General features: G+C 32.3%; 19 protein-coding genes and 1 long non-coding RNA gene across 52 annotated transcripts in view; 11 read left to right on the top strand and 9 right to left on the bottom strand.

Annotated features, from left to right (window-relative positions):
• The first annotated feature begins 83 nt into the window (after nucleotides 1–83).
• LOC116345019 (39S ribosomal protein L42, mitochondrial) lies at nucleotides 84–642 on the top strand. Its single transcript, XM_031774013.1, has one exon. The coding sequence runs from the start codon at nucleotides 92–94 to the stop codon at nucleotides 548–550; it is 459 nt and encodes a 152-aa protein (XP_031629873.1). The 5' UTR covers nucleotides 84–91; the 3' UTR covers nucleotides 551–642.
• Nucleotides 637–2,887, bottom strand: LOC116345018 (cyclin-dependent kinase 10). Its single transcript, XM_031774012.1, has 6 exons — nucleotides 2,730–2,887; nucleotides 2,525–2,658; nucleotides 2,381–2,453; nucleotides 1,685–2,290; nucleotides 1,349–1,567; nucleotides 637–845 (listed from the first exon to the last, which is right to left on the bottom strand). Exons 1-6 carry the CDS (start codon nucleotides 2,737–2,739, stop codon nucleotides 679–681), a joined length of 1,209 nt encoding a protein of 402 aa, XP_031629872.1. The 5' UTR covers nucleotides 2,740–2,887; the 3' UTR covers nucleotides 637–678.
• Nucleotides 2,888–2,986: 99 nt separating this feature from the next.
• On the top strand, nucleotides 2,987–5,476 carry LOC116345216 (ATPase WRNIP1-like). Its single transcript, XM_031774412.1, has 8 exons — nucleotides 2,987–3,535; nucleotides 3,639–3,710; nucleotides 3,780–3,982; nucleotides 4,067–4,305; nucleotides 4,386–4,560; nucleotides 4,639–4,822; nucleotides 4,888–5,021; nucleotides 5,144–5,476. The coding sequence occupies exons 1-8, from the start codon at nucleotides 3,094–3,096 to the stop codon at nucleotides 5,345–5,347; spliced, it is 1,653 nt and encodes a 550-aa protein (XP_031630272.1). The 5' UTR covers nucleotides 2,987–3,093; the 3' UTR covers nucleotides 5,348–5,476.
• A 225-nt stretch (nucleotides 5,477–5,701) lies between these two features.
• Nucleotides 5,702–8,399, bottom strand: LOC116345009. Its single transcript, XM_031773977.1, has 4 exons — nucleotides 7,961–8,399; nucleotides 7,826–7,855; nucleotides 7,639–7,744; nucleotides 5,702–7,576 (listed from the first exon to the last, which is right to left on the bottom strand). Exons 1-4 carry the CDS (start codon nucleotides 8,000–8,002, stop codon nucleotides 6,288–6,290), a joined length of 1,467 nt encoding a protein of 488 aa, XP_031629837.1. The 5' UTR covers nucleotides 8,003–8,399; the 3' UTR covers nucleotides 5,702–6,287.
• Nucleotides 8,400–8,611: 212 nt separating this feature from the next.
• LOC116345010 (guanine nucleotide-binding protein subunit beta-1) lies at nucleotides 8,612–24,260 on the top strand. Of its 5 annotated transcripts, none has more exons than XM_031773979.1 (9): nucleotides 8,612–8,732; nucleotides 10,320–10,998; nucleotides 11,089–11,177; nucleotides 14,284–14,346; nucleotides 14,810–15,019; nucleotides 15,147–15,347; nucleotides 15,440–15,670; nucleotides 15,761–15,977; nucleotides 16,243–24,260. In XM_031773979.1, the coding sequence occupies exons 4-9, from the start codon at nucleotides 14,290–14,292 to the stop codon at nucleotides 16,347–16,349; spliced, it is 1,023 nt and encodes a 340-aa protein (XP_031629839.1). In that variant the 5' UTR covers nucleotides 8,612–8,732; nucleotides 10,320–10,998; nucleotides 11,089–11,177; nucleotides 14,284–14,289; the 3' UTR covers nucleotides 16,350–24,260. The 5 variants fall into 5 exon arrangements, with proteins under 5 accessions (XP_031629839.1, XP_031629838.1, XP_031629842.1 ...); XM_031773978.1 differs by having other exon boundaries at nucleotides 10,320–11,016; XM_031773982.1 differs by lacking the exon at nucleotides 10,320–10,998 and having other exon boundaries at nucleotides 8,647–8,732.
• A 3,103-nt stretch (nucleotides 24,261–27,363) lies between these two features.
• LOC116345176 (chondroitin sulfate N-acetylgalactosaminyltransferase 2) lies at nucleotides 27,364–39,083 on the top strand. Of its 10 annotated transcripts, none has more exons than XM_031774338.1 (10): nucleotides 27,364–27,715; nucleotides 28,130–28,249; nucleotides 33,220–33,270; nucleotides 34,775–34,963; nucleotides 35,041–35,175; nucleotides 35,243–36,055; nucleotides 36,114–36,259; nucleotides 36,389–36,540; nucleotides 37,418–37,542; nucleotides 37,625–39,083. In XM_031774338.1, the coding sequence occupies exons 4-10, from the start codon at nucleotides 34,825–34,827 to the stop codon at nucleotides 38,029–38,031; spliced, it is 1,917 nt and encodes a 638-aa protein (XP_031630198.1). In that variant the 5' UTR covers nucleotides 27,364–27,715; nucleotides 28,130–28,249; nucleotides 33,220–33,270; nucleotides 34,775–34,824; the 3' UTR covers nucleotides 38,032–39,083. The 10 variants fall into 10 exon arrangements, with proteins under 10 accessions (XP_031630198.1, XP_031630197.1, XP_031630194.1 ...); XM_031774337.1 differs by having other exon boundaries at nucleotides 28,127–28,249; XM_031774334.1 differs by having other exon boundaries at nucleotides 28,012–28,249.
• Nucleotides 30,804–34,230, bottom strand: LOC116345178 (synaptobrevin). 8 transcript variants are annotated; one of them, XM_031774346.1, is made up of 4 exons: nucleotides 34,143–34,230; nucleotides 32,791–32,833; nucleotides 31,267–31,574; nucleotides 30,804–31,100 (listed from the first exon to the last, which is right to left on the bottom strand). In XM_031774346.1, the coding sequence occupies exons 2-4, from the start codon at nucleotides 32,820–32,822 to the stop codon at nucleotides 31,051–31,053; spliced, it is 390 nt and encodes a 129-aa protein (XP_031630206.1). In that variant the 5' UTR covers nucleotides 32,823–32,833; nucleotides 34,143–34,230; the 3' UTR covers nucleotides 30,804–31,050. The 8 variants fall into 8 exon arrangements, with proteins under 8 accessions (XP_031630206.1, XP_031630209.1, XP_031630205.1 ...); XM_031774349.1 differs by having other exon boundaries at nucleotides 31,267–31,544; nucleotides 34,143–34,226; XM_031774345.1 differs by lacking the exon at nucleotides 34,143–34,230 and adding an exon at nucleotides 33,653–34,061 and having other exon boundaries at nucleotides 32,791–32,830.
• Nucleotides 39,084–43,648: 4,565 nt separating the features above from the next.
• LOC116345210 (huntingtin-interacting protein 1) lies at nucleotides 43,649–53,249 on the top strand. 3 transcript variants are annotated; one of them, XM_031774402.1, is made up of 16 exons: nucleotides 43,649–43,917; nucleotides 47,900–48,037; nucleotides 48,171–48,296; nucleotides 48,619–48,776; nucleotides 48,846–48,907; nucleotides 49,004–49,168; nucleotides 49,243–49,585; nucleotides 49,657–50,227; nucleotides 50,335–50,469; nucleotides 50,529–50,750; nucleotides 51,247–51,718; nucleotides 51,782–51,885; nucleotides 52,010–52,153; nucleotides 52,249–52,432; nucleotides 52,510–52,579; nucleotides 52,659–53,249. In XM_031774402.1, the coding sequence occupies exons 1-16, from the start codon at nucleotides 43,834–43,836 to the stop codon at nucleotides 53,035–53,037; spliced, it is 3,357 nt and encodes a 1,118-aa protein (XP_031630262.1). In that variant the 5' UTR covers nucleotides 43,649–43,833; the 3' UTR covers nucleotides 53,038–53,249. The 3 variants fall into 3 exon arrangements, with proteins under 3 accessions (XP_031630262.1, XP_031630264.1, XP_031630263.1); XM_031774404.1 differs by having other exon boundaries at nucleotides 43,651–43,917; nucleotides 51,328–51,718; nucleotides 52,659–53,248; XM_031774403.1 differs by lacking the exon at nucleotides 43,649–43,917 and adding an exon at nucleotides 47,145–47,516.
• Nucleotides 53,250–53,707: 458 nt separating this feature from the next.
• Nucleotides 53,708–58,328, bottom strand: LOC116345095 (chitinase-like protein Idgf4). The gene is made up of 7 exons (XM_031774149.1): nucleotides 58,194–58,328; nucleotides 57,875–58,050; nucleotides 55,336–55,621; nucleotides 54,437–54,989; nucleotides 54,154–54,370; nucleotides 54,007–54,081; nucleotides 53,708–53,924 (listed from the first exon to the last, which is right to left on the bottom strand). Exons 2-7 carry the CDS (start codon nucleotides 58,008–58,010, stop codon nucleotides 53,839–53,841), a joined length of 1,353 nt encoding a protein of 450 aa, XP_031630009.1. The 5' UTR covers nucleotides 58,011–58,050; nucleotides 58,194–58,328; the 3' UTR covers nucleotides 53,708–53,838.
• A 607-nt stretch (nucleotides 58,329–58,935) lies between these two features.
• Nucleotides 58,936–64,004, bottom strand: LOC116345002 (transcription initiation factor TFIID subunit 3). 2 transcript variants are annotated; one of them, XM_031773960.1, is made up of 7 exons: nucleotides 63,297–64,004; nucleotides 62,975–63,214; nucleotides 60,235–62,914; nucleotides 59,976–60,169; nucleotides 59,593–59,882; nucleotides 59,326–59,426; nucleotides 58,936–59,239 (listed from the first exon to the last, which is right to left on the bottom strand). In XM_031773960.1, exons 1-7 carry the CDS (start codon nucleotides 63,460–63,462, stop codon nucleotides 59,116–59,118), a joined length of 3,795 nt encoding a protein of 1,264 aa, XP_031629820.1. In that variant the 5' UTR covers nucleotides 63,463–64,004; the 3' UTR covers nucleotides 58,936–59,115. The 2 variants fall into 2 exon arrangements, with proteins under 2 accessions (XP_031629820.1, XP_031629821.1); XM_031773961.1 differs by having other exon boundaries at nucleotides 59,976–60,166.
• Nucleotides 64,005–64,198: 194 nt separating this feature from the next.
• LOC116345083 (G patch domain-containing protein 1 homolog) lies at nucleotides 64,199–67,258 on the top strand. The gene is made up of 6 exons (XM_031774130.1): nucleotides 64,199–64,249; nucleotides 64,327–64,465; nucleotides 64,523–64,867; nucleotides 64,945–65,995; nucleotides 66,074–66,247; nucleotides 66,310–67,258. The coding sequence occupies exons 2-6, from the start codon at nucleotides 64,402–64,404 to the stop codon at nucleotides 67,256–67,258; spliced, it is 2,583 nt and encodes an 860-aa protein (XP_031629990.1). The 5' UTR covers nucleotides 64,199–64,249; nucleotides 64,327–64,401.
• Nucleotides 67,259–67,375: 117 nt separating this feature from the next.
• On the bottom strand, nucleotides 67,376–69,687 carry LOC116345146 (protein aurora borealis). Its single transcript, XM_031774259.1, has 4 exons — nucleotides 69,152–69,687; nucleotides 68,808–69,007; nucleotides 68,332–68,711; nucleotides 67,376–68,238 (listed from the first exon to the last, which is right to left on the bottom strand). The coding sequence occupies exons 1-4, from the start codon at nucleotides 69,418–69,420 to the stop codon at nucleotides 67,552–67,554; spliced, it is 1,536 nt and encodes a 511-aa protein (XP_031630119.1). The 5' UTR covers nucleotides 69,421–69,687; the 3' UTR covers nucleotides 67,376–67,551.
• Nucleotides 69,688–71,538: 1,851 nt separating this feature from the next.
• Nucleotides 71,539–78,957, bottom strand: LOC116345351 (fatty acyl-CoA reductase wat-like). Of its 2 annotated transcripts, none has more exons than XM_031774629.1 (9): nucleotides 78,450–78,957; nucleotides 74,777–75,078; nucleotides 74,575–74,690; nucleotides 74,285–74,407; nucleotides 73,917–74,196; nucleotides 73,716–73,818; nucleotides 73,175–73,624; nucleotides 71,789–72,046; nucleotides 71,539–71,719 (listed from the first exon to the last, which is right to left on the bottom strand). In XM_031774629.1, exons 2-9 carry the CDS (start codon nucleotides 74,988–74,990, stop codon nucleotides 71,632–71,634), a joined length of 1,632 nt encoding a protein of 543 aa, XP_031630489.1. In that variant the 5' UTR covers nucleotides 74,991–75,078; nucleotides 78,450–78,957; the 3' UTR covers nucleotides 71,539–71,631. The 2 variants fall into 2 exon arrangements, with proteins under 2 accessions (XP_031630489.1, XP_031630490.1); XM_031774630.1 differs by lacking the exon at nucleotides 78,450–78,957 and adding an exon at nucleotides 77,445–77,466.
• Nucleotides 78,958–86,517: 7,560 nt separating this feature from the next.
• LOC116344975 (peroxisomal (S)-2-hydroxy-acid oxidase GLO3) lies at nucleotides 86,518–88,292 on the top strand. Its single transcript, XM_031773873.1, has 7 exons — nucleotides 86,518–86,790; nucleotides 86,861–87,268; nucleotides 87,332–87,454; nucleotides 87,562–87,590; nucleotides 87,701–87,793; nucleotides 87,858–87,944; nucleotides 88,023–88,292. The coding sequence occupies exons 1-7, from the start codon at nucleotides 86,660–86,662 to the stop codon at nucleotides 88,247–88,249; spliced, it is 1,098 nt and encodes a 365-aa protein (XP_031629733.1). The 5' UTR covers nucleotides 86,518–86,659; the 3' UTR covers nucleotides 88,250–88,292.
• A 2,587-nt stretch (nucleotides 88,293–90,879) lies between these two features.
• Nucleotides 90,880–108,702, top strand: LOC116344974 (putative uncharacterized protein DDB_G0282133). Of its 7 annotated transcripts, none has more exons than XM_031773865.1 (10): nucleotides 90,880–91,396; nucleotides 95,986–96,079; nucleotides 97,883–98,017; nucleotides 98,100–98,439; nucleotides 99,434–99,521; nucleotides 104,382–104,792; nucleotides 104,860–104,935; nucleotides 105,010–106,784; nucleotides 107,237–107,315; nucleotides 107,378–108,702. In XM_031773865.1, the coding sequence occupies exons 2-10, from the start codon at nucleotides 95,986–95,988 to the stop codon at nucleotides 108,592–108,594; spliced, it is 4,215 nt and encodes a 1,404-aa protein (XP_031629725.1). In that variant the 5' UTR covers nucleotides 90,880–91,396; the 3' UTR covers nucleotides 108,595–108,702. The 7 variants fall into 7 exon arrangements, with proteins under 7 accessions (XP_031629725.1, XP_031629728.1, XP_031629727.1 ...); XM_031773868.1 differs by having other exon boundaries at nucleotides 91,143–91,396; nucleotides 105,010–106,781; XM_031773867.1 differs by having other exon boundaries at nucleotides 91,143–91,396; nucleotides 107,381–108,702.
• A 1,118-nt stretch (nucleotides 108,703–109,820) lies between these two features.
• LOC116345322 (pancreatic triacylglycerol lipase-like) lies at nucleotides 109,821–126,486 on the bottom strand. Of its 3 annotated transcripts, none has more exons than XM_031774580.1 (9): nucleotides 125,946–126,486; nucleotides 115,621–115,791; nucleotides 112,453–112,814; nucleotides 112,163–112,360; nucleotides 112,052–112,085; nucleotides 111,682–111,963; nucleotides 111,383–111,607; nucleotides 110,973–111,303; nucleotides 109,821–110,869 (listed from the first exon to the last, which is right to left on the bottom strand). In XM_031774580.1, exons 2-9 carry the CDS (start codon nucleotides 115,775–115,777, stop codon nucleotides 110,764–110,766), a joined length of 1,695 nt encoding a protein of 564 aa, XP_031630440.1. In that variant the 5' UTR covers nucleotides 115,778–115,791; nucleotides 125,946–126,486; the 3' UTR covers nucleotides 109,821–110,763. The 3 variants fall into 3 exon arrangements, with proteins under 3 accessions (XP_031630440.1, XP_031630439.1, XP_031630441.1); XM_031774579.1 differs by lacking the exon at nucleotides 125,946–126,486 and adding an exon at nucleotides 125,229–125,262; XM_031774581.1 differs by lacking the exon at nucleotides 125,946–126,486 and adding an exon at nucleotides 124,173–124,192.
• Nucleotides 126,487–135,036: 8,550 nt separating this feature from the next.
• Nucleotides 135,037–136,593, top strand: LOC116345231 (telomere length and silencing protein 1 homolog). Its single transcript, XM_031774436.1, has 6 exons — nucleotides 135,037–135,244; nucleotides 135,320–135,434; nucleotides 135,516–135,670; nucleotides 135,776–136,070; nucleotides 136,137–136,197; nucleotides 136,286–136,593. The coding sequence occupies exons 1-6, from the start codon at nucleotides 135,141–135,143 to the stop codon at nucleotides 136,435–136,437; spliced, it is 882 nt and encodes a 293-aa protein (XP_031630296.1). The 5' UTR covers nucleotides 135,037–135,140; the 3' UTR covers nucleotides 136,438–136,593.
• Nucleotides 136,594–136,779: 186 nt separating this feature from the next.
• LOC116345187 (embryonic polarity protein dorsal-like) lies at nucleotides 136,780–139,132 on the top strand. The gene is made up of 5 exons (XM_031774367.1): nucleotides 136,780–137,109; nucleotides 137,186–137,367; nucleotides 137,438–137,935; nucleotides 138,003–138,188; nucleotides 138,258–139,132. Exons 1-5 carry the CDS (start codon nucleotides 136,904–136,906, stop codon nucleotides 138,929–138,931), a joined length of 1,746 nt encoding a protein of 581 aa, XP_031630227.1. The 5' UTR covers nucleotides 136,780–136,903; the 3' UTR covers nucleotides 138,932–139,132.
• Nucleotides 138,984–139,583, bottom strand: LOC116345188 (mitochondrial import receptor subunit TOM7 homolog). Its single transcript, XM_031774368.1, has 3 exons — nucleotides 139,335–139,583; nucleotides 139,221–139,269; nucleotides 138,984–139,129 (listed from the first exon to the last, which is right to left on the bottom strand). The coding sequence occupies exons 1-3, from the start codon at nucleotides 139,432–139,434 to the stop codon at nucleotides 139,114–139,116; spliced, it is 165 nt and encodes a 54-aa protein (XP_031630228.1). The 5' UTR covers nucleotides 139,435–139,583; the 3' UTR covers nucleotides 138,984–139,113.
• Nucleotides 139,584–139,780: 197 nt separating this feature from the next.
• Nucleotides 139,781–139,881, top strand: part of LOC116345189 — a 3,837-nt gene continuing 3,736 nt past the window's right edge. The window contains exon 1 of the long non-coding RNA XR_004201486.1: nucleotides 139,781–139,881. This exon is cut by the window's right edge and continues 24 nt beyond it. This is a non-coding gene — a long non-coding RNA (uncharacterized LOC116345189).

Here is a 139,881-nt window from a genome sequence, read left to right as displayed (position 1 = left end):
AAAAACTCTTATAACCTTGTGTTATACGCCGTATTTACTTCACTATTTTGTTATACGATTTTTCAAAGAGGTAGATTTTGACAGCTGTCAAATGATGGTTTATTCGGTGTGTTCAAAGTTATATTGCGGAAAAATGGCAGCATTACGGCTAAAAAGTGTGAAAAACGTAACAAAATGCCTTTTAAGTGGCAATTTTTGTACACAAATTCGACAAAAATCAACGAAATTATTGACAACGGCCGTTGAATCATTGAGCACCGTTGAAAAGGTGGTGACAACCAGTGATGGCAGCACATTTGTTGCCTGGCATCCAACACATGATTTTCCATATGAATTTTCAAAACCATTGCCACCATTGAATCAAATTCCAGCCAGTACACTGATGAAAGAAGAATCCATTCAACGAGCCATGGAAGCGTTCGGTTCAAAACATCCAGAAATTGCACGTCTAGAGCTCATGAAACTAACCAATACGTCAAAACACACCTGGAAGCCCAGACAACGTGACCGAAAAGCAAAGAAAACACAACCAGACCGAGAATATTTATAAATACATGCATTTAATTTGTATTGCTTTTATTTAGTGCTAAAAAAAAAAAACAAATAGAAAAATACCGCAAATAAAATTCAGATCAATTTACATTCTTTGATGTTTCTTTTATTTATAGTTTTTTTTTTCTAGTCATAGCGTTTCTTTTTTATCAAAGAACCCAAGAGATCGCTGATTGCCGGTAGTGTTGGTTCATTTGTAGATTGAAATTGAATGTGAGAGCTACTTGCAGTCACCGAATGGGTTTTCATATTTCGATGATGGGGGAATGTTGGCATTAGACCAGGATCACAAGCTGTATCATAGGAAATATATTGATTAATTTGAATTTGATTGTCACACCGAATTTAATCTTTTTGAATTAGCCAAATTTGTTGAAAATGTGCTCGAACTTGAAGCTCAAGAAGTACTTGCATGACTCTTATTACATTAAGTTGATTTATAACGCTGTTATAGGTACCGTGAAGGTGCGAACACTTTTTTTTTGTAAGTGCTGTTCTTTCTAATAGATTTAATGTATGGTACTTGAAAAATTATATGGAATAAGTGTACGCACCGGAAGAAGTGGTGTCGATAACAGCTTTGATAATTCATGACCCCATATTTTACATGATTAATCAAAGGTATTGAATTTTTTCATTTACATCTTTCTTCAAAAGATGATAAAAAAAAACTATCTATTGCAGAAGTAATCATTTAAAATCGGATTCATCAAATCATTTAAAATCGGGCTAATTCAGAATGTTTTTCGGTGTGAAAGAAACAATATATATAAATTAGAAGATTTATGACACTCACGCAATGGCATTTCTTTGAAGTATGTGCTTTCTAGACATTCTTCGGCGCTTGCTCGTTTCTTTGGATCGTACATGAATAAAAAGTTAAGAAGTCTTAATCCGGCACTTGATAACCATTGAAATTTCTGTTTTATATTATTATACGGTTGTTGTTTCAGTGTAAAACTCTTTAATGCTGGCATCGACGCAAGCTCTGACCATATCGAAGTCGATGGTGTGCCTGAAATTGAAAAATGTCGTCATTAATTCAATTGAATTTTCAAATGTGAATAAATGTAAAAAATAATCTTCTGAGAGCGAACAAAAAAAAAATACTGCACTGATTGATTGGTCTCACCCAATAGTTCGATAATCATTTCAATTTGTTGAATTTCCGTTTTTCCCGGTAGCAATGGTTTGTGCAATAATAGTTCACCCAAAATGCATCCGGCCGCCCACATATCAATTGCTGTTGTGTGTGTCGTTGCACCAAAAAGTAATTCGGGTGCACGATACCAAAGTGTCACCACGTTTGGTGTCATTTTCATTTCGGAATTGCTGAACAATCGTGCCAAACCGAAATCGGCAATCTTAATGCATCCTTTATCGGTCAACAGTAGATTTGACACTTTTAAATCACGATGTATGATGAAATGACTATGCAAATATTTTAATCCATTTAATACTTGTAAAATAATACATTTTGATTGTGCCTCTGAAAATGGTTGGGTCATATTATCGAGCAGCGATGCTAAGTCTTGTTCACAATATTCCATTGATATGAAAATGCTATCGAGACTTTTCCCGACAACAACTTCATTCAATTTAACAATATTTCGATGATTACATGATTTAAGAATTTGTATTTCGCGCAGACCACTGATTGGAAGACCGTCTTTTTCTTGTTGCATGCGAACACGCTTCAATGCAACAATTTCACCATTTCGACTGTCACGCGCACGATCTGACAAAGGAGAGAGAGGGGGTGAAAAAAAGAGTTTGATTTTGAAATACAATCCCTTTGTTTGGACAGTTGTCCATTAGATTTACATACAAACAACACCATAAGTTCCTTCGCCGATGCGGTTCAGCTTCTCAAATTCAGTGACCAATCGACATCGTCCGAGCTAATGAAAAAAGTACACAAAAATTGACTACAAAGTTGTAATTGGAAGTGATAAAATATGATGAGTCGAACCATATCTTCTTCGCGTATTTCAATGGGTCGTCCTGTCCGAAGTGATCGCAGCACGCCCTTTCTCGTTACGGGTGCTTGTGGATCATACGACTGAACTGCTTTTTTCTGCTCTTCATCGACAATGTTTATGTTTACTGAAAGTGAATCACACATTCATTTTCCATTAGAAATTGTTCAAAATTTCGTTCGAAGAATTTTAAGTTACCTAAAACCATCCTATATATATGCAATTATGTTTGTTATGTGCTTTATTTAAATTACGTTAATTGATTGATGAAATCAAAACCGAATTCTCACTTTCAAATGATTGCTATTCGGTGTTTTTATGTGACAGCACATCAAAAGCTAAAATGCTCGTCAATATAATCCACTTATGTTCGATACGCGTGAATATAGCCGCAAATGGTAGGTGTCAAAACAAGCATACAATTTAGGCGCGTGTTTGTATCGCTGAAACGAAATAACAAACGTCAAACTGAATAACATAATAATTTTATGCGCATCAAAACTTATATCAGTTTTGGATTTTCAAAATAATATTTTATAATCAGTGCATCGTCTTAATTTGTATGGAAAATATGGAGGAAAATAAAAAAGAAACGTTACCGGATGCTGAGTGTCCAATTTGTTGCAAACATTTTCCAAAGGATTCAATTGAAGTGCATGTCAATCGTTGCATATTTTTGAATTGTAGCGAAGAAACAACAAAAGACAGTACAAATAAACGTTCCTTCAGAATTTTTAATGCGAATAAAACAAATGCCATGGCATCGCCACCGGGTAATGCGAACAAGAAAGTGAAAAATACAAATGATATTAAGGAAATACGTTCCTCGCCATCGACCAGTTCAATTAAAACACTCCAACCATCATCTACCACAAATATTATAGCGGTTAACGAACCGCAGGAAGGCGAAAAGCCAACAAATGTCGTAAAAAAGTCCATACCGTTAGCCGAAAAGATGCGACCAGAAACTATTGATGATTACATTGGACAGAATCATGTAATGGGTAAAGATGCTTTGCCTACATATAAATTCACTTCCATTTTATGTTTACTTTATTTCGACTATTTTTAAATTATTTCTATCCTTTTTGTGATTCTTTTTTCCAGGTAAAGATGCAATTTTGCGAAGGATCTTAGATCGAAATGAAACGCCAAGCATGATTCTCTGGGGTCCACCAGGTGACATTTTACAACAATTACACCCAAATTTCTTGCAATAAAAATGTGTTTTCTTTTTCACACCAATAGGCGTTGGAAAAACTACCCTCGCTCATGTCATTGCCAATCGATGTAAACAAACACAAAACATACGATTTGTTAAATTGTCAGCCACTATGGCCGGTGTAAATGATATCAAACAAGCTGTTGCAGCTGCAAAAAATGAACAAAAATTTGGACGAAAAACTATTCTATTTATGGATGAAATACATCGATTTAATAAACTGCAACAGGTACAGATGTTGAAGAAATTTTTTGAGTTCATTAAAAAAAAATGTGTTTATTTTGTTTTTTGACAATGCCGCTTTTTCATTTAGGACATATTCTTGCCGCACGTGGAAAGTGGCGTAATCACATTAATCGGAGCTACAACGGAAAATCCGTCATTCAGTTTAAATTCCGCGTTGCTAAGTCGATGTCGTGTCATAGTTTTAGAGAAGTTGACAACAAATAACATCCTTGACATTCTAAAGCGTTCGTTGAAGTTATATGAAGCCATCATACTGACCCCAGATGCTGAATATCCATCGTTTAAGGATCTTGGATTCATACCAAAGTAAGACACAGTTTATTTTGCCATCTAATCGCCCGATAGATTTCATCATGTATTCAGTCTTAATTATTTTACATTTGCAGAGTTGGTGTTGAAGAATCATCATTAAAATGGTTGGCTGAAATATGTGATGGTGATGCTCGCATTGCTTTGAATAGTCTCCAATTGGCCATGGAGTCTCTGCAGGAAAATAATAACGGTGACACAAAATTCAATGTGAAATTCATGTCGCTGAAGCAAATAAAAGATGGCATCAAGGTGAATCGACTCATTTCTACTTGACTATTTACACAATTTTTAACAATCTCATTGGTTCTTGCTTACTTTGAATAATAGCGTTCCCACATGTTGTATGACCGTCAAGGTGATCAACATTACGATATGATATCAGCATTGCACAAGTCAATTCGAGCGTCAGACGACAATGCAGCCTTGTATTGGTGCACAAGAATGATGGTTGGCGGAGAAGATCCAAGATATATATGTCGAAGACTTGTGCGGGCGGCCAGTGAAGACATAGGTATAACATTTCGATTCGAATTCTTGTCATTTTAAGTTTTTCATGCGATTTTTCCATAAATATAGGTTTGGCCGATCCACAAGCAGTTGGTATTGCTCTTTCGGCATTAGATGCAGTTCAATTGGTTGGGATGCCAGAAAGTGATTGTATCATTGCACAAGCTGCTGTTTACTTGGCGCGAGCACCAAAGAGTCGAGAAGTACGGAAGTGAAATGTTGTTTTGATGTCAATTTTTTTTCAATACATTTACTTTACTCTGGATTGAGTTTACACCAATTGTCATGGATTGTTTCAAATATTGAATCATTTTTTCGCTTTCAGATGGACAATGCACTGGCAGCATGCAAGCGTGACATAAACGAATGTAAAGGTCCACAGCCGTCGGTGCCACTACATTTGCGAAATGCTCCAACAAAATTGATGAAAGATCTTAACTATGGAAAGGGATACAATATGCAGCACAAAGATATTTCAGGCTTGGAATATATGCCCGAAGGAATGGAAGATCGTGATTACTTCTCGTAGCAGTCGTCTACTATCATCGTCATTTGACAATTATGATTTGTGATTGTGATATGTAGTTTGTGATAATTGGTCACTGATAAGAAATAAAATGCGGTATGGCAATAGAAAATGGCAATCGGTGCTATCAATTTTATTGAAGTTTGATTGATAATAAATTACGGAATAAATTAGCGGAATGTTGTAAGTAAATCAGCAAACGTACGTGACACTTTCAAATGAATAACTTCTCTTACCATTGTAAAATGTTTGTAGTAGTCCAGTGCATTGACACTACGAGAGTATTACTAGCATAAGTGATTTTTTACGGAGAATATGAAGAAGAGAGTAAAAAATATGAATTGATAAATTTCTCACTTAATTGTAAACGTCTTTTTATTCATCCGAATATTCAATACTTATAATGTTCAATTCATGTATACTAGTTAATATTTTTTAAATCTATGTCTTATTAGAATCATTTGCCAAATCAACTGGCTTATCAATTAGATTGGGGACACAATTTGCATATTTTTCATAACTTTACGTTCACGATCTACATATTTTAACAAGGTGATTTATATATGATTTATGTCTTGGTTTTTTTTGAATACTCAAAGTGCGAAAAACTTGTTTCTTCTTTGAAATTCTTCCAATTTCCTTTCAAGCTATTTTTCTTTCTTATGTGAATCTTCGTGAATTATAACTTTTTCGTAAAACTGTCGATTAACAAACAAAATCTTGGATTAATTAGATCCATCTTACCCGAAAAATCTCTTAATATTTTTCCTTAATTTTTCTTTTGTATGGTGAAGAACAAAATAACAAAAAAATGTATGTTCTAATTTTCAATTTGGAAAACATTGGAATAATTTTTTTTTCTTTTTTGTTTGACTTATTCAAACGTATCTATACCATAAATCAATATAAAATGTTTGAGATGTTCTCTAGTGCAAATATGCACTCAATTTAATGCTTGAAGTCGAATGTATTTTTCCTTCTTGGCATATTCGGTGATGGATTGCTTCAATTTGTTCAACACTGTTGCTCTCAAGTGAATGTTGAGCGGTGGTGATTTTCGATAATAACGGCTGCGTTCGCGAACCAGAGTATCGTACATCTTCGCTGTGAATGAGCTGATTGACACGTCCAATTTCAAGCAACGCAATTCCGATGACAATGAAACAACATCTTCGATGTTTTCCCGTTTAAACGACCGAATTCCAATCAAACAGACATCCGTAATGCTTGGCATATCCTTTAACCATCCAATGATTTCATCCCAGGAATGTGAGTGCAATCCCACCTCAATCTTGATTGAGTGTAATTTTTTCAAACCGGCCAAAGTTTCTCGCCAGAATTCTGGCTCCACCTCACCCCTATACATCCCATGTTTCATACTAATAGAGAGTTCTTCGAGTGATGTGTTGGCTCGCACTGCTATCATGACTTGAGGAATCAAATGGTACCACTTGACGTGTAGAGACTTCAATGTGGTTAATCCTTTATTCGTTGTTTCTGATATGTACGAATTTGGAGATATCGATAACCGCTCGATAGCTGGAAACGCTGAGTCAATCTCATCCAAGCTTATTTCGTTACGCATGATGTGATAATGGTATAATTGTGTGTTGCGTATCCCAAAGTTGCTACAAATGAATGACTTCAACGTTGGCATTTGTTTTTGAATAAATTCTGTCCAGGATTCGCGTCTGACACAAAAATCATCCAAATCAAGTTCATACAAATTAATTGTGTTCAATACAGACATAAGCTGTCCCGTTACATGGATTTGCTTCAGTTTCAACGACTGCAATTGTGAACAAGCAGGCAGCAATTTTTCCAAGCAATTCTCAAATTTTTTGTTTTGTTGACGATTTTGTACGATATGTAGTTTTTCGATTGTCTTGATGACATCCGGAATTTCTGTGTTGAGTTTCAAACTTTTGTCGTCATTCATGTCGAATATAATCGTTACCTTTTTCAAATGGCCGGCCGCACATCGTTTACCAATCAGCCGGAGAATTTCTTCGATTACGCTCAATTCAGCTTTTTTCCATTGGATGTCACTTTGCTTGATTGATACCTCGGCCACAAATTGACCAAGCTTCTTGAATGCATGTCGAACGGAATAGACAGGACGTATTTCGGATATATTAAGAACACGATTTGGCATGATTTCTTCAGCGATGATTTTTCGAAAATTTTCGCCTTCATCACACATTTTCAGTAGATCGAATAATTCCAAGTTATCTGGAATGAATATATTTCATAATTATTCAACTAATTTCGTGTTTCATATTCGTATAACTCACCGAAAATCTTCTTCAACAATTTTGCGTCCAAGAAATCTAAATAAAATTTCGGCCCTTGAACGAGTGTCGGCTTTGAGACCTCAAAATCCTCAATCGGAGAAAATTTCTACAAAAAAGACCCGAATGAAATCAATTATAAAACTGAATGCCATTTTTGACAACACCAATTGAACTTTTTTTTACTCACCAATCGCTTAGGTTGAGGAGCATTTCTATCCTGTAATAGTCAAATCAATTAGAATTCAATTATTGATATTTTTTGGAATTATTAATGGAATTAATTATACTGGCCTATATTAAATTATTCGATCTGTATACTTACGCGGTTGATCGCGACCACTACACCATTTGGTGATGTTTCCATATTTTCAACACAAATTCACTCCAAAATACCAATGTTTTGAAATGAAAATGACTTTTTTTCCTTTGATTCAATTCAAATTTGAAATCCGAACAAAAGCAAAAAAAAAAACACGAACGATTGATGCTGCCAAGTGTTGATAATCGTGAAAATGTTGCTTCTTTCACTGGATTTTATCATTTACATTTGATACATTGAACTGTTTGATACTTTATGTACGATTCGACGGTGCAAAAAATGGCGCGGGATTTCGTTCACATAACAGTTAATCAAGAAATGATGCTCCTGTATTAATGTTGAGCTCAGTGAGAACAATCGACGAAGCGTGATAGTTTGAGACATTGATCAATTATCGTGCATCAAAAACATACGCACACTTGGTGCACAAAAGTAAAAATGACACCACTCTGTTATTATAATTGTTGTGTGTGTGTGTCTGACTTGAACAAAAATGAATGTTTGTGGCCAAACGTATTTTTTCTTCATGTGAAATTCATTTAATACGCGTTGCATTCGCCATCTATGGGCATTTGATGGTATTTTTGTGTTGAAGTTAATTAGCTTTGCTTATATTTGTGAACTTTGCGACAGTAACGCCATGAAAATGAAAATCGCGTCAACTACGTCAAGACGTATACATTTGTAGTGCAGTGTATGTGTAATCTTTCATCGATTCGGCAGTGAGGAAGTGTTATTTGTGTGTTCTGTGTCGAATAAATTATTTTTTACAATTGTAAGCAAAGTTTAATCAAAATGAAAAATTTAATAAACAAAACGAATTTCCAATTGTAAAATGGTTCGGTATTTGTTGATACAAATGGTGTGCGGTATTTTTTTTTTAATTGTTGGCTCATGGAATTTAGTTTGTTGATTTGTGCAATAAAAATGATTTGAGGGTTCTCTGTCTCTCTTTCGATACATAAAATATTTTTGGATGACATATACACAAGATAAGAATAAAACATAGCTCATATCGATACACACCTTGATTATATGGGGTGAGAAAGAGAGCAAGAGCGAATGAAATGTCTATATCCTCAATGTGGCAATACCACAACTTATAATCAATACATTATGAATTGACAGAAATTTTCAATTTTACTTCATCGTCAATTTGAAAAACGATTTCAACCAATTATCATTTTGTGTTGATGAATTTATTGGCTGAACAAATGAAAGCAACAAATAAATGCTAGCAAAGAGTCGCATAAATGGACACATGTCAATAGAAACGAAATTGTTTGTGAAAATGAAATCGAGTTGATTGTTATTTGGGATGATAAACCATTTTTTTTTCGTTGGTTTCGATAATAAGCCATATATTTGATTGAGTCGCCGTTCAAATTGGATCAAAAACAACATTTCGCATATGATTTGTTAAGTCTGAACTGAAGGATGAGACATTTCCGAAACTAACAAAAATAAAAGGAAAGAACTCCTTTTGTTTCAGATCTGAAATTACTTCATTTAATTTGATTTATATGTAATGAATGAGCGAGAGAGAGAGAATAAGTTTCAACGACATGCTCAGTATGTGACACAACGAATGTGTAAGAGTGTGTATGTGTTAGCATGCAATTGGATTCTTCATTGATATTCACTCCATACACATTGATACCGCGCACTCGGTAATAAAACTTGACTCGAGCCACCGGGGTGTTTTTTTTTCTTCATTATCTTCATAATATATTCTCCAATCTTCGTTTCTCGCTCTGTCATTCGCGTTCGCATCTATTGAAGCATTTTTCGCATTCTTCTAATAGTGCGCCATACACCATACCGTAGTAAAAATGCGCATGTGAGCTACACACTCTATACCAACATGCAAAGAAGTGTAATGTACAAATGGTATTTAATATGAATATATGTTTTTTTTTTTCGGTGCGAAAAGTCGAAGGATCGTCATAGAATCAGTCTTGTTGCCGATATTGTTTTGAGTTTTGAATGCATTTGCTACATCGTGACAACTTCAAAGTGCTAAATATTTCGACAAATTATCAGTTATAAAAGCAAAAAATAAAACTTGAAAATCGGCCAATGAAAGGGAAACGATAACCAAACAAAAAAGTTGAACAAAAAAAAAACCCACTGGCGATTTATTACTGTGCCAAAATGTGGATAATACTTAAAAACGCGAAAAGAATGACGGGCAATTTATACTAACAAAAAAGTACACACGGAGGAATAAGTTTAATGAGCGAACAGTCTGTGTGGTTTTATGAAATATCGAACCAATTTGCAACTGAACATTGAATCTTAGAAGAAGAAAAAAAGAAATTAATCGAATTTATTCTAATGTTAATGTGTGCTTTTTTTCCAGTGATTTTCTTTTAATTTTCATATGTTTGTACAAATCGAGAAACAATCAAACATCGATTGAATTTGAACGTTGATCGACGGATTGCGGAGGAAAACTATAAAACAATATTGTGTTTCATTTCATGTGTGATTTGATCAAACAAAAATTCATAACGAACGACAACGCTTTCAGATTTAAGCAACAACGTTACGGGCAGCAAAAGCAGCAGCAGCAGCAGCAAGTAATAAATCCATACAGCCGATTCTGAAAGTTTCGATAGTGATATCTGGTTTCGAGACATCACGTACATACCATATACGTAATAAAGAGCTGTACTGTTCGAATTTAAAAGAAATTTACTAGAATAACAAACGCTGCTTTTGGATGCTGCTCGTGGCCACATAACAGTCGAATTGGTTGATATATTGACAAAAAAAAAATTTGTGCAAACGATCTTTCGGCAGACGACACACACACATACATACATCGAGACAACGTGTGGGACAAGAATCACTACGATGAATTGCTAATTTAATGTTAACAATTAACGCTATTATTGAGGGGATACGTTGGGAATAGACGAAAAAGGAAAACTTTAGGCGCGAAGAAGACACAAAACCATACGCCGACACATACAAGATATATCATTTAGACCATTTCAAATAGCACAATAACAGAGCAATACTCTTGACCATTTGAGGTAATTTATGTGAAACGTGTATGATTGTTTTTGTGTTTTGTTTATATCGTCGGCGATTAACGATTTTAATGATTATTATATTGGTTTCAGGAAGACGCATCGTAATCGAATTACTGTAAAACAGGTGAACTTATATCTATTTATATTCGGGACGGAACCACTGATTAAATACCAAAGCGGTAAGTGGATGAGTGAATGAACTGATAACTAATTGTTGTTACATTTATAAAATTACTAAATATTTGTCGAACGCAAAATTTTCGAATTCAAATAAGAAACATTTTTTTTTTTGCTCATTTGAAATGTTCAATCTAATATTCCAATGAGACCTTCGTTTTTATACAAAAACTTTGCCAAACATTTCCATATTCTTGTTATATTTTGTTAGAAAAAATCTTCAATTGCTTTCTCAGTGTGAGAAGAAAAAATTGTAACGATCGATAATGTTTCGAAGTAGGAAAAGATGTTACTTGCAAGGAAACATCATGTAAATTGATGGTTCCAATTTGTTCTCTTTCTTTAACAACAACCCCCCATTCCCTTATTCAAAAAAAATGCTGATGTTTGTGTTATCATTTCCTCTTTGTCTTCGCATTGTGAATAATCAATATAGTTATCCAACGTTTATTTATCCATTGAAAGTGTTGACACATTCTGTTGTTAGTTGCTGCTGATGTATTTTTTTCTCGTTCATATAGTTTCACCAAAAATCGAATTAGAAGAGTAAATAGAATATAGGCATGCAAACTTCGTCAAAACTCTATGATATATTTTCCACTTGAACAGATAAATGAAAAAAATCATAATGTAAAAACAAATAGTTCGTCCCCACTTATTTTTCCCATGTTTTGTTATGAAATGTGTTTATTGTATTTACCATCTGCGAGTGTGAATTGTCGCCAGAATCATACGCTCATTAAACTGTTGAATGAGAATAATTTGTTTTGAGTGACACATAGTTACAAGAGCGTGAGAGAGAAAGAGAAAAAAACGCGAAACGATTGTTTTTTTTTTCAATATTTCCGAATTAGAAAAATATAAGCAAAATATAAAGAAAAAAAAACTAAATAAAAAATATCAAACGGAGAGCAGATTGTGGGATTAATTTGCAAAAGAAAAATCGATGACATTCGAAATGGGCATCGTTGTTTAATGAACAGGGTTAGGCCGATTGTACCTGACCGTTACATTTTTTTTAGATGAAACAAAAAAACACAGCAACAACAACAATGCCGTTCGCGTTAATAAGAATATTTGTCATTTAAAATTGTTGCTCACGCAACCCATGAAATTATTCCGACCAAAAGCAAAAATGAACGTTACATTCAAAATAAAGTGAATGAGAGAAAAAAGGGAGAAAGAGATGCAAATAGAAAAGAAATTGTTTTTTTTCTTAAATTCTGTGTATCGCGCACACGACGGCGTTGAAGCCGCCTGTTCATATACACTCACTTGTTCATTATCCGCGCGTAGATATGTACGTCTACAACTGCACAAATTCTCGTTCAAATCAATTGAAAGAGTGTGAACGAAAGAGAGGGAGAGAGAGAGAGATAAAGTACAGAGTGTGTAACTGGAGTAGATTACTCAGAAACTACTACTGCACGCTGATTCGTCTATTGTGCTGCTTTGCATATAAAATGTAACGACGTGCGCGTGTGTGTGTGTGTTTTGCTTTTGATGTATTGGAATTGCTGTACAGAAGCAGAATACTCTCTCTATCTCTTTCACTCCGTTTGTCACACAAACGTATTATGCCATACACATCGATAATCAAGTCCGCACATACTCATATACAATATACAATTTTCAAAATGGCTGCCAAGCAATTTTTCGATACTAATTCGGTGTGAAGTGTTAAATATTTTTTTCATCGCAAAATCAAACAGGAAAATATAGATAAAAACCAAAAAAAAAGTTCTGAAAATTGTTGAGTGCGAAGCGATTGATTTGGACAAATTAAATATTTGATGTGTATTGTTTTCCGTTTATTTCATTTCGTTTATTTCGTTTTTTCGTCTAATTTATTTTTCGCGACCATCGCTTCGTGCAACAATTCTTACCGATGTAAGGGAATAGCAGAGTGAAAAAAAAACATATATATATAAAAAAAAATCGCTCCAAAGCGAGACGAGTGAGAACGAATTGAAGAAAAAATAACCAACAAAGAGTGTGTGAAAATAATAAAAAAAATATACAATTACTTGAAGTGCTCTTGTTTCGGATCAAGGAAAATAAAACAAACAAAAAAAAAAATCCTTTTTACTACAAAACTTTAGGCAAATAGAAATTCTCATAACGAGAACCCAAAATTACTACAGCCAAAGGGTGAGAAATCGACTAGAACGAACATAAAAAAAGAAATCATTCATCGCTTAGGATAAGAAAAACAAAATACAATTGGTAAATGTTCAATCATTTCGACAATTATTTCATGTTTTTTAATTTGAATTTAACTTTTGCCATTCGATTGAAAGATTGATGTGATAAATTTGGTTCGAAATCTGAAACAAATTGGAAAATCGGAAAATTTCCAAAATTATTGTTTATACAAGGAGAGGGCTAAAAAACATACATATAAAACGAGTGAATAATGTAAGTGTGAATGTTTTCGTTGTTGGATTGAAGTAAATTTATATGTGCGGCAAAGGCGCTCCAGCAATATATTCTAAACAGGTTCATTAAATTGATTTGTTGAGCATTTGCTCTCTGTGCGTTCGTACACAATACGCGATATTGAAGCAGAGTGAAGTGAGAACGATGTAGAATAAATGGAAGAAGAAGAAGCATTAGCAGTTGTAGTAGTAGCGAATGAAAAATGTAGAAGCCACTGCCCAATTTTACGTGTGTGTTATGTGAATTTGTGTATATATGAGAGAAACTGTTTAACAAGAACCGATAAAAACTATATATTTTTTTTCGTGTGACTCAATTAATTTTTTCGTAGCAAGCTATTTCTCTTTCTATCTCTCTATGACCGTTAATTCTCTTTTATTTCACTCGTATATTTTCACATGCGGAATTTTCATTTCTGGTGAAAAATTCGTGACTCCCATTTTCCGAGATGATTTCTAATGATATTGATAAGGCACCATAATTTATTGAAATTATAACATTTTCTATAGTCTCAAATCGTATCCATACCAATTTCTGTATGCTCAAGTGTTTGTTGTTTTCTACTTTTAACATAAAAATTGAGAATTTCAGATTGGTCAAAAGTTTTATTCGCTTTATCAACGTACATATTTTTTTTAAAGAAATTGTTTTGTTTATTCAATTTTACAGAGCAAAATGAACGAGTTAGACAGTTTACGACAAGAAGCCGAAACACTAAAGAATGCCATTCGCGTAAGTGTCGACTTCTATAATTGTTTTTCTTCGGATTTTTCGCACAAATAAAATTGTGATACGTGCGCTTTTGATACCGTTCAATGGCAAGCATTTTACACCAATATAAATGTACATTGGAATGGTTTCGTATGTCAAATGGTGATTCATTGGCAGCAATACGGGTGTATATTATCATAATTTTATGGATGTCATACTTGCATCATTGTGTATGCAAAACTGGCTAGTTTTTTGCATTATTTTGAATGATGCACGTATGTGCATGGGAGAAATCGGTTCGTGGTATGCAATGTGGTATTGTTGACAGTGTGAATTAATCATCGGTATGTATGTGCAATACACAAATGACATTATTTTGCTCGTTGATGAATTGCCACCGTTCAATTGCCACACCACATTCCATACATATTGAATTTGTATAAGCAAATCAATGGAAATAAACCGAAAATTATTTATGAAATAGGATGCCCGAAAGGCCGCATGTGACACAAGCTTAGTACAGGCCACTAATAATTTGGAACCTATCGGCCGCATTCAAATGCGCACGAGACGCACACTACGCGGACATTTAGCTAAAATTTATGCTATGCACTGGGGCAGCGATTCAAGAAATTTAGTATCAGCTTCTCAAGATGGAAAATTAATCGTTTGGGATTCACATACCACAAACAAGGTAAGTGTACCACATTTACGGCTATACTTTCCATTGAAATGTATTCCAATCGAAGTACTTTACTTATAATCAAAATGATTTTTTTTACAACATTTGATATTAATTTGTTGTAATGTTACAATGATAGGTGCATGCAATTCCGTTGCGTTCATCATGGGTTATGACTTGTGCGTACGCTCCATCTGGCAGTTACGTAGCTTGTGGTGGCCTCGACAATATATGTTCAATTTATAGTTTAAAAACCCGTGAAGGTAATGTGCGAGTTTCACGTGAATTACCTGGGCACACAGGCTATCTCTCATGTTGTCGATTCTTGGACGATAATCAGGTAAACAAATTCGTGATAAATGTCACATTTTTATTCATTTTCAAGAATTTAAAAATAAAAAATATCGTGTACGCACGTTATCCAAATTATAGATAGTAACAAGTTCCGGTGACATGTCCTGCGGTTTATGGGACATTGAAACTGGTCAACAAGTGACATCATTCATGGGACACACTGGAGATGTGATGGCATTATCATTATCACCACATTGTAAAGCATTTGTTTCAGGGGCATGTGACGCATCAGCCAAATTATGGGACATTCGAGAAGGTCAATGTAAACAAACTTTCCCAGGACATGAAAGCGATATTAATGCAGTAACGGTGAGTCAAATTGCCATTTAGTTTTGGGCAGGCGTTTGACTTTATTTTCTTTGCTTTTTTGCTAATAAACATTTTTCTCCACTTGTACAGTTTTTCCCGAACGGTTTCGCCTTTGCAACTGGATCCGATGATGCAACTTGTCGTCTATTTGATATTCGAGCTGATCAAGAATTGGCTATGTATTCACATGATAATATTATTTGCGGTATTACATCGGTAGCATTTTCGAAAAGTGGTCGACTTTTATTGGCCGGCTACGATGACTTTAACTGTAATGTTTGGGATACTATGAAAGCAGAACGTGCAGGTATGTAACTAAAATGATTTTTTTATAAATAAAAAATAGCTGAAGCACAAAATTCATGATTTTTTTCCAAATTACCGCAATAAAAAAAAAATCGTGCCGAGTTTTGTTGTGAACTAACTCAATTGATTGGGCGTAGTCATTAACAAAACCGAATTCCAAATGCATTTTCTAGTTTTTCATTCCATTTTCATAAGCGAATCGTAATTTTTTTAGAACGAATAAGCAGATTTTTTTTAACCCCTTTTCAATGTAATTGAATCAACAGGCATTTTAGCTGGTCATGATAATCGTGTATCCTGTCTGGGAGTTACTGAGAATGGAATGGCAGTAGCGACAGGATCATGGGACTCATTCTTGCGAGTGTGGAACTAAGTCTAATCGAGAAAAGTCGCTGCATTTATCAGCACAGAAAAGAAGATGGAATGAGAAAAAAAAATATAAAAAACACAAACAAAAATACACAAACACAAAAACATATTGAGAAAAAAATGCAAGAAAATTCTATACATATTAAATTTAATTTAAACTCTAAGAAATTGAATGATAAGAAAAAAAAAACAAACCAATTCAGAAATATTATGTTCATAACGTTTAAAGAAGAAGAAAAAAACACACACACACACACAAACAATTGGTATATAACAATGATATATCTGTATGGAACAGAAAAACAACAAAAAAATATAAGCAGAAACTACAAAAAGAGAAATGTTTATACAAACAGTTAACTGATAGCGCCAACAAAACGAAAATCAAAATCAATCTATGAGATTGATAATTTACCGCGATGATGGAAAAACCAATGAACGAGATGGAGTTGAAATGAGCACTTTTAAAAACATGCATTTGATTGTCGTTCGGTAATGGTCGTTTTTACCGGGCCGCATCAAGCCAATACAATTTGGATCAAAATGATTTAAAAAAAACCCGAACGAAGAAACAAAATGAGTGTTTCGAATATATTTGAAATGAAAAAAAAAATTTAGATTTTAAGTCATTTTGTGGCATACGAGCAAACGCAATGCTTGATTGCACGTATTTTCGGTATTTAATTTTCGAGTGTCACAACAAAATGATCCAATCTCTAAAATTTAATCTATTTCACAGAAATGAATGCAATTGTTTAGCAAAAATAAACAAAAGTTTAGATCTCGAAGGCAAAATATCTCTCGAATTGTTTTCTCAGTATGCTTGTTGCGATTGCACGCAACAACAGAAGCAGCAACAGCAAAAATAAAGAGCATCCGAATGCAGGTGTGTGTGTAGCGAAGTTTAATGACTACTCTCCGATGCCCATTCTCGTTGCTTACATTTTGCCTTTCCAAGTCACCAAAAAAAAAAGTTATTTTGTGCATATTTCTCTCTATCTCAGGGTCACAATCAGGGCATATGTTTTCATAATTTAATTTCAAACGCATACACATCTATACATTCAAAAGAATTAAACAAACACTCTCTCATTGGTCGGAATGTCTAGCAGATTCATTTCATCATTCCATCAGCGCGGTATATTAAACATACAGATATATAATTTAATACAAAAAGAAAAGATACAGTTTTCAAAGAGAAAAACATTATAGTTGATTTGAAGAAGAAAGAAAGATAGATTAAAAAAAAAAAACGTTTTTTTTTCTTCGCGTAAATTTCGGCATAAGTTCATGTTATGCCTCAATTTTGGTGCGTTTTTGTTTTGTTTTATGACGTTATTCTAAAAGCAAAAAAAAAGAATCAATTTTGAGGATCGCTGTTGGTTGAACTGTGCGTTTTCTATAATCATTGTTTGCTATTTAACAAAAAAAAAAACTTTTTCAAAATATTTATGATCATTATATGTGTCATCTTAATTTATTTGAATTAAGGAAGTGTAAAGTTAAAAGATGAAAAAAAATACAACCAATTCAAAATCACTTAACCAAGTCACATACACACAAGCAAATAATCGCTTCATTCGTTATTCACCGAATTCTCACGCAACAAATTAAATTGAAAATGTGAAAACAAAATATGTTTCTTGCAACCCAAAAAAAGAGAACAAGAAAGAAAATATATGCAAACGCACACACTGACTAAAAAAGTGAAATACTAAAGCCATGAGAGAATCGCAGAAAATATTGTTTTTGCATCAAAATAGATTTGCTAATTTTTCTTACATTTTCTTTTCTTCTACTCTGTTTCATTTTCAACGTAAATTTGTCGAGCACTTTTCTTTTTGAGATGCTTTCATTATTCAATGTTAATAATTATATGTTTGATGTTTATTTTTATTTTTTTTTAGTTTAAATTTCTTAGTCTAAATATTTCTTTTGTCAAGAGAAAGCAAAAGAGAGAGCAAGAGAAAGCCAGAGGGGAAGAGAAAAGAGAGAGACAGACGTACGGAGAATACCCATTTTTCCGCCATTTAAAAAAACAATTTATTTATTTTATTTTAGTTTTAGTTTCAAATTCAATTATATAGCAAGTGAAAAACGATTTGAAAAATGTAATTTTTAGTGGTTTTATTCTCAATTCGCCTACTTCACTACATCCGTTTGTGCACGGTTTTTTGGTATTTTTTTAAAAAATGACTTCATTCGTATTTCTGAACTCTGGAAGCAACACCTGCTAAAAACGTTGTTTTTGTTGCGGTTTCATTTTATTCCCATTTATCTGAAGAAAAAAAAAATGGAAAAAAACTTCATCAACGGCAGGGAATATGCTTGATTTAAGTTGCTTTTGATTGTATCGATAACTCAAATTGCCAGTTATTCAAAAATTAACATTGTGAGGCGCTTTCTTTCATATATTTTTTTTCTTTTTACAAAGAGTAAAATACTTACAATTTTTCTATTGTCTCTCTAATAAATATTTTGAAACAGGTGACGGTAGCTTTTATTCACGCACATTGATACTCCGGAAGATTGACATAAAAACAATTTACAAATAATAAAACGGCAATCACAAGCAGTAACTATTAATAGTTGCTCCCATCTATTGCTATAAATTTCAAAATGAGCCACAAAATCTTATTCATTCAATTAAATCTCCTAAATTGAATGGGTCGACATTTTGCTGTGTGATAAATAATAATATTATGAGCCAACAAAAAAACATTCTACTTATATTCAGAAGGAAAAACTAAACAAACACCTGCACAGAAAGAGAAAGAGAGACAAAATCTATAGTAAAATCATTCGATTTTGTTCGTTGATTTCAATGTTTATTCGTCTTATATTTATGTTGTAGTGAGTGTGTGGATTTTTTTCACATTTTTTTTTTATTGAGGAATGAAGAATGCTTCATAAGGTTTGAGTAGGATCATGCAAAACCAAAACCAACACACAAACAAACAAACAGAAAACAATTTAAACTATTTAATACGATAGACTTTATATACAATCACTAAACTGCTTCAAAAGAAAAATGAGAGAAAGGAAGCGGGGTAAAAATGATCGCAAGGTGTTCATTTGCAATGAATTCAATTGCAAACTAACAAAAAAAAGACCAATATATTTGAAATCAGTTGAATTTAGTTCATGCTTCAAATCTCGATTTTTTTCAATACTAACGATCTAGAGAATAAATCATCTCAAATCATCTCGTCACATCAAACATTTACCACAACAACACACACATACACACACACAAAAAGCGTATAATTCGTGAGAAACATCTTTCAAAACAACAACAAAAATAAAATAGTCTCTGTTTCTTGGTCGATAAATGCAGCAAATTTATCGAATTTGAACAAAACCAAACCAAACAAAAACAATTCAAGTGGGACAAACGTTGCTGATAATAATGAACATGAACAAAAAAAAAACACACACACGATTTGAAACTAGCGATATATGCAATTCGATTCGTGTTTTTGTCGAATGAATTTATGCGTATGAGTTATGCAGCGATATTGCAGGGAATATTCATGGCCGAAGATGGTTCTACATTTTCTACATGTTCTTCACTCCAAGCAATTAACTCCAAAGTATTTTGGAGGCGCGAGCTTCATTGCTCACAGTTTAAATCCATTTCAAAGCACATATCGAGTACCATTTATCACTGACAAAACGCTAGGGGCACATATAATTATTCTTCGAGTATAGCATTTTTAGATAAATGAATCCAAAATAAAGTAAATTAATGGTTTACATTTAAACAGGAACAAAATAACAAAGCAAACAGAAGATCAGAATTACAACGGGGTGCAAAGTTTACATAAACGAGGCGTGCATTGGTCACAGTCAAATGAAACACATAATGCCCAAAACGACATAATGGAAATACAAACTTACACATTAAACATCAAAACACTTCTACTTTTTTATGAAAAAAAAAAAAAAAAACAAACAAAACTAACAAAAAACGTGCACATTTCGTTCATCAAATTATTCGCAAAATACGATGGATGTCGAATGTCGCCTCTGTTGTGACTGAGCCTCAATAGTTTAAAACCAACAAAAAAACAAAGAAACAAGAACTAATGTAATATTGAATATAAAAAAAATAATAATAATTTTTAAAAAAAATGAAATTGAAGCAAAAGTGAAAAACGTGGAGCATAAATTTAGAAGAATAAATTATAACAAATTTTGTATTTCTTATTTAGTACTTGAAAAAAAAAAAACATGATGAAAATGAAAAAGCAGCCAACAAAATTAACAAATATTTAAAAAAAATGACAAAATGGAAATAGAAAATGAATTCTATTCAATAAGTAGTGAAATGTATTTTATAAAATACAAAATTACCAACAACTGAAACAAAACATTTTTGCATACATTCAAACGACTTCACGAATGTTGTTTTGACATTTTGTACAGTCATTTGTAATTGCAAACAAACTATTTACTAGTTCCACACACACACACACACATACACAACACACATTTAATAAATCCATAAATGAACAAAATAATATTAACACTATGTGCAAGATAAATATGAAAACAAATTTATGAAATTAATCATTTAATCTCTCTCTGATTACATTTATTACAATCGTGTATGTGTAACAGAGGGCATGTGTTTTATATATTTTTTTTGGTCTGGCACACATTCAACGCAACAATATTCCATATATTTCAGTCATTCACTCACTTTAATCAAACGCATACGGTGTAGTCAATTGTCGAGGACGACAATTTTATGCGTTTGATAGTCTCACCGGTTTCTGGCCCAAATTATTTTTTTATATCCACAAACAAACAATCAGCTAACGCTTACATTTTATAACCATATAAATCAACCGCAAAACAACAAACTGATAATGTGTTTGCACAAAAACGACAAAGATATACAAAAAACGTTGTGATTTGATTGTCATTCATATTTAAACATTTTTTTTTAAAAGAAGCAAAACTCTTATCAAATTGCACGTGTGTATCACATGCAAATAAATGTATGTATAGCATTTAAAAAAGTGAGATGAAAAATGTGCACTTTCTTTGAATTCAAATTCCAAAATAATTCATGAGTACGTTTTCATTTCGTTCAGAGGAAAATGGATAAAGAGAGTGATTTTCTATTTCAATCGATATTCAATTTTCATTGCCAAAAAGACATCTAATTAGATGGTTTTTCATTGAGCATTTTTCTGTCGATGCATTTTTCCAATCTGAAATAACACAAGATTCTTTTCGCCAAGTCATTACGGGACTGTCCCGTCAAAAAAAAAACGATCAATTTTTAAACATCAAATGAAATCAATTTCTTAATTATGGCAACAATAACAAAAGATTTTATGACACAATCAATTTCCGTATGCATGTATTTTTCACAATTCAACATAAACTACTCCCGATACGGTGTTGAAATGAATGAATGGCGAAATTTAAATGCCAAGAAAATCGAAGCAATCAGTTTTGAAATGGTAACAGTCGATATATACATATTACATTTATACACGAACAAGATACCGAAATAATATGGCAAGTTATATAGATAAAAAAAATATGCAGGAATATAAGACACTCACACTACTAAATAGATTTGTGATTCCATTCAACAAAAAAAAAAACAAATTGTTTTGCATTCCAGTTGTAAAACTTGACCAATTTCGTTTTTTTTATAAAAAAAAGTCGTCAAAACTTGCGGCCATCAATCAACTGCTTCAGTATTTTAATTATTGTTATTCTATAACAAATAATCTCCATCCGATTCTCATTCATTTCACAAATTTGCACAAAATTCTCAAATGTCTATAGCAGATCAAATATATAGATATATCTTTTTGGGTTAGAATCAAATAATGCCGATTTTTTCATACCGTTTTTGTCTACAGTACAAAATAGAGTTCTTCTTCGTGAATAACAAAAAAATAAACTAATCATCCAAAACAAAAAAATAATAATAGCATTTATAATGTTAAGGGAAAGACGGGAAAATCAAACCAACCAGAAAAAAATAATAATAATCAGTAATTATAAAATAATGAAGCAAGATTAAATTAGACAAAATGAAATAGGTTGTGTTCAAAATCCAAAAAGAGAAGAAAACACATTACTTTCGCCGATCAGTGAACGCATAAAATAAATCCTTTATAATTAGTTTAAGATGAATTCTCAAATCAAATTGGATCACACACGCAATATAATTCTTATCACCAGCGATGGTATTTTACGATACACATACTCACACAATTTTGGCCACATGTTTTACACACAAAATTGAACAGATCAATCGGACTGTAGAAAATTTGTCTCTTTAAAAACAAAAACAATTTTAAACGATTTCATCTCGTGTTTACTGTAGCGGATAAATCGCTTCTCTTTTTTCTTCACATCATTCTCCTTCGTTCGTTTTTTTTTCGTTACATTCATTATATTTTTAAATGATGAAAAATCCCGCAGGCAAATTTGTATTCATCGATAATCTCCCCTCTCCATTTACCTCCAAAAAAAGCAAGAAAAAATGCGAATTTCGACGTGTCCAAGAGTTTAAACACAGCGTCTTTGAATTCAAAATATATTCATTTCAAAACCACCCTGTATATATTTATATATATAATGAAATATTGAATAACGATACACACAAACACAACAAAAAAAACGAGTGATAAAAAATTATTTTAAAAAAACATAAAATGATTTTTTAAAGTCTTTTTTTTTCTCAAATTACACGATTGAAGATAAAAGCAAAAACTCTTATAAAAAAGGCAACAGTGAACTACATTCATTTTTCACATCACACCACAAAATCACTTGCAATCATTATTAAATAAATGCAACAAAGTAAAAGAAAAAAATTAACAAAAAAAAAATGAATTTTTTTAAGTGAACATTTACACAAGAACACAAAATTCACGCAAAGAAAAATGAGAACAAATTAATAAAAACAAAAAAAAAACATATTTATAATATAAAAAACAAAATTAGCATTAGTAATTAAACTAAAGTATAGAACGAATTCATCATTTCACAAGTATGCAGATGAAGAAAAAAAACAATGTTTTTGGTTTTTTTTTTTCAAGCGACTCAAAACTCCAAAACTCACTTACATTCAAACGAAGAAGAAAAAAGATGGAACCAGTTGCCACAAATTGCCATTAATTATTATCCAATAGTGTAGTAGATGCTCTTCAACGCACACAACAAGTGATTGAAGAAATCTACATCGGATTTTTTTTGTGCGAAATGTGTTCGAGAAAAATGAAAAAAAAAAAAAAAAAATATTTTGAGCCAGCAGCCTTTGTGTCTTCTCAAATAGTTTCAATTTTGTCTGTTGTGATGTGCTCAAAACACATTTTTCTACACCATGGAATATTCGTGTTCAAGTAAAAAAAAAACAGCGAAAAACAAACAAGAATCGTTCCTGTGTTAGATTCAGACGCACCTTCAAAAATGAACAATACAAAAACAACAACTACCAATAACATTTAAATACACAAATACACAACAAAACCCAAAGGACTTAAGTTTCGATACTTCATAAGTAGATCATCAAAAGTCATCAATTAAAAGCAAACAAAAAAAGAAACTGATAACAATAAATTGACAAAAAAAAAAAACAACATATTGATAACATAGTGACCGATTGAGCTGAGAGGGTTTGATCGATCGACAGTGGTACAAATGTGCCATATTACATTCGAACGTAGTTATATCAACGAACTAAGATTAAATTCTGCACAAAAGTGTGCGGTACGAAGCCAAAGGCTTCATAACACACAATCAACTAAACAAACAAAACAAAACTTCTAAACAACACGTTTGTGGCACTGCCGGTTCGTCCACCGCTCAGCCCAATCAAATGTCCAAAACGAGAAAAATAAATTGATTTAATGAATGGTGAAACAAAAACAAAAAAAAACATAAAAAGTAGAATCTCACGTCATTTTTTAAATTCGACTGCAAAAATCGCATAATACATAACTAAACAATTTATTACAATTTGCTATTATCTGTTTATAAACGATTAATTGAATGAAATGAGGATTGCAACAATTGAAAAGCAAAATAAATAAATAAAAATGAAAAAAAAAACATCAACTCTCATAAGGAACCTAGAGTTAAAACATGATACCAAAGTCACAGAAAAAACCTACAAAAATTATATATGATTAAAAAAAAAGTGAAGAAGAAAAGCAAAAAAACATCATGTCAACAATATGGATTCATAAACTTAAGTTTGTCATTTAAATGTTGAGATTAAACAACAACCGCAACTAGATACATTATTAATATAAAAAAATAAATATGTAATTGTGTAACTGATAAAAAAATAGATTGAGCATTTTTATTTCAGCGTTCATTTGCCTGTCTTCCCATTTTTCGCATATACACATTTCCATTTTGATTTTATCGATTTTTTTTATCGTGAAAGCAGCCATACAGTTATGACTCATATTCTAGCGAAATGCTGTACTTGTTTTCTCTCACTAAAGTTTCATGCATTTTCTCCCACTCTTTTAAGGTGTGGTTCGTTGGGCACTTTTCATGTGGCTTTCATATTTTCCGGAAAATTTAGCTTTTGCCAACTAACTTTCGTCACTGGTTTTTATATGACATTTTAGATGGCGCTTTGACAAATAAATCAATTGACCGCATTTATGGAAAAAGCTATTCCACACGAAGTAAGTTTTCCCAAACATGTTCCTTTATAAAACAAGTGGTAGATTAAAGGGACGTTTTATGGCGTGCTTTTCTTTATTGGAAGATTCAAATTGTGGACATTCATTGTTAAAAATATATAATATATTTATGTTATTCAGCAAGCTTTTTGATACTCTCCAAAACTTGAACCATCTTTTCATAGAATTAGAAGCAAAGTTTTATTTTTTATTCGAAGCTGGATACGTGCTAAAAAAGTACTCTTAATCTATTGAAAATTGTGGTATTTCAATGTTTCATCTAAAATAATGTTTTCAAAATCGCTACACATGTTTGCATATTAAGTGGGTAATGCTTCCAACCGTTGGAACCTTTGATGTTCGAGCATTTTTCATTAAACATATCTATATTATTTGATCGCTGGGTGATAATAAAAAACAGTCTCTTTCAATGATACTATCATACACTTGAGAGTTCTAAAAGAATAACGAAATTTAATTCATACATTGTTGGTTTTGTATCAATTCAAATACATACAAAGACAAAAGCGACTGGATCCATTACTGGATGAATGCAGAGGATAGTCAAATTTCTCGTATTGACCAGAACTAAATGATACAAATAGAAGCACGACGAACTGTAACAAGTTTTAAAAAAACTGACGCATATTTCGACGACAGTTCCAACAGCTGAAAAGCCAACAATCTGGTCGTGGCGACTAACGGCCAGACCAATGGCAGGAAAGAATTGAATGTACTCATGCATTTTGGAGGAATTGATTTTTTTTTCACTAAAACTAAACAGTTATTGCGATTTGAATGCTTTTGAAAAAAAAAAAAACAGTTCAAAAGTGGTAGAGATTGCAGCTGAAGAAATTTGAACAAAGAATGAAGAAAACAACATTCAAAACATTAATCACACTAAAAAGACACCATTTAAATCATTGCAGACTGAAAATTTCAGGGGGGTGCAATCAAAATTTCTTTAATTTTGTAAAGCGGTAATTGAAATTTTTAAAAAATTGTAGGGGGTAACAGACACTTTCAAACAAATCATCATGCAAACAATTGAATTCAAAGATAATCGAGGTTTTTATTTGCGCGTGTCTCTTTCCAGTTAGTTCTTTTTTACTTACTTCGATCTATAGAATTTTTAAGACAATTTATGATGGGAAATCCAAAAAAATTTAAGGGGGTAGTTGAAATGCCATCTAATTTGTAAAGGGGTAATGCAAAAAACTTGATGTCTCAGGAAGGGACATTATTACCCCCCTCCCTCTGATTTAAATACCGATAAAAATGTTTTTATATCTTTTTATAAGGAGCCTATTAAGAATCTATGTGATTAACGGAACTTTTATTTGATTAAAAACACACATTTATGACATGCCACTATGCGTGAATACAATCAACATTCCGTAAATCTATATTCACTGTAGTTAAAATAAAATGGGGTTCAACGTATACATACTCGGAAAATTCGCGGTGCATTAGCAAAATGTTTCTTAATTTAGCTTTAACGAACAACAGGTTCTCACGCAAGAATTTCTTTCTTCACAGAGAAGAAGTGATTCTCTCAGCATTTCTTTAAGTTTACTTAAATTTTCGTTGAAAATGTTCGAAGAATTATCACGCAAGAACTATCTCGCCGAGAAAATAGTACGAATACATCGGAATAATGAAATAGAAGGCACCAGCAAGGCAATGCAGTACCACGGAATACAGTATTCTTACCAGGGGTTCAATTACACTCATATCCTGAGAAGTGGTTTTGAAATACTTTTAAAAATTTATGCTCTTTTGTCAAAGACGAGTTTTACAAGATTTTTTGAAATTTCTTTCATTTTGTTTATCGAAATGTTCCAATAGGTATCTGATAATTTCATCTGTGCGATCCAGCTGACGGTATTTCCATGTTTTCCTAAAAAATCTACTTACAAATTGCCGATAATACAAAGTTTCCCAAATGTATTGCAAATAGTGCTGATGGCATTTTATAACAGAAAAATCTGAATAGTGTTTCTCACTAACATACAAGTTTGTTAACGTTACAACGAACAACCGTAGTCAAGTTATGCATGTAGTTCCTGACCATAGACACGCAATTGTTAACTGAAACTGTAACACATAACAGAATAGAGCTTGAAATGGGCCACATACAAAAACTCATATCATCTGTTATTGGATGTCAATGGACACCATATTCCGGACAAAAAGAAAAGAACATGCCAATATGAGCATGCGCGTTCACCTGTTTTCCCTTTATACATAGTCTAACATGGTGAAAAAGGCCTAACATTCTACGAGTTTAATGTAATATTCAACATTTCAAGCTGTACATTTTTAATTCAAATTATCAAATACAATTTTAAATCAACTTTTCAAAATAACTCGAACCATATCTTTGAAATTTTATTAACTATATCCTTCATTTGAAAAGCTTAAAAGCTTATGGCAATTCTCCTTAAGCTCAATCCAATGCTGTATTCGTGCATGGACCCATTATGTCTACTTATTTATTTGTCAAACATAATGTTATTCACCCCATTTGTTTATTTTCTGTTTTTACACTTTTCATATGCTGTTTTATTATAAATTCAAGCGACAAGCCAATGGTGCAATCAGTTGTATGAGTAAATTGTGACTTGAAGGACATCAAAAACTGTGCTACGCTTTTAAAATGTTTCAAATATTTCGAGCATGAATATAAGTTGAGGTGTTGTTTATTAATCTACATTTGAGTTCCGTTGTTGTTAATTTTATTGTAAATTAGTTAATTAATTTAAATATTATATTTGAGTTTTTTTGTCGTGAAACAATGAAAAAATTTTTTACCAATGTAACATTCGACGGAAATAAGTACATAGTCGCGTCCAAAGATTTTATTTTCTGAAAATGGGTGCCTCTGTATAGTGTAAATAGAAAATTACCATTTTGTCTTAACATTTTACAATTTAAAAATCCAGATCTAGAAAAAATATCGATGAAATACGATAAAAATAATTTTGTTAGGTAAAAAGCGTATGCTTTTGAATTGAGTTAAAAAAACAACAACAAATATAAATCGAATTTGCATGTGAATGATGATAAAAAAAGAGGCTGTAAAAATAATACTTATGTATTACAGCAGTAACATGAATTAAACATTGTGCCCCATTTATTTCGAACAATAATTTGATAAACACCATTCGGCTTGATTGTTTGACATGATTCACGGATCTATGAAGTACATTCAAATCAGAGTATTGAAGTAAGTATAATTGTATATTAGTGAGAGAAAATTATTATTATTATTCTTTACCCAAAGCGTTTCTTTACCGAAAGTTATTCTTTTTTGAATCAATTGAAAATAGTTGGGAAAAATAGTTTAATATAATCTTCTATATTTATAAAAGCTTTCAATTCTGCTTTTTTGCAACAAAAAAAATCAATATACGAAGTAAGGATATAATTTATTGGCTTGTATTTTGTATAATCATTTCTTCTTGTTAGTAAATTTAATAGTGGCCGCGGAAATCTATCATCAACTGAAACATGATGATAAAGACAGATCGAAATATGAGTTGATTTGATACCACCACGTATAATTTTAAAGATGAATGAAATTTGTGAAATCTTGCGTTTTTTCTCAAATATAATCATCGGCACCAATATGTGTTGTCTATATTCGTATTTTGGCAGTAAACACAAAATACAGAGAAGAATTTCTCTGTCTCTGTTTCTTTCAGTCAAAATATCATTTTGGTGCAAAATACACTGAAAACACCATGGAAGGCTATTCAAATTTAGCAATCTGAACTATTTACCGTTGAAACTGATATAGTTTCAAAAAAATTCAATAAGCCTCAAAAATCGACTTTTCAATTTTATTTTTATTTTTATGTTTAAAAGAAATACCACCGAACTTATTATATACTAATAAGATTAAAAAAAAACATTTTTAACAACTTCATTTCTAAAAGTCATCTAGATTTCACAAAGTAACCAAACCAACCCCACGAACACATTCTTTCAATCTTTTATCCATAGAAAAGATGTGTGTGGAATCAATCATCGTTATTCAATTTGGCACACATTATTACAACAGATACCAATGGTTACGATGGTGAGAGGGCCAGTCCATTCCCATCAGTCCAAGAAGAATGTTTCAAGAATAAGTGTTGGTCCCAATTTTTGTAATTTATTTTTCATTATTCTTGACTAGTCGGCATTTTTTGTATGGCGAAGATTATCTATAACATTTACAATGAAAAAATTCCTCCTCAAACCCCTTCCTACACCAAAGCTGTTTTAAGAAGCACTATCGATTGATAACATTACTTTTCCCCCTTCAACCTCTCTTAACTCCCAAATGGGTGCATTTTAGCATATGTGATGATGAGAAAACGCAGAAAGGGAGATCGAGGTCGCGGCTACCCAACATAATAATATCAAATAAAAAAACCTTTATCGAGGTGAAAATTTCTGATAACATTTTTGTGATGAAAATAGTCAGTAGAATCTTTTTTTGTGTACTTACTGTTATAAAAACTTACATGCATTTCTTTTTTACCTCGGTAAAGTTTTTTTTTTAATTTGATATCAATGATTTGGTGAGAGATATTTTCCAAATTAAAAATTCAAATACAATGAAAATATGATTATGTCTCATAATGAAACGGCCAATTTTTAGCGGTGTGTGGGATGCACATTTTTTTATCTGAAACTTGGGGCTTAAATCAGTGAAATTTTGAAAGGAAACTATTGACCCTGTTTCAAGAAATGTCCATTATGTTTCCGGGCCGACTGCCACTTTTTGATTTTTTGCCAATTTGGTCACATCAACTTAAAAAATTCAAGTCGCATCGTTAAATTTAGTTCAAGACCTTTCCAACAATATGCGCATGGGTTAAGTGGAGGCGTCTCGGTGACCGTAGAGAAAAGTAAAAAATGACATTTCGACATTTAAGGTATCGTTGGAAGGGTATTAATTTCTAGAATCAGAATATCGATGTTTCAGGTGTCAACAACTTAATTAAGCGCACCTATGGTCGTAAAAATGATTTTTTTAAGGATCATATTTTTTAGACAAGTGGACCGATTTCCAAACGTCAATGATTTGTCTTAATCGATGGCCCAAGGGTTTTTCAACCATTCTAGGCTTAGATTTTGGATATTTCGTGTCGACTTTTACACATTAGCATGGTTTTGTTACTCACGTGAACTACCGCCCGTTGTAATTGTCACTTTATATCTACAACTTTAGTTAGTTTTTTTTTAATTTGACCCTCTATCGCCAGTATTACAGCCCTTCAATGGGGCTGGAATAATTTTTTTGAAGTTTTATCTATGGAGTAGTTCGAGAGTATGAACAAAATACTATTTAGAAGATGCAGACCAACATTTGTCTTGAATCGGCCAATATAAAAATCGAAATATGTAAAATCATCACCAAAACTGGGGTTCATCGGATGATATTCACTAAATATAACTAGGGTGGATTTTTATCTTCTTTGCAATATAAATGGTCTGGAAAATTTTCAATAAACCAATACATTTAAACAATTCTACTACTACTGTTTTTTGTGTGTATTTAATCTGATTATATCAGAAAAAGATGTTAAAATAAGAAAACAAAATTTGTTAATTCTTTATTTGCATTCCTTTATATTATAAAAATATTATATATATATATATATATTTATGTATATATTTAAATAGTAGTACATTGTGCGTATATCTCATAATTTTTTTCTTTTGAATCTTCATTCTAACAAAAATTGAATTTGAAAAATCAAAATTTCAATTGAGCACATCTTTCATAATTAGTTCTGTAATACTTATTTGTTTATTTTTTGCGAGTTTTGCATTTGTTGAATAAGACTGAAAAGTGTTGTTTTTTGAATGGAAAACATTTGCTACAAAATCCAAGAAACAGTAGTTGACAGATAGAACAGAGAATTAAAAAGAAAAAAAAAAACACAAAACATTCAATAATAATGGAATTCGATAAATTTGAAATATTTGTCTTATTGTTGTTCCATTTCTGTTGTTTTTTTGCTGTGGATAATATTAATTACTATCTTTTTGAATAGCTTCGGATGACGACGGCCATAACGATACTGAAAAGAAAATAAAATTAGATAATGGATTATTTTGACATTTTTTGTACATAAAATTATTTTAGAAATGAATCAAGATTGAATGCCCTTGACCATACACTTGATGCTAACATGTATTACTTTGTTTTTGCACATGGAATTATGATTATTTTCACTCTATACTTACCAACTATAATGATGATGAGAACAACACCAATGCAACCCATGATAATCATCATTTTCATGTTCGCCCACCATTGTTTTCGTTTCAATTTGCCAGCTTGCTGTTCGAATTGCGATGCACCGTGTTGTAAGGCGTCAGCTCGTTGATCCAGTTCCGTTAATTTTTGGTCACGTTCCAATACTTTTTCCACATTAACACGCATTATGCCAACCACCTCGTCGACCTGAGCCTGTGTCTGTTGCAATCGTTTTTGCGATGGATTTTGGCCGCCAATCGTGCTGCTATTGGGTGGCGGTGGCAATGTAGGAATACTGATTCAATTAATTTTATTTAAAATTTGTTTCTTTTTTTCGTTCGGTTAATATGAGTAAATTAAACAGATAACACAATTACTCAACAAGATCAAAAATCAGTGATCAGTGTGTGTATCAACAGAATATACTAAACATAGAATTTGAAAGATAATTTACTTAAACAACTTCTTCAACGTTCAGTTGATGTTTTCTACAGTGGCATAAAATTCTTCAAATTAATAACATTCTATCAGAAATTTTACGATATTTTTTAACACAGAAACTGATTACAGTGTTTTACTCAAATATGTTACGGATGGTAAAGAACTGTCTAAAATTGGGAAGTTTTGAATGAAGCGGCAAAAAAGTGAGAATTCACGCTTATACAAAAATGGAAACATAATAACTGATAAAAATTGCGGAAGCAAAAAGTTGAAAACTACATGTTATAAATGGAGGATAAAAAAAAATACGACAAGTGTGGAAGACATCACGATGATAAAATAACAACAGAAGAGATTTTTTACCAACTTTTACAATAAATGTGCTTGAAATGTGAACAACAATGTTGGCAACGGGAATGGAAATACTGTACGGCAATATTAATAGAATGCAAACAATGTAGAGAAGGGTGAACTGTAGAATATAAGCAAGATAAGAAAAACCCAAAGAAATGTCAACGGTTGCAATTAAGAATTAAGTTATGCAAATTTTAAACTGTGCATAATACAAGAACTTTTTTATAAAAGTTTTCTACGAATCCGAACATATACAGCATTTGTTGCTATCAAGATGAAGATAGATTTGTGTGTTTCTTTTTGTTTCAACAATTTTTCTTACTACAAAGAGCATGTCACTCTGTTACAAGAATATTAAACAATCTTTAGCAAAAAAAAGTAGTTTCCATATAACTGAATCTGCAATTAATCTATGTTATATCATCGGAAACTGTGCACTATCTCTTCTCCAATTTATTGGAATAAGAAGAGGAAGTTAGTTATAATTCTTCAACGAGGAGTGTGGCACATTTGGTAAAATTTTATTTCTTCATTTCATTCAATTCGAAATATTCATTATATATAGCTCCCCAATGATGTCGTACTTGAAAAAGAGATGATTTATTTAAAAGACAAATTATTTGTCAACAGATTACTTATATGACAGTATGCATTTTATTCAATGATGAAATTGTTAAAGTGAAAATGAAAAATGCAATTGAAACTTTGTTACTTACTTCGTTTCATTTGATCCAGAGGGTTTCGACATTGTGTTGGCTTCTGGTGAAAAAATGAAAATGAAAAAAAATAATTAGAATATGAGCTTCTTTTTTGGATAAATGTTTATGTGAACACGTTAATCGAAAGTCATCATTATGTATCATTTGTGGACATCATTTGTTGTTGACAAAGAGTCGGTTTTATTTAGTCTGTATTTCTTTATGTTATTTATATCGGCGTTTCTTTTTTATTCTTTTGTAACATTTCTATCAGAAAAAAATGGATAAGTAATGAATTTATCAAATTGCATGTCAACAACAAAAATCGATTGATTGAAAATGCATATTCAATTTTTTTAAAATAAATTTACTATAAAACTCAAGCACTGACATGTTATTAACAGACGACAAAACTATAAGTAAAATATGTTTCTTTTTTTTTTACAGAAAAGTGACAACGGAATGCAAACAGTAAAATAAAATCAATTTATTGACGAGGTATTTTGCACCTTTTTCTTTTTTCGTTTATTAATTAGTAAATATTTTGAAGTTTAATTGTTGTTTAATCGTTTTTTCTTTGTTTGTAAAAGATATTTATGAAAATTAAATGACTTATCGCTCAACTTGCGTTCATGCCAAACAAAAGAAGGCAAATAAACAAGGTACTCTTTCATCTGTCAGTATTTATCCACATGAGAACTTTTTGACTATTTTGAAGTTTTGACTTGACTCCGAATTCGAATTTGTTAATAATAATTTGACATATAATCAATTTGGAACAGTACCTAGGTACGCAGTTCAAGAAAATGAATTTAGCACGAAAACCTACATTCATTCACTATTTTACACTGCCAGACTGTATTAAATGTAATTTTCTTACCGAACAATATTCAATGAAAATAATTTCTACGTTGTAGTTATCACAAAAATAGCACAAATACAATTCCTTTCTCCTTCTTCCTCTTCTTTATTGTATTAATTTTTATCTGCACTAGTTTTTTTTTTATTTAAATACTTTTTTGCAAATAAATAATAGCTATAAATTGAATGTTGTGAAGTTAAAATGACGAGCTAAGAAAATTGTTCATTTCAAATGATTCACACTCCTGTAATTTTTTTTTCGTATGATCTGTAATGGCGATACACTCTGTTATTTTTCTTCTTCTTCTTTCATCATTTGAATTTTAGGAAGCGAGAAAGAAAGTACGATATATTTTATCAAAAGAGACAGATACATGACACTGCACCCATTTATAAACTCATGTAACCAAATAAGACATACACTTGACGATTCAAGATAAAACAAATCAGTGAATCAAAATATTTGGGAACGAATATCGTTCAAACATAAATAATATTATTTTTTTTACCGATTTTTCGGGAAATTCATTCAAGTTTTATAGTTTATTATATACAGAGACAGATCTATGTTCGAACGTCAAAGTTTTTATTTCATTTACGTATACATTGAAATTTATTGACTAATCGTTCAACAATCAATTTACTTACACATGCGCAAGTTTGACACTTGTTTTTCAATATTGACATATTTATATACAAAGTGTTTTAGGTCTCATATGTCAAAATTACGTAAATAATTTTTTTTTTACGAACGTTATTACAACATAAAGAACGTTAACAAAAATGATCAATTAATGAATACCATCAACAGATGGCGAAAGTTGCAGTGGAATGAATGTATTTCGATTCAAACATAAAATTAAAAAATTTTTGGTGATCTTTTCCTTTAATAGAGAGATCTGATGATTGATGAAATCATCTTAGTTTTGTTTCGTCAATCATTGTCGAAACATTTCCTGTTTCAATAGCACCAGTTTAATTAATAGTAGAGATCATTGTGGTTCCTGTTGAGTTCAATTGTACTCTGGTGTAAGAGTAAATAAAATCGTTTTTATATTTTTTTATAATTGTTTATCGGACATTTTTTCGGAATTCTATAATCTGATGATAATCGCCTAACAATTTTTGCTTCTTTCAAAAGGTGCAAGAACCGTTCGAGAATTTGTGAGAAGCCAACTCAAATGTTAAAGGATGATTCGTATGGCAGGCTCCAAATTGCTTGCACGATTATTATTATTAATTTCGTCGATAACTCTAGTTTCGTTGCTGGCTCTTACCCGATGTGGCATCGGCAGCCTGGTCGATACCAATATCTTAATTACTGATGATGGTAAAAACATTTTAAAATAACTTTTATAAGTTTATTACTATATTTATAAACATATTTTGTTTAATTTTAATTACTAGATGATGTAATTCAAAAATCACAAGGTATAAATTATATGCTTTTACTGCAACAGAGGGAAGAGGAAAATCGACAAGAAATTGCCAAACTGACAGCGGAAATAAAATCGCTCAAAGTACAACTAATTCAACATCGAAGTGAGTTTGCATTCATCGCAAAATAAATTTCAAGATGTATTTAAAATGTCTCAATGTTTCTATTTAGATAAACACTCAGTGTCTTTTGATTCACATATCCAGAATATTTCATCGTCGTCGCTTCCATCACAAGCCACACCAGCTGTGACATCGGCCCCATTGGGTGATTGCACGAATTACATACGAAAGCAAGTTGGTGCCGCTGAAATTTTGCATGGTCTTCCACTGAACAATGAATACGAATTATTACCGTTTAATCATTTCACATTCAGTCGTGTTTATCCCATTGAATTGGGATTAGGTAAGCGGGTCGTTGAAAAACCAATTGGCTTTAAGAGAAAAGATTTGCTGGATGCTTTAAATCGAGCGCTTGACAGTCTCAACAAAAACGCTTCAATTCGTTATACATTGGACGATTTTTCCGAGGGTATTTATCGTATTGATCCAACAACCGGAACTCAATATGATCTATACTTTCGAACAAAGGAAATAAAGGAAATTCGAAAATATACATCAATCGCTAACCGACTCAAAAGCCACAATAATGATGGCATCAAAAAATTAACTATAATGCGACCATTTGCACCGTTACAAACAATACAAATCGAAACATTTCCGAAACAGCGAGAAAAAGAAAAGGAAATTGTCCACATAATATTGCCGCTGTCTGGACGTACAGATACTTTTCAAAATTTTATGGATAAATTTGTAAAAATTGCATTGAAAAATGACCGGCGTGTACATCTTACGGTTGTGTACTTTGGTGAAGACGGTCTGTCAGAAACACGTTCAATTATGAGTCGTGTACTGGGAATGAAGAAAAGCGGCGGAAATTCATCGAATTTAAAATTATTAGCTCTTAATGAGACATTTTCAAGAGGTAAGTGAAGTGATATTTTTCGCCGTTTTATTTGGTTATTCTCCATTTTCTTTTTCAGCAAAAGGTCTTCGAGTAGGCGCCGAAAGAGTGTCAGATAAAAATGATAAAAATAAGGATGTTTTATTGTTCATGTGTGATGTTGACGTGGCATTCAGTGCAAAATTTTTAGACCGCTGCCGTTGGAACTCGAAGCCCAGAAAAAAAGTATTTAAATAATTCATTTTTTGATATAACTTTGGCACTTTGTTCTTGTTGTTGGAAAATGAATTTTGATCATTTACAATTTTATATTCTCTCATTTCATAAATCTTCTTCTCATATTTTTCCAACTAGGTATATTATCCAGTTGTGTTCAGTTTATATAATCCGCATGTTGTTTATACACTGCAAGGAAAAGAAGTACCACCAGAACACGATCAATTGTTGATTTCACGTGACAACGGATTTTGGAGAGACTTTGGTTATGGAATGACTTGCCAATATAAGTATGAGTTTATCAAAAGTGCTCATTTATACTATTCATTATTGATTTTCCGTATGTAGAAGAAACAAGAAATTATAAAGTTAGTCAGACTAACAGTAGAATGTTGGCAAGGGTGAATGCTTCACAAATCTGTTGCATGAACACTCCAATTTCAAGAAAATGAATATTATTAAAGACAGTTATGAAAACCAAAGATGCGAATTATCGCAATAATTATCATACAACTAGTTCGGATTACAATGAAGATTGACTTTTGTGATACAGTACTATTAACCGGGCAGGTCAAAATACTAACGTTATCGGGCAAGTGGGGCCTTTGAGACCCGACGTACATTTTCCATGCAAATTCAATGAAAAAAAAATGTTTCTTTTTTCAAATTTCATTGAATTTATACGACGAAAATTATTGAAATATATGTTTTTCGTAAAATATAATTGAAAAAATAAAAAAATAATCAATATTTATTCCGAATCGGATGAATTTAAACAGTTCAATAGTTGTTTAGTACAAATTTTGCACTTCATTTAAAAATTTTGATGACATTTTGTATGGAAAATGTACGTCCGGTAGTTGTTCAAGCCTCAATACAGCGCTACTTAGGGAACCAAATTCAAAACAACTCCTATCAACGATTAGTAGAAGGATGAAAGAATATTACAAAACAATTTATTTGATAAAAATAATATTTTATGCGATTTTATGTATCTTTTTTTTTAAATGCGCTACCGGGCCTCAGAGGCCCGGCCCGCCCGGTTAAGGGTTGAACAGAATTCCGTTGAAATACTTATATAGTTTGTTCAAATTATTTCTATTTTTCATTCAACGAATTCTCCTTCTCTCTTTCTACCGCTATCTCTTCTGTCTAAAATTTGTTTAGATCCGATTTTATGAATGTGCGTGACTTTGAAGAGATTGTTGGATGGGGTGGTGAGGATGTAATGCTCTATCGAAAATATGTACGATCAACTATAAAGGTGATTCGTGCAACCGATCCAGGCATTTGTAAGTAGGCAAATCTATGTTATAGAATGAAAATCATTGATGCATTTCTCGCTGTTTATAATGTGATTTATATTTCATTTAGTTCATATTTGGCATCCAAAGGTGTGTACGGGAATAACGAATGGACAACATTTAACCGCCGATCAATATCGTGCATGTATACGATCACGTGCTTTAAATGAAGCATCACATGCTCAACTTGGATTTTTGGCATTTCGCGAGGATATCGCAGCACACTATCAAGATAATAATGATAACAATGATGTTACAAATTCGAAAAATTCTGGCACACATACCATGGATATTAAAATATTTCCATTAAAAACGATAAAAATAAATAAGAAATTAAATATCTCTGATGAGTCATCATTACCAAACAATAACTATAAGAATAACAATAGTCACATTGATTCAGATGTAAACAATCAGCAACAAAAGAAATCGAAACAAAATTTGAAATTTTTTGGTAGTGACTTAAAAAAAACTTGATCTTACAAGTACCAAGAATTCGATAAAAAATCAAAAAAATTGAAACAACAATCACATTTGCAGCCCGAAAGTATTTGGAAGATTGAATTTTGAATAATTTTCATTTGTAAACTGCCATTTTACGTTCAAAGACTGAATTGACTGACTGAAGTGACAATTAGCTAATGTATGCATATCAACAATTGGCGTACCCCGAAAACAAAACGGAAAAAGGACTGTTTATAGTTCGTATTAGATATTGGTGATCATCAGACACAAAAAAAAAAAAAAATTCAAATTTTAAATTGTGATAATAAAAATAAAAAAAAAAAAAAAAAATGAACAAAAAATGGTTTGCGAAACTATTTATTTAACTATATACGCTCCGGTCTTAATGATATTTGCAGTTAAGCTCTGACCACGCTAGTCAGGCTTCAAACCTCATTCTTTCATTGTATCTATTAAATCTTTTATTGTGTCGGGTAACAGCGTTTGCAGTGACACTATTTCACCTGTTTTATCATAATCGTAACAGTTGATGTCTGCTATTTTGCCTAACTGTTACTATTTTCAAAACCTGATTTAACAAAATTGGAATAGCTTTCTTTTCAATTCTTGTAATTTACACGTACATAAATTTTGTATACAATAATTGTGACATTAAGCACAAACATGATTGTGTTTTTAGAATGAAATAACAGCAAAACCGAGTTGAAATTGCTCTTGTAAAAACGACCTTTTATTACAAAAATACCTGGTTGAAAAAGTGAAAAAAATGTAGACGTTTTATTTCTCTTAATTCTATAGAACAAACTCGTCTACATCATCTGATGCGATAAAAATGTATAAATTTGGTTTCTCCGTCACACAAATCGTTGTCTCAAGCTATCTCAAGCCGACATTTTATTGACACAAAACTCACACTTATATTTTGCAGCGGTAGATTTGTTATTGAAAAAAAAATCCGATAAAATGAATCAGTAAATTATTATCCATCAAAATGAAACAGTGCAAACGAGTCCATCTATACAATTCCGTTTTTATGGACCCGCTTACTTGTTTCATTTCTATAGACTCAATTTGATTAGATAAAATTATTCTGATCCATTCCTGTATATTTACTCTGAGAGGTTTGCAGAGGGTATCTGAACCTTATGTTTTGTTTCTTTTATTTTGCATTAAAAATCTCACGTATAATTATCATTGGATTACAAATAAAATTGTAATGTATCAAATTTCAAAAACATATATATAAATATAATAAAGGAAAAGGAATTCACCAAAATATTTGTTTTTTATCTAGTAATATTTTGATGTTTTCTTTAAAACAGAGAGTAGAAAACACTACCGCTATAGTAATACTATATTAACAGTGCCTATAAATAGTTACTATTTGTACACATTTCGATTGTGTGATCACAACAATTTTTGCGAACTCTAATGTGAACAATGCAACTCTTTGTATGTAGATTTTAAATACAAAGAGTCGCATTGTTCACATTAGGGATGTATATTCGAATGTCCGCACATGTGAAAGTCGAAACTGGGGACTAGGTTTAAATAATTGTACCAAAAATGTACTTAATTGTACCGCAATTTATTTTTGATACATACAAAGAGTTGCATTGTTCACATTGGAGTTCGCAAAAATTGTTGTGATCACACAATCGAAATGTGTACAAATAGTAACTATTTATAGGCACTGTTAATATAGTATTACTATAGCGGCAGCGTTTTCTACTCTCTGCTTTAAAATAACAAAAAGCAGGTTTGTACAGATGGGATCACCCAATAAATTTAAATGATGTGACTTCCAGTGCGCTCGATTACAATATTCTTCAAAGTACTATGCGAAATATCAAATTTAATATTTTTTGTTTAAAAATATTAATTTGGCCGTTTGGCAGTTTAGGGAACAAATTGATTTCGAAATCGAAAAAAATCGACAAAATCAATCTAATTAACTTTTTTTTCACAATTGGACTTTATTCCGGGAATAAATTTGTTTAAAATCAATGTAATTTACATGACACCCCAAGAATTTGACAGAACATTAAACGGACGGATATGTTGGATGGACGGACATGTCCGGAAAATTCATGGATATGCATTTAAATAGACAGAGATTCGAATATAAAAAATAACTACAGAAGTACATGTTGGATGGACGGACGGGCAATGCATGAAAGGCAGTGGACTTTGAATCATTCATAGGGACAGTCATGTGTGGATTCCTTAAAGAAGGCATTGTGAGTCATTAGTACAAAGCAAGCGTTCACAAACGCCAACATTTATACAGCACACCACTATAGTGCTTCGTCAGCGCACGAAGTGCTCCAAACGCACAATGAAGGCACTAGCGACGCAATGCTTAAGCATCATTTGATGCGCTGTATCAATGCTGACATTTGTGAACTCATGGTACAAAGAGAACAAAATATATTAAAATAGATTTGTTCCCGGAACAAAATAGATTTGTTCCCGGAACAAAATCCAATTTTTAAATAAAAGTATATTAGATTGATTTCAACCTTATGAATTAAATTGATTGAGTTCGAAATAAAAGTAAATTAGATTGTTTTTAAATATATTTGTTCCCAGAACAAAATAGATATGTTCGCTGTGGCTCGTTATAACTATTAATAGGCAAAAAAATTAGCAGACAATACATTGAACTAACTGGTCAGTTGAGCTGACAGCACGTTAGCCAGCTAAATGGACTAAAACAATAGAAGATATTGTTATAATGAACAATCACTTCTATTAAAACAAGTCAAGTGATTCATCATTAAAACAATAACGTCTATTGTTTTAGCCAGTGAAGTGAACCGGTTTGACATTTCTCATACAAACCGATTTCGGAGCGGTATCTCGGAATTGGTTTCGTTTTGTGTGAACGAAACGGAGCAGGCGGAACGTTCCGAGAATGGTTTGTATGGCGACGTATGTGTACGTGAATAGCAATGCACACTAATACATACAGCCGTTGTACGGTCGTGTGTATACTGCACAGTATAAACCATTGTCGGAACGTTCCGCTTGCTCCGGTTCGTTCGGTAAGTGAAACCAATGAAATGGTTTGGTTTTGGTTCACTTCTCTGGTTTTGGCCCATTTAGCTGGCTAACGTACTGTCAGCTCAACTGACCAGTTAGTTCAATATATTATCTGAAAATTAGGCTTAATAGGGCAAAAAAATTCACAGGAATTCACGTAAATTCACACTTTTGAGTCGAGTGGTTATTGATGAGTTCGGTGAATTCGTGTGAATAGAATGAATTGTGTCAAAGTAATAAAGTGAGGTTATGATAACCGCAATATTTTTTAATTTATTATTTTTCAATATTTCCGATTGTTTTCGATAGAAAAACGCTCAAATTGAAAATAAAATTAATTTTTATTAAAAAAATATAAAAAACATTTACAATTTCGTTACACAAAATATAAATATTGCAGTAATTGTCAGCAGAAACTATTCACTACTATCTCACATATTTGAATGAAATCGCCGTAGAATTCACCGGAATTCATTCGTTTGCTGAAAAATTAAGTTAATTTGGATATTAATTATATCATTTTGCGACATATAAAATTATTTTTTTGAAAAGTTTACTTTAGGAAATACTACAAATGGCTCGCTATGGCTCGCTATGGCTCGCTATGGCTCGCTATAGATTTGTACCCGGAACAAAATAGATTTGTTCACGAAACAAAATCCAATTTTTAAATAAAAGTATATTAGATTGATTTCAAACTTTTTTAAATTTACCATTTTTGACATCTCTGAGACATATTTTTCAAAAGAGACTATCAGTTGAATAAGTTTTAAAATGACTTGTAAATTTAACTCATTGTTGGTTGATTTTATATTAAATCTACCAAAATTGAATTAAAAATACCACATTTTTTCTCTCTGTGTAATATAACATATTTTCAAACATATAGCTGTAGATATAATAGTTTTTTCTGTAGTAAATTTTTTCAAAATAATAATTACAATTTTTTTCAAAGTACTATGTGAAATATGATATTTCAAATATCAAATGTGATATTTGTTGTTTAAAAAATATCAATTTAGCCATTGGACCGTTGAGTTAAACTGCTTAACTGCCCAACGGCTCTACCGTATATAACCCCCATATGTATCCGTGTATCTGCAGGTACGGATACATATGGGGGAAATATACGGTCCTAACGGCTCAATGGCTCAACTGCTGTTAAATATTAAAAAATATAAGATATTGATATTTTTTGTAACGGCGCTGCGACATTAGTCCTGTTAAAATAATTCCTGAGCCCTTTGAAATATATCCTGAGAATTATTCTATGTTACATGTTAAACTCCAAATAAAACATTCATTATATGATTGCCCGAGAATGAAAGCGAGACTTCTATTCACAACTTATTGAAATGTAACACCGTCATACAAAAAGTGCTGACTGTCAGAATATTTTGTATGGTGGTGTTACATTTCAATAAGTTGTGAGTAGAAGTCTCGCTTTCATTCTCGGACATTCATATAGATTTGATATATGGTCGTCTTGGGGATAATTTTTTTGCATTGATTTGAAAATCCACCTCAGAGGTTCATGATGGATAAAAATCGAATTAATCGTCTTGGGAAAACAATTTCTTGTGCTCGCATTATGTAAGATCAGCCGTGAAACCGGACAAACAATACAAAAACATGGTTGATAAAATTATTCATTATAAAACGTTGGTTGTTGCAAACCTCTTGTAATTTGGACAATCGAAATATTTTGAGAGCTACCTCAATGCTCTACAAGAATTCACGAGCTTTTAAAATGTAGGTTTAGATGAAATAAAAATTGCTATGCCTTCAGCTTGTTTGCCTCAAGCCATTTATACAATTAAGTATAAACTTTATAAGCTCCTTAAACAGACGACATCTAGTTGTCAAAGTTGGTTCCAGCGAGAAAGCGCATGTTTTAAATGGCCCAAAAAGATTCAATTGGTGATAAGCGTATCTGAGTCAGTTTTATCTATAGAAATCTTAGTCCTTCTTTTTTTATCAACTTTAAAGTAGTTTTTGCCAGAACAGTAATAATAAAATTTATTAAATTGCCTTAATTATGCAGAGGTAATTTTTAAACTTAGTATGATAGAATTTTTTTTTTCAATAGGGCTAAGATTGAACGAGAAGCCGGTCCCATAAGAAAAAAAACATTGGTTAAAGTGTTTAGTGAATATATATGACATTTGTTTGGTTGCACAAATGTTGTGCTGCTAGTGCATTATATTTGCCTGTCAAATTCATTCATTTATATCGCTTTCGTGCACACATTGGAGTGTATGTAGTTCAGTTGGTGTTGTTTTTCTGCTTTTGATTTAATTTGAGCGCTTTTATAGTATAACATAATGCAATTTGTTGAATATATGAAAAGTTGATTACTAAGCAAAAGTTTCATTATTCAGAAATCAATTGAGAAATGTTAATAACATAAAAAAGAACAATATATTGACTAAATATTGTGAATATGTTCACACCTTTTGCATAGATGACATTATACCAAAATTCATATACATTTTTTCGGAAAATAAGAAATGTGTGTATGGTTCTCAAGTATGAATATTATTATTATCGCTGTTTGAGTGCTTCTTACATTTATTTGTTTCAGATGTGTAGTCATTTAGTTAGATGGTTACTGTATTTTGGTGTAATTTAAGATGAATGTGTGAGGCTGTTTAATATTTCATATTCACATAGATATTCCATTTGAATCAGTGCGTTCAATTCGTGTGCATAGTGCAAGAAGTTGTTTTTTTTTGTTCGGTTTCAAAATTGTTCGTTGTGTTTAAAGATATGTCGTCTATATCATTGACACGAATTTTGCAAACGAAAAAGTCCAATGGCGAAGCGGACAAAGAGTTATTTGACAAACAGATGGTAAGAATATTTCATGATTTTTTTTTTCACTAAAAATGATAACAAGATGAGTTGTTTATTTACCAAAAATGATAATATGCACTGGTGACATAGTAAGAGTCGAAGTATTTTTTTTTTTTTTTTTTTTTGAAAAATGAATAATTATTGGACCGGCCGACCAACCAATTCAGTTTTTTTATACTGTAGATTTCATATCTCGTTCTCTTCCATTCTTATTATTTCACACTTATCCCAACCGGGTGTAATAATTGTGTTTGTTCTATTTTCGGTAAATAATCTTTTGCGTGTATGAGTGCAAATAATATGAATGCTATTTGATCTTCACATTTTCACACCGTTAACCAGTATTTGTTCTGCCCAATATTGTTCAGCCAAAAACAGCGAAGACGACGGCAAATTACTCTGATTCACTTGATACGCTTTATGACTAATTCGTACAAACGGTCGGAAAATGAATGCGCACACGTCATTGAACAAATAAACGCATGATAAATAAAACTAAATCTATTGCATCCTGTACTATATATCAGTAACGGCACATTATAAATAAATTGCGCACATACATCTTCCACTAAGGCAGTAGTGGGTAGTCTTCATTTTTTTCTCCATTTACGCTGTTCAATTAAATACAAAGACATGACTTTCAATTCTTTCTCTCTCTCTCTCTCTCTCTCCCTCTCTCTCTCTCTTCCCTATATCTTCAAGGAATGGTAGTCGAAATATTTATTTATGTAGTACAATCCCGAAATTTATTTAAAGATAACCTTTTTATCGGCCTTTTTCAATGTGAATTTCAGTTCATTTTTATTCCTATCCGAACTATGTGACGATTTGGATTAAGATGGCTTGATATTTCATAGTTAAACTCCCTTCCAAAAATCCCAGATTTTTTCTAAACTTCCGTTTAGAAAATTCCCGTTTTTTGCCATTCCTCTAAAACTAAAATTAACATTTTTTATCGACATTTTGATGGACCTTTTTTTTTTCAAATCAATACTGCTCTAACTTCCGTTGTAAAAATTAGTGATAAAACGATAAAATTTTAATTCAGAACCACTTAAACTAATAACACTATATAACCTACGAAACGGCTATGAAATACAATGACACCTAATGGAATAAATTAATATTGGTTAGGGAATAGTGCATTCCACATATTTGAAGTGTTGCGTTAATTCATCAGTGATGAATGAACACAAGTTTGTTTTGAATCATAAATACGGGTGTGCACTATGATTTCTGTGCACTTTAATGGATTGAATTCATTAATGATTAGAATTAAAACACAATGTAAACTAAACATTCACTATACCTAAAGTATGTATAATATTAAAAACTATTTACGATTTGAAGCAGATTTGAAGTAATAGTTAGTAACTATGAATCATAAAAACATATTAAGAGAATTGAAGTCTTTGGCTGTTCCGGTTTTTAAGCAATTGTTGTATGCTCATTGAAATATTAACTATTTACATGATTAATTGCGAGTATACATCTTTCCCGGGAAGACTTCCCGTCATAATTATTCTTCAAAATTTGGTTGTTATATATGTCACATAAATAAATTGCATGTTACATATTGAGTATGTCGGAAATCGTACCAAGACCGTTTTTTCCTATTTGAATATTTTCTTAAGCGGTCTATTACAACAAGATTGTATGTATAATAAGAGCAGAGCAATATTAATAGTTTGCGAAATTTTTCATGTATAGTATATAATTTTTCAAAGTAAACATGCGTCATTCTGATTTCACATTTAGATCGAAACCAATTCCAAGTATCGATGAATACATAGCTGGGCAGACAGGCGGGGGAGGGGGGGATTACCCCCTCCTGAGGCATCACATTTTAGCGTTACCCCTTTACAAAATCAACAAATTTTTGCGTTACCCCTTTACAAAATTCATGATTTTGGATAGAATTTTTCTCATTTTGCTAGGAGTTTTTGGGAAAATTACCCCCCCAATCCCCCCCTGAATTTTTCAGTCTGCCCAGCTATGGATGAATATGTGATCTGAAACAAACCACTTTTTATTAATACAAAAGATAATTCGAATTTGTTCAATATGATAAGATTAAAATGATCGGACAAACATTTTGATCACAATTCATATCCGATTTTTAGCAATTTTTCAATATACAGTTCTATAAATGTCAATATTTAATAATTAATGGAATATTTTTTTTGTAATCTACATAGATAGTTTTGCCCGATATTGACAACGAAGCAAATTTTTGTTCAATGCTTGCAAGCATTGAATTTTTTGTTCAATGCTTGCAAGCATTGAATTTTTTGTTCAAATTTTTTCAATTTATCAATTCATAATCGCAAAAAAATCGGTATTTGTAGTTGAAGGAAAGAAAAAAGTGTGAACGCAAAAAAGGATATCTCCTGGTCGTTGTGATTGGGATGAATTCCCCCTAGTTTGTTAATCATCTATCTTCTCTATCAGAGTGACAACAATTATTTTTGATCAATATATATTGCTCTCATACTTTCGAATACACCACCTTTGATTGAAAAGTATCCTTATACACAGAAACTGTTCAATTTATTTTGAAAATAAAGATATGTCATCATATTACACCAAGTGGCGAAATTCCATTTACTTACATAGCATACATTTAAACGGCCGAAACGATGGAAAACCTTTAGAATAAGAGTTAGAAAGTAATTTTAATGTGATTCACTATTACACACTATTACACAGCGCAACAATTGTATGTTCTTTTCTTTCTAATTCCAGGTTGCATGAAATATCAAAACAATCATCATCTAAAATAAACAAAACTAAATACCTAATAATAACTCATTTTACCAAAACCAATGTTTGAACACATCCAACAATTGTTCATTTGCCAGTGGCGTACTTACAGTATCATACACTAAACATCAGCTCACATCCATTGTAGATAGAAATGCGAGTTTGTGTTTACACTGAATGTCAGTTGGGGTTCAATTGTGGTACAGTTGGCGCGCCACGTACTAATGCATAATAGTTGGTTGAAAAAAATAATAATTGCATTTACCTACATTGTACCAAACAGTTAAACACACAAACACAAAAACCGAGATAAAATTAACTACAAATGCATAAATTAGTCAAAGTGAATTCTTTTTAACATTTTCAAATCCATTGCGTAATAATGTAATATTTAATTGTTTTTTTTTTCTCGATTCGTTAGTTCTTGTTAATTAACTTCTTCATCAAATATGAATCGATGCGGCGAAAAAAATTTCTCTTATTTTGTATCGCATCACAGTATTATTAGAACAATATAAGAGGCATTTTTTCACCGTAACGATTCATATGTAAATACTGATTACTAACAATCAAATGAATTAACAACAAATTAAACTAAACTCACTCGTGCATTAAAAATGCATCGCATTTACCACAATTTTTGCAACAAGCTCTCTCTCTCTCTTACGAACAAAAGAAGTGCAAATCCTCTGAAGAGAATCTTCCTAATGATAAAATCAAACATATACACACTCAAGTAATATAAAAACATACATCTTTTTGTTGAGTTTATATAAATAAATAAAAAAAAATATTGTAAAATGTCACTGAGCGATAAGGAATACTATCAATTGGTAAGTGTTTAAATGTTGGTGGCATAACCTGTCCGTTTTTCTGTATTTGCATGTTCTGTTGTTGCCACTTTATTGCTGTATAGTTTTGTTTTATTTTTAATTTTAACATGGTGACACAGTGATTTTTAACGTACGCTAGCGCCACATTCGATTTGTCATTCAACAAATATATTTAAGCAGTTTGGTCTGAACACATTTATGTGCAAAACATTAAATCGATGATAACGGTATAGAATTTTTACCGTGAAAATACTGAATCAAAATGTCACCGTCGATATCGTTTGTAGCGCTGCCGTACAAAGCCCTATGCCAAAACGCTCACTGTATGTTTAACATGTGGCTTATTATGTGTCTTGTTTTTTCGTATTTTTTTCTATTCACAGACAGTGAGCATCAGTAAAGCGTTAAGCGGCACTGAGATGCCATTAAAAGTGAAACATGCAAGAGTTGCGATTATTGGTACATTTCACAGTCGTGGAGCACATTCATTTTGGGCTGTCGCTTTGCGCCAACCGTTGCAGGTAAGATTGAGCTTGAATAAAACTCTTATCAAATTTCATATTATAAACAAAAAAAAGACGTTCGAAAGACATTTTTGAGAAATAAACAATTTTGAGAAGAGAAATAAAAACTAAATCTGAATTACTCCTGTAGGAAAATAGAATAACAGCCTGGAAATTTTGTTATTTATTACACAAAGTATTACGTGAAGGTCATCCGTTGTCATGTCAACATTCTATGCGACACAGAGGCATGTTAACCGAGCTTGGAAAATTATGGGTAATTAAAAAAAAAACATTTTTCAATTTCCAAATAATATTTTCGCATAGTGAGCGCGTTTTATACAGCTTCATGTACACTAGCGCCCTATAGGGGCTAACTATAGTTGATTCGCTATCATTTCACCAATCGATAAAAGACTCAGAAAAGATAAAAAACTTTTCGAATCAATACTATGAAGGATATTGGCTCTTTTAGCCAAACCAATATTAAAGAAAAAACTTAATTCCGATAAAAAAACGAATTTCAAATTTGTGATTCCCATTTAATGAATCTTCTAAGTGTGAAATATCTCATCGTTTATGAAATTTTTTTAATTCAGGGACATTTAAATGACGGATATGGTGTCTGCATTCGTCATTACACCAAGTTATTAGTGAACAAATTGGAGTTTCATGACCGAAATCCACGGATTCCACCAAATTTAACAATGAAACGTGGCGAATTGGATGTTATAGGTGGTGGCGACATTAATTTTTAGTAAGTTTTTACCAAAAACAAATTTAGCATTTTTAAATTGTATAAAATGATGCCATTATTATGTTTCAGCTTTCAAATGGCCGTAGAAATGTTTGACTACTTGGATGACATAATTGCATTAGAGGCAGCAAGTAGGTTTTTAATGGCTTCATTATGCCCTTAAATAACAATTGATTTTAGTTCAAATCTTATATCGTATTTCTTTAACCTTCGATAATTTTATATAGTTTTCAGTTCCATTACAACATTCCATGTGAATTCAATGACATCGGCTGGTCAATGTCGGCTGTCACCACTAATTCCCCTAATTCAGGACTCAAGCCAACTGTATGATTTCTTAGTTAGAATCATGTTTAAATTGCACTCAAACCTACCGAATGATGTGCTAGCAGGTAAACTGAATATTGCTCAAAAGATGAACCAAGACAATGTTTTTTTTTAAAATCATTTTCTTGAATATCGTCAGGTCATCGTGATCGATTTCGGACCATATTCACGCAGCTCAAATCATTTTACAATCAATCACGTAATCTGCAGTATTTTGTTAATTTAATAACGGTTCCAAAGCTGCCGGAAAATGCGCCGAACTTTTCTTCGCAAGTGGATTTTGGAGCATATACACCACCAGTTGTAGTTATTCCTGAACCGGAACCAGAGCCTCTAGTTGACATGAGTATGCCCACATTATCGCTACCATCACATGATGATTCGCCACAAGATCCACCTACGCCTACTGTTAACTTTGAACAATTGATTCGTGAACGGGATGAATTGATTCTACATTTACAAACCGAAGTCGATCGATTGGGGTAGGTTTTTTTTATGGTTAATTTTCAACTTATGTTTTGTGAAAATGTATGTGTTTTCATCCATTAAATAGAAAAAATCTAAAAGCGGCCGCACTTCATAAACGAGATGAGCATGCGCAATATGAAGAAACGATTGCATCTTTAAATTCAGAACTGAGCGATGCCCATGAACAATTGACCAATATGAGATTTGTTAAGGAAGAACTAGAGTTGAAGGCTCAATCGGTGGAAAAAACTCAAGTCGAGGAAGAAAAACTAAAGGCCAGCGAAGAAAAATTCCAAAAACTAAAAGTAATGTATGCTCAAATTCGTGATGAACACGTGAAATTGTTACGACAACATGGTGATGTAAGCAAACAATTGGCGGGACAAACAAAAGTTGCTAGCGATGCAACGAAAGAACGTGACGACTTAAGAATTCAACTAGAAGAAACACTTTACAAGCAAAGCAAATTGGAGGAAAGTGTTCAGCAAAGTTCAAATGATGTCAAAAGCGCAAATGATGACTTACAGCGTCGCATAATACAGTTGGAAAATGAAAATTCAGCCTTATCTGCCAAATATGATGATTTAAATGCGAACAAGTCTGCTGAAGTTGCCGAACTACGCGTCTTATTGGATCAATATGAAAGTGAATTAAAAGTATGGCATTTGCCTTTGATTTTGATATAGAATTACCATTCTATTGTGCAACTACTCACTTAATGATCGCTGAAATAATATTTTTTTTATTCTTATGTTTGTTTCAGTCACTGAAATCTTGGTCCAGCACAATCAGCACGGAAAAAGAAGAATTAGATGAAAAGCATAAAAATATCATCACGGACAATGCAATGTTACTAGCCAAAATTCAAGAGCTGCAAAATTCAGTGCCCGAACTTGAGGTAAATTACTCCGTTATTATAGTATTGGCCGATGAATTAATCGTCGATTATTTTTCTAGGTAAAATGCGACAATTTAGCTGAAAAAGAACAACAACTTCGTGAGGCGATCGAAGAATTAGAAGGTGCAAAAGCGGAATTGATCACAAAACAAAATGAATTGGTGAAGGAACGTGATAATTTATTGACACGTTGTGAAGAATTTACTCAAACAATCTATGAATATGATGTTGAGAAAATCACAATGGCCGGAAAAATGGAAGAAATGCAAAATAAACTTGAGGTAATGATTGGCAAGTTTTTATTTAATTAGCACCTCAAACACATGTTTTGAAATTTTTTTACATTATTTGAGATCATCGCGCCAGTATATTATTTATATGTGTATTTTGTGCTTTTGTAAAATTCCCCATTTTCAATGCTTTCCGATTCAATTTCCAACGCATACATACACATGTTCAATGGTAGAATGATCTGTTTCATTTACATTTACTGTACCTTTTCTTCTACCATTAAATGTCTGTGCGAATAAAAGTTTCACTCACCAAAATATCAAAAATCAAAATATTAGTGGTCATTAACACATTTTCATCTGTGTTCTGTTATGACTTTTTTGCTCTGAAAAAAAAAATCATTTTGATAATTTTCTTTTTTTGTAAATGACATGTAAAATGATTTTGGTTTTGGACTTGGAATCGATGATGTTGGAATATTTTTGGACATTACCTACAACGTACATACTCACCAACACGAATGCAAAATGGCACAATATTCTTTAGTTAATAAATTTACAATCAAATCGCATGCAAAATGTAAAAGATACAATTGAATGTGATTTGCATGATTTACTTCTTGAACAGGATGAATATAATGAAAAATTATCGCAAACCAACAACACCATTCATACGTTGGAAGAAGCATTAAAAAATTCACGAATCAGTGGCGATGCACGCATTCGAGCTCTGGTTGAGACATGCATCAAATCATCAGAGAAAATGGTGACACGAGCTGCAGCTGAAACTGATGTTGCCGTTGCAGCTGGAACATCGGCTTATTTTATGCTTTTTAGCGAAGAACTGATGGAACTTCTCAATGAATTATCAATGGCTCATTCCAACTACGTATCTGATAGTTATAAAAATGTCGAGGCACTTGCACGTAAATCCATTTTAATGGGTCATTTAATGGCTACGGTTTACATTCAAGGCAATAACATCTGCAAGACATCAGCCAACATTGAACTTGGCGAGAGTAAGTTTAATATCGATTTAAAAGTAAAAATTCCGAACAATGGTTAATATTCATGGTTTTCAGGAATCATGGATGAGATTAAAAAATGGAATTCAACATCGTTGGAACTATTCTCTTCATTGATGTCGACACACGAATCAAAAGAAGTGCAAAATCGCATTGATGAGGTAAAGAAACATAACGGCTTCATTAGTCAATAATTCTTATCCATAGCTTGAAGGGGTTTCTTGGACTCGGATAAAAAACTGAATTTTTTCCCCTAAAACTCTATACTTTCTAATCCTCTTTTAGGTAAAGAAACGATTAGAACAAATCTCAACAATGATCCACGAATTAAGTAAACAGTCTGAGAGCGGTGAAGATATTGGCGAAATTATTGAGCGCGAACTTAGTGGGATGGACAAAGCTATCGAAGAAGCTGCTTCAAGAATTGAGGTATATTAAATTTCATTGTCACTTTTCAATTTTTTTAGAATATCAAGAACTTTTTTTTAATGTAAGGAATTCTATTTTTTTTTAATTCCATCCAGGAAATGTTATCAAAATCAAAAGCTTCGGATTCGGGTATAAAATTGGAGGTAAATGAGAAAATACTCGACGCCTGCACTGCACTTATGAAGGCAATTCGAGAACTGGTGAAAAAATCGCGCATACTTCAAGCTGAAATTGTTGGATTGGGCAAGGGAACAGCATCAGCAACCGAATTCTATAAACGTAATCACCAAAATTTCATTTCTGAAGAAATGCTATCCATTCTATCGTTTATCTTACCATTATGTGATTAACCCTAGGTAATCATCAATGGACGGAAGGATTAATATCAGCTGCAAAAAATGTTGCTCAAGGTGCTAATTTCTTGGTGTAAGTAATTTCTTTCGCAACTTTGTCATCTTTTAAAACCACACGCTTAAATTAATCCGCTATAATAACGGCTTTTTAGGACGGCTGCCAATAAAGCTGTCAGCGGAGAGGCAAAAAATCATTTAGACTTAATAGTTGTGGCTCAAGAAATAGCGGCATCAACGGCACAGTTAGTAATTGCAAGCCGAGTAAAGGCGCCAAAGGAAAGTCAAAATTTGGTAGCGCTTGCGATGTCATCGCGTGATGTAACCCAAGCAACTGGTGCGGTTGTTGCCACAGCCAAAGATTGTGGCCAACGTTTGGAAGAATCACAAGATCTTGATCTAACCAAATTAACGGTGCATCAAGCAAAAACGCTTGAAATGGAAATTCAAGTAAAAGTTTTAGAATTGGAACAAGCCCTGCAAGTAGAACGCTCTCGTCTGGCTTCATTCCGCCGAAAAAATTATCATAATTGAAAAGCGGTTACTTCTCTTATAGAAAATGAAAAGAACTCAAGAGAAAATTCCATTTAGATTTGAAGTGCTTTTTAATCAAATAAAAAGAAGCTTTAAATGGTGATTTTTTATACTGTGGAAACTGTTGAGAATATATGTGTATTATTTTATTTAATTATTTCTCCCATTTGTGGAATAACTTTTATACCGTCTTGAAGTAATTGAACAGTTAATTAAAGCTAATGTTTTCCTATTTGTACTAAAGTTTTGAAAAAATATATTGAAATGAACATAAGCAAACACTTTTTTCATTAAAGAAAATACGTCCCAGAAAAACTATCGCCCAAAAATGGTTGGAATACATTCAGATCCAAACGAATAAATAATTTACGCACCTCTCTCAAATTGATTTTTTCTTTTAAAAGTGAAAAAAAGACCCAAACTTTCGGTGTATGGAAAAAATATATGACAATCAAATATTTCAAATCATTTGCCACTTCGAACATTCGAATGAAACTGTATGCATTTGTCTTTCACATTAAGAGCACACGGTAAGTCGGCCACTGTTTTATTTTGGAAATGTTCTATTATTACACAAGATTCAACGTAAAATAGAATATTTTTTTAAAACCAAATGGTACCGGTACTTCCTAATCTATTGTATAAAAAATGCATAAAAATAAAACGATAATTTGAGGTAGCTACTCGTAAGTAGTTTTTCAGTATGCTTTATTTGAAAGAGTTTCTTGCGTTTGACAATCTACATATAACATGAAAAAAAGCGGGAACTTATTTCGCTTGTACATGACATATTACGTGTGATTAATTTGGTTGTGCCAAACGATATTTGGCAGCACGCAAAATTGGATATTTATCACCCGTGCATGAACCGCGGAAATCATCATTACCTAATGAGACATTCACAAAACAACAATCAAAGAATGAAAATTTAATTTTTTTAAATTTATAAAGGAAGAAAAAAACCGTTACCCAAATCATGAATGGCTACACCAGCCAAGTTTTTGCGAACAGCATAAGTAGCCTTGCTCTGTGCAGTTTCTGGATCTATGTTGATTTAAATATAGATATTAGAAATGTTGTAAAATAAAAACTAATTTTTTTTTTGCACAAACCCACCTTCATAACCAACCCAAATTCCAAAGTTTCCATTTTCATCAGGTAAGCGATAGGCATAAGTACCATAACGTGTTGATGGATCACGTTGAATGCGTAATGGTTGATGTTCGCCTTTCAAATGAGCATTGCTTGGATTTGGAAGAAGACTACACACTTCGGGGTAGGACAAAAATCCAGGCGTTCCCGTTTGTATTCCGGCTTGTCCGGGATTATTAACCTAAATGGCAGAACGGAAATTTTCAATTTCATTTAATTGAATTTTAGCAAAATTAAAAGTTCTCACGTTTTCACTAATTGGTGGTACTCCTGTTCTGGTTGATTCAGTTGACAATTGCCATGAACGACCGTGAGTCGGAATAGCGATAATCAATTTATGACTAGGTAATCCATTTTGAAGCCACATATTAACTTGATAGTCAACATTACTCTCTGGAATACGTTCGTGCAAACTGTAAATTGGTGCTGGATAATCGGCTTCGTTATTATTACGTTCCCATGTTTGATAATCGTATGTGGCAAGTGTAACAAAATCAACATTTGGTGCTAGGCCAGCGACATCATAATGAACAGTTGTGTTTTGATTTGGCAAAACAGTCAACGCTAAAATGTAATTATCGGGTCGAATAGCATCTTTAATTTGACGAACCAAATCTTTAAAGGCAACTTTATGTTGTTCAGAATTATCATCTAATGGTTTGCCGGCTAGACCAAATACTTTCTTTGTCGAATACCAAAAACTGCCTATTCCTGAGCGAATTCGCTTTGGCTTATTTGGTTTGAACTCCCAACCAAGATCTAATCCATCAAAATGGTAAGATTTTACCAATGTGTATGCACTATTTTGGAACAATATAAAAGAAAGGATTTTTTTTTCAATTTACTCCTATCTAGTCATTTGGTTATTTTGAAATGTTTTTGACCAGTAATCTGCGACCTCAGATGCTCAGCGATGTGTGTTTTATTTAAAAACTGATTCCGTTTTTTCATTTGAAATGTTTAAACTTTAAATTTTCATTTCTATGCCCACCCCTTTTTTTTTGTTTGTGTTAATGTGATCATCGCGAACAAATCAAGTCGACTCACATTCCAAATTAACCGAATCCGAAATTAATCAGCCGTTCTAAGACGTTCTCATTTCTTTTAATATTTTGGTTGAAATATTTCAAAATTATAAAAAATTACCTATTAATAAAGATTGCGAAGGCAGCTGGATTTTCCAATAATTGCAAATAAATATCATGGTTTGGATCAGCATTACCACCAACGCCCAACAAAACTTTCAACTTTGGATACTTCGTTTTGAGATTAGTCACTTGACGGAAGAGACCTTGGCCTTGATCCAAATCTAATTTTTCGTTCAATGATTTCACTTTGTTGGTGATCGGATCAATTCCTGCCCATCCATAAACCAAAACATCACAGAATGAAACAGCTGGTTCAAGTTCTGGAATTGTTACCTTTCCAAGACCTAAAAAAATACAATGAAAATTACATTTAAAATTCGTTCTACGAGAAAAAAAAAAACAAAAGTATTTTCAACATATAGAAGTTGACAACCTTCGACTTCGTTATCGTGTATAGAGTGTAATACGTATATCGTACGACACTTGATAGTTAATAACACTTTTCTGTGTTGTCGAATATACAAAAAAAGTAAATAATTATCGATCGCGTTTTTTTTAAGTGATTACTTCATCGCCGGTTCAGGTCGGTTATTTTGATTTAATTGTTTATGTGATTCACCAAACGAATGACTTTTGTCAATAATATGTTAAACAAATTTAATATGCGAATCACATTTGTTTGAGATGATTTTGCGTGGCAAAAAAGATAAATATATCAAATGGAAAAAGAAACTGATAAAGAATTAATTCCGGTCACTGATGTTCATGTAAATATATGTTAATACTGACGCGAATGGTCATGGAACTAAAGGTAAACGTGTTCTGGATTCATCGAGAAGATTCACTGAGAGGAATGTTGTATCAAAACCGACATTATGCCGAAATGTATTAATGATCATCTCATTCGTGAGGACACATCCCACTCTATGTATTTGAATTTGTTTCGCCGAATTGATTGAAGTAAATATATTACTCATCATATTGAGTTTTGCATAAAAATTCTCAAAAATCGTAATACCCGATAAGATGAGTTAAATAATGTTTTAAAACTATCAATATTATTACTATTTTGAAGTAATAAATATTAATTTGTCCTTTAAGCTAGAGTAAAACCTTTTAAATTTATACAACGACTTGTTTCATGGAATTCAATGATTTATTCATCATTTCAAATAATGTTATGAAAGAGTTATTCGTCTTTGTATTTGATTGAAATAAAAGACTGCGCATACATTTGGTTTCAAATGTGGTCATTGTGATTGGACATTAAATATAATTTTAAAGAGATAAATCACTTACTTAGAGACGACTACGCTTATTTGCTTTGATTTTAAACTGTATTAAATTATAAGTGAAAAAGTACTAAATCTGATCCGTTATTTTTTAAGCTTTACAAATGAAAGTAAAAAAAGAACCATGATAGTAAAAAAAAAATCAAAAAAAACAAACATTTTGATAGATTTCACATTTGTAAGGAAATCGCAACCGCGATATGTAGCAACAACAAAATTGTTAGCATGTTTATTTTCAAGTAACAAACAAATTCATATGTGCGCAAAATTACTGAATGTTTTGAGGATAACCTTCTCCGCAACCTTTCTGAGTATTTGCCACAAGTTTCATGGCATACGAAATCAAGTTACTAAATGGATGAACACAAATAAATCAACATCATTCCTGTAAACACAACAAAAAAACGTAGTTGTGTTGATGTTTTTGTGATGTTGTTTTGCGGTTTTCGTAAGCATTCAACTAAATTAAATAATCTCTTCACTGTATGACTTAAAAAAATGACAAAATGTTGGCCCCAATAAGCTAGCTATATAAAGTAGAACATCGTCTCATAGTCCAACAGTGATTACATTGAGATTAATAACAACTTAATCAAAGAGAATAAATCATTCTTTTTTACTTTCGGCTCGAAATTGCAAACCATTTGGTTTTTTATCTGTAGCAAGAATATCATGAGAGACTTTTAAATTAGTACTTATGCTATTTCACATAGCATAGAAATGTTCAAGTATATTTTCCAATGTAATGAAACGTATGCGATTACTTCTAACAGATAAAAAATTATTTCTTCCATTTTCTTTATGCTAATATTAGAATGGCTTAGATAATAAGATGAATCTTCTCTATAAAAACCAATACATTTAAAAAATATATCAACATCCAAGCTATCATGAATAAGTTTAGCACACTTTTCTGGACGTTTTTAAACAAAATATTAAAATGAGCCAATTTTAAACAATTTTCAAACTACTTGCTACTATTTTTTTCGTACTGCGTATTTCTAAGTTGCATTACATGGGAAAGTTCATTTATTTATTGTAAACCATATAGATAGCAAAGTATACATTTACGATAAACTCATTTAATATTTACGTCAATTGGTTTCGGAATCAGATTTGTTTCTTATTTGAATACAATTTTACACCTCGAATATAAACGCTGTATAGTATTGACATTTTTCTCAATTCGCATCATACAATGAATGTGAATTCTCTTCTAAATCTCTATTGTGTTGAGGTGATATTTTTCTTCTCTATTTATGGAATTTTTTTTATGAAACGAAGAAAATAAATCTCGATACTGACCTTCGCGTGTAAATGAAGTACTATTGTAAACACAAACGACTTTTTTTCCCGTGTCAACAGCAGCGCTTTGACGAAGCTGAGCATCAACAATGACCGTTGTGCTAATAGCAAAGAGAGCAATAATCAGAGCTTTCATTTTACTCCCCCGAACAACCTAAAAAAATTCTCAAAGTCAACTGGAAATAATTTTAAAAAAAATAATGGAATTAAAGTTAAAAATCAATATGATTCACAAAAATTTTAAAAAATATATAAGAAACATGAAGAGGATCAAATAAATAATTTTATTAAAATAAATGGTTAATATGTCTTCACTTACCGATTCTTAACACACAATCAGTACCGTAAAGATGCTCTTAGTTAAAATATCCAAATTGAACTGAACTGAGTTGTTAACGAATCATCTGAATTTAAATTTTATTTTTGTGTCCAGTTTAGCGCGGCCAATACACATGCAAAACAGAAACAAACTTTAAAAGAACTTGATAAAGGAATCTCATACACTACCCATGGACACACATAATACAACACAAAAGCGCGTGCGAAACGGTGCGAAAGAGGGAGACATAGAAAAGCAAACATATACGATAGAAATTTCAAGAAGTGACACTTTTTTCTTAACGCAAAAACAGGACAGTGTATATATTTATTTTTTTTTCATGTTATATGTATAGGTATATAAATAGGTTCATTTTGTGGTATGGCTATATATTTTGTGGTCATCGATGTTGGTTATTTTTCCCCCCTTTGTAATCAGGTTATCATCATTACTTTTTTTTTTTAAATAATTAAAACTTTTCCGCAATTTTCGGAAATATAAAACGTCATTTTTGGCCGTTATTATACGTCCAACTTCTGATAATAATATTCAAACGTCAATATCAGTTTTATCAACTACAGTGTCAGTGGTCAAATTATTTGTATTTGTGTTTGTATATATTATTGCAAAATGTATTTTATTCTTTTTATTGTTGTTTTTATTCTACAGTTTTCATTGTTTTCAGAGCTTAAATAAATATCCTAACATTGTTTTGTTATATATTTTTTCATCATCATCATCATTTCAGTGTTTTCCGTTTATTGAACATTAAATAAATCGAATGCTATTTACATTGTGTATGAAGCATACAGACAACAATATTATAAAATTTATAAGAAATATGGTGCCAAGTTGAAAATAAATTCCGCCCCAACTAAATTCAAATGAAGGAGAGACCTGGTCCATAACGCCATTAATTTTGCTAATGATCCTTTTTGTCTTTTTTCTTTCGTTTCTTCTTTTTATCTTCCTGCTTCCGTGATATGCATACACGACAAAACCAGTCTTGGTCTTCGTTGGGAGGAACAAGAATGCCGACACATACCCTAATTTTTTTTTTTTTTTTTTTTGGAAAAGAAAACCTCATTATGAATTCTGTTTCTTTGTTAATTTTCTTTTAATTTATTCTTACCAATGGTACCAATCATCGCAGCCATCACAACCAATCATTGGAGTTCCATCATCAACTCTGCCGCAAGCCGGACAAATCCATACTTGATTCTCATCATTTGTCTGAATAAGAGAAAATATATCGATAATGCAGTACAAAAAATATCAAATATTAGTTGCTGTAACAGTTGCATTATAATGCATGCAAAAAAGACCACTAAGTTCATTTCAGAGAAATCCATTCTAACAATAGAAATTAAAAAATGATTTTAGGTCGAATTTAAATTACCTGCTCATCAGCTTGGATAACATTCGGCACGTTATGAGGATCAATAATATTTGACTGATTGTCGAACGTTTGAGATTTTTTATCTGGGTCGCTTGCAAATGAGGCACTTGCTTTAGAAGATTTGGATTTTGAAGATTTTAAACTACTCGAACCTTTTGGTCGACCACGACCGGACGGGGTTGGTGGCAGAACTGTTGAACTTGCCATCGACGAATTATAATCACTTCGAGCTGGTACCGAAGCATCGAAATATTCATTTTTAATTGTTGAATTAAAATCGGTCGTTTGTTCTGTGGAAACAGTGAAAAAAAAAAAAAAAATATTTCAAAATAATTTTTAATCCAATGTGGACGATGAAACGGATGGTTCAATGCGCCTCTTACGTTTGTTTGATGATTTCTGTTTTGGTGGTCTTGTTATTAATGCGCTTATTCTAGCTAATTCTGGAGATGGTTCTCGTGCTATTTGTTCACTTGTCTGTTCATCCAACTTTCCACAAATACCAACGACTTCAACATCGCTTTTTTCACTGTCTTCGTCCATTGTGCGCCATTGCTTTTTCTTCTTTTTTGAGCTGCTTTAGAAACGAAAAACAAGTGTTCAAAACCAAATTTACCAATTTGATAAATTAAATGCATATACCTTTTTTTACTAACTGGAAAGTCAGGCGTTGATGGTCGTGATGTCCGTGATGATGGTGACGATGACGATGGTGCTAGTTTGAGTGTCAGTTTTGGAATTGTACTTGTTTCTAAATTACTATTTTCCGTGTTGAATGTTTGATTCATATCTAAACTATTATTGCCGATGTGGCTGTGATCGGGATCTTTGGAAAAGGCATCATGTTGCCATTCGGTATGTGCTTGTGTAGAACCATAGAATATATTCGAAGTTGTTACTATGCTATCATTTGCATCATTTACCAAGGCGGCCGACCGTTCACGTTCCTTTTTCTTTTCGCGCTTTTCTTTTTTCAGCGCTGACTTATCTTTCGGTGATTTTGAGTGTTCACCTTTGTTCTTTGATTTATCTTTTTTATCTTTTTTCTTTTTCAATTTAACTGCGCCAGTGTCTTTGTCCTTTTTCTCCTTTTTCTCTTTGTCCTTTTTATCTTTGACCTTCTTTCGTTTTACCTCGAAACCGCTAATACTTGGATGACTAGGTGAATGTGATGGATTCCGATGCTTATTATTATCGTCATTATCATCATCGTCCTCGTCATCATCATCATCATCACCACTGATTACAATCGGTGAATTGTATACTTCATGAACATGTGGATTTGCGTTGCTAAACATGACACTTTTCTTTGAACCAAAGTTGGCGTTTGACGGTTCTTGATAGTGTTTTTGTGACGAATGCAACGATTCATTCAATGATGAATTTGCAATGTATTCATTTTTGTGGTGCATTTCGATATCAAACGACGGTGGCATGAGTGGTGCAACATTACATAATGGTTTCGATGTGTCTTGCGAATGTTTGGATAAATTTTCCGCATCTTTTTGATGTGTGGGATCATTAAAATTGGGTCGCTTAAAACGATTTAAATTGGCAAAGTCGAAATTTTGAAGACCCGGACCAAATGGATTATTTTGAATTTGATCACGTACGGGCAAATCAAAGCGAACAGATTGAAAAAGTGGATTGAAATTCAAACCAGGCATCGGGTATTGATTGATTAAACCGACATTCGGACGGAAATCATCGTTTAAAAACATTTTTGATAGAGGATTCTCTTCGACATTATATGATGACACTGGCGGTGGTATCGGTGTCATAACATATGGTGGATCTAATAGTTTTGGAGTTTTTGGTACTCGTTCTTTCTTTGCTAGTGGATCTTTTTTGTATTTTTTAGTTTTCGTTATTTTTGGCTCTTTGGGAGGTTTATTCAATTTCTTTAGAAGTTTTAATTTTTTACTAGGCGGCAAATTGTCCAAGTTGGGTGGCATGCGATTCATGTCTGTCATTCCGCAAATATGATCGAATTTTCCACCACTACCAAATCTATCATTTTCAAATAATTCTTGGCCGACCATTTGATGATTCAAATCATTTGGATGGTTCGATAGCATCGGATGCACAATTGGATTCAACATGCGATCATATTCATGTGGATCATCATTCGGTTTGCTCAGCAAATTGGATGCGGTTGATGATAATTTTTTAAAGAATTTAATCTTCTGTTTATCCGGCTCGGTTGATAATTTTTGAAATTGTTTGATTTTTTTGAGACTTTCCTTTGGTGGATAGGCATTCGTTGCTGTCTCATGCATTGAATATGGATCGAGTGTGACCGATGGAATAGTAAATCCTTCCATTACATTCGGATTCAGACCAATAGCTTGTAAGTTCTTCTTCGATAATTTGGACATTTTCTTTTTGCGTGGTTTTTCTTGTAATTCGGGTGTATCATTGACCGAAAATGGTAGATTGCCGTTCAATTGTTTTTGTTTATATTTCTTTTTGAGTGTATCCAATCTTGCAAATTTCTTTTTCATTTTCTCATAAACGGGCGAAGGATCCGAATTGTTCATCGGCATGGAGCCATCACCTTTTGGAATAATATGACTAAATGGATGATCGTTGTTTCGATTGGCTTTCAATTGGTTGATTTTCTTTTGTTTCTTTTGCTCTTTTATTTGTGTAACATCAATTTGAGATTTTTTCGTTTTTTTCTTTTGTAATGCATCCGGCATCGTTTGTATTACTTCATACAATTTGACACCTTTAGTGTTTTCACCATCTTCGTATGAACCATCGGTGTGACTGGTATTATGTGCATCTTTACCTAAATCATGATGTTTACTTTCAATAATTTCAGGACTTGGTGTACGTTGTTTTATTTCAATTTCTTCAGGTTCAGGTTCTTCGGGGATAACAATTGGTTTTCTTGCTTCTGGCAATTTTCCCTCACGAGCTGGTGATATAAATCCACCCGTGGTCATAAAACAACTAACAATCTCACGTGTTTTTCTGCCGGCATTTGAACCGTTTTCGTTGTTGTTAATTGATGTCGACGGCGGTGGTCGATGAGCTGCGGTTTGTGTTGATGGTATTACATCAAATGGTTTTCTGAATGTGTTCTCGTCATTTGAGACTGTGGTATGATTTTCAATGACAGTTGTCTCGCCAATCACATTAATCGCTTCACTACCTTCAATCGTTCCATCGTGTTCAAAAATACCATTTTCATCCATTAACACCGGCCGATCACTTATTTGATTTGTGCTAATATATGTTTGTATAATGTTCGTACTATTATGTTCGTCTTGAATAATTGCATCGAGTTTGGGTGCTTCTTCGGCTGGTGGCGTTTCTAAAATGCAATTTGTTTAACCATTGACATCAAAATAATCAAAATAATTATAATAATCACCTTCATGCGGTTGAATTGGTGGCAGATGTTCGTGTATGTGAACAGGTCGAGTGACCACTTCCTTCGAACCTGGCTTGAGAAAGTTCAAATTTGATTCTTTTGCAATGGGAAATTTCGGTACATTTACAATGCATGGCACTGAATCGACATTTGTTATGTACTCTTCCAAATCGGCTATATTAATATTAAGATCATTGAATGCTAATGCAATATCATCTAAATTCGGCTCGGTGCGACCATCTGAAATCAATTTTAAATCAAAATAAATAACATTTTCAACAACAACAACAACTAAAAATCAAACAATAATAGGTCAATTTACATAGTTCGGTATAACGTTGCGTTTGGCGCGTCAGTTCCTCAAGATATTTATGTAAAATATCAGTGATTAATTCCAATGGTGTTGTCTGAATGGAATTCCATCCGATGGTTTGTGTGATTTGAGCCACAATCACTTTTGTCAATTGTTGAATGTACGGTAATGACATATTTTTTTTATCTTTTAACTACTTTTTTAGGAAATTCAATTAGTTTTTTAACTTTGAGTTTTGATGGGCAAACGCTACAACAAAAAAAAACAATAGCGCTTCACTTCAAACTTAGTATCCTTCACATAGTACCAGAATTTTGTTCACAATGTTTAATATACATTTTTAACAATTTATCAATTAACACAAATGTAAAAACGATCTCCTCGCATCGCACATCAGTACAACTAAAATTTCCATTCAAGTTGTTGTATTTTTTTTTGACTGACTGAACGAAAGGCTCATTAAACGTCAACGTCAAACTCGAATCGAACAGCAGAAAATCAACACGGTGTATTCAATATAACATTGAGTTTGGATGAAAAATATCGGCATTCAACATTTGTATCATTCTGTACACGGTGCAATTCAACAAAAATTTTGTTTCCTCTTTACAATTGAATCTGTTGATTTGGAATTGGATTTTTTTTTATTTGATTCAGTGCATTTGCTTATCATCTCTTTTATAAAATATCACATTCACACGATAAACATCATTCAGAATTTGTAGCCATCTTGTAATTTGGTACTCTCTCTCTCTCTCTGGCAAGACACATACAGAGGTCGCTGTCGGTACACAACGTTTTACTGTGTTTTGACAACTTATATTCGTCGCAAAATATGTCAATTGTGAAATAATAATTTCTTGTAAAAACATTTGCAAATTGTGCGTGATTTTTCTTTTGAATTTTTAATTATTGATCTTTTTTAATGAATAATAAAATAAACAAAAAATCAAAATAAAACGGTAAAATTATTTTTACTATTATTTTAGATGTAATCATCAAAATTTTCTAGATAATTGACTTTTTTTTCTGTAATCAGACAAATTTCTTGATGAAAACACAAATTTCACACAATTTTGGTGGGAAAAGCAATTAATAAATAGAAACAAGAAAGATGTCTAGCGATGATGAAGATCAATTATGCCGCTTTGGAACACCTCTGGATCCGATTGAAGAAGGTAAACATGAATAAATAATCAAAAAGTCATTTACATTTTGTCTCTCCATTATTCCAGATGAAATACCAAAAACAAAAAAAATCACACTTGCCGATCAAATCGCAACCGACAGTAATGGAAAGCGGCGTTTTCATGGTGCATTTACGGGTGGATTTTCAGCGGGATTTTGGAATACCGTTGGCTCACGCGAGGGTTGGTTGCCGAGTGAGTTCAAAAGTTCACGTTCTGAAAAGGCAGAGCGTCGTACTCAGCAAGCGTCCGATTTTATGGACGATGAAGATATGAGCGAATTTGGAATAGCACCGCAACGTATTCAAACGACAAAAGATTTTGGTCCATCGGAAAATAGAGAGAGAAACAAACGAAAATTACAGTCAGATCTAACACAGGGTCCGATACCCGGTAATTCGATTTCCAATAAATCATTATGAAAAAAATCCAATAAATTTTAATGTTGTAACATTCAATATTGAAAATAGGTGTTCCCGTGCTTGAATTAGTATTGGAATCGTGTCACGATAAAGCTGCTGTTCGACTATTGAAACAAATGGATAAAAGATATGCAGTGGTTCTCGCAGCCAAAGCAAAAAAGTCAAAAAAACGATATCCGGAAGACGACACTATGACTTCGAACCAACAAGTTGAATCTGAAGAAACTGCGGAACAAGAGAAAGTCTATAAGTGTGATATGGGGCCGATGAGACGCCCGACAAGCGATACAGAGACCGGTAGCAGTGATAGCGACGACGATGAAGAACTGGTATTTGATAAAGACGAATTTGATTCCATGTTTGAAACTTTTAAAACGAACCGATTTGGTTTAGGCTATAAGGGTTTGGACAAAGGTAATTTTTTTAATATCGTTGGAGCAGATGCACCAATAATGCAAAATGACAACAATAGCTTATCAACATTCACAATGTACGATAAGAATAAAAAGAAAGTTACTATAAGAGGTCAAGCATTTGGTGTTGGTGCATTTGAAAATGATGATGATGACATTTATGCCCATGAAGATATAAGCAAATATGATTTTCGGCTGGATAGTCAAATTGAAAAAAAGTCATCAAAAAGTTCAAAAATTACTGAACGTGAATTTGTGAACGGTTTTTGTAATGCAACAAAAGAATCACGGATAGCAAAGAAACATGTATTTAAAGTATCGTTACCATTTTCGTTCGAACCACGGAATTGGCTCAAACGAAAAAGTCGTTTTGGACCTGAAGTTGCTGCAACAACATCGACGGTCAGAGAAACTGTTGGCAGACATGATTTAACGCCTGATCAACGTGGTCAACTTTTGGGTGATAAAACAAAAAAAGTTCCGATGAATGATATCGATAAAAAACTGCAGGCAGCTGGTTTAAAAACGATGAAATTCACTTCTGGTGGAATTGAAAATAAAACAAACAATGAGCAAGCAACAACTTCAACAAATGATGAATTGAGCTTGAAAATTGATGAGAATCTAACGAAAATGCGCGAAAATAAATTTATTGTACCCGAGGGAATACCACAAATTTTTGATAGGTAATTATGATAACTGTTCAATCATAATTTTCCATAAGTTTCTTACGAAATTTAATATATTTGTTCAACAACATTCAGATTTACTTCTTCAAGTGATCCAAAATGTCTGTCTGAATTGAATTCAAATGAAGTAAAAGCGGCTCCAACAGCCCCAGTTCCCATTAGGGAGGTGAAAAAGGTTACGCGAACGAAAAATATTTGGATTGCATGCCAACTATTGTGCTACAAAATGAACATGGAGACAAATGTGGGGTATGTATTTGCACGCCTTCCTTTTTCTTGATGATTTCATTTTAATTGCATTTTATTTACAGAACAAAACCAGATAAAGGGAATACATTTTCCTTATTTAAATGCATTGCAAATCCGGAAACCGTACGTCGTAAGCAGTTAGAATTCGCAATTTTACAACAGGAAGATAGTGACCAAGTTGAGGTGAAAAAAATTGAAGATATGTCCGAAGAAAGTGAAAAGCCGACGAAAAACGTTCAAAATAGCTCAGCTTCAGATCACAACGAAAAGTTGTCGCCGGCACCAGTTAAACAAGTAGTTCAAAGTTTACCGCCCGAACCAAATTCAAAAATTGAAACTAATGCCAAGCTCGAAACGTCAATTCCGAAACGAAATAAACCCAAAAACGATTTAGAAATGAAAATATTAAATGCACAAGATGAACATCCATCCAAAAAGAAGGATATTTTCAAGGCAATTTTCGATAGTGACAATGAAAGCGACAAATCTGACGAAGATGGGGAAGTGAATAACTTCAATGTTGTGAAAAAACCAGTCATCAATGATGATGTAATGTCTACATTGACAAAACCGTCATCATCTGTAACAGCACTTTGTGCAAAAATTCCCGATTTATCGTGTCGGAATACATCGCCACCACGTGGAATTTTCAGTGGATTAACCAACATAAATCGATCTGTGGAAACTAAAACATCGGAACTGAAATCTACAGAGGAAACATCAAATGAGGACACATCGGACGCTTATGGTCCAAGTCTACCGCCGATGAAACCTTCGCATTCAATTGATAACAAGTCAAACAATTCTATACAACAAGCCGAACTAAATTCCATAAATTCTATTTCATTGAACAAAACAAAAGTGTTTTATGAAGAAAAGTGGATTGAAAAATCAGATGAAAAAGAAAAAAAATCAAAAAAACATAAAAAACACAAAAAAGATGGTGATAAACATAAGAGTAAAAAAGATAAAAAAGACAAAAAAGAAAAACATAAAAAGAAGAAGCGATAATAGTCATTTTCAAATACAAATAAAAATAAACGGTCAGATGAAAATTAAATACTTTTTGGTTTTTCATTTAAGACAAGATAATTTCAGTAATTCTTTTGCAGCACTAAATGCAAGAGGTATTTTACTATATTCTTTTCAATTTTATATTTATTTGTTGATACAAATACAATTCATTTCAAAATATAACAACATATGACACAATTGCGATTAATTATACAGTAAAATACAAGAAATACAATATCATTTTGTCTGCTAAAACATTTTACTTTGATATTTTACAATCCACTAAAATTTTAAATGCTGGCCATGGAAATATCCTCATTTTTATCATTAGTGAGTTTGTTGCACTTCATAACGAGTTCATGAAAGTTAAAATTTGTTTCTATTTTCAATTGGCTGTGTGACTGTGTTGCAGTGCAATCGTTCATATTTTCATTAAATCCACTGTCAGTTCGATCTAGGGATATGGCTGAATGTTGATTTTCTTCAATTTGATTGAATGAACGCGATAAATTCTTGCGATTTACAGAGTTACATCGGCGTTTACTTCTATTCACAGTCGGTGTGATTGGATGCTGCTGCGATCCATACGATAATTGCATTTCATCATAAGAAAAGTTTGCTGTTTCATTCGACTCGGACGATCGTTCATCATTTAAAAAAAATGACTTACGTTTGCTTGAATTGCCATTGTTAACCGCGCTATCGGTTGACATATCAAAAGACTTCCATCTTCCAATTGATGAGCGATCGGGTGTGCTACGAAACAACGACAATGTGGATGCTTCACATTTTTTTCGGGATGATGGTAAACTTTTTGGTCGAGATTGCGGTGTGGTAGACTTAGATATGGGCGAAATACAACCAAATGATTCGCGTCCCATAGAATTCAGTGACACATCTAGCGGCGGCTCATTTTCATCTTGTACATTATTATATGGCGTCAAAAACCGACGACGCGCACGCATATTACTGAGATGCTTGACATTTAGTGAAAATAAAAGAAAAATTATTGAAAATTAAGTATGTTAATTTTGACAATTGGCGTAGGAAATTCAAAAGAAAAAAATTACCATTTCAGGTGTTTGCGGTGCTGGACTATCTAAATGTACATCTCGTTCAAATTCGGGTTCGTTGCTATGATTACTGGTATTCGTAGCGGTTTGAAATAGTTTTCGACGCAATGATGCGTCGCGTGCATCGTGATCAATATTTGTTGCATATTGCATCGTTGTATTACATGAACTATCACAGTGGACGATTGGCAGTGTTTGTTGATTTTGTGTGAATGTGAAATATGGTCGAAGTGCTTCTTCAACATTTTTTGGCAATATCGGTGGTAATGTTAATTCAGTCTGGCAACAATTGTCACGCATCACACGTGACTGTTGCTGATTATCTCTACTTATTATGATTTTTTGATCACGCAGTGGACATTCAACTGGACTAGGAACTAATTTAAATGGGAAAATTGAAAAATAAACAAACATTAGTTTCTAATTTATTATTTCGAAATGAGTGGAGTTGATGAATAATGCTAGAACATTACCTATGATCTGTTCTTTGAAATATGAACTAATAGCAGCTTGTGCTTTGGCTTCCAATTCGGGGTCAACAACCGACATGAACTGAGTTTCATGTGCTTCAACGTTTGCCGGATTTAGTGTTGACACTTCGTCAATGGTCCATTCGAATTCAAGTTGTGTTGAACACATTTGGGGTGTTGTCGGCCGATGAAACAGTGATGGGCTAATTGATTTCAAGTTTTAAAATAAAATTAATATTGAATGAACATTCAATATGCAAACACATACACATCCACAAACTTAAATTTGCAAAAGACCAATCAATTTTTTTATTATAAATAAACAACATTTTAAAGTGATGTCTTACCTATCGATTAATGGCAAATGCAATCGCTCCGTAATGTCGGCTTCGAATGGATTGACAATTTTTCGAAATCTTGATGGTGGGGTCGGTGTATTTACAATTGGAAACGAATGAAATGTTCCATTGCGAGCTTTTCGTATTGAATTTGGTGTTTGAAACTCTTTTGTCACCGTTGTGACACTATTAGATGTGCTGTGACTATTGATAGTCGTTTGATTCGTACAGCGATTTTTACTTGTGTCATTTGCATTTCGCCCCACATTTGAATTCATATTTCATTTAAAATTCTCGAATAATTCACACCGACAAGTAAATTATCTAGAATTTTTCGTTCTTATGCATACACAGAATTAAATAAAAAAAATCACACAAACTGCTGACAAAAAAATATCAAATGTTTATCCCAAAAACTGATTCTAATCACTAATTCCCTTTCTTATTTCAAGTTTATGAGTATCGTCAAAGATTTTCTTAATGAAACTTAAAAATTAAAAAAATAATAATAATGTATATATAAAAATGAAGTGATGAAATTTAAAAATATTAGAAGAAACGTTGAATGCATTAGATAGAGTGATGAGAGTGTGACACGGTGAAATTAACAGTTAAAATTCAAAAGTGTTGAAGACATTTTGATTCTTTCATCGGTGTGTGAATGATGAAGTAATACATTCACAGGCGTCTATTGGGCCTAGATGGTTGAACATATACATAAGCATGTGCGCTCTCTATCCGTCAAACTGACACCAGCAATGACATTCAGGGTGACCAGATGATGTTCGTGTATGTATGATTGTGTTGATTGGTTATGACTTGGCGCTCAAAGTTTAGAGCGGTATGCATATTTGTGCTTAAAAAAAATTCAGCCTAATAATTCGTTTGGTACAATTTAAATGAATATCATTCTCTTCCGATTCGTTGATATTTTTGCTGTAGTTTTATAATTGATTTTGAATATTTTTTGAATACATACCAAATGTTTATTTGCCCAATTCCGACACTGCCACCTAATGTTCAGAAGGTGAAACATGTGACACATAAAAATGAAAATTATAGCGCTTTGTATCATTCTGATTGTCATTTCAGTAGATTAAATGCACAGTTTTCAATAAAGATAACATTTTCGAATGTTTTATTTTTTAGGCAGGACGTTAAGTTTTAATTGTAACCTTCTAATCTAACAATTTTTTTTCACAAAAAGAAAATTATTCGTTTACAAAGAGATTTCAGTTTATTCGATTTTTTTTTCGTTTTTATAAAGATTTGAATAAAAACTGTTGGATTTTTTGACGGTTGGCTGCTGTCAAAATGAATAGAACGATTTTTGTTTACAAATTGCTTTCAGTTCACAAAGAGATTTCTTGCACACAAATTTAAACATATATTTTATGAGTATTTAAGAAATATGACGGATTTTATTGTTGTTTCTGGTTTGATTTTGAAATAAGCGAATATTAACATAGCAAATGCAGTTAGAAAATCCAATTGCAAATTGGCATAGAATCAGCCCATCATATTTGAAAAGGCTAAATATTCTGATTTTCGTATTACGTATTTGCTAACTCCAAATTGAAATTCAATCTTGCAATTGGCACTGAATGTTTCAATACCATTGCACACAAGCACATAAAATCACGAACAGACACTCATGCCAAATGTTCATTAGAAAAACTACGATTTTTTTACGGATTGCTCGACTTCCATCTTCCACGTTACATTGATATTCTGTGGAAATCATTTCTTATAAGTTTGGGACAACCAGTTTTAACACTCAATTTATTCGTTCGTTGGAATCAGGTTATTGGTAACGTTTGTTCGTTGATTGAATCTTATACACGGAAATTGCACTCATAAAATTGTTATGTTAAGAAATAAATTCAAATTGGTTAATATGTCTACAGCGGAAAAAATCAAATACTGTCGGCCTGATGGCATAATGGAACTATCCAGAAATTAATCAATATGGCATATATTTGGTTTAATAAAGTTCATTTAAAATATAAAAAAAAGTGTGTGTTTGTAAACTTTATGCAAAAATTTATCAATAGTTTTTTTTTTCCCAAACCCAATACTTCTCAATTATTCCTATCAATAAAAGTGAATAAAATATCTATCAAAATGAAACCGATAACGCTCAGTCCCACTTATAAGCTATAACTAAATATGCAAATTATTTTCCAAATTATTTGCTTCGTATAAATATATTAATGAATAAAGCATTGATTTTTTTTTACAATTTGAACATAATGTAATCTATAATTACATATAATTATTAATTTTATATTTTTCTTCAGCTTAAAAAGTCAAGTGTTCATTTGAAACATTTATTACAAAAATTTCTTTCATCATATTGCAAACATTTGTTTGTTTATTATTAATTTAAAAAAAAAAAAAAATTTGAAAAATGTAATCTCTTATGTTTAATAATAATTAATAAAACGGCTTGCGGGAAAGCAAGCAAACTGTTAATCAAATTTGATTGTCTATATGAATAATGACATCAGCCACCAGACAAGCCGCAATATAGCTACAAACACCACCGCTTTTACGACTTGATGAAGCCAATACAGCCTATAGAATTGTTGGAAAAAAATCACAATATTTTTAAGAGTTTTTTTTTCTGGAAAGAAAAAAGCTTACCGATTCCATCGTACAAGTGCTTCTGGAATAGTTTCCAATGGATCTTTGAGCAAATACTGTCGAATTCCACGGAAATAATGTTGCAAAAATAGATCCCAATCGAGTTTTCGCATATCGAAAAAGAATACATCTTTGTCTTTTTCTGTTAGGCTATTCCACATTTCGATTAAATTGTCTTGCTGATAATCCCATTGCCGCATTGCAAAAAATTCAATGACATGCATGAATCGGTGAATTCGTTTGTATGTATTCAATAATCTAAACAATTCAGTATCAACATTGAACAACCGCATATGTTAGAAATCACAAATTAAATTGTATTTTAAAATACTAAAAATTCCACATATGAACGCCTCGGAATAAATACTGCATTTTATTCGAGTATATGCAATAGCTGTTTTTGAATTCGTTGCTTATTATGAATAGAGTTGATAAAGATTTCTAATACAAGAGAGCAATACAAAATTTTTTATCCGGCCTTATTAGTATGAATAAATTCGCAATCCGTCTCATTAAACGTTTCTTGGTAAATCATTCAGTATTTATTTCCAGGTGCTCACATATTTCATTGGTAAATCCTGTTTTGTGACCTTACTTAACCCAAGAATCGTTTTCGGTCGATCCACCTTAATTGGAACCACTAATGGGATACCATTTGTTCGAAAAATGTATATCAAATTACAATTTACTTTAATGTCAAACAAGTATACAAAATTTAAGTCGAACATTTGTTTTGGCCACTAAATTCCCCAAACTTGGTTCTAGGGTTAAATAATAATGTCGTCTAAAGATCAGTTGTAATTTTGTTGTTGAGAGCGAAGAAAAAAAAACTCTTGTTAAAACCTTTGAAAGCATGGCGAGTGCAATAATCAGCGAAAGAAGAAATGGACAGAAAATGGAAGACAGACACATACATGGTGAAAATGGAAGATTGTTAAATGAAAGGTAATGATGATATAATCAGAGTAGATATTTTTATAGTTTAAAACATACGTAATATGTTGTTCACATGATTTGAATGGGATAACTAAATGGAATTAACAAAACTGGTCGATATCTAAAATGATTAGACTAGTCTTGTTGAAATTTAACAAAATCAGGCTCGAAAATAAAATGTTTATAAGAATAACAAGTTGGAGTGAATTTTATTTTGTAGACCGGTCTACTCACGACACATACTTTGAACATATCCGTTACATAAATGAAATCTGAAGAAATGCGAACTCGTACTTGATTTAAAAAAAAAAAATATCAACTAAATGATCCACTAAATATAATGCATTTGTTCAAAGTATAAAATAATATTGGTGTCTCCGTTCACCAGACGATTAGTTTGAGTTGGTATCAATTGATCAAAATGTATATATTGATAGTAGTAATACTTACCTCGGTTTCTTTCCAATGCAAATTGCGAATGTGTCTACCAACAGGGCCGGCAAATAGTGTAAGAAGAGGATCGATGCTAAATGCATGAATTTGTTTGGATTGTTTGCATAGCATAAATACCACATCGATTTTAATGTTGGATACATGAGACCATATTTTGTTGTTTTAATTGTGAAATCACCCCATGTGAGTTGATTTGTAGGCGATGTACAGAAATTGTAAACCGGTATATCGGTCATTGGGCAAATTTTCTCAGCATATCGTTCACCAACATTCCATGCGGTTGCGATAATACCATTTACACATAAATCGACTGGCACCATATTAGCTGCAGCACTTGGATTTGCACGCAATGTACGAATTACACCCGTTCCAGCACCGGCTATCGCACCAGTTGGACCATAGAAATTATCAATCCAACCTGACACAGGATCTCTGTATGTTGAAATTCTATGAAAATAGAAGAGCGTTTACAAAAAAAAAAATGTTCCACAAACCAAATGAAAGTTTACATTTTCGAAAACAAACGACAATAACTCACACAATGCCCGGACGGAACATGCCAATTGGTAAACCAGCACCATGTTGATGGACAACATCTTCTGCAATTGCTTTTGTGAATGTGTATGTGTTTGGCCATTTATCTGATATGAATGAATTTACAAAATTAACAATAGTTTAGAAGCGAGTTTTTTTTTATTGAAAAAAAAAAAAAACAGAAAATCACAACTTTATATCGAACCTAATAGAACAGGTGTGATGCACTCAAGTAATTTATCTGATGTACATTTGGTTAATATCAACATTTCACCAGAATCTAACGGTGGTGGATAAAATTTCTCTTCAATATAACGCTGTGGACATTGCGTATAGGCGGTTGAAACATGAACAATACTCTTCAATTCAAGCATTTCGCTACAAATTTGCATGACATCTTTGCAAGCTTGAACATTGATTTGCATTGCGATCTTGAGCTTTTCATCGAAACGAACGGTAGCCGCCATATGGAATACGATATTAACCTGTCAACCACATTTAACACGATATATTAAATATACAATTTTTCATTGTCATTGAAATAAAAACCGGCCACCATTTTTTACCACTTACTTTTTTCACCAGTAATTGTTTATCGGCCGATGTCAAACCTAACCCTGGTTGCATACAATCTCCGGGAATTCCTTGAACTTTACGACGAAATTTCGGTACTTTACGCTTCATTAGGTCAAAAATCTGCATATAAAAAAGATTATTCAATGAAACGAGGATAAAAAATATACCATTGGTTTTATGTATTGGTCCAAAGAATGTCACAAGAAAAAAAAAAAAATATGATTTTATCGTTATGGAAAGAGCCATGAATGAAATTGAGTGATTAAAATTGATTTTATTATACTAACTGGATCATCAAATATCTCCTCAATGCGAGAATGCACATCTTTGCCTTTTTTATTTCGAACCAGCAAATAAATGGTATCGATGGAAGAGCATGCCGTCAGCAATTTATTGATCAACACTACATTACAACGACAAAATTACAATTTTATGACATTATCCGATGCATACGCGTAAGTTGAAGGCGACCATTTATATGATACTTACTTTTTCCCAAAAATCCTGTTCCGCCTGTTATAAATATATTGCAATTGTCATAAAATTTTTGAATTGGAGTAGACAATTCTTCGTCCATGATTAATTGATTGTTGATGTTATTGATATTGTTGTTGTTGTTGTTATTGACGAACGATGCCGTTAAATCTGAGTTAACGATTGTGTTAACCTTAGGCGACGCTATATTTTGAGTAAGTAAATCCATTTTATCTCTCTCAATCTACTTTAATTCTGTCCAAAAAAAGTTAAACAGTGCAACACGTTTATATCGAAGCAAATTGAAACAATTTAAACTGAAAAAAATGGAGACAAAAAAAATTAAATGATGTAGAGAAACATTCTCACGAATCAAAAATTGGCTAAATGGCCAAATGTTAACAGAACTGAAGGTCAGTATCATTTCTGAATTTTTTTGTGTTTTTTACATTATTGTCCTTATAACTAGTTTGAATTTTCTTTCCAAAATGTTCAAAGAATTCACATATGCATGGAAGGATGATAAAAGTTAAAATGAGCATTTAAAAACAATTACGCATTCATGTCAAAAAACAATCGTGATGATTCCATAAATTTAATCGAAAAAACGCAAAATCTTTGCAATATATCAAATTTGAATGACATGATTTAGTCTACGTGATTTACTAGACAATAGACTCTTTCAATTAGCCCAAAATTATTGAAAATACAATAAATGCTTACCAGTTAGTTAGAGAAATTGTGATTGAATGGTTTTAAACTTAATATTTGTGTGAACACTTCGATTGCATACTTGATCATTCCTAGCATATTATCATCGACTATAATAATAAAAAAAGACGTAAAGTCTTCACAAACTGAATAAGATGTAAATATTTACACGCTGATCGTGTTAAAGAGCGTATCAAATTAACACTTGAAATTTCAGTTTTGAAAATGATCAAATGACAAACTAGAAGCCCATTGATCGGCCTATTTTTTGCCAATGTATACGTGAAGTTCAATCTGTTTTTATATAACAATTTTGAACTGATTTGTAATTTACAGGAAAAATTTTCATTTTTTCAATGCTGACTGTGGCCCGGGAACACACTTGGAATACGTAAGCACATATCGCACATTTATATATATGTATTGATTTCTATACTCAACAAAAAATCGAAATAAATAATTTTATAGTCAAATTGCATTTGCTGTGGATTCCACAATCCTCAGTAATAGGGTGTACAAGCCGTAAGCAAGATATACAACAGAGATTTCATATTATGCACGCATATTTTCATAATTTTTACTTGTACAATATTTATCTTTTGTGTACTCATCAAACGTTCATTGGTATTCACATATCATAATAATTGAGATGCTCACTTATTCTTGATACTTGTTCAATCGATACACATAGTCAATATATTCAAATCGGCGTACGCGTGTACGTGTGGATAATCTAATGGGCATTCGACACAATAATGCGCGATAGACGATGTGATTTATTTGATTATACTTCGCCTTTACAAAAAAACGCAATGCATTGTCACATTTCACATTCCGTGTGTATTCAACCATACCTCTGTGGTATGATGGTTTTTTTTACTCCAAATCGATATCAAATTTTATTGAAATATGATGGATTTCAAGTGAATTTTAATTAATTTGGAGTGAGTGTTGTATTTAACAGCAGCACATAAAATTGGCTTACATAGAGAAGGAAGTACTTAACAAATAAATTGTTATTGCTTCTCTTTGATTCTCATCACATTCCGATGACGCTGAGCTGATTTTATTGTCATATATGCATTCAAGCACGCTTGCTGTTACGTGAACCATAGCATTTCATTTCGAATTATTATAATTCGCTAGAAAATTGTTGTATCATGACTATCATATGGAAATAGCAAACGACCAAACCACCACCAGACGGCTAGTCAATAAACTTTCATATAAGACTATTAGCTAACATAACATTCTATAAAATGCAATAGAGTGTGTCATCCATGTGCTAATCATATCAAGTTCAGTCGAACAAATATATGTGATTTCAATATGTATATTATATGACCTCTATAACGGAATCTCAACGAATCAAATTGGTTTTTCGCTACTTGGAGGCTTTTCGCAATTGGCAATTGGGTAGTATATAAAAAAGTGCAACCCTACCCGAAACAAAAGCTATCCAAAGAATAAACAGAATTGGCTTTTTACAAATCTTCGTATAGTTTATTCCTGAACATTTTATTGGATTTTTATTTAATGGAAAAACTGCTTTTTTTTCTTTCGGCCCGGAATATTTTCATAGCTTTTCGCAAAAGAAAAAGATAAAGAAAGAAGGGAGAGAAGAGAGAGAGAGGAGTAGGAAAACCTACTCAAACAAATGAAATTTCAATTGCGATTTGTTTTTTTGTTTACTTATCCAATTTGAATCACGAATATTTATAGTTATTATAAAATTATGTGCGTGATATAGCCGTCGAAAACGAAATTATATCTGATATATAAACATTGTTTTCATTATCTTCATTCTCCCAAAATGGTTCTATTCTTTTATGTTAATGGATCGATTCGGGTTAACAATTGTTCCTTGAGTAGATCAAAATCGTGGTTGCGCCGAAGATGATGGCGAAACAAATTTTCCGAAATATGTACATATTAAATGTTAAAATAGCATTACGAAGCCAAAAGCACTCACATTAATATGTACATGTACATGTGACATAAGTGAAACTGAGAAGATTACTGCAAAAGACCAATGCAACTACATATGATTACTTTTTTCTCTTTCTCTCGCTCTTTCTTTTATTCCTGCTTTCTTCGATAAAGATTTCTTATCGTCTTTCTTTCTCTTCTCCTCGCTCTCTACATAGGTTTATACAAAAAAAAAAATGTTTTTATTATGGTTTCATAGAAAATATGTGGCTCAATTAATGTTAAGTAACAATTTGTAATTATTTGAGCGTGCATTCAAGCTCATTTGCTTCCAATGGCTTGGTGCAATGTATATTATTTAAGAGTTATGGACATTTAATAAATCATAATAATAACTTGGTTTATATTTTTTTTTTTGGCTTACAGCTTGTTTCATTATTTTTCGATTGAAAATTTTCAAATATGTTCAACAGAATATGAAAATGGATATAAAAAAAAATACGCTATAAAACTGAATTTAACGCCACTGTAAATTTATTTAGATGCACAAATAATGATGATATAAGCTCAAATTTGTTTTTGCTATCATTAAAAGAGAAAGATTTCAATCAACTTTACACAAATAAAGTTTAATTAGTCCACGTTATGATTCACCAACCAATAAATTAGCAACCAATAAATTCAATATTTGCAATGAAATGAAAAATCTATGGTATGCATTTTTGATCTCTGTTTATTTATTGGATCAGTAATTGAAAGCAAATTTTTTTCAGCAAAGAATTCACTTTTTTTACATAAAGAAGGTGTGAAAAATACACTTTGGTCACTTCTTAATTTTTCGTGGAATTATTATTGACTTATATGACTCTGTTATAAGTTTGTTCAATTTTTGTTAAGAATGATGTTGTGAAAAAAAAAATTGTCCCCTTATCAATAACGAAAAAAAAAACTAATCAAACAATATTTCAATACACAAATGTTATTAAGTTAAAAATGATGATGGTGATGTTGAGATTCTCTCGCTATATTTTCCAATAAAAATAGGTACCCGAATTTCATCAATAATGAAGAAAAATCACACACAAGAATTCACAATAAAGTTTTCCGTTTGTAAAAAAAAACCGTTGAAAATATTTGGATAAAATTGATCGAATGTTTTGTATCTGAAAATATCTTTATTAACTGTTTGGATTTATGTGTGCAAGAAAAACAAAATTTCAAAAAATCACTGTTTAATTAATGTGGCACACCAAATGTTTTATTATTTTATCTAGAGAAAAGATAATATGCGCGCGCACTTCAATTTTTGGGTTCACTCCGTTTAAACGAATGCCGATCAACTAAATTCAAATTCGAAATGATTTTAAAATTTGTGCAGTGTCTCGCCGCTGTCGTCGTTGTTGTTGTTCACTATCGAACATTCCCTTTCAATGTCTCCGTACTTATTATTATGCTTTGGCACTAGTGAATGACGACTGAGTTTTTTTTTCTTTCTTCTTTTTCTGTTTGGTGTTGCTATTTCTGCCGTCGTCGTCGTCGTATCTTTGCGAACTGAGTAACGTGCGTATGAGGCTCTTCAGTGGTCTTTGGATTTGTATTGAAAGTAATGTGTGTTGTGCTGCGTTGCGCTTCAGACACTTTGTTATGTGTTGATTGTGGCTGCTGTTGCTGCCTTGACTTTATGATGTACGAATAGCACTTGCTCTTGCTCCCGCTTATTCGTGATTTACCCTTATGTAAATTTGTTTGTCTTAAATTGCCACTCAGAACATATTTCAGACATTTTTTTCCGAAAGTGATAGACTGAACAATGATTGTTATACCTTCAAATGACAGTCAATTTTTTTATATAGGGGAAATGCTACAATTTTTTTTTTCAATTTTTGGTCAGTTCTTTTAACATCGTTACCATATTGTACATTTCATTTGAACTTATTTGTCTTTCTCTAATTTTCATCACCAAACGTATTGCAACTAGTATAAACCACAAAAGTGATATGCTTCATTTCTTCCTTAAAAGCTTTAGGGTCACACACGTACGCACACATCATACAAAAAAAAACCCACAATGTACCCAGGGCCAGTTGGAATTGAGGTAAACGGAAATGTTTTTTTTATTCATCACATTGTGAGAGACGTTTGTGAGGAAAGGAGAGAGAGAGACGTTTTTCATTCATCAGTTTAAGTGCATACAAAATTATACATTTAGCACTGAACGGTGTGCGGTGCATGTGTTTCTATTTTCAGTTTACTTAAAAGTGTCACTCTTTCAGGGAAAACAATTACATCAACTCAATTACAAAAATTAGTAATTATGTCAACAAAAACGGTTTTTGTACACGCACACGACGCCCGTAAATTGATTTTGACTATGAAGTAATGGAATTTTTTTTTTTCATTATTTTTGTTAAAAGTTAAAGCTAGACAAGCGCGTCACTCTGGATACCGGATTCTATGAATCATCGATGAAGACGGGTCTATATTAACAGGTTATTCGGCCTATGGTATTACTATTTTTCAACAATTGACAGATTCATGATGACTGCACTAATTTTAATTAAGAAATTTAGAAAGAAATATAAGCCAATTTTTCGGATGCAAATCGTCGAGTTCATCTTGGTGAAAAAAACAAATCGATAATAGGAAATTCATAGCTTTGTTTTTTTTCACTCTTCTGTTCAATGACATTAAGCTTCAATGCAATCGACATAATAAATATGAATTAGTAATTCAAAACGAATTACGTAAAAGGTAAACTCTCTATATATATGCTTTTGTGTGCTTTTTTCGTTTGTTCATTCGTGCACGTTCGATCGTTTCTATAAAGTATCGGTGGAGGGAGATTTGGTGGACCGAATGGGAAAAAAGAAACGAAACGATCGTCTCACATATGTTGAGATTACGAAGGGAAAATAACCTGCTGATGCGATAGGTGGAATGGAGTGAATGAGAAAAATGGAATGATCATGTGAATGTTCATGGGCAAAAAGATCACATGCACTAAATCGTCCTATTTTTTATTCACTTTCTTTCGTTTTATCTCACCTCGAGATGATGCTTTTGGCACCAAGTCCATAATAATTTCCGTGTGCTTGTGATGATATTTCGCAATAGAGCCACCACAGTTGAGTGAAAAGATTCTTCTTTTTTTCAATTCATAAATAAGAAGCCAATTGAATATTTAATACATTCACATTGCATGCAGACGTCAAATCTACGTCCAAAAGAATCGTGTAATATCCATAGAGTTCTGCAGAACGAAAACATAAACGACGAAAACGTAGATAAAAAGTGAAAACAATAAACAATATGTGCGAAGTATATGTGATGTTTTTAATGTCGTTGTTATTGTTGTTTCCCTTGCAAGCGGTAAGCGCTAATATGACGTTTTGAATAATTTGTTGAAATTGACTGTTGTACAAAAAATAATCAACAACTTAATTTTCTTCGAAGAGATTTTGGAGCAGCTCGGTTTTTTTTTTAAATTTTAATTGAGAATAACATTCTTTTATATGAAATACCAAATACAATGTCGATCAAAAGTTTGACTTCACTTGTCGCTGGAAGTAGAAAATTTACAACTTCGATAAACATTCATATTTGTATAGAGTAGAATAAAAATTTTAAAAGTGTGTATTGAAAGTATACAATTTAATAAAAAAATCGGAACATTTGAACTCGGTACCATACTGTTAGTATCGCCACCTGTAGTTAGAACATTTGAACTAAAAGTGTTAAACAACATCTCTGCTGGCAGAAAAAAGTAAAAATAATAAAAAAAAACATAAGTCATAAAATGAAAATCAATGGTAGAAATTATAACTTACTTTCGCCATTTTCACATTTGTGCTGCACGTAGTGTGAAAAATATTAGAATTGGGCAAAACTATGCATGAATATAGAAATTTTCTTGGTGTGTACAATTAATTTTTCAAATCTTATGATTCGCTAGAATATTTTTGGATCGAAATTATATTCTGCAACCATATGTATTCTGGTTATGGTATAGCTCATATGCCATATACTACAGCCAACTGTGAGGGCTCATTATCATTCTATCATCAAATTAGCAACTCAAATTTATACACTTTCATGCATCATGTTTTAAATATTACGTGTTTTGCGACGCATGCCATCGCATTTCTATTATGGTCTTTGTCAATTCATATTTTCAATCGAACTGATTGACCGCTATTGGAAATGTGTTTCAATGTGAAGTAGATTATTGAGACATATGACAATAATTTATGCAAAACTCATTGCAAATAACAACAACATCCACATCCATTGAAGTGACATCAACAATAACAAACATTTTAATATTTGGTTATTTGATTACAACACTTTCTTTCAGTGCAGTGCAAGTGTATGTTTGTGTACTTAATTTAATTTGCACATACAACTCTTTCTTCATCTAAATAATGAATTTTGGTCTAGTGTCGTTTGTGTCATTTCATATTTGTGTGTGTGTGTTTTTTTTTTTTTTTTGATCGAACTTTGATGATTTCTGTTGAATTTAATCTTCGTAAATAATTTTTGCTGTTTGAATGATTTCTGCACTCAAATCGGTGGAATCAATACCTTGAGACATTGAGAGAGCAGTAGAAATTCATTACGACACATTATTCTCTGTGATGAAATTCATGAAATCGTAGAAAGTTTTTTTTTGCTTCATTTAACGTGTGGGCCGGGTGCGTTTTTTTCTCTTTCAATACACAAACATATTTCCGCTCTTGTCTTTACTTCTTCTTTTTTGCATTGTTATGAAATTACAAATTCCTCATTAACATGCACCGAAATTCAATCAAAGCGATAATACGCCTGACAACAACAAACCCGAAAAAAAGAAAATGAAAACAAACAAAAAACGCACACATAATCATTCATCGAACATTTTGAATGTGATCGAATACAATCAATTTCCATTTAAATTCCGTTATTATTCTAGTAAAAAAAAATTACACCAAAGAAATATAAAGTATTCCGAATTTCGGCACATAATACATTTAATGCATCTGGAGTGAGATTGAGTGGGCACGCATACACATATACACCATCGCATTCAAGGTCGATTCGTCAGAAATGTTCACTACAATTCAATAACCTCATCAACATCATAATCAACACGATTATCACATGTGTGTTGGGTCGTATGTTTAAAGGTACATAATTGCCAATAACGATATTTCAGTTTATAGTTGCTGATGCAAATGACCGGTCCAGTCGATTTAATTGTTTGCTATTTTTTTGGAGGGCTTCAAGCTATTGTACTATACTGTTGTCAACGGACACATCCGAGATCGTTTTTGTCCGTTCGAAACTGAAAAATGAGTAGTACTATACAACATGAACTGCGTGAAAAATTGACTAATGTCATTTTTATCATTAATTCGTTGTTGGGTTGTTAACACGAAATCTGTCGGATGCCCGTAAAAAGACATAGACTGGCTTTCAATTTCTTTTTTTTATTTGATCACCATCGGTTCGGGTGTCAATTGTCTTATTATTTTTTTTTTGTTAGTTTTTGTTACAACAAATAATTACAAATGTCATCGTGTATGTTCTCTTTGATAATGAATTTATCTGAAAAAGGTAACAATTGAAAATGAAATTAATTTAAATTATACATTTTCAAATCAATCAGTTTGAAATCGCAGGTGATGAATTTTAATTAACCTAATATATACAAATCAATTGTTAACTGTCAATAGCTCAATTTTAAATAGGCAATTTTTGGGTTTTTCTTTCGTATACGTCAGAGAAATAAGATAATATATTACTTTGGATATCTATGTACGTCATATACATAGTGACGATCGATGGATGGACAGAAAACCGGAAAAGCACACATTCATCTATAATAATGAATCTATAAACAAATGTTATGAATGTAGGAATTGTTCGCTCACCAAATCATTGATCTAATTTATTGAATTGTATTTTGATAATGTAACAAAATTTTCTCCCCAAAGTACGTGATCGAACATTTCCAAATAACTTTATGTCTTTAATCGCTTCGAAATTCGGGCATATACAAAAATGGAGAAAGAGATAGAAACGAATCCTCTAAAGAATTTTAAATGAGCTCATGTCGTTCAGCAAAGCTAATTTTGGTTGAGTCAGTGCGTTTGTACGATCGATAATCGTACTTTTGATTATGTGCCACTTTGATCACTTTTGCTTCCTCTTTTATGTCGATGGTTTAATTTGTAACTACCGTACACAATGAAATAAAAAAAAAAAACTAATAATGTCTAAATAGTGGTATACGAAAATTGTTCAAAAATATATCATCAATCAGTGTGATGACATAGTACATGAGGCGCATATGCGATCGCACTCAAACCTATTTGAACTAGAAAAAATCAATGTATACCATTTAGATGAATAACAAATCAATACAGTATTCAACCAATTTGATAAGTAATTTATCCATTGCCAAATATATTAATTATCAACGAAATTGAAATCATCAATATATTAATAGAAAATACTAATCCAAAATACAGATATACAAACATTTAATAGAAGAAATTTCTTCTAATAATTTGAAATGTAGGTCATAGTCATTTATATTTCATATGTCAAAACACTACCAAAATAGCTTATAACCTTTTTTATCAATATCAAAGTTAAATGTTTTGATACGGTTGAAAAAAAGTCTTCTTACAACAAATATACATCTCCAAAATCGTCACCTCATAAAATAAATGTTTAATTCAAATTGATTTTTAACGATCATGAAAAATAACGAAAACATATCGATACAATCAAATCTACAACAAATAGATAGATGATTTTAAATTTGGTTCATAATCAATGATGACAAAACTTATATGACAAGAGTTTGTTAACCTTTGTACTTACCTATACCTATTATTTACAGTTTTGATTCACACATTTTCTTTATTAGCTCTTGAAGCTTAAATATTAATGCAGTCGTCTTTTATTGTACGTTACTTTAACAGAATCAACAAAAAAAAACTATTGTATGAGACAAATTAAGTTGTGGATGACTGGGATTGATGAGTTTGGGAACAACGCTATACAGATAGATCATTCAAAAATTATCACACTCTTTTAAGTCTGTAGTTTCGATAGTTTTATTGAACCACTTGTGGGCAAAAACAACAAACATAAATAGCAAAAAATAAATCAAAACCCCATTCAAATGATGCTCTTGTTGACATTCGATATGCAAAAAAATGTATTTTGACATTGGGAAAAATGTAATCGCTTTTTCATATGGTTCATTGAAAAATGAAGTATTTTATATTTTAAATAAAAGATAATAGATTTAATTATATTTTCAACGAAGTTAATTGATCGGTCTTTATCGAATTAAATCGAAACGAAGCCCTGATAATCGTACACATTTCGTAAAATGTGATTATTTTTCATAAAATAGAATCCAATTTCTTAAAAACATTTGAAATGAATGGCCAAAATGGAATGCTGTGTTTAAAACGGTCAAAATAAATAAACTTAGACGTCACTGTGATGAATTCTCTATTGTCATTGTTTACTTTGCGACTGAACATTTTGAATTTGAACGTCAATGAAAAATGACATCAATATCAACATTGAAAATCATCGAAGCAAAAATATTATTTGGTAAGAATAATGCACAAGTGTTCTGAGAGGAAGAAAACTAATGTATGGACAATACACAGGGTGGCCTGTCATTCCATAGCCATTTATTTTACAATTAGTTTTTGTTAGTCTTGGTCATACTCATTTCCGCTTCGAAAGGGTCAAACCTTACGAAAAAAGCTAAACAAAAAGAAAAATGCTTCTATACGTTTTCACTCCTGTGGTAAAAATATTGACATAGAATTATGGACCACCGTGTAATTAATTGTGATGTCAAACACAACAAAACTGTTGCCGGATCTAAAAACATGGTTTTGTATTCAGCTTGAGTAAAGTGAGTGAATACATCGATTGCATTTTGATTAGCTGCGAAAATAACGAAGAATTATCAATATTTATCGAATAAAAGGCGGAGAGAAGGAAAATAATGAGAAAATTTGGTGCTTGCATTGCATTTAATCATGTAAAATCCAATTTAATTTTTTTTAAATAGAAATATCTCTTGAAATTAATATAGATACATTTCGACGGAGAAATGAACTAAAGAGGAATTTATATAGGCCAAGAATTGTCCAGTGCACAACTGTACACAATGAAGAGAGTCAAGAAAAGTAAAATGAAGAGCCGAAAAACAAACGGTAAAAAGAATCCGTGTGGATTTCCATCTCGACTTCAATGCTCTGGACCCAATCAACATCATACGCAATCAAAAAAAAAAACTCACAAATAAATAGAGAAGTGACTTATATATTTATAAAGTGCACTTTCGATCAAAATACAGGTAAAGCTAAAATACAGGTTTGTTTTTATGACGATGCCAATGATGAAAACAGTATGACATATATGTAGTGGATTGCATAAAGAAATTTCCAAAGAATGTATAAAATCATTTCTCAAATGATGCATAAAAGAATAATTTCTTAATTGGATTGATGATGTCATCGACATTGTATTCAATACAAAGCTTTAAACTGATAGAAGATTCCAAAATATTTTTAAACGCTTCGAAATTAATGTGGTATTCTTTTTTGCCTAGCTTCTGGCGATAGACAAAAGCGTAAAAAAGTATTATAATTTTAAAGAATTACGTAAGTTAGAAGACACTATGGTATTAATATTTTAAGCTTAATTCAAATTGGGAACGGTATTTAACTATAACTTTTTGAGTACAATCATAAGTACAATCGTGCCATCTTGTGTATAAATATAGAGTTGTCGTGAAAAGTTGCAATAATAGCGTATTTTGTAAGAGTAACAGTGATATTTCTTAATCAAACAACCACACAAAATAGGCCAGAATAAGGTTACAACGATTATGTTATCACCAATTTATTTCAAACATGATGACTCTTAATAAAAATGTTTTCAAAAAAAAAAAATAGAAATACTTTTTATCTGACGCTTTTATTTAATAAAAAAAAAACAATTTTGAATAATGAATTATTTTAACGTAAGGCTTCAAATAGCATGAAAAAGAAAATACCCGACACAAAAACAATCCCTTATCAGTTGACGATATTTTGTGATGATAACTTAAATGTAGTCAATAAAATGTGTGAAACGTAAATTGTTCAAGGCGTTTAGTTTTTGTTTGTTTAGTCGTCAGTATTTATAAATTAGATTGACGTAAAAAAATTCATCAAATCACGAAGAACTGTGAAAGAAATGGCTCTAGTGTGTGTTTCTGATTATGAGAAAAAAGCATCCGAAATTTTACCAAAAACTCCATGGGACTACTATCGTAGCGGTGCTGGTGCTGAATTGACCTTAAAACTCAATGAAAGTGCATATAAGCGGTGAATAAATTACAAAATAAAAATGTGACCATGTAGTTTTGAAATTAATTTAAAATTTCCGATTTTAAAGTATTCGTATTCGCCCACGTGTTTTGATTGATGTATCAAAACGAAATACAAAATGCAATTTGCTGGGAATCGATTTAAATGCTCCCATTTTAATTGCGCCAACAGCAATGCAGAAAATGGCACATTTTGATGGAGAAATGGCAACGGCTAAAGCAGCTGGAAATTTCAATACAATTTATACAATGAGTACTTTATCGACATGTTCAATTGAAGAAGTTGAAAATGCAGCTCCCGGAACAAATAAATTCTATCAATTGTACATTTATAAGGATCGTGAGCTGACTAAAAATCTAATCTGTCGCGCTGAAAAGGCTGGCTTTAAGGCTTTAGTGTTGACGGTTGATGCTCCGATTTTTGGACAAAGGCGATCTGATGTCAGAAATAAATTCGAACTGCCCTCCCATTTACGGTTTAGTTGAAACAATTCATTCGATCATCTTCATATTTATTATTTTTACTTCTTATTTCAAAGATTGGCGAATTTCACGGATGAAAAATTGTTTGTACAAAGTGCAGGAGGATCGGGCATATCGGAATATGTGTCGGCACAATTTGATGCAACACTCAATTGGAACGATGTTCAATGGCTTGTCAAGTAAGATAAATATGGAAAAAAAATATAGCTGAACGAAAATATACTCTCCATTAATATTCAATAACCAACTCTTTACTTATTTTTTTTTACATTATGTTTATTTTCAGTTTTTCAAAATTGCCAGTAATTTTAAAAGGTATGATGACACTACTACCAAATCTCAACTTAAAGCAATGTTGTTGTCAATGTGTGGCGATTGATTTCTTCTTAATTAATTTCCGTTCTTTTCTATGTGATCAACTCTAGGTATCATGACATACGAAGATGCAAGTTTGGCACTTAAGACCGGTTGCAAAGGAATTATTGTATCTAATCATGGAGCAAGACAACTGGATACAGGTTAGTAATTCTCCATCAATAAGCACGAAATTGTTCACCATATTTGTTCATATTTCAAACATAGTGCCGGCAACGATTGAAGTACTTCCGGAAATTGTTAAGGCTGTTGGTTCACAGATACCCGTAATGGTTGATGGTGGAATTCGTAATGGTATTGCCACTATACAATATATTGAAAAATAATCATCTTTAATTTATTTATTTATTTATTTATTTCGGGAAAAAAAAGGAACGGACGTTTTCAAAGCGTTGGCTTTGGGAGCAAAAGCGATTTTTGTTGGGCGCCCCATTTTGTACGGTTTAGCTGTAAATGGAGAAAAAGGAGTTGAAAGTATATTGAACATACTACGAGATGAATTGGATTCAGCAATGGCATTAGCCGGCATTACCAATATTTCCGAAATTAACAAGAGCTTCATTGTTCACGAATCCAATTTTTGTGTATCAAAACTCTAAAACGTGCTTTTACGAACGAAATATAACAAATGATTTCAATAGATTTGAATACATTTTTATTTATTACCGATGACGCTACAACACTCTCACAATGGGAGAATTCTGAAAGAAATAATGGAAAAATAATCAAAACCCATTTGCAAAAGTAGTTTTTCATTTATTTGATTATTGCTTGTACACATGGAATTTGTTTGTCTTACTCACCTTCAATGGTTGAGACGCGTCAGCCGACCATTAAATCAGCATATACAATCAATTCAATTTGAGAACAAAAATTATCTGTGGGGCTACACATTGCATTTGCAAGATGCTTTCCAATGCAGAAAATACCATAGACGCAAACACTTTTTGTATTCAACCGATTCAATAATTAAACGTGCGCTACAGTTGTATGCAATTCGTAACGCTCCACAAATTTTTTCAACATATGCGCACCGAAAAACGCGAAATATGCTGAATAACATCGAAATCGCCAATAGGTGAACAAAATCTTTAATTCGCAAATGTAACGAATAAATTGCATGTTTCACGTTTTGCCTTCAAACGAATAGGCTTAACATATTTTGACAGACACATAAAGCAAATATTTGCCATGAATCGAAGTGAATTGAAGTAAGGTGGATCATTTATTTGGAATATTGAAAAAAAAAAAACAACTTTGCCGATATTCTGTTGAAGAACTGCTAAGATTTTCATTTAATACCTTGAACGTTGAAAATAAAAAAAATTTCAAAATCAACTGATACTCTGAAGAATTCAAATTCGTGTGTCTGTTGTAAAACATTCGAAAACTTCAATGTTACTCAGAATACCATCACAGAAGTAATAAACGATTGTGATATGTGTGATGCACTCGCGAATAAGACAATATTGAAAAACGCATGCAGATTAAAAAAAAAAATAATTTACAGAAACATTGTTAATTATTAAGCTTTTCGCCGGGTTTCATATCATTCATTCGTGCTTAACGAGCGGTGACGTACCGATTCATGCGAAATTGCATATCCATTTTCATTCAATTTTTCTTTTGAATCGACTTTAACGGAAAAAAATGAACCAAAAAAATATTTTATGTATTGCCTGAGTGGTGATAACGCATTCAATTATGCCGCACAAACTACAATATGAAACTACAGTTAAACTTAGTTAAGGAATAGGATTTGTTCATTTGGAATTGGACCTTCGATCATCATACAAAAACTAAAACATTGAAATGAATTTGAACTATTTTTTTTATGCATGTGGTCCCGTGCAATCACCTATTGAATGTACTATATCAGAATATGAACGTACATTATTAAATATTTAATAATGATATCCCGCATGAAAATATCTTGACTATCTATATGAATAAGTGGACTGAGCTAGCTGCTGGAAATACCCGGTGCTTGAAATAGCGGCCAAGTGGATGCGTATCTGCGGTATGCATTACTGTGATGCCTGCGCGTACATCGAAACAGTATCTTAGCCAATTAATTAGCCACTATTATCGAAGCCATTTTTGTCCCAAATTAGCCGAATAACTATTTAGTCAAGATATTTTCACATGGGTAATATTTAAAAAAATCATTGACAGCACACACATACCGGGAGTGATCAACACACCATTACAAATACATGTGTGAATACCACCACATCGATATGACTCACTCACTCACTGTGCTGAGCTGTACCTAGGTAGTTGAATGCCGAAAACAACAAAACAAAACAAAACAAAACCAACAAACAAGCAAACATGAAAATAAATGAAACAAAAAAAAAATAAACAGATTAAGTCGTTTCGTTGAGCGTAGCGTAAATCATCAATTCAGATTGAAATTAACGCTGGTTGGAACTACGTCTCATCGATATACCGCTCTCTAATACCACAGCAGTAGTACATACTAAGCGCGCTTCAACTTGTGTATTCATCACGTTAGTGTAAATCTGAACATACCACAAAAATTCGTTGTTATTAAATTTCTTCGACTTCTTTGCATTTATTTGAGTGTATTTTTAATAGCTTTAAGATTGTCAATGAAGTAATCAGTGAATGTGTACGATTGTAATAGTATTTTTTTGTATTAAATGGTATTTGGTATCCTCGCGTCTTTGTCGTGTTTTGGTTTTTTTTTTTTGTGATTGTCAAGTTAAAAAAAATCGGGACAGGTAGAAAGAAGCGTTTTTGTTTTTTCAGTTTGCTTTACAAACAACACAAAGAATCAGAAGAAGCAAATGAATGAATTTGAGTGGCGTTCTTATTTGAAACAAAAAAAAAGATCATTAGTGAAATATTCATCAAAGAAATGCTTGCTTGCTTACATTATATGGAATATACAGCTGGAAATTTAAATAAACTATTGGCTATAGTATTCTAATCAACGAAAATTGTTTTCAATTATTTTTCACATTGTTCTGTAAAGAAAGACATCTGTCTTCTTTTATTTGAATGAAATTATTCAGTCGCTCGTGTTTTTTTTATTCATTTATGGTTTTCTTGTTGCATTGATTTTTTTTGTGTCAATGTGAGTTGCATAATCGAATGTTATAACATAATAATAATTTACAATAATACTATAAAGTCAAAATAAAGCATCCTAGAATAAAACTTCAATATTATTCTTCGTATCTACATTCTACAAAAAAATAAATAAAAAAAAAACGTTGACAGGAAATATATCCACCACTGATATAAATGAACACATGCATACGTATTTACATCCGTAAAAGCCAAATGAACTCTGATAATTGGCATAGCATTTCACTCCATAAAAAAATTCCTTTATTGTGATAATGCGCATTTATGCGTTTCTATGGTAACGTGTTGAATAATTTGTTTAAATGTTTTCAGCCAAAGAAAAAAGAAGTGCACTTAATTTGTTATCGACAGAACATTTAGTAAATACAAACAGATTAAGAATAAAAAGAAGATAATAAAATTGCATAAATAGAAAAAGATAAAATAAGGAACAGTTATCAACTGCTTAACAAGTGTTTTTATGAGTGTTAATTTAAAAGCAAAACTTGAATCATTTGTTGTGTACGAACCTTTGTAAAGACAGTGTGCATATTATTGTATCTTCTGTGTTTGATAAAATTGCACTTCCGACTCATTCAATTTTATCATACTTAGAAAAGAAAACGTTTCTACAAATAATATCAAAATCGGTAAGTAAAACCTAGAAAAATTAATTTTTGTTTCATAATGATATGGAAAAAATAGAAAGCACTTTTTTTTGGAATAAACGGGGAAATGGTGTGCAATGCGCATTTCCATTTTGTCAGTTTTTGCACACAATAATACAGAATAGGTCACGAATCTAATATGAAAATAATTAAATAATAAAAAGCACACAAAACTATCCACAATTGGTTTTGTTGTGTAACACGTAGATTCTTTCGAGTTTGAATATAGTTTGTCCATGCTGTTTGTTACCCGACGAACGTCAAAAATTGTGAATGCATTGTTTAAAAGAATTAAGAAACTATTTAGTGATTGCACATAAAAAAACAATTTCAGATGGAATATATGTTTATGAGCCGTGAAAAAAATTATTTGTTTTTTAAACTGGAGCTTAGCATTGATATATATGAGTGCGGTTTGTGTTCGTGTTATATGCTTTATGTGCTTTTTTGTTCATTTCAAATTTATCCTAGTTTTCTATAATTCAATACTCGCAGATGCCGTCAGTTGTTGATCCACATCCACTGATTCTCATTAAAATACACATTTTTTTAGGAGTATGTATTCGGAGACGAAAACTTTGTCCATTGAGCTAAGCTATCTTAATTTCGCTTAGGGGTAAGAAAAAGTTTTACAATTTTAAAACGTTCAAGTTATCCATAATCTGAAGCAATAATTGTAACTAAACCAGTAGAGAGAGTGTAGAAGAAGGCCAGCTGAAATGTTCGAATTACACCCTCTAAAAATGAGTAAAATTTCCAAAAACGTTTTCAAAAACCATTCTCTCTGGAAATCTGAAATCGCACATTAGTGAGTCAAACAAATTCAAATTGGATGACAGATCTGTTTCGCGTTTGTCAAATGACAGGACTGTAATTTAATTAAGCAAAATGGAGATTTTCACATATATTTACCCACAGTCAATTTTCATTATTTCATACTTTCTTAAATTGAAGATTCGGTTCATACTGCTTGGACAGCTATTCAAATTCACTCAACTAATCAATTTTCTTCAAAAAGTCAAAAGGTGCCTATATGGAATGTGGTATCAAACTGATTCTTTTCCATCATTCAAATAATTGATGATGTTGTTATTGCTCATTTCGTAAAATTAAATTTTAAATATGATGGCCCCAATTCAATGAAAAAGCCACGCAGTGAGATCGACACTTACCTGTTTTGTTGTATTTCGTTATCAAAAAAGAATAAGTGATAATATCTCAAGTATATCTTAAAAAATACTTGTAAATGAACAGAGCATGTTAGTGAATCAAAAGACGAAATATTTTACACATGTGTAAAACACAAATACAGTTAACATATTAGCAACGAAAAATAAATGTGAAACAATGCTCGTTCAATATCAAATTATATGGCATGTCGAACAATAGACTTTTGGCAACAATACGCAACTGAAACTAGTCAAACCATATGGAAACGTGTGTTATACCAAAAATAAAAACATTTATGGTTACTGTATTATTTTTCCCTCCTCTACTATTTTTGTTCCCAAATTGTCGACTGCAAGAGCTCATTGTTCAGTTCTATAATTTAATTTAAATGTGATGATGAAATCAGAAAGAACAACAAAAAAAAAAAAAAACACTTTTGTTTGCCATATCAAAGTCAAAGACAAACACAATGCGTGTTCACATACGTTTTGGCCACTTGAAAAAAAATCTTGTATACCGAAATCCAAGTGATGATAAATAAATATATGATATGCGCATTTATAATTTCACATTTGTTAGTCAGGCTGTACAGTTTAGTCTAAGTTTGACATCGTTCGAAATCTGAAAGATATTAGAATTATAGAAATGAATTTGGGTTATAATACGGACAAGAAGATAATTTTTTAACGTATAAATTTATTTCAAACAATATTGTATTTGCACTTATATTACAAAGTATATCTTCTTTCATATTATAAGGTTAGTTTATGTTTATGATTGCTATGTTAACATTTTATTTATTCATCACAATACTTAATTTTTCTTTTCATCGTGTACCTAATGCGTAATGTAAAACATATTTTTTTTTTCATTTGGACCACAAACTGCATATATATAATTTTGAAATTTTCATTCAACCAACGGCTTTATTTTGCGCTTGGATGCATTGCATCATATAGATATGTATTTCTCAACTTCTTAGGTACATATCATTTTCGCCTTATCTCAATCGCGCTCTTTCTTCCTCACATTCATTTCATTTCGCTTCGGAAATGTCGGATATATACTATTGTGCCTCCGTATTAAATCAGACTGTGGCATTTTTATGAATATATCGGTAGCATTCATTTTTATAAAAAATAGTTACAGGCAACCATAGCCGCTTTTTTCACAATTCCAAAAGAATTGATTTGAATGATTTTGAACGAACATCTAGCGTTTGTTTGTATAGACACTGTACACACTATACATATGCACCTCAAAAACATATTATGATCTATATGTTAAGTACAGAAAAAACAACAATTAATTGGAAATTATGCAATAAATACATGCCACATATTTTTATTCAAATACATCAAAAACAAACATGAATCTGACGATGTAAGAACTTGAAATTCTTGCTTATAAACATTTTTGTAGGTGCGATCAATAGAGGGCGATATTTCAAATAATATTCATTATCAGCAATACATATATATATTTATTGTCGCCGTTCATGCTTTCATTTTGACATTGAATGCTTTCTCTGGAATTTCGATGATTGTTATGAATGCCATTCTAATCAAAATCGACAAAATCTATTAGATAGTAGCAAATGACGATTTAACGACAAAAAGAGGGAGATAAAGAATTTGATTTGAAAATGTATTCATGATGTTAATTCCTTAATAGCCAATAAAAATACTGATTGATCCAGAAAAAAATGTATAAGTTACGAAAAAGTGAAGTGAGAGAGTAACAATAAGAAAAAAGCAGTCAGATAATACATTACTTTTTTCATTCGCACAAATAAAACGGTCCGAAAATGTTGTGGGCATAATGGGCATACAGTTATCGCTTTTTATCATACATTCATTTTTTTTCAGTAAAAAAATGCACATAATTATTTTTCAACTGCTCAGTTTTTATATTAAAAACCAACAACAATAAAAAGTGATTAAGTCCGCCACGAACAAGAAGACCAAACAAAGTTAAATTGATGAACAGTTTCAACTTTTATTATCTCTTTCTCTCCCTTTCTTTCTCTCTGTCTCTGGGTGGAGTGTGCATGGTCGAATTAATGTAATATACATTTTTTCTGATTTTAATTACTATGTGTGTTATTTTTATTATTATTTCACTTGTTTATTTTTCTTCTTTTTCTATCGCTTTAACATGCGTTAAGTGATATCGGTGTTTCGCGATGTTGAGTTATATGAATTCTATGTGCTGTTAAATGAATAGCAGAGCAGAAAAACGAGTGAACCATGAACATAGAGAACTGCTTGAGCCTATATTTGAGCGCGCGCGCTCTATTGACTTCAAACCATTGCTGCGATTTTCTTATGTCGCGTAATGTTAACGTGAAAACACATTGAATAGTAGTAGTTTGTTGTACTAGAGCTATTCACAAGGTCGATTGGGCAGTCTGGCCATATTTTTTTTTTCTCGTAAAAACACATCAAAAATTAAAATACAAACTGAACTATTTTAATCAAAATTGTGGAATTTGAAGTCTTTTTTTGACGTACGATAAATTTTCTTTATTTTTTTAAAAAAAGATCGCACTAATTTTTCAAAAAGAAAAATATAAACTTATAGATTTTCTCTTTATGGATTGGTATTATGAATAAATAAAAAAATGATTTGGCTAATTTGGGACGTTTTTTTGACTTAATCCAACTGAGATTGAAGTGATTTAATCACATTCTTTCAAATAGTTTCTCAAAATAACCATCTGTCGATCTATTGGAATTAAACGGGGATTACACTAGGTTCGATTTTCAGTACAATCCAAGGTTTCTCGTTGCTCAGGTTTTTTAAATTACCTTAAGACGCCCGCCTGTGTACACAGTAGAGCCTACTTCCAAGCAGCATCTGCGTTATGGTCAGAACCTAAGCTCAGACGGGTATTTACGAGAAATGATTTATCCAGAACAGAACTGACGCAATAACTCGGGGATCACCTCCTCGATCCCTAAAAAACTGCAATTAGTCATGATCAATAGTAAACTAGGAAAAATAGTAGAAAAAAAACCAATCCAAAAAAACCCATATGATTTTCAAAAAGGAGCAACTTTCAAACGCTCACTGTCGAAATTTCATGACATTTCGGCCAAATAAACAATATTTGAAGGAATTTCGTAGAACCAAAGATGAGAGATGGCATGGTTGATGAGTTCAAACGGGTACAGGAAGGAAGCAAATCCAAAAAATCAATGTAGTTTTGCTAACAGAAAAATGTATTCATGATAAGAAATGAAGGACAATTCAATGCGTTCCAAATAAATATTTGTGGGTTAAAACCTTGTCAAACTAATATAAATTCTAACTCTATTGTAAGATTTTCTCTTTTTTTACATTTCTTTTATTTTTAAATTTTTTGATCATTTTTTATTTTAATGTTCCATCCTTTACAGATGTCAGCTGGGCTGATGTCATGCGTACGAGAAAACTCAACACCAATAACAATGGAAAATTCTGGCGCTGCATCGCTTTCATCGAAATCACAAGGTAGTAACGAAGAACAGAAAGCATACATACGTGTATCTGAGAGTGAAAATGACTCTGGAAACATCATCTATTGCTCTCACTTAATAATATAGTAATAATTTACAACTTGAATTGCTTCTGGGAATTTCAGCAAGCGAGAGCAGGAGTGCAAAATAGGACTGTGTTGTGTTTAATTGGTTTTATTTCAAGATTTGTGTCTAAAATGTCTATGCTACAAGAGCTGTAACCTCTGACTTAATTATCAGATTCGGCAGAAATTTTGTCAGGAGAGGTTTAAAGGATAGTACTTATCAATAGCTAAGAGATTTTTTATTGGTACCTCCCTTTCTTTGTTAGGTTTCTCTGACCTGTGAATCAGACTTGTATATCAAGAAATAAAAGTTGTTAACAGTGAGAATTAGACAAGAAAAAAGAAAACAAATCAGTCACATCATGAGACATACCAGATCTATACATAAATAGAAGTAATATCACCAGCATTTAATTTTTTCGTTTAGCTTGAATACCCAATTCAATTTCAAGTAAATCAGAATATTGAAAAATCGTTTACGTATTTGTGTCATGGTATAGTAAGCAATGTTATTTTTGGTAAGGTCAATACGCCAACACACTAATTGCAAAGAACTTAAAAAACCCTTACATCAATTGGCACTTACTGAAAGAAATGTAACATTACTAATTCAGAAGTCTACCTTACTATATTTGACTAGTTTTTTTTTTTCAGATTTTGCAGGGTTTTTATTTTGTGATTTTTTTATATAGCCTTAAATGGAACACTTTTGTGCTTACTTGAAAGCGCGATAAATGAACGCATAATATATTGCATACACTGAGAAATTTATTACGTACATATGTATGCATAATATATTTAATATAAAAGCCCCTCGGTATTTATGCACATGAATTTTACGATGTACACAATCCAAAGCGTCATTGAAAATATACACATACAGTGAAAGAGAATAAAATAGAAGAAAAAAATCGAACTTGTGTGAGTCACCTTTGAAAATATTGGTGTATTGGTATAAGTTCAATATAGTCGATTCTATCGTCAACTACTATGCCAGTTAATATTATTAAAGCGGTAAAGTAGTGACATTAAAACGATATCGAGCAATGTAGAAACATTTGAGAAAATCTAGTTTATAAAGTGAAAAGTAAATTGGGCGCGTGTGCTAATGCTACTTGTTGAAATTGATTATTTAAAAAAATAATCGCATCGAGCAATGAAAGTTTAGTGAAAAAAAACTGGAAGTGTGAAAGATTATTGTTACCTCCCTGTAAGCTAAAAAGCTTACTGTACTCTTTTAACAAAAGTCTGTAAACAAAATGTCATAGGTAATGAGTTGTTGTGATTTGATTAACCACATAATTCTTTGGAATAGTTTGAAGAGAAAAAAGTAATTAGGTGACTGCTATTTGTCGGATTTTAATGATATAATCATATCATAGACATTCAGTGACTAGATTTTGCATTGAAGTGCATTTTATTTTAATTGAACGATTTTTTTTGTTTTGATTTTGTCTGTATGCGTGCTAAATTCAACTATTTTTGTGGGGGAATGCACATTCGTTGGAAGATGAGTATGACATAATTATTGACTCAAAAGCAACATTTATTTATTTTACATGAAGTAAAAATGACACAAAACTATAAACAACCAACACAAAAGACTATTTCAAGGCATCCAGAGCCAATAAGTATTTATACTGTTACGACAATAGGATTGTTTTGAGATTAACCGTTATAAATATTTGATTTTTGTATGAACTTACATTTAAATGTTTATATATAAATTCCAGAAAGTCACAAACGACGTCGTCGTTTTCATCCCTTGCGAAATTTACGTCGAATTTTCCGACGACGCACATTGACACATGCCGATGCGATTCGACCTATGGTCCAGCAAAATCAAAATTTTTATAATCGAAACGAAGGTAATTCATCGATCAATGATCAATAATCTTTAAAATATTTCAATTCTTGAAACCAAAGACGTCAAAGAAACATTTATTGTAGTTTTTAATGTTTTTTGTTTCGCAGCTAGAAATCATGAGCAGTACGAAAACGATTTATCGAATGTTTCGACGATTCGTTCGTTGAGTGCCCAATCAATCAACGATGATGTATTACCTGATGATTTCTCCGATTTTCAATCATCGCGTTTGATACGGTCAGCAAATCAATCGAATTTAACGACAAATAAACGAACATATGGTTATGCAAAAGACGAAACCGAGAATCGATTAAACCATCATCATCCCGGCATTATGGACCTAAACACCGAAATTGACACCGATTTAACTAGAGAAATGATTGACTATCAACGCAGTTTAAGTGAAGGCCGTCTACTAGACAAGTAAGCTATACTGTATGTAAGATGTGAGTAATTTTAACAAGACTCCATTGCCAAATGAGATGGTAATTTCAAGATACATTATACGCTTCTTACCACCATGGTTCCTCCGATGTGTTTTTTGCAATTTGCCATTTACCATATAATACTTTTCGCATGTGCATTTATTCAATTCAATATTATTGGTTTAATGAAACCTAATGTGAAACTTATACATTCATTCAAAAATGGTATTTTCCTCCGTATTAAATAAACGTATTTTAAAATCAATTTTCCGAATTAAAATCTGAGATTCAAGCATTTTTTTATTGATTAATGCAAAGAATTTTGAAAACTGAGACCCAAAGGTGCGAAGAGACGAATTATTTTTTATTCACAGACATGTATGCAGAACTAAATTCGATTAAGCGAATGTGCACTTGTGGGACGTCACCGCATACATTTAACAATAAACAACTGAAATATTTTCTGCATTGGAACTGATTGGAATGAATTCGATTTGATTTTGGCATTTTTGCGCAAAAGGAAAAAAAATGATTTTTTTTATCTTTCTGCGATTCGTATTTTGATGCCTCCGCACATCTCTTATTTTTTACAGACAGATTCGATGGTTTTGTTTTTGTATATTTTATTACCAATATCTTCCCACTATGCGAATAAAATGGATGATATCTGACACGCACGTATTCGACAGAAAATTTACATTCCCGACTAAGATTCGTGTCGTTATATTCGTAAGCGCAGTATTTTTTTTCTCAAGTAACTGCAAAAACTCATTACAACCCAACGCTGATGAAAAAATGAATTGAAATTGTTCATAGAAAGTTCTTTTTTTTATTTGGCGTGTGTGTGGACCTTCACATCTCGATTATTTGCCTCATTAGCAATTAAGGTGTCTGGTGACAAGTGTCTTATATTCAAAATAAATTTTATTGGTGAATTATATTTTATAATTTCAACTTATTATTATTTGTTTTTTTAATGTGTATTTTTGCAGTGATTTCAGCCGAGAAACATTGTCACGTTCACACGATAGTGTATTTTCTGAGTCAGCAACTGCAAGCAGTTTGTCAATCGTATTAAAGGTGGGTGTTTATTTATGTGAATAGTAATCTCGGTGGAGGGAACAAATTGGAATAATTTTATTTTTACTTAAGTACTAACAAAAAAAAAAACAAAAGTATTGAAATTTTCGATATGATCGTAAATTTTAAACTTTTGTTGTTCCCATCTAACGATTGTTTTACAAAATCAGTTAACAGCTGACACAAAGTAAATCCATTTTAAGGAATTGAGGAATATTTTTTTTGTACATGGACTGGACATTTTGTTGAAGTTAATTATAACAATATATCTTTGTTCCAATACCTTTCATTATTGACTTGCTTATTTTACAAGGAATAGCACATAAGAATATGTGCAGAAGGAAGAATAAATGATTTTCTTTATAAAAATGTCAATTCGTGCATGTGTACTACAAAGTATTCGGATACAAAAAAGAAACCTATTAAAATAAGATTGATCATTTTAGCTAAATTTTTATCACTGTGTCGAAACTTAATGATACCGCAAAATCAATGTAAGATTTTATTTTATCATTAAACTAACATTTCGTGTTTGTTATCAAATCATAGTAACGCCAGTAGCGAAAGAACAGCGCCAATAAGACGTTAACATTAATTGCACATAATTTTTGGTATAATTTGTATTTTGAAACGTGTTCAATTACACAACGCAAAGAAATAAACATGAACACATGACACAAACTGAGTAAATATAATGATGGTGATTTGTAATCACGTAGTATATCGTCAAGAAAAATCTTTGAATAAATCCTGCCCATTTAGACAAATGGTTAGATTATGAGCTATTTATATGTTACTTAGTGTTTTTATGCAACAAAATTGAATTTAATACTCCAGAATAAAATTACCAATTTATGTGCTCATCACACACACACTAATAGAACAATTGCTTAAATGTGTTGGTATATTGCTAATTTTCTTTTTGAGTTTGTGCAAAGTGCGTTTGTTTGTATTATCGATTTTTATTGCACATCCGAATAATGTGTGAGTTATGCGCGTTAAAAGATTTATGTGAACAGATAGACAAGCAACGAGATAATTGTATGACAATATGAAAAAACAATTTTCCGTTTACTTTGAATAACAAAACTAAGTTTGCCTTTCATTTGCAACCGTTTTGAGTCACTCTTTTTATTCTTGATCATTCAATTTGGCTTTAATGTAAACAAAATTATGGTAACACAGATATTCAGCGTTGGTTTTATTTTAGCTATTTTGGAAATAAAACTGAATAAATCGTAAACGATCAGAAACAATAACAAACTATGAAACGTAAGATGCAATTCAATATTTTTTTTACTTTTGCACAAAAAATGAATTGAAAATGCACACAACGCCCAAAGTTGGAAAAGTAATTTACATCGACCCATTCACATAGATCGCAGGTAAATTAAAATACTTCCTACATGTATTTAATTCAGATTACATAATAACTGAATAAGAAATGATGGCGGTGGTAGTGGTGCTGATAATGTTATTGATGGTGAAGAAAATTGCATTTGCAATTAGTATTCAACGACGCGCAAAGTGAAACTGAACTAGAGATGGAAATGAAGCCAATGAAAGCGAGCAACAATAACACATCATAATCATCATCATCGTCATCATACGTGAACTCGTTACATAGTTCAATTTCCACTATTTCTGTTGCCGCTTCTGCATCTTTTGTACCATGTCTATAATTTGCCATCTTCGTATTTTGGCATTCGCTTGATCAGGTTTTTTTTTTATTTGAGAACGTAAAAAATGCAAATAATTATCATTGGACGCACGTTATGAATGTACTTGTACAAATTCCACCAAGCAAGGGAAACAATGTCACGGCAAAAAGTGATACAAGAAACAAGACTACGTACGATAGCGCCACAGACAATAGCGACGGTGACGTTGTAAAATGGTCAGTGACGATCAACAGCCTAGTCGTGTATTGATAGTTTTTGAAAATTGAAATCGGATCTGATAGAGGATGCCATAATACAATCTCGGATAGAAATAAAATTGGAGCCTTGAAAATGATCATTCATCTGAAACACTTGTGACATGCACTAATACTTACTTAGTAATTGACATCAATGAGAGTTCTTCATAAACCTCAGCACGCTTCTTCTGATTGGAAATATCAAATGTGTTTAGTGAATGAAGTGTCAGCGTGCTCTTTATAGGCCTTAGTCTATCTCTTAATCCGCCACTTTTTAGTATCAAAAAGTTCTTTAAAAACGAATTACTAGGTTGGATTAAAATTCAATTGCGATGCAATTTTGAAGAATCAAGCAGAAAAAGTAGATGAAAATTATATACATAATCAAATTTTTAGTCATTACAATAAAAATTCACAGTAGCGACAATCACTGCACTTCACACAGAAACAATAGCTATTGTTTCTATCTTCCTTCCTCTTCCTTCCCTGTTTTCTTTATTTTACGTTAGGCGGCAGCACGTGTGAACATGACTCGATTATTAGAAAAATGTTAAACCATTTCCGATGATGATCAACATAATACTATCAATATTATAATTAGAAAAAAGATCTCAACAATACTGTCGACAAAATGAATTGTCTGTTTTCCATAAAAGAGCATAAATGGTGTTCCAAGTGAGAAAGCGCAACACATCACGAATCGAGTTGAATAAAGACCGGAATGAGAGACCATCGATGAATATGTGTGTACTACATATGTGCATAACTTACCTGGCACATATAATTATTATGCTTTTCTTTATACTTTGCACATGTGTATGAACAGTTCAGCGCGCATAAACAGAAAGATGTCTGACACATAGTATAAAAAGAACTGGATGGAACAATTCAATACAAGAATTACGAATAACATACACATAGTAAAGTGCACGGGGCACAACTTAAAAATTTCGATAAATTGACGAAATGAAAATCCAAAAAGCTGAAAAAGTGTCATGTAAAAATAAGAAATGAATACAAATACATACAAAATGATACAATGTAATGAGAAACATACAATTTGTATAAAAGTAATGATGCGACATATACGAACAAGCACACAACTAACTGATGACCTAAACATACAATAACCCACGAAAAACCAACACAAATATACGAAAGTGATACACTATACCACATGAGCGATCGCAGCTCATATTATAAGTGGAAAACCAGTACGCGTTGACATCAAGAGTATGAGTTCACTTTTTACTTCAGTTGCGTTCGGACGCTACATTGATTCAAATCAAGCGCACGGTCCGTTCGTCATTTTTCTCGCAAGTACATGAATTTTTTTTAGTTAGTTCACTACTCAAGTCACCACATTTCAAGTGTTAAAGTGTCGCTTACCGCGCAAGTGAATTGGTTTTTGTATTATCAATGTACAGGTGTCATCAAATGACTACAACGAAAAACCAAAGAAATCTTGCACCTAACACGATTTGAACAGTTCCAATTGGAGTGTAAACAAAATGATTGATTTCAATTTCATTAATGAACCAGTGCCGTCGTCTCCACTTGCAATTATTGTGAGTTTTTGGTGGAAAATTTCATATTTTATTTTCCAAAACAAATTTACCAATTTATCTATAATTTAAACAACAAAAAGTTTTACGTTTGGAAAATAGCTTAGTGCTAATTTTTATCTTTTAAACTAATAGTTCCCGTGCGTATAGAGAATTTTATTTTCACTATTGCTGTGATGCGCAATAAATGTATATGGCTTTCTAATGCTGTTGTTCATGTTTCATCAACCAGAAGTATCTCTCTGCGTTTACTGCACGACTTTTTGATTCACATCGTACAATTAAATCACTTTTTGTCCGCATTTATTATAAATCACGATCGGTAAACAAAACTTTTATTAATGAATCATACTTTATTCTCATTGGTTTTCATGTAATTCACTGCAGTACTGATCGCAATGTGATTGTACGAACACCTGTGTGAACAATAAACTGTTTCATAGTGGCGGATTATCATAGTTGTAAGACCAAACGATTTGAGGCCCCAAAATTCTGAAATTAAAAAAGAAATTAATCGAAATTTGTTAATGAAAAATACACCGAAAATTGAAAAATGAAAAAGTTAGCGAACTCACACTTGTTTATACTTCTACCAACTTACATACACTTGAATACATTTCAAACTAGCACATGTGAATTGCAACCAACAGAGTGTTAAGTACGATTGTACGCGAGAAATAACTAACGATTGAGCGTCATGTAATACTTGGTAGTAACGTCTAACTAAGATTTGGGCTAAAACCCTTTAAAATACCTATAAAATACGAGAAAAAAAAACTCTTAAAAATTTAATTTTATTTAAATGGCGAAGGAACCCTGTATACTTCCAAATTTCCATATGTAAAATGATTCCACCCAGATCCAAATCTCTTAATCTGTGGAGAGAAATTGGCTAAAAACTCTTACAAATTGGAACAATTTTGAGAAGAAAATCTCGTCGGAAATTGAGCAAATCGATAGAAAATTCCAAAAATTCATTCTATCTAGTGTATATTATTGAGGGCAACATTTCTGGAGGTTATGTTTGGAATAATGTATTTTTTCGTTCTGGGAGGTGGGCAAAACACGAACCCACATTTCTGCCCACCTATGGTGCAGAAATATTATTATTGAGTATTGGTTTGAGAGAACGCCTACATGGCAATCACATTTTTGACAAGTATGATAGATACTCTACGTCTACGTATAAACAAATTTAACATGTTCATTGTTGCAATTTTTAGTTTCAGTTGTTTATGATGAAATTAACATTTAACACACAAATATATGTATCATGTATAAACTTAATTCAATTATATAAAAATGCTATTTAAAAAAAGCCACAATTAAATTTTCTGAGGTCTGACAACTCAAAAAATGCATTCATTTATTTTCCAGGCCGAATTGGCAGATGCACTGCGTAAACGTAAAAACCGATCGGATGCTTCCTATGAGGATTTGGGACTACCTAGCAGTCCAGCAACACCTCCGCGCAATGGTAGCCATGTTGTTGACGGTCAAATCAATAGTACGAACATTGTTGGACGTCATCAACATCATAGTTCATTGGGTTTGCTAAGTATGGTTAGCTCAGACTCTATGGAACCGTCAAATTTTTTGTCGAACAGCAAATCATCGAATGCAGCTGGAAAACTTGATGCAACCGATGAAATCTTTCCACCCGAAATTTCATTGAATTCAAGCCATGAGTTTGAAACGAAGCTTAGCCATTCAGCAGCCAAACATAAAATGGCAATTAGACCAAAGAAAAAGGGCCCGTCAAGACCGTCAAGAAAACCAACCGAAGAAGTAAGTTATTTCTATGACCCAAATATAAATGTTTTTCAATTGTTATTTTTCTTTGGAACAATTACAGGCATCGAATGTTCTAATATTGACACCAGAGGTCCATGAGGATTTCTTGAAATCATCCGATATTATTGAAACATATGGTAATTTCCTTTCTTAAGTTTTTCGACAACTTAATCATTTTCATAAATTAACGTATACTGAATACATTTTGTAGTGGGCAAGTCGCAATCGTTGCCGCGGGGCGTAAACAGCATTTCAAACAGCAAATCCAATGAAAAGCACACAATTTCGACTCCACCAAATACTCAAATAAAATCAAAATTGTATAAAACTTCAGAGTTTGATTGTAGAGACCAAAAGTATTCCGTCGAATCAAACTTAGAAACGAAAACATTGAATTTAAAACGTGAGGATCGAATAAATTCCGAAGAGGGGTTCTTCCGTCGTTTCATTAATCGAAGTGGCCGCAAGCATAAAAAAGAGCACGAACATATTGATACAGATACACCTGATGCAAACAAATCAAATAAAAAGTGTGAAACCTCAACACCAGCAATTAAAAAGAGTGCTGAGCTATCGATAATCAATGTATTGTCCAATGCACGTGCAAAAGATACGCCAATTGAATCAAAATCGTCATATTTATCGACGGAAGAGGTGAATAAGAGTCCAAAATCATTGATTATGAAAAATGATAAGCTTAGATCCGGTCCAATATCACGTCAACGATATACAAAAGACGTAAATGAAATAAGTGATCCGATTGATGTTGCACGCGCCCAAAAATTATCATCAAATTCCACTCGCTATACAAGTTATTTGCGTTTCTCGCCGAATAAATCGATTCAAAACCAATGTGATGATGAAAGTGACAGATCGCACTACCATTCGGAAGAAATACTGTCAACCACATCCGGAGCCATCGCCGCTGATGATCCAAATACCCCATTCAGTCATGATGATAATGATGATGGAAATTATAAACAGGTACCATGTTCTGTGTCGTTACCGAAAAACGGTTGGCCAAATGAGAATAAACTAACATATAGTGCATTGTCGCGAAATGGACACAGTTGGGGTCAATGCCAGCAAAAGATTTCAAAAATGGCAAATGATCAACAAAGTACCATCAAAACATACCACAAAGGAAAAATGGTTGAAAAATCAAAGAGTTTTCGATTGTACACAAAGAACTTTAACCATGAAAATATTGTGCAAATACGCAATGATTGCAAACCCACACTATGTCCCAGCTTGCCAGATTTGAATGCGTCGAATCGAAGCCCATTAGCACGACCATTGCGTTACTCAACGAATCGCGAAAATTTACAATCACTTCGTTTCATGAATAGCAGCGGTGGTCAGTTGAATGCTGGTGCAAATACCAAATGGACACCAACACGTAGCAGTTCATCTTCACGCATATCAGAACACCGTTTCGGTAGTGATCGATTCGAAATCAATGATATGAACCTAATTCCAACGTCAAAACTTTATTCAACGCTCAATACATCGGACGAAATCGCAACGTACGATATTGAAAAGGATAAAACACAGTTGATGACCGGTACTGGTGCTGGTGGCGACAATACAAGTGTTTTACCGGTTGCTGCGAAACATCACTCATTTCAAAACACAAATATCAACGAAATTGAAGATAATATTGATAAAATAATGAAATCAGCGGTAGTGACGGTATTGAAACCTTCCACAGAATTGTATCAATTTAAAACAAACAACAGTAATATTAACATGAATGTTGCAACGATTGATAATCCACCATTGATTCGTCATTCAACTACTGCTACCAAACTTGATCTGCAGGTGCCATCATCATCATCGTCATCATCATCACCTCCACACAAAAAAATCAGTGCGGATATTCCTGAATTCATGCAAATCCAATTAAATCGAGTCGATGCCAGTCGACCAAAGAGCTGCATTGAATATTTATCAAGCGCGGCTACACCAAATGATAACGTTACGGTGGTGAGTTTTTATTTGTATGAATCGTGTGTTTTTTTAATAATATTGGTTTTTGTTAACTAAATATCATACCGAATGGCAACAAAAAGTGGTTCAATGTCGACCTTTCGTCGATTGCATGCTTTTTTCCACTACAGCCAAATAATGTTTTATGCGTTGTGATCAATCTCTTTTTAAATTGCACGCAGATATTGGCCGTATTAATCGAAGTGGAATAAGAGCGTGAAATTGTGAAATTAACTTCAGAAGCTCTTCTTGCATGGAAGTATTTTGTATATATACGTACATACACATAAGTGACTCGCTCAAACGAAAAAATTCAATATGCACACATGAGATAAGATGTGAAATATAGCCACAAAAAAATCAAATAATTTTCGAGCCAATTTTATTTGTGTTTGTATTTTTGAAATAAAAAACATTAGTTAAAAAAATTCTTCTCCATCTATGTATAGGCATCGAATGCATCAATCGAAGAAGACAAAGAACGAAGGTTCAGTAATGAAAGTATTGAAATTAGTGACAAGAAGAAAGGTAATTCATATTTATTTCCATGTGTTTTCTTCAATATACCGAATATTTTGGATATTTTTCAGTAGCCATCAATTCATCGATAATGAATGTATTCAACTCGAATCTAAATAAGTCATCAGAATCATTGAAGAGCATTGGTTTTTGTCAGCAATCTCGTACATTGATCGGTGATCAACAGTTATCACGTGGAAGTTCCATATCTGAATTAAATAAAACATCAACCATGAGTGATAACCATAGTTCGGATGATTGTTTGGATTTGGATTTAGATGATGAAAATGATGAATGTATTGTAATCGAACGTCGAAAATCGTTTTCCGATAAAAAATTGAAATTCGAACAGCAAATTGAAAAAATCCAAGCCGATCTAAAACGTTCAACGGTTATTGGTGTTAATGATAAGGCTGCAAATGTCCGTAAATTATCGCTTGAAGATGAAAATATATCGGGACCAATTTTGCGTGGTAAAAAAACCAACAAGTCTATCGAACCCGACGATCCAACGCCCGAATTGATAAAAGTTTTTGCACGTCGTTCACTCAAAATAAAAGACACAGATGAATATCAAGTGCATAATGATGCTGAACGTGAAACTCTCAATCAAAAGATGAACGATGTTGACAGTAGCAACGATACGAATAGCACGGTGAATCGAATAAACAATATAAAAAATAGTAATAAGCGTTTTAATACCGATAGTGATAAAGAAAATTATATGTCTAGTGGTTGTGCACATAGTACCGTACCAAAGGTGGAAATTTATATCAAACCAAATGAGAAATGTGAGGAAGTAACGCCAATAAAGGACTCACCGGCAAATAAAAATAATGTAGATATGACATCCGTGAAAAGTATTGGAAAATTATTTAACGGTTCGGCAAATCGGTTTTCACCAACACCAATAACAAATTCGATATTCAGCAATAATTATCGAAATTCGACTGCTTTTTTTGAAAATCTAAGTCCAAGCAATCAAGCGCGTTCGACTTCAAAACAAACAACAAACAATACATCACAAGATAATGAAAAAGATAATGGGATCATTTTGGAAAATATTAACAATAAATTAAACACAAATACATATAATAATTTCACAAAAACTGCCACAACATCGATTGATCGAAAATCTGGCGATGATGCAACGAAAAATCCCAATTCAAAACCAACTACAGTAGTCCACAACGATTCAAATAATGCAACATCAACACAAGACTCCGAATTCATGAATATTTTGGAACGCAAAGCTCAATGGGAGAAGCGAGCAAACGCATTTAAATGAAAGCTATGTGAAAACATTTTTCATATACGGAAGACATTTACATAATTACAATTATTTTTTATTAAAAATGAAGCAGACATTATAATGAGATACTTTCAGCCAGATGAATCAGCTCAGCCAGATATCGTCAGGAGCTGAAATTGAGTGAAAACAATAGGAGTGATTGTTATGGTTCTAATTACACTTTCATTGCTACAATCACTATAACAATCACTTTTATTGTGTTCACTCCATTTCAGCTTTCCTCTTTATAATGTCTGAAATGAAGAGCCTTTTTAATATAAAAAATAAAATACATTGTGACGAGTTTTTGAGCTAAACAAAATTCGTGAGAAAGATCGCGAACTTTTGCTAAGTTGAATAAAATATATAAAATTGTTGTTAGAAAATAATCAGAAATTAATATACTATATTCGAAAAATAATTTTAAGTTATTAATAGTTTGGTATATTATAGTTTGGTATATTTGTCAAATTGATGAACAATCGAAAACTGTCATGAAGAATAAAGTCATCAAAATACGTCAACCACAAACGATTTTTTTCATCATATAAGAACAAAATATGTTGAATTTCAATAAAATCGAGTATTCGTTATATGCATTAAAATTAAAGGAGTAATCGAATTTTTCAATTTTTTCCCATAGGAATTTCTTCACTTAATTTGATTATTTCATATTTAAAAAAAAATATATCCAAATATAAAAAAAATGTATTCATTTGTACAACCCTGATAGTCGACTGACAGTTCTTGAAAAGCGTTCAAACTAAACGCTTAAAGAAAAACTTAAAAACTGAACTTAATTTCAACAGTAATAGAAAGCTTTCGCATAAACATAATAAGCCGTTTCGACATGTACTTTTGAGGCTTGACTGTCATTGAAAAACAAAATATTGTGAACGTGAAAATTCATTTCACAAAAAGATCGGATTTTACTGAATGAATAATAATATCTAAATATATAAATAATGATAATTTAAATGAAAATAAAATCTTTGCTTCTACCATCGTCAACATTTCAATGCGCCTATAGCCGACTGGTGTTCAAACCAAATGTAACTAATAAGCTGAATAGACGAATTCATTGGGAAATCTTATACTTGCCAAACGCCACAATTTACAGTTATTTGCACCTTTAGAAACATATACGCGATTTGCTGAAAAGTCTAATTTTTTTTTAAGGTAAACGAAAAGTTTTTGAATTTTCCTAAAATTTTATTCCTTCACGTTTCAATATAATTTTTTCTTCTATAGGATTTCTTAAAAAATTAAGACTAATGTTAAAAAAGAAAAAAAATTATCACAAATTTCGTTATATTTTTGCATTTCATCAAAACAAATTCAAATTTCAAAACCTTTCGATCATTCAAAGTTAAACAGAAAACTGTTTACATACAAGAAAATTGTAATAGTTCAAAATTTCAATCGGCTTTGGTTTAAGAAAATGAAAACTTTTCACTTGGCTGTTCTGCCTTACAAGCATCATCTTCTGTCCGATGTTTTATATTTTGCTGTTTGGCAGCTTAACGCGCACTTTTCACTGATATTCTAAATTTCCCATTAGAAAAAGATGGACAACGATGAACCATATGGTTGATGAAGTAAAAAATGTACAATAATACTTCTTTTTTTCCATGTAATCCTTACAAATCTTTGCTTAAAAAACTAAATAATACTTAAACGAAAAGAAAAACCATTTAATGAATAAAACAATAAAAAAAAAATTGCGTATAGTTCCTAATAAATTTTTGTTACAAAAATTTTCTCACTTAATCCAAGTATTGAGCAATGTCATGCACAAAAATCGTACTCAGTCCGAAAAAAAATTTAATCGGAATACGTGATGGATAATTTATTTCTATTTCGAAGTTTGATTGGAAATATTCTTCATTTGGCACAAAATAGTGTGTCTTCTTCGATTAAATGTTGTTGGACTAACTTTTTAGAGTTAAAGTCAACGCTGAGCTCATTTCGGTGTTCCATCGATTTAAAAAAAAATCGTGGCATTTTTGTTTATGTGTGTGCGAAAAAACATGTATGAACCTTATGTGATTTATGGAATTATGTTTAAATGCGTACAAAGTTCGATTTGACCAACGTAAGAAATCAATGCTTCGTCATGGCTGTTCAACGTATGCGTCGCGTGTTTTTATTTATCGCCTAGGAGGATCACAATTTGCAATCATCGTAAAATATGGACGATCCACGATTTGCGATATCGGCATACTCGCGCTTTGGTGCACATAATTTATGTGAAAATTCCGTATTTCGTTTTCTAAAATACAGAGAGATAGACAAAAAATAAACATAAACACATATTAAATATTCAGCGCACGAACGATTCGAACGAAACAGTAAACAAATAGTGAAATACTAACTCTCTAGATGGCATCTGCATTGTTTCGACTACAATCGATTTCACATACAAATGATCATTACACCAGAATAGACAGAGTGAACGCGGTTCCAATACATTCATTTCATGTGTCCAATTCAATTCAACTTTGCGAATATTGTCGCCCAGATCGTGCGGATTTGGTATAACAATTTGATATTTTGAACCATGTTCTAAACGCGCAGTACCTTTGGTCAAATCAATACCGCGCAATGCTCCTCGATCCGAATAAATGGAAGCGGTCATGTAGCCTTGCACCCATCGTTCAGCTTGCCGTGGTTTCGCCAACTCGATTGTGAATCGATAGTGTCGCTCTATTGAATGCAAATGAAGTAATAAATGAATGATTGAACGACTGAATATGTAATAAGGTAATTTGCATCCAACACTTACGGCAGAATGGATACTCTTTTCCAGTAGCCAAAAAATATTTGCCTGGTGCTACCGACACATTTTCTGGTTGATCGTTACGATCCGATGGAATGACTTCATTTTCAGATGAATTGAATGTTTGAATCTTTGGCAATGTTGCGTGATAGCCCATAATTGCGCAATTTCCTGTATTACATTTGAAACAACGTCCCAACAAAAAGTGCTGATACGATGGACAACGATGCGCTGAATTAAAAAAAAAAGTAACAAAAGATTATTCGTAGTTGCACGTTACAAAATTGTGTATGCGATGTACTTACCAACATAGGGACATTTTCCATTTATGCTATCAATAAATAGTTTGATAGCTCTGACATGATTGCATGCCAAAAGTACGCGTGAAGCCTCTTCGATGCCATCTTTTATCAAAGTCAATGGTATAAGTGTTCCACCTTCTTGTGACAGTGCACATCCCGGTTGCTCCTTACCGTTATTTGGGTAAAAGTCAATATGGCCGCAGGCTTGTGACATGCCATAACCTGGTATCTCCAGTAAAAAGAAACTTCGTGCGTCGGTATGAATCACATCAACAAATGTGGCATCTGTTACGAAAATCATATAAATTAAGTACCGGTTTTATCGGTGGTTCTTTATCAGTAATTTAAAAATAAAATTGTTGATCAAAATTACCAGATGGGTCAAGTCTAACTTGTGGTCCCATTCCCTGTAAATATCCAAAGAATATCAATCGTTATTTTTGAATACTGATTGTGATTTATCGAGTGACAATAAATACTCAACCTGAAAATATGGTTCAGCTGGATCAAGTCCGGTAATGCGGCCAATGCCTTGTATACGTTCAGCTGCATATCCAGCCGTATGCGCACCCAATGAATGACCAATTAAATGCACATCTTCTGGCCGTAAATCGTGCTCTTGTTGCAATTTCTTAATCAAATATGCTATTTCTAATCCAACTAATCGTGTATTTGCCGTGGCCTAAAATTGAATGTCAAATGCATTTTATTCAATTTGCAGTCACGTACAAAACAAAATAAATTAAAATTGATTATTTTCTTTCAATTTTTTACCTGTGTGTATAATGGTAACGAACCACCAGCCCAATCAACGACAATCACGTTTAAGTTCTTGCGCATTATCAGTTCATCACGCATTTCAGATACCCAATTCGAAAGCGGTGTATCGATAAAACCATGAATAATGAACTTGGTTAACCATTTTGGATTAAAATTGGTCTTCTTGATTCCCTCTTTGTCATCGGCCACAAGAAGTTGACCTTCAATTGGATTTTTCTCCGTGTACAAGATGAATCGAGTGTTAATGACACTACGTGGCAATGGGAATACATTGAATGGTCGATGGATTAAATGATACCATTCACGAGTAATATTCAAACATCCAATTTCACCATAGCATCTGGTTTCATTCTCAACTGTAAAAGCACAAGCAAAAAAAAATCAGACAAACGATAAGAGACGGATCCACATGAAATAAATCGTGGTCAGACGAATAAATGAAAAAATGTCAGACAAAATGTACGTCAAACAAGAATGTAAAAAAATGCATTTAAAATACCTGTTCTCATTTAGTATGTGTTGCATTTACGCAAAAAAAATATGCGTGGACGAAGGAGAGAAGAAGAAAAAAGTGTTCTATTGAAAACAACAACAAAATGTTGAATTCCTTTGAGTACAATAAAATTGAATATCAACCCTGCATTGAATTCTAGTTCAAGAGAAACCAATTAATTTCATTTGCATTGAACTGATAATTCTGATATTGAATCAAGACAAAGTACGAGTTTTTGACGTCTCATAACGGAGCTTCCAATCGTAATTGGTAACCTTGATTCGAATCGACATTGACTGTGGAACCATGTTTCAGGCAATCCATCACATTTCGTGCTTATCATATTTAACCTTTTGCTTCAATCGACAATGCTTTCTCTACAATATCTTCTTTCAACTTGCTCTTTAAAAGAATTTTATAGTGAACATTGAATTAAATTATTCTTGAGCTAAATTGAAAGAAATATTAAAATCACTTTCATAAGCAATTATGAATTACAAGAGAGAAAGAACACGATTTTAATATAGTGGTTGACATTTAGCATAAATTGTTACATGAAAATTGTATTTAAAATTGCTCGTGATTCGAAAAAAAGCATACGTCGATTATAATTTTTCATATCGCCATTTTAAAAAGCTCAATAGAGTGATAGTAGAACGGCCTTACGCCAGATGATATAATCGGCAAATGCATATGTTATTTTTTTTCTTCTTCTTCTCTCGCTTTCTATGTATTTATCTTTTGTCGTCATTCGATTTGATTATGAAATGTTTTGATAAATATTTGCGAAAATACACACCCTGTCCGCCTGACGCAAGGTCAATGCCTAATCACTTTTAATTAGAAAATAATTAGCGAATGATTGAAAATGTCTGCAAACAAAAGCAACAAACAATTGGAAAACTTCGAGTAGTTTCGATGTGTTTTCTTCTTTCTGTTTCATTGGACTTTTTTTCTTCTTCTTTTGCCGTTTATATTTGCATTTGCGTTGCAAGAGCCAAAAATCAAGGCTGTCCATATTTTTTTTTCGTCTCTGTTTCTCTTGGCGCAACCAAGAGATAATAGCCAATAAATAGAGAAATTTTTTTTATTGAATATGGTATGCAATAGTGTGGTGCCCTTGATGGGAACACTATTGTCTGTAAATTTCACGTGATGGACACATTAACGATTATAAATTAAATGATTTATTGATAAATATCTCTGAACAATTTTTTTTTGTTGTTTTTACATATATAAAAAAAAAAAATTGCCGGGCGAATGTAACAATTCTGGTTTTGTTATTTGTTTTTCTACTAATTTAATAATGTATATACTAATATTTTGATATTAAAATGATCTCGTACTTCACGTGTGACTTTTTGAGATGTTGATGATTTATTGATGTTTTTCGTGAGTTAAATTCAACGAACACAAAAGCAAAATTATAATAAAGCAAATAGCAATAGCCCGATTGAAAATGAAATCAGGTTTGTTACCATCTACTACAGAGTAGGAGTCGCAGCTAAAGTCGATAACGGTGTGGAAAAAAAATGCGTGACTCTCGAATTTATATATCGAGTGAAACTTGACACATTATTTATGATTATTTTTTTTAAGGTGATTGACCCGAACACAGGCACTTGTAATCGCTTGGTTTTTCTTGTTTTCCACGTCTTTCGATTGTATCGCCTAGCAATCGTGTTCAATAGATAAATACCAAGCCTTTTTTTCTTTCTCTTGTCTAAACATAATAACGATTAGAATGTTGTTTAATCGGCTAATGAAGTTGGGTGTTATTTCCAATTATTTTGCAATTAGAATTTCCGATTGTACAGGTTTACGGAAATTTATAATCCAAATTAAGCAATTAATTTTGGATATTACTGAATTAATGAATGTTGAGATCGATCATCTTCGCTTCATTCTTCTAACTGGCGGATTTTGTTTTTTTTTTATTGAGAGAAGTGTATTTATTTTTAGGTTAATGCGATAAATCTGCAACAACTAGACAGATACATCAAAGACATCGACAATAAAATCATTTACATGCTAGCGCAATGTATTGATTCAAAAATGAGAACAATGTCAACTAGTTGCATAGTAACTCTCTGTGTGTGACATTTTTCAGTGTTTTTCATTGGAAAAAATTCACTGTATAAAAAATTACAGAAAAAGACTTAATATACACTGCCAGTCTTTGGCCGTATGTCTTGATGTGAAAAAAGTGGAGGAACAAACTAGTGTTCAAATGAAATGGGAATTTTAAAGATTGATAATGATGATCCCTTAAAACCTATTTTGATTTTTGAGAATTTTTGATTCAATCGAATTCAATTCAGCCCCAAAAATTTACTTTTGCACAAAGACCACTGAAGAATGATGAATAAATACCTATATTCTACTATATATATTTCTATGTTTAATAAAATCAACTACGTTTTACATTAAGCAAAAATATCATGAGCACTTTCAATGCACAATCACATGTGTGCGTACAATAAATTATTTATTTTTTTAAATAGTTTTTCGAAATTCTGCACTCACAATGTCCGCCGTGAAGTTAAAATTACGAAACTTTCAACTTACAACAACAACAAATGAGCAACAACAAAAAATATTGTGAAGTTAACGAAATGATGAATGACAAAAAAGAAACAGATCGCAGTGAAAAATTAGAATTGACTTACATGGTAGCCACGGTAGATTTACGTCAATTTCGATCGGCAGTTTGTCGGCGCGAGCCCAATTCAATGCCGCATCTATTGGTCCAGCGCGAGCAACTACCACAAACAGCGCCAAACCAACTAAACAGTAACATACAACTAGACCAGCATTAAATGTCATCGTCAAGACTGCGTCTGAAATACATCGATTAATATAAGTTTAATTGAGTTGTTTCGCAAAAAAAAAAAAAAAAAATTGAACGATTTACAATCGATAACAATTCTTTTTACATGATCAATGAAATCTTCGCTATTAGTGACGTTGTTGTGGTTGCCGATATATCGTGAATTTCCATGATATGTAGTAATCACACAGAAACAACCAGAAAATGAAAAATAAGAAATTATACCATGTTGTACCTTGAACGTTCGTGATGCCCATTGATGGACACATTTTCTTTTCTTGCCAATTCTGTGTGTGTGATTTTTTTTTTCGTTTTTGAAAGTCATTGATCGCATTTCAAAAATGAAGATATACACACAAAATATGCGAAATACCATCGCAAATTACCAACTCTTTAACACTCGCATGCATCATGCTTTTTGGCATGCGCTCAATTTATTAACGATAATAAAATATATTATTGCTTTTTTTAACAGCATGCATTTTTCATGCTCATTTGATTTGACATCATTGCGAAAACAAAAAAACAAATCTCAGTTCATTAGAAGCCATGTTTTATATGCTTAAATTCTTCAACCACTTTTAATTTCAAGTTATTGCAGGTATCTATAGAATGATACTTCAAACAACTATATAAGTCAAGTATGTGCTTACGAAAAAAAAAAGAATCAATTAAATTTTCTAGTGCTTTCTGAAGCATTCATTTATCAATTTTTCATTGCTTTATATTTGAAATAGCAAATACTTTTAAAGCGGTGAAGAGAGGGAGAGAGAGATGTAATATTTGAAGAGTAAAAACAACAAATTCCAAAGTACAAAGAGCAAATAGTGTTTTGGTTATGCAAAAGGGATGTATGTATTTGTTGCTTTTGTGACAAATGAATCTTATGCGGATCCATCTACCTATAATCTTCACGTGTGTTCAAAATGTTCATTTCTAAATCACTTTGAAAGTGCTCCATTTCAATCTCATATTACTCAAAATCCGGAAAAACTCGTGCAGATCATGTTTTGATATGATATATTAAATATTTTTTATATGTATATTTTTAAATAATGCGGTACAATTGGTTAAATAATTCGGACTTTATTGCACATTCGGAGTGAAAACAATGCGAATTAATTTTCACTTCACTTCCGTTTGCAATGATCTTTTGCTTGTCATTTTTCTCTACAATTGTTTTAATTTAATGGTTTTCGTATTACTCGACGATTTTGATATCGCATCGCGTCATTTGGTCATATCGGCGAACATGCGTGTCACATTATGTGAGCTCAGCAGCAACGGTAGCGACAGCCATAACAACAACAACAACACTAACAAAAATGTGTACAATATAATAAAATAGACGGATAATTGAGCTAGCGTATAATGATTGTACAGAAATGAAACCGACATTTCTTTGGCAATGCGCTCTCAGAGAGCCAACAACAACAACAAAAATTAAATGAAATGTAAACAAAACCAGAAAATTTTCTTTAATGGCCCGTCGATGAAGCATTCAAAAATAAAAAAATAAATGAAAAGAAGAAACGAAGGCAACAAGATCGTGCGCGCATTTTAAGCTAAAAAACGTTAATTTATTGGACTGCAAAGCAGGTACCGTTACTCTTTGATAGGTAGCGAGAGGAAAAATGATTTTTTTTTTCGCTTTTAATTCGTTAATCTGCCTGAAATAATGAAAAACATAGCTGTGAACGAAGGTGTAAATGTAACGCATTTATTCGTTTTTGGATTTCAATTTGTGAACGGAATAATGTATTTTATTTTCGGGTTTTTGACATTTGATGCATGAAAACCGAAAAAGCCGAAAGCGAAGAAATTTGGTTTTGTTTTGTTTGGCCAATCATTGGCAACACAATCTATTGCCGGAGTCGCCGCGCACAAAAGCGAAACGAAAATGGAGAAAGAGAAGAAGAAAAGAAAAAAAAGCGATTTAAATTGATGCATGCAATAAAAGTAAAAATAAAAACCAAAATAAATGCGCACACAGAATATGACACTATAACGTAACATTTCGTTTTGATTCTTGCCGATTTACGATTGTTCGTTATACTATAATTGCCATTAAGAGAAATTATCACGCACAAGATGAAAACAATGTATGAAATATTTAGAAAGTTTTTGATCACCGTGCATTGTGCACGCTTTTTTCTCGTTTGAATCGTAATCGCTTTTTGAGAGATTACGGAACAATTTTTCTTTTATGGCCAATTTTATATTTTGTCCTACTTTGAATAAACTATCTAAACAGCAGCTGAAAGCTTTGAGCAAACAGGCTTTGAAGCGATAAGCATATTTTACACAAACACACACATATATATATATTGAATAGGTCAAAAGATCGTTCAGTCGCTTGGAAACGAAATCAACCTAAATTGAATTTGAAAGCAGATGCACCATGCACGGAGGCTCGTATGACATTTAAACCCCCAAAAATGGATATAGTAAAGGTTGCCATGCAAAATATCATTACTAAATTACAAAATCTCATTGGCATCGTGTTGACGCTTTTTCCTCGCCGAATTTCTTCGTTTCCCGTATCCAACGATAAAGATCACAGAATCGTGAATCGTGTTTAAATAGATGAGTAATCAATTTCCGACCGATGTCACATGCTTAAATGTACTGTACATATTGTAAGGGACCAAACTGGAGAGAAATAGAGAGAGAGAGAAGGAAAGAAAGGAAAAAACAACAATCCGGAAATTTCCGAAGTTGCAGTCGATGTCAGTGATCGGAAATCTAAAGTCATCGCTACTATTCAAACAATATGTGAAATTGTTTGGCAATAGGCACGCGATCTCTTTGAATCCATAATTTCTGACGAGGAAGTTGTTTTGTTTTTAAAGCACATTAATGTTGTGGTATGATCGTACCATACATGGTAACATTTTGGTCCAAAACATAGAAACCATTTGCGAAACTGAATTTTTGTGAATTGTCCCTGCACCGGAAATCATTATATGGTATGAAATAATACTGTGTGTGTGTTACACAGGTGAATTACGATTAACCGACGACATCGTTGAATGGCTTTTTTGTTTGTCTAATGTCAAATGCGTGAGTTATTAACAAAAATCTACCGATTTGGATCAATTAAATGCTATTTACACAATTTTATGCCGGTATGCGTGTGTATCTAGCTAGCGTTAAATGACTGTCATCGTTGAAAGAAAACAAAATAAATCTTGTAACAATAAATTCCATTCGAATGAAGTATGAGAACCAGAATGAAATCATGCATTCATTTCAACAACATAATCAACTCACGCAATTGAGCCAATTGTAACACCTGAAGCGAGTTTAATTTTGTTTGTTCATCTTGTTCGTTTTCTTAGTTTTTTGCAACTTCCTTTTCGGTCGCATCAAACTCAAAGTCAAAGCAAATTAAAAGACTCATTGAAAATTACGAGATTTTGAAGTAAAAATATTTTCGTTGTTGATTAATTTGTTTGCTCTTCAATTCTCACATCTATGTAGACCACTTAAATGCACAATGGTTCAAATATATACATATAAATACATAAATGGATGGTCATTTCGAACAAAAAGGTAACAAGCAACAGCAAAATCCATAATTTTAAAATGATCATCGGGCTCGAGCCAACACAAAAAAGTGTGACATTCAATAATCGCGTCTTAGATGTTGGAATTGATGGTGTTGCCTTTGGAATATCAAGGAAAATAGAATCTCCAATTCAATTGAATTTGTTTTGTATTGAACAGAACTGAACTGTAGTGAACCGAGAGAATGTGGTCTCGAACCGAAGTTGGCGCTCGAAGTAAATTTAAGAGAAAAAAAAAATTCATCGAGAAGGCGTCGTTTCATATGCATTTTCAATTCGAGTTAACAGGTCTGTAGAAATTGCAAAAATGCAATACCATTGTTTGTTTGGCTGTTGCCATTTTGGTATTGGGCCTTTCCATCAATGGGTTCTCGTTGTGCATGTGACAACATGGGCGCAACAATTTACGGTATGCTTTGCGAAAAGTGGTTAATCTTCAACTCGATGGTAAAAATAACCGTTGTGATATTGCAACATTTGAACGCCATAAAAAGACATTCAAATGGGTACACAGAAAATTCTAGAAAACCGCATAAAAAAATGTATTTTTCAGTGGATTTTTCCCACTTTATTGATTGAAATGCGCGAGCTTACCAATGCTCTCTCGGCACACGTGCATTCAATCGATATGCTATCGGTATGTTATGCTTGGCACAAGTACAACTAGTAAATTGCTTAAGTTAATGGCACGAATCAAACATTTGTTTTCGATATGGTTCTTGTTTTTTTTCGTTGGTTCTATCAATTTTCAATCAGAAAAAATCACAATTATTTAATAAACGTTGACTACTGTAAGCCAAATCATTTTGTACGGAGTGAATTAAGTAAATATTCGATCATTTGATAATAAATTTTTTTTTGCGGATTATGCAACTCAAACTAGTGGTGTGAACAAAAACCTATCGATGTTTTTTTATCGCTAAAATGTAGATAGCATTGCTAAATCGTTGTTTTGTTGCCAATGCTCATGGTGTGCACGAAATTTATTGATGAAGCAACAAACAAAAAATGTGCTTCATGATCGCTTTGCTTGACTTATTGAGCTGAACTAAGACTCAAATATAGTATTTGTTGCAGATCAATTGTTCTGTTGCGAGTCTTAGTAAGTGTTATCGTCAAGTGTAAAAATGTTTGCGTTATTGTTAAACGATGGTTTTTTTTCATCTTGCTTTATATACATTGACCGGTTTGTCATTTAATGTCACTGCACGTAAAGAGCAAGTCACATTAAGTGCATAAATCAATTATGGTTAAAGCACACCATTGCCGCTTGCCAATCATGCTTATTAACCAGTCGATAATTCTAGAAGAAATGATTTTCCAATTTTCCTAGACTATCGTACAGCTCAATGGTCATAGGCATATTTAAAATATGTGTGCGATTTTGCATGTACACAGCTGTATATGTGTTAAGCTCACCACCATCATTGTCGTCGTCAACGTTGTTGGTCATCGAAATTGAGATCGTGTCGGCTTGCCTGAGAGCTCACTAATCAATAAGCTTGCATTTGTACCAAAATGTGATGTTATGTATTTGCGCACGCATTTTTCATTTCGACGAGATCAAATAAAAACTAGATAAACGAGTAGTAAATAGTTATATGTGTATGGACATTGGAATTTGTGTTGTATATTGTGGCCTCGCCAAGCTGAGAACTAACCAGTGAGATTATCGCCAGAAGTTCAGAGGCTGCAAACAACATAAGAGAAAAGTAAAGACAAAAATCAAAGTGAAAAGCAATCGAAGTAAAAATAAACATTATGTATAATATACACAAAACTGTTAATGTACGCACGCCACCACATACACAGCAGTAGATTAAGTGGCAGGGGAATTGTACATAGCGTGTTTATGCAAAAGTGTCCATTTGCGATTGCAATTCAATTTAAAATTGAAAAATGCACAAAAAGAAGTAAAAGTCAACAAATTCGTTTAAATTAGTTCATCGAGTAGTTTTCGAGCAAAATTTGCTCACCTACCACTGCTATGTTTGACAAGAGAAATATTTTAGGGTTTTTGACGAGAGAAAATCACCTAACTCCCAGGAATGAACAACCAACGACTCAATTTACCCCTTGGATCGACATCGTCCGAAGCAATGTTCATCGTTGAAAATATTCCATTCGCCATTTGATTCTCTCGATTCGATCATATTGTGTAAAAAACGATATTTAACAATGAAAACGGGCCCTTACACCATTTTTTGATGTATCTTGTCAATCATAAAAAACATCACACACACACACAAACACCTCTAACGCGTTGGTGCAAACAGGCCAATAACACATTTCTTAGAAAGTGAATTAAAGTATGTTAATCACTTTGCCATTTGCTTACCATGCTTAACGTTCCCATTTATTCAACAGCGACCAAATTATTTGTGAAAATATGCCGCAATTGGTGGGATCAAGAAAATTTTCCGAAATTAATAACCTGAACGCAACATAGCAAAAAAAAACATACAACATTATAAAATGCCGACTCGAAATTGCATGTTTAAAAATAAACTGCCTGCAAATTGCGACGACGAGATGAAACTCAAGCATAAATACATACATTATTACCATAGATCGATTTAAATAATATGAATTTTAATATTAATATTGTCACAGATTTGATTTTTCTCTGTAAGCCAAAAAATGGATCGGCTCTGAGATTTGTCAAGCGTTCGATAAAAAAAAATAGTAAGTGTGCTGCGACATACATATGCATGCATGTGATAAGATTATTATTAATATTTTCTTGTGATCGAAATTACACAAAAAAACAACCATAATCTAATGTCAATCGAATACATCAATAATGATGATTATCTAATACAATGCGGCAATTGTATTGCATCACACACAAATGCTGTTGTTACCATTTGATGGTTTCTTTCTGCTTTTTCGCTTCTTTTTTCTTTTCTTTCTTCTTGTGATTTTTATGTGCAACATATTAGAGGCTTTCTTTCTAAATTACAAATGTTAAACTGAGATTTAAAACGCAAAATACAACAAGACTACACAAGAAATATATCCCATGTTAACCAAGATCTCATTGCGATCTCTCAGTGGTTTTTTTCTATGGTATTGACGCTTATTGCAGCTGTGCTCTCCACATGCGAACATTATTTCTGTTAAATTTTCCCGATAGAAGCCAGGTAAATAGCATAAATAAAGTACTTTGTACTGTGTGGCTTTGGTTGACACAAACACACACACACACCTACATACACTCTCTGTTTACGATAAAATATTCCGATAACAGTGATCGCAGTCGTTTAAGTGATTTATTCAATAAAAATAATATATACACACGACTTACAGAAAAAAACAACCAAACAACGAAAAGGGAAAACTTAGCACATTTGTTGGTTTTTTTTTTCGTTTCATAACGGTTCTTTTTTTTAATCTCCCGATGGACTTTTGAATATTTTTTACACGTGCTTAACGGCATTATTCTCTTCGTCGTACCTTTTATTAGTCATTGTGTGATTGGAATGCATCGCGCATAGTTTCACTTACATGTTCATTTATGGTGTATGTGTGTCTGTTTTTCTTGATTTTGTTTTGCTTTTTTTGGGTACAAAGGCTTGGCCTGTTGATCACAACGATTGATTTTGATAAATAGTAATCTTATTTTTCCTACATATGATCACATTGTGAACTTTGAGTTCATTCCCACGCTGATGAATTTATGCATCGATGTCGGACGATGATTAGCTAAATGCCAAATTTAGCCGGACTTACTTGTATTTCCGCTTTAAAAATAAAAACTTTAAAAGAAACACAATCGAACGAAATGAAAGTAACGTAATGAGTAGACACAATCATCGTTTAGTCGAATTATGTTGAATTTTCGTAACGTGTAGCGATCGAGCCCACCTCTCCGAACAAAAAAAATCTATTTATAAAACAATTAATGGTATTTCCCAAATGTATTGATCAAAAATATGGGCTCAACATGCTATTTGATTTACGATAATGTACATCATTTAACAACCACCACTCAAACAACAACCACATCAACATATTGATAACGCCAATTCGCCAGCATTAATTTTTATTAATAGATTTAGTTATGAAAAATGGTTCATACACATGTTGCTTTAAATAGTCAGTGAAAATCGACACAGATTAGCTCATGGATACAAGCTTTTTTTTTTTAAAAGTAACAAAAAATGAATGCATTTCATGGCTGTTACATGGCAAAATAAAAAAAACTCTCACCAAAAATTGCATCGTAAAATTAAAAAGCAACAAAAAGGAACCAAACACGAATTTGTGGCGTATGGTAAAATGGAATAACAGGGCTATTACAAACATTTTGTTAATGACGGCCATTAACACTTCAATAAAAAAAATTGCTTCTGTATTTCATGTTGGAGAGCTCTATCGATTAGCCGTATCTTTGACTCAAGATCATTTTATGGCTTGATACATGCATGTGTGCATGTATAAATTGTTCCCCATTTGCTTGTGAATATTGTTCACTTTGTTATTATAATTGTGATTGTTAGTGTTTTGTTTAAAAATTTTGCTGTGTTTATGGCAAATAATAATTCAATTAAAGCGATTTGTGCAATGTTTTTATTTGTCATGATTCAATTATGAATAACACCGAAATTATGTTGTTCAGTTTTATTGAAGCTATCATTTCCTTTTTTGTTAAAAATTAAATTGCTCGAAGAAATAGATTCCGTTCGGTAGTGATTGTGTTTATCAATTTGATTTTTTTTTCGTTTGTTGTTCATCAATAATTCATATTAATACATGAAATTTATGTGCGATGCGTACTAGTAACTATTTTCTTTCAATATATGTACGTGTTTCAAATTACCTCATGTCTATGTATATTGAGTGTTGAATTGTAGATATTTATGCGTGAGATATTGGTACTACTTTGAAATTGTTGTTGTTACTGATTATAGTGATTGACGTGCGTGCATGTCGGAATGTGTGAAATACACACGAGATGAAGCCAAAGGTTAAGGATTATGTTCTTAAAGATCTAATCATTTCCCTGCAACAATAATAACCGGCTGATCAGGCATATACGAATTTCAAAAAAAAATATTGTCAGGGGCAATCACAGTTATGCGAACAGCACTTTATATTATGATATGTTTTCTTTCATTCTAATGCTCGGAATAGTGAGTCGACGATCAGAAAAAAAAAAGAATTGACTTTCTTCTGTTATTTTTTCAGCCTGTGCCACGAGCTCATTTTTCCCTGGATTAATTTTTAAATTTAATTTGATGATTTGTATTTTTTGCAGCTTAAAAATTACCGAGTTTTCGTTGTGAATGCAATTCAACCGATATACATATCATATTTTTTTGTTCAGTGCGATGTTGCTTGTTGATTACGCGTTCAACATGTGAAATCGGCTGAAAGTTGCACGATATCGAATTCGAAAGAAAACAGAAAAAAAAACACATTTCAAAGAAGCAGCAGAAAGAGATGCAATGAGTTCAAAGCCAAATTGTATTGAAACATGACGAATTTAACAATGCATACATATTCGAAAATTTAAAAGAGACAGAAACAGAGACAGAGATAGAAAGAGAGTGACCAAGTGAGACAGAGTAAGAAAGAAAAAAAACCGCGCAAACAAACATATGATCGAAGCTGGCCACATGATTGTTAACACGGTGTTGTTCGCAATGCTGTTAACGATTGGTCGTAACTTTTTCGGGTGCTTTTATTTCATTTATTTGCCCGTGTGTATTATATTTATTTTTTCACGTGAAATTATGTTGGCATTTGCTGCATTGAATACTTGTGTGCAATCTGCGGAAAGCACATATTTGAATATACAAAAAAAGCGTATAAAACGAACGCAGCTCTTTACGAGCATCGTTCATATCGTGTATATATATTTATGTTTATATACCTTTCTTTTTCATTTGAATCGGCCGTGCACAACTTCTTTTGGACGAAAATTGAAAATGAAACAGAAAAAAAAAATGAAATAAAATAATATAATATATAGTACAACAACAACAAAAAAAACGCCAGACAATTAAAACTGAACGTCGTACACCCATACATTCGAGAAAAAAAAACTTTAATCCAATCATATGCAGTTTTATTGAAAATAAAATATATGCGCGATGATTGTGCAAACATTTCACACTCTTTTCAATTTGAATTCATATTCTGAAATGAGGACCGACCCGCAATGAATATTACGAACGAAAGAAATTTCTTTCTTCAACTTAGTTTCGAAGGAAATGAATGTAAGCGACTAAAAGGCCAAGCAAAAAGGTCTAATTTCTTTTTCATCAACATTCCAATTGAAGCAATGTTGTAATAATGAATGTTTTACGGTTAGTTTCTTGTAAAGTAGACAGAGGAAAAAATTTATATATATCTACTGTGGCCACGAAGCCACGGAAAGTCAAGAAGATCAACTTTTCAACCGGAAAACGATGAAACAACGAAACGATGACAACGACAACAATCACATCCATTGTTAATTCATAACATTTTTCAAACTTAATAATACACAAAAATTTAGAACTAAAACCGTTAATACATTAGTCAAAACACTTTTCAAGAAAATTAACTATTGATGAAAAAAAATAATATGTGGAAAAAGTGATCACACCTTTTTATTTCAATGTATTGAACATAACAAATATTGTTGAAAACAATGCTGCTTGTTTGAATGGTCGCGGCAATAGATTTCACTTTTACGTTAACTTTTTAAATTATCAACTGTTTTTTAAGTTTTTATACGCGGAGCGAAAAAAATCGTACGTCTTATTTTTCTAATGATCAATTTTTCTTAAATATTTTGTGCTGTTTTTTATGACAGAATAGTTTGCTGTTATCAGTAACACATTCGCCGTTCAACTGTTACGAAATCCGCGGAAACATGATGTTTTCTTTAGTTTTAAAATTTTTAGCGTGATGATTCACTGAATAAATTAAGAGTCGTTGATAAAGTTATATATAAATTTTTTTTTATTTGTTATCGAAATCGGTTTAATTTTGCACACCGATTATATGGTAAAACGGTTTCGATTTGCTCTTGTATTTCAACCAAATGTTCAATGAAAATGAATGAGTTTGTGAACGAGCGCTGTGCTATGTGATAATGTCTTGCGTGCGATTAACGTTACAACCTTGCAAGGACTAAACACAGAAATTTTTATAAACAACGATATATACTACAAACCGTACGCGACAATGGAAACCAACAACAAATACGGCTGCGGCAATAACAGGTACACCTCTGTGTATTTTATGTAAAAGTGTTCGAAAAAGAGACCATAATACATTCACAATTCCAGACAACACACAATTCGGAAAAAATCGCTCCATCACACCAGCTTACGCACGCTCACTCGATTCACCATACACCAACACATAAAGCCCAGACACTTAGGCCCAGACCGATGATGAACATTTGATCGCTACAGCTGCTGATGTTGCTGCTATGACAATATTTATATGTATTTTCGTTTCATAGCGAAGGCGCACATCATACAACGTTTGCTTATTGCCGTCATTTCTTTTCATCAAATACAATTTAAGTTTGCGTTTAAATACATGCTGAACATGCACAAAACTTTGGAACGATTAACACTCGCTTGATTGTCGCTGCTGCAATAAATTAAAATCGCCATATCACTCTTAAATGAAGTCATTTTTTTTGTTATTATTTTGAAGCATCATGAAATTTAATTTATGATCAGGCAAAAAAAATAGATATTAAATTTAAACATTTCAGACGGCGACCAAAAAAAAGATTATCCAATCAAATTGGATTTGACCAAATCTGAAAAATATCACTGCTCAACAATTAAAAACCACATCATTTTTTTTTTTACAAAATATATAAAAAGCTATTGGATTTTGTGATGCGTGTATACTCCATGATTAAAATTCTTACCATTTCAAATACTCGAAATTTATTACAACATCAACTGCTATGAACCAATCGAACCTACTAGATTTAACAAATATAGAAAGTAAGCTGATTTGACTCCAGACGCTGGTTAGTGTTAATGAAAGCTCGTATGTGTGCGTGTTCTCTCTCTCTCTCTCTGTTGATCGGTTCGAATGTACACAATGATCATCCATCGAACCGATGAGCAATACAATGGCGCTTTGCGCATTAAGCTACAGCAAGTGCCGTATCCGAACTTCGGATTCCGAAGTGATCTGTTTCGGTTTAAATACACTCATGGAAGGAGAAAGGCATACCAGCAAGAAAATAAAGAAAACCAAACAAACAGAAGGAAATTTTTTTAATACATCTACGAGGTGGTATGCACTCTACAATACAATTCCCTACATATCATCGTTATAACGCAGTTCATATTGTTGGATTCGAATGAGCATACAAGAAGCGGTAGATAATATGTTTGGTAAAATTTCACATAATTCCAATGTAATAGTTGTGTATACACAATCATTTATGATAATATGCCGTCTGCGTTTGTTTGTGAACTGGATGACGCGGCGTGCAAGTTACCAGCTAACACATATCATCTGCACAATATCAACCACATCATTGTCTAGTTAAAAAGAATGTGACATTACATTAATAAAGATAGCTATATGAAGAGAAATTTATGAGAAAATCTGTATTAAAATCCAAGCGCCACTTACATCATTTGGTTACCATTTTATGCATTTGAATATTCTGTATGTGTCAAATTCACTCTACATAAGTCCATTGGCCCCACCAATAATATTGGCAATAATCTCTTCTTCTCCATATGTCGATTTAAGATTATGCACTTGGCCGTATAACCAGAAATTGATCTCTTCCGTGAGCCGAGTGACCATTGCCACTCAATTGGTGGTATTGTTTCATTATTGCCGATATCGTTCAATTGAAATCGGCTCAATTAACAATCGTTCACTTTTTTCTTCATCTTCTACTTTAAGTGTTTGTCAATAATTTGCCATTGGCAAAATAAATTAACGAAATAGAGAGAAAAGCGCGCACCGTCAAAATTCAGTATGCATTCTAACGATTTGCAAAATTATGCATCAATCAAATTGAAATAAAATTTTAGTTAAAAACAATGTCAACGTGCAACGTGATCATACTATTTCAATCGTCGCCTCGGCGATGTCAAAGATTGTTATTTGAATTTGGCGCACTTGATATGGATAAAAAATGGCTTAAGCTTAAAAAAAGCATTTAAATTAGAACATGAGCCAATCATATGAAGACGCTTCATTCATTCAAAATATAAATATGAAGGTTTATGTTTACACATATGTTTTTCGTACGTTTAATTTTAAGTTTAAATTTTGTACGCACATGCATTGAATCGTTCATTAAATGCGCGCACACACACACGTAGTGCTTACTGTTTCATCGTGTACCGTTTTATTTATCGATCAAAGATTGCATTCGCCTAATGTGTAGTTTGATGTCTTGTGGTAATCATACGTGATCCGTGATTCGAATACATTACCATTGAGCGTGCTGCGTTCAATATGCTCATTTTTTTAAAAATGGATTTAAGCTAATTTCATTGACATTGTTTATTCATTTTTTTTTCGCTATTCGTTTTGAGTTGATCGTCGTTTATATGTGGCTTATTAGTAGTAAAAAAAAGAGATTTTGCATTTCGATTGATTTCATTAATTTTTTGTGAATGGTTTTTGGTTTTGGTGTCTGCTTTAAGATTGCATAAATTATCAGCAAATGTGACCATTTGATAAGAAATTATTCAGATACAGAATTTTCGAGATGGTTAACAATGTCAAATCTAATGGATCGGTCATTGGAAAAACAGCCATGTGTTTGCCACCATAAAATAATATACAAGGCGTTAATCAATTAAAAGAATGGCATTTGCTGTGCCTTTGGATTGAATTTAACGATGATAAATATAGCTTGTTTGATCTATTAATATAATAATAAAAACATTTGACATATAGCGAAATGCCTTCCGCCATTTCCACAACGCTTAATTCAACTTTTGCAAAATTGATGTGTTCATGCCGTTTATTCATGCGTATTTCATTTCGATGAAGCATTCAATCACAATGAGTGAATATCGCATTTATTTTTGGATTTTGATTCTGATTATCTAAATGAGTAGCCTATTTTTAGATCGATATAATTTTTGTGGACAGAAAACGAACAACACACGATCGATTTGCGATGTCACCAATCTTGTTTTTGGCCTATCGGCATTCGTACCATTTCGAATCCATTGAAACCGGCACAATTTAATCTTAAGCTTAACATACATACGGTGTACATACACACATCGACAATATTTTTTTCATATTATTTTGAAAATATACGGTTTAGAGCAACAACGACAACACAACCATTTCACAGTTCGCACATTTTCCGCTATCTAATTTGTACATGGTTATCGATCCGTTCGTCCGTCCGTTCGTTTGGTCGTCCGCAATCTCTTTCTCTTTTTTCTTCTCTTTTTGCATTCGTTATGGCGCTGTTTTATGCACAAATCATATCTACATTGAGATACTGCATTTTGCACTTATTATCTCGTCAACGTGTATTCAAATGGAACTTACTACGTACAAGCAGTGAAGAAATGAAACTGCAAAAAAAAAAAAACATTTTTGTTTTTTGAATTTACAGTGAAAGTTGAATGGTGTCTATACTGTACACAATGTTTACGGCTCACTCATGAAAATTACAGTAAAAAAATTCAACATCTATATGCCGCTGTGCATGGGCGAACCCCAATTTATTAAACACACATTTTATTGAAATAATGTGTGTGAATAGACATCATGATATAGAATAAGAAATATCGAGCATTTTAATCAACGTACTTAAAATTGACATTAATTCAATCGAAAATTGTATCTTATTTTTGTAAAAAAAAACAATAATCTGTATTATGATTTGATCATATGCATTATGACGGTGGAGATACTTAACACAATGCCATTCAGACCATATTAATATGTATTGGTAAGCGACCGTTAAAACGACGTAAATCTGATGACGCATTTAGCGTGCATCAGACGACGCGATTTATTGCAGCACCACATTGCAATACATAAACACAAAAGACTCAGACGAGGAACGCATGCATAAAATGTCTTGGAATTTTTTTTTTTTTGTACTTGCGCGAATATGTTTTGTATTTACGCAGTTTAATTAAAGTCTTCATTCTTCTTTATTCTATATGCATACACATCATAATTACAGTCAATCTTTTATATATTCATTAGATTGTCGCCAAGATTGTGTGTGTGTGTGTGTCGCGAGTGTTTTCGTCATCGTCTCTCTTGTTGGCATTTCAGCAATGAAATTAAATTGATGCTTACATCAATAATTCGTTCAATTTGTCATTTTTAATTGAAAGATTTTTCGCACAATTCGTTTGCACACAATTTGACGCATTCTAATGACAATTTCATTCTTAATTACCGTTATAATTATAGAGTTGTCAACGTGCATTCGTGTTTGAGATTTTTTTTTTTAGTAAAGCCAACAACTTGGCTTGCCCACGTATTCGTTAGAATCTTAAGACAATTATTTGACATTCATGTCTTTTAGTTAATTATGACTTTAATTTTGTGTCTATGTTTTTACGTATTCGTATCATTGCGTGCATATGTTGTTCATTGAATTTCATTAATCGAATCGTTGTTTTTAGCATGCCAAATGATAGCCGGTGTCGAACATAGATAATTTATGTATATATCTGAAATTATATTTCCTTCGATTTTTTTTTTCGTATTTTATTAACCGAAGAATTTGAAAACAGACATTGTGCATATATCATTTTGACCGCTAATATTGTCGTGCATCAAACGAGAGAGAGAGAAAGAGAAAAAAAAAGCGATGTCAAGGTTATTCGATACAATACCGTTCACTCTGGGCCAGAGTTTCTGGAAATATTTTGGCTACCGCCATCAATATTGGACATCCTATTGTCAAATATGATCGTTTGCATTCCATTTTGAAAGAAAACTGAAATTGTCGAAATAGCAATTGGAGCCTAAAGACCGTAAAATACGCCCATTTCAACGCACGTCTTTTCGTCGGTCCATGAGTGAAACGCTTTTTATTCAGATGACATAATCATATAATCGTTGTAAGAATGATAACCCAATTTTTCTAGTTTCTGTGAGCGCGACATGAACACAGGCTCATATTTAAATTTGTGCAATGTTTTAAATTAGTTTGATTAGATAACTTGGTGCACACAGAGATTTATGCTTCCAAATATATGAGATAAAACGTTGCAAATCAACATTGCCTGCGTGTGTGTGTGTTTGTGTGTGTCTAGTGATTAACCGGCCGCTTAATAACGGCCCGATTCCAACAAATAAAAACCATTTTAAAACATTTTTATTGTCGATTTTGTTTATAATGTTGTTTTTGTTTTGCTTTCGAATGATCCATCGGAGTGAATGGAAAGGGTGAGGTGTATGAATTTTGTTGTGTGTTGTAGTGCGGTGTCGCAAAATTATGCAAAGAATCAGAGCGATACATATATGTATGTTTTCGTATTTCGTCAACCAACCTGCACATATTTAATAAATGTAAACAATACGCCAAGCTCTGAAGAGTTAAAAAAAACTGTGTGATTTTGTATGTGTTCACTTCACTTTCAGCGAAATCAAGGCGCCTTTTCTTTGATGTCAAATTGAGCCATTTGCTATCGATTCGGTATTTATTTTTCGATGACTTTCATTGGCTGTGACGTCTCCGATTGTATGTGCCCAAGTACTTGTAATTTGCTTCGATTGCAAGCATTAAATAATGAATTTAAATTGCTTCCACTACGGAAAATTCGATGCAATTTGATTGTTTTTTCTTTCACATTGTCTGTTGGCTATTCGAATCGATCGACCATTATTGTCCATTTGATGACTGAAACACCAAACCGTCCCATATAATTGTATTGATTTTTTCGTTTTTGATTTTTGTGTTTACAACCAAAAACAACGGACATTCGAATAATAGCCATACAATTACCAGCCCAAATGAGTCACGTTTTAATCTTTGTCCAGCCATTTAAATTTGCTTACAAATTATTACATCACCGCATAGTATTCACACGCACACCAAATCTACTTATCACTTCTCATCGTCATTAATAATAGTGACGAATAACAGTACTTAATTCCGCTCGTTTGATAACACTGTCCGATAAAAATGAGTAAACTGCATACATGCATCGTGTTATGTTGCACTTTTTCTCTTCTTTCTTTCTTTTTTTCACTTCTTTTATTGCAAATCTAACAAATTAGAACCAAATCACATGAATCATATGGTTGCCGTGGAATTTATATACACCAATCATTCAACATCATGTACACAAAATGCAAAACACACCGTTTACAGTATTTATTGATGTAATTTAATGGCTTGGAGCCCAATCTCTGTTGTCACATGCATATATGCATTTGAACGCGATTCCAGTGTGATTGAATAACATCGGACAGGTGCATCTAGGGTGTATGATGAACATAACATTTAAAACCGTCAAACCGTTTGAAATGTGTATGCTATATTTGATTTAATTTAAATGGTGATCACTTTCGTTACAATCGAATTCTTGAATCCAATTCAAAATATTACCCTAAATGTGAATCGCCTGATATTTTGATATGATGTGAAGAAAAGAAAAAATTAAAATCCCCGTTGTAAATTACGTGTCCATTTTTTTGATTTTTCCTTTGACATTTTGCTTGTTTTACATTGTACTTGCTCCGGAAATATGATACAATGCTCGATGGCCAGCGTCCGACTGATTCGATTTCTTATCACAATCATTTCTTCAATCGAAATTTACACAACGTTCCAATTAAATGAAAGTCTTAATTCAATTTATGTTTCCGCATTTTATCAATTTTTATGGGTGCACGCGCCAATTTTTACATATATCTTCAATCGGTGGAGAGTGTCGATGTTAAAGTTATTCTTGTCAATATAAAATCGCCAATACGTAATCGATTTACAATTTGTTTGTTTTGTTTTTGAAGAGATGTTTTTCCGAGTCAGCACCAACTAAATCGACCATGAATTTTAAAATCGATCAAGCATTTTTTTTGTTTGTCAGTTTGTTTTTCTTGGTATGAAGGCGAACGATTTGAAACGGCGCCAATACGATGTAAACCATTGAAACAAAGCCGATAGATTTGAAAATATAAAAATCAATGCTTTTGGGGCTATATCAATCTCGCAACCATGATGACGTTTTGTCTGTCGTCAAACGTTCGCAAGTTTTATCGGTGAATGAACATTAATGCGACCTTGAAGCTGACAACAACCAACATCACCACCATCACATTTATTCAAATCATTTTTATAAAAATGCACTAAACGCTTTTAGTGGTCGCTACCACACCGTCATGAAAGATCTAGATTGATTCGTATACGCAGTTTATTTCCTGGGTCGAAATTTATGTAAACAAAAAATTTCCTTGTTCCATTGACTTTCATATTAGCATTCGTTTAAATACCAATCAAAATGACGATGATTTTAATCACAAATATTTTAAATATGCGAAATTGATAGAGATTGAGAAAAAAAAAAGTGATTAGTTCTTTCGGTCACCCAATTTTTCACACCAATCGTCAAGTCGATGAGTCTCGTGAAACTGTAAAATTTACAATTAAAATTGGTTTTCGATTGGACTTTGACATTATACACATTTTATGTTTTGATTCGGTTAAATATGCATAAAAAAAAATTTCTTCACCCAACGAAAATAAACGACATTTACCAATACCCAAAATGTCATTCAAATCTGAATCCATATTATGTGAACCAATTTTAATACATTGTTTCTTCCATTTCTTGAATCAATGTATTGATAAATTATTAATTATAAAGCAGATTAAACTGACACGCTCATTTTAAAGATGATGAAGATCCATTTTATTTACAATGATTTACTTTTGATTTATTTTTTGTTATTGTTTTATTGTATTATGAATTGTTAAATGATGAATGAAGTTGAGTAATGATATTTTTTTGCTGATACAATAATAATATTCTCGTATTCAAGTTTTAATATGATTCGGTTGAAATATAATTTGAAATGGTTTCAAAAATATTACTACTCACTCAATCATTACTATTACTACTCATCCGTGTATATCTTTTGGTTAGAAAAGCAATAATTTTAGATTAGAATATAAAGTCAAATAATAATTTAATCACTTATAACATCTGACGACGCTTCAAATGGCCAAATATTTGTTTTTATCACAGATGCTTTGTAGCAATATTTTTAAGTTAACTCATGTGAGAAATAATTAAAACTCCAGAAATTTATCAAACATTCTATCGCGTGGAAAAAAAAAGAATTTTTCGGTTTTATTAACTAATTCATCATTTCCTGTAGAGATATAAAAAAAATAAATAGTCATTATAAAAAAGCAATTAAGCTCCAAGAAGATAAAAAATCATGATGAAATGCACCGATCTCTATCAATTTAGAATGGTTCCATTGTTAATAAAAAAAAAACAAGAACAATTTCATTATTGCAGAGTCACAAATTAATTTATAAACAGCAGGATTTGTATATCAACGGTTACAATCAATCGGGAAGCGGATCGGAGTTATAAATTTAATATATGTGTGTCTCTTCAAACCATGTACCGCCATCTATTGTATATATTTCATAATCATTTAACTTTATTTATTGTACTAAAAACCAACTATACATCTGGCCACACCATAACGAAAACATTTAGGTCACAATTGACATTGGCGATGTTTTCATTGAAATTATAGACAAATTGTTATTACCAAGAAGGTTTTTTCTAGCTAAATTTAATAGTTTTTTTTTAAAGAAAGGTATAATCTGTCGATAGGAAAAATGTCTGAAGAAATAAAATTCAAACCAAAAAAGGTGAAAAATCTTCGTGTTAGACGAAATTCATCAGACGAAGATGAGGAACACAAAGACGATGAAGATGTTTTGTAAGTTAAATGGATATTTATCTCGAAAAAAAAATACAAACTAAAGCGATTAATGGTTTCAACTTAATTTTATAGAGCCAAATTAGAAGAAACAAAATTGGCACAAAAACTTCGAATTAAACCAAAAGGAGTGAACGCTGTTGCTTTGGCCATTGGTAAAAAAGTGACTCCAGAGGATTTGGTGTTAAAGGTATGGAATGAGATGTCGAGAGTAATTATCTCACACAATCAAATTTTGTCGGTCATTTACATTGTTTTCATTTATTCTCAGAATGATCCATTTAAAATAAAAAGTGGCGGCATACTCAACATGAAAAACATAAAGTCTGGAAAGATGCAACAAGTCGATGATGCATATGATGTTGGAATTGGTACACAATTTTCAGCCGAAACCAATAAACGTGATGAAGACGAAGAGATGATGAAGTAACCTTGTTACTAATTACTATGGATTATATTTTATTCATCCTTTTTTTTTCTAAATGCACATTGTATTAACCGATTTTGGTTATAAACCTTTTTTTTTTATAGATACATTGAAGAACAGCTTAATAAGCGAAAAAATTCGAAAATCCCGAATGGCGCCGGTGGCGATAATGATAATGAGAATTTTGATGAAAAATATTTGTCGCCTGAAGAGGCTGCCCTCTTATCGTTACCTGAACATCTTCGAGTTAGCTCGACTCATCGTTCCGAAGAAATGTTGTCAAATCAAATGTTAAACGGAATACCTGAGGTAGATCTTGGCATTGACATAAAAATTAAAAATATTGAAGCAACCGAAGCAGCAAAAGAAAAATTGATTAGAGATCAGAAAAATAAAAAGGTAAACATTGACATTCAAATTTATGATACATCTTGTGTAACTCAACGTTTTGCATTTATTTTCCAGTCAACGCCGTCACAATTTGTACCCAGTAATATGGCCGTCAATTTCGTACAACACAACCGATGTAAGTTTCTCTAATTGAACACTCTTTAAAACAAAGTCCCCAAACCAATTCGGGTATGATTAAAATGTTAAATGTCTTTATTTTGCAGTTAATATCGATGATTCGGAGACTAAACGTCGTAGACAGAAAATGCAAGAAGAACGAGAACGGCAAGGCGAAGCAAGTAAAAAACCAAATGTAAAACGTGCCACCGATGACTATCACTATGACAAATTTCGAAAACAATTTCGTAGATATTAAAACATTCGTGGAAAATTGGATAGAATTTTATGTTTACTTTTTATGTCCGGTATTCATTAAGAAGATTAAATTTAAAAAGTGTTATTTGCACCACTTGAACTTGTTGTACGCCTAAGATTTATCATTGAAAATACAAAAGATGTCCATTTCTAAAAATCTTTTATTGTTTCATATCTATTTGTTTCCATCTATGGTTATTGTTTGCCTTCATGTGGATGTGCTATTAATTATGTTTTTGGCGCCGACTATGAGACGATAGGTAATTAGGTGACTGACATCTTCAATATTTAAAACATGCATCTCAACTTTACCGTTAGTCATATTTGACATTTAAAGCGAATGCAACTGAGCACTGGACAGAGTAAAAACAATTGCAAGAGAAATCACAAGATTGAAAAAGTGTTTTTCCTTCTTAATTTTATAAATTGAAAATAGTTTGTGTTTCAATTTTTTTTTTTTTTAAATAATGGACAAATCATACGTGAGAATAAAGGAAGAACCAGCGGAAAAGTCGTTTCGATTTCGGTATGAATCGGAAGGGCGATGGAGCGGTTCAATTCATGGTGAGAATTCAACACACGACAAAACCACCTATCCATCAATCGAAATAAGCAATTGCACTGGTTTTGTGGCCATATGTATATCTTGTGTTACAAACGAAATACGACCAAAGTATGTTTTAACAATCAATTCGAATTTTTTTCCATCGAATTATTGAATTAAATTAATTATTTATTGAATTTTACAGACAACATCCGCATAAGCTGGCAACGAAATCATTGTCAAATACCGGTGAAATATGGCGAAGTGTAAAAATCGAAGCATCAAAAGTGGTCGAATTCAAAGATCTTTGCGTTATATTTGTGAAGAAGCAAGATATTAAGAAATCATTGGAGCTACGACGACGACAAAATATTGATCCGACAAAAGGTAACCAAATAATGTTTAATGTCAATACTCAATTCGCAATCTATAAATGTTTTTTTTTTATTTTGCAAAGGTGGATGGGATCAAATGATGAAGCCGCACTTGATTGATTTGCATTGTGTTCGTTTATGTTTTGAAGTGTTGCTTTCGAAGACTGGTTCGTATTCGGAAAATCGAAATGATTGGAAGAGTTTGGGGCACGTCATTTCGAAACCGATTTTAGACAAAAAAAGCAATGGCCTACTGAAAATTACCGAAATAAGCTCGCAAAAAGCACCAGTCACCGGTGGTAAACAAATCATTTTATTATGCGATAAAGTAAAACGTGAAGATATTTCGGTTGTATTTTATGAAGAAGATGCCGATCGCAATCAGATTTGGCGAGAAGAAATTCAGTACAAAAATTCAACGACGATGAAAGTACATCATCAATATGCAATCTCTTTTAAGACGCCAAGATATGATAGATTTGATTTTGGAGGCACACGCAGAACATTCATTCAACTATGTCGACCGTCGGATGGGGCATGCAGTGATCCAATTGCATTTGAATTCACTCAGGTCGCACAAAGTATGTATAATGTTGGAATAAAATATTTTCAACTTTTTATTTGAATATTTATGTGTTCATTGTTTAGGTATTCAATTGCGTCGCAAAAAACAGAAGAAAATGAGCGAAGAGCTATCGAAGGAGTTATTAAAATCTATCACAAAAACGAAAAAACCAGAAAAAACAAAATGTGGCCAAGTTGATAACGCCTTAATGGACACGAACCGAAACAATGCTGTTGAACGTATGATACCCCAGACACTCATTGATTTAGGTAAATATTAAAAGGTTCATTTGAATTATTTTGCAGAGAAAAGAAAAAATAACAAACCTTTATTTTTAGTTGAAAACGAAAAAGAGAATATTCATGTTAATATACCGATGAACAATCAAACACATGTACAAGCGCAAAATATCTATCAAGGATCAGTGCAAATGAATCAGTTTCAGCAACCGATTGTAAATACAAACTTATATGAGGGACAATGTAATAATTATTTAAATTCATATGGATATTTTGGTGAGCCATCAAATTTACAAACAACATACAATCATGGTCGTAATACTTTACCTACCATGTATCCACAACAACATCAACAACAGCAGCTACATCATCAACATCAACACCACCACCACCACCAACAACAACAACAACACCAACAACACCACGAACACCAGCATCCGCAACCATTTGGAAATATTTATCCAAATGGGCACGATTATATGGATCGTTTTACCGTGATGCCTACTCAAACATCTACCGTGCACACATTGAATCCGGACAAAAACTATATGCCTTCAACCTATAATAATACAAATAATATTTCATCTAACAAACCGATTGAATGTCCTGTAAATAATACACAAGGAATGAATCAAAATTCCACATTATCCGAATTACTCGCGGACAACTCTCTCCTGAATTTAGACTCATCGGTAATGAAAATGTTGGATGTCGGCGAAATCAATGATATTACAAATAGTTTGGAAATTATCACACTAAATGGAAATGATTGATGCAAATCTGTACACCAATATCACTCAGATAAATGAAAAGAAATTGTATAAAAAATTTTTTTGGTATCGTGAATTTGTGTTTATTTCATAATTTTAACACGATATATAATTCATCGATAACCTATTGTGTTTTTAGGATTTAAGAAGTATGTATAACTAAATCGCACAAAGTCTAGGGATCTCTACTGCCAGAGCAAACTGTAACATTACGAAAATACATAATTAGTTAATAATGATTTATATGAAAAAATAAGTTAAATGTCGTGTTTAAATTGATCGAGTATATTACCTTAATGGGGTCAATGGAGGCATTCCTTGTTCAGCGCCTTTCTTGAATCCTAAATGGTTACACATCAATTTGAGGTTAGTTTCGGTTTCAGTTTTGAAAACTTATTTAAATTACCTAAATAAAGAACGGTTGGAATGAATCCCACATGGAATACAAATTTAACGACTCCGAAAACTACGCCCAAGCGTTCTTTGGCATCTGGTGATAGTCCCATTTTCAAAATGTGCTTCCTTTTTTCTGCTTTGGAAAATGAAATCTTTGTTTGGCGAGCCGAATAACAAATCAGTGACAAATGTGATTTCAATTGCGCAATTATGTATATGTCTTGGGCTCGTTGACAGATGACATTTATATATCGTAGATTTTGTGCGATGTTTTCGACATTTACGACATTTTCATACGGCCAGTTTCTAGAACTTTCATGAATAAATTTAAATTTCCACAAAATGATCAAGAATTGATTTCAATTTCAAATAATTTCATCTTTCTTGAATTTAAAGAAGCAGAAAAAAAGTAAGATGTTTATCTGACATGCAAAAAGTCTCCGTGTAGAATATCGATTTTTCTCCACAGACAATTGTACATCACACTGTTATTCGCATATTTGACAATTTCAATAAGAACTCAGTCTTTTCACTGGCGAGCATCGTGCTGTGAACGT

The sequence above is a fragment of the Contarinia nasturtii genome, unplaced genomic scaffold, assembly GCF_009176525.2.
Source record: "Contarinia nasturtii isolate CC-2019 unplaced genomic scaffold, AAFC_CNas_1.1 Cnas_scaffold_1240, whole genome shotgun sequence".
NCBI classification, from domain to species: Eukaryota; Metazoa; Arthropoda; class Insecta; order Diptera; family Cecidomyiidae; genus Contarinia; species Contarinia nasturtii.
This window is presented reverse-complemented; position numbering and strand designations above follow the sequence as displayed.

Coding starts and splice junctions, on each gene's coding strand:
- LOC116345019 (XM_031774013.1), top strand. CDS start 92: ATGATGGTTTATTCGGTGTGTTCAAAGTTATATTGCGGAAAAATGGCA.
- LOC116345018 (XM_031774012.1), bottom strand. Junction 2,291..2,380: donor AGGAACTTATGGTGTTGTTT/GTATGTAAATCT, acceptor CTCCTTTGTCAG/ATCGTGCGCGTGACAGTCGA. Junction 1,568..1,684: donor AATGATTATCGAACTATTGG/GTGAGACCAATC, acceptor TTTCAATTTCAG/GCACACCATCGACTTCGATA.
- LOC116345216 (XM_031774412.1), top strand. CDS start 3,094: ATGGAAAATATGGAGGAAAATAAAAAAGAAACGTTACCGGATGCTGAG. Junction 3,711..3,779: donor GATTCTCTGGGGTCCACCAG/GTGACATTTTAC, acceptor TCACACCAATAG/GCGTTGGAAAAACTACCCTC. Junction 3,983..4,066: donor GATTTAATAAACTGCAACAG/GTACAGATGTTG, acceptor TTTTTCATTTAG/GACATATTCTTGCCGCACGT.
- LOC116345009 (XM_031773977.1), bottom strand. CDS start 8,002: ATGGAAACATCACCAAATGGTGTAGTGGTCGCGATCAACCGC. Junction 7,745..7,825: donor CTCCTCAACCTAAGCGATTG/GTGAGTAAAAAA, acceptor TCTTTTTTGTAG/AAATTTTCTCCGATTGAGGA. Junction 7,577..7,638: donor ATTGTTGAAGAAGATTTTCG/GTGAGTTATACG, acceptor TATTCATTCCAG/ATAACTTGGAATTATTCGAT.
- LOC116345010 (XM_031773979.1), top strand. CDS start 14,290: ATGAACGAGTTAGACAGTTTACGACAAGAAGCCGAAACACTAAAGAAT. Junction 15,020..15,146: donor ATTCACATACCACAAACAAG/GTAAGTGTACCA, acceptor TTACAATGATAG/GTGCATGCAATTCCGTTGCG. Junction 15,978..16,242: donor TATGAAAGCAGAACGTGCAG/GTATGTAACTAA, acceptor TTGAATCAACAG/GCATTTTAGCTGGTCATGAT.
- LOC116345178 (XM_031774346.1), bottom strand. CDS start 32,822: ATGTCGAAACCCTCTGGATCAAATGAAACGAA. Junction 31,575..32,790: donor TCTGGATCAAATGAAACGAA/GTAAGTAACAAA, acceptor TAATTGAATCAG/TATTCCTACATTGCCACCGC. Junction 31,101..31,266: donor TCTCATCATCATTATAGTTG/GTAAGTATAGAG, acceptor TTTTCTTTTCAG/TATCGTTATGGCCGTCGTCA.
- LOC116345176 (XM_031774338.1), top strand. CDS start 34,825: ATGATTCGTATGGCAGGCTCCAAATTGCTTGCACGATTATTATTATTA. Junction 34,964..35,040: donor TATCTTAATTACTGATGATG/GTAAAAACATTT, acceptor TTTAATTACTAG/ATGATGTAATTCAAAAATCA. Junction 36,056..36,113: donor TAATGAGACATTTTCAAGAG/GTAAGTGAAGTG, acceptor TTTCTTTTTCAG/CAAAAGGTCTTCGAGTAGGC.
- LOC116345210 (XM_031774402.1), top strand. CDS start 43,834: ATGTCGTCTATATCATTGACACGAATTTTGCAAACGAAAAAGTCCAAT. Junction 48,908..49,003: donor AATTGCATTAGAGGCAGCAA/GTAGGTTTTTAA, acceptor AATTTTATATAG/TTTTCAGTTCCATTACAACA. Junction 51,886..52,009: donor TGCAAAATCGCATTGATGAG/GTAAAGAAACAT, acceptor ATCCTCTTTTAG/GTAAAGAAACGATTAGAACA.
- LOC116345095 (XM_031774149.1), bottom strand. CDS start 58,010: ATGAAAGCTCTGATTATTGCTCTCTTTGCTATTAGCACAACGGTCATT. Junction 55,622..57,874: donor TACTTCATTTACACGCGAAG/GTCAGTATCGAG, acceptor GTATTTTTTTAG/GTCTTGGAAAGGTAACAATT. Junction 54,990..55,335: donor TTCGCAATCTTTATTAATAG/GTAATTTTTTAT, acceptor GTTCCAAAATAG/TGCATACACATTGGTAAAAT.
- LOC116345002 (XM_031773960.1), bottom strand. CDS start 63,462: ATGTCATTACCGTACATTCAACAATTGACAAAAGTGATTGTGGCTCAA. Junction 60,170..60,234: donor TTTCCAGTTAGTAAAAAAAG/GTATATGCATTT, acceptor TCGTTTCTAAAG/CAGCTCAAAAAAGAAGAAAA. Junction 59,883..59,975: donor ACAGAAATCATCAAACAAAC/GTAAGAGGCGCA, acceptor CTGTTTCCACAG/AACAAACGACCGATTTTAAT.
- LOC116345083 (XM_031774130.1), top strand. CDS start 64,402: ATGTCTAGCGATGATGAAGATCAATTATGCCGCTTTGGAACACCTCTG. Junction 64,466..64,522: donor TCTGGATCCGATTGAAGAAG/GTAAACATGAAT, acceptor CCATTATTCCAG/ATGAAATACCAAAAACAAAA. Junction 66,248..66,309: donor AACATGGAGACAAATGTGGG/GTATGTATTTGC, acceptor TTTTATTTACAG/AACAAAACCAGATAAAGGGA.
- LOC116345146 (XM_031774259.1), bottom strand. CDS start 69,420: ATGAATTCAAATGTGGGGCGAAATGCAAATGACACAAGTAAAAATCGC. Junction 69,008..69,151: donor CATTTGCCATTAATCGATAG/GTAAGACATCAC, acceptor GAAATCAATTAG/CCCATCACTGTTTCATCGGC. Junction 68,712..68,807: donor TTTCAAAGAACAGATCATAG/GTAATGTTCTAG, acceptor CATTTAAATTAG/TTCCTAGTCCAGTTGAATGT.
- LOC116345351 (XM_031774629.1), bottom strand. CDS start 74,990: ATGGATTTACTTACTCAAAATATAGCGTCGCCTAAGGTTAACACAATC. Junction 74,408..74,574: donor AGGAGATATTTGATGATCCA/GTTAGTATAATA, acceptor TTTTATATGCAG/ATTTTTGACCTAATGAAGCG. Junction 71,720..71,788: donor GCACTTGTACGATGGAATCG/GTAAGCTTTTTT, acceptor ACAATTCTATAG/GCTGTATTGGCTTCATCAAG.
- LOC116344975 (XM_031773873.1), top strand. CDS start 86,660: ATGGCTCTAGTGTGTGTTTCTGATTATGAGAAAAAAGCATCCGAAATT. Junction 87,269..87,331: donor GAACTGCCCTCCCATTTACG/GTTTAGTTGAAA, acceptor CTTATTTCAAAG/ATTGGCGAATTTCACGGATG. Junction 87,455..87,561: donor GATGTTCAATGGCTTGTCAA/GTAAGATAAATA, acceptor GTTTATTTTCAG/TTTTTCAAAATTGCCAGTAA.
- LOC116344974 (XM_031773865.1), top strand. CDS start 95,986: ATGTCAGCTGGGCTGATGTCATGCGTACGAGAAAACTCAACACCAATA. Junction 98,440..99,433: donor GAAGGCCGTCTACTAGACAA/GTAAGCTATACT, acceptor GTATTTTTGCAG/TGATTTCAGCCGAGAAACAT. Junction 106,785..107,236: donor CAAATGATAACGTTACGGTG/GTGAGTTTTTAT, acceptor ATCTATGTATAG/GCATCGAATGCATCAATCGA.
- LOC116345322 (XM_031774579.1), bottom strand. Junction 112,815..115,620: donor AAATCTACCGTGGCTACCAT/GTAAGTCAATTC, acceptor GTGCTTTTACAG/TTGAGAATGAAACCAGATGC. Junction 112,086..112,162: donor CAGCTGAACCATATTTTCAG/GTTGAGTATTTA, acceptor GGATATTTACAG/GGAATGGGACCACAAGTTAG.
- LOC116345231 (XM_031774436.1), top strand. CDS start 135,141: ATGTCTGAAGAAATAAAATTCAAACCAAAAAAGGTGAAAAATCTTCGT. Junction 135,245..135,319: donor AAAGACGATGAAGATGTTTT/GTAAGTTAAATG, acceptor TTAATTTTATAG/AGCCAAATTAGAAGAAACAA. Junction 135,671..135,775: donor GAAGACGAAGAGATGATGAA/GTAACCTTGTTA, acceptor TTTTTTTTATAG/ATACATTGAAGAACAGCTTA.
- LOC116345187 (XM_031774367.1), top strand. CDS start 136,904: ATGGACAAATCATACGTGAGAATAAAGGAAGAACCAGCGGAAAAGTCG. Junction 137,110..137,185: donor ACAAACGAAATACGACCAAA/GTATGTTTTAAC, acceptor TGAATTTTACAG/ACAACATCCGCATAAGCTGG. Junction 138,189..138,257: donor CCAGACACTCATTGATTTAG/GTAAATATTAAA, acceptor CTTTATTTTTAG/TTGAAAACGAAAAAGAGAAT.
- LOC116345188 (XM_031774368.1), bottom strand. CDS start 139,434: ATGGGACTATCACCAGATGCCAAAGAACGCTTGGGCGTAGTTTTCGGA. Junction 139,270..139,334: donor TCCAACCGTTCTTTATTTAG/GTAATTTAAATA, acceptor GTAACCATTTAG/GATTCAAGAAAGGCGCTGAA.